General features: G+C 32.4%; 5 protein-coding genes across 7 annotated transcripts; 2 read left to right on the top strand and 3 right to left on the bottom strand.

The window, feature by feature from the left end:
• The first annotated feature begins 18,564 nt into the window (after positions 1-18,564).
• LOC132722751 (pancreatic lipase-related protein 2-like) lies at positions 18,565-30,242 on the top strand. Its single transcript, XM_060707294.1, has 10 exons — positions 18,565-18,784; positions 19,401-19,548; positions 20,446-20,647; positions 25,322-25,565; positions 25,849-25,968; positions 26,334-26,459; positions 26,867-27,106; positions 27,994-28,105; positions 29,201-29,395; positions 29,949-30,242. Exons 1-10 carry the CDS (start codon positions 18,748-18,750, stop codon positions 30,073-30,075), a joined length of 1,551 nt encoding a protein of 516 aa, XP_060563277.1. The 5' UTR covers positions 18,565-18,747; the 3' UTR covers positions 30,076-30,242.
• A 1,051-nt stretch (positions 30,243-31,293) lies between these two features.
• Positions 31,294-37,369, top strand: LOC132722750 (uncharacterized). 3 transcript variants are annotated; one of them, XM_060707293.1, is made up of 4 exons: positions 31,294-31,412; positions 34,059-34,126; positions 34,618-34,684; positions 35,966-37,369. In XM_060707293.1, exons 3-4 carry the CDS (start codon positions 34,658-34,660, stop codon positions 36,902-36,904), a joined length of 966 nt encoding a protein of 321 aa, XP_060563276.1. In that variant the 5' UTR covers positions 31,294-31,412; positions 34,059-34,126; positions 34,618-34,657; the 3' UTR covers positions 36,905-37,369. The 3 variants fall into 3 exon arrangements, with proteins under 3 accessions (XP_060563276.1, XP_060563274.1, XP_060563275.1); XM_060707291.1 differs by having other exon boundaries at positions 31,370-31,523; XM_060707292.1 differs by lacking the exon at positions 31,294-31,412 and adding an exon at positions 32,937-33,434.
• A 6,304-nt stretch (positions 37,370-43,673) lies between these two features.
• LOC132722748 (profilin-1-like) lies at positions 43,674-44,848 on the bottom strand. The gene has a single exon (XM_060707290.1). It carries the CDS (start codon positions 44,504-44,506, stop codon positions 44,072-44,074), a length of 435 nt encoding a protein of 144 aa, XP_060563273.1. The 5' UTR covers positions 44,507-44,848; the 3' UTR covers positions 43,674-44,071.
• Positions 44,849-47,762: 2,914 nt separating this feature from the next.
• On the bottom strand, positions 47,763-75,928 carry LOC132722747 (uncharacterized). The gene is made up of 31 exons (XM_060707289.1): positions 75,681-75,928; positions 74,962-75,046; positions 73,489-73,683; positions 70,704-70,837; positions 70,121-70,229; positions 69,274-69,431; positions 68,297-68,416; positions 67,460-67,571; positions 67,002-67,180; positions 64,780-64,887; positions 63,620-63,700; positions 62,803-62,926; positions 62,065-62,229; positions 61,235-61,471; positions 60,373-60,491; positions 59,088-59,124; positions 58,643-58,740; positions 58,127-58,238; positions 57,245-57,408; positions 56,760-56,870; positions 56,411-56,491; positions 55,495-55,618; positions 54,804-54,980; positions 53,700-53,927; positions 53,154-53,272; positions 52,718-52,784; positions 52,222-52,458; positions 51,453-51,695; positions 50,055-50,297; positions 49,019-49,105; positions 47,763-48,332 (listed from the first exon to the last, which is right to left on the bottom strand). Exons 1-31 carry the CDS (start codon positions 75,684-75,686, stop codon positions 48,115-48,117), a joined length of 4,278 nt encoding a protein of 1,425 aa, XP_060563272.1. The 5' UTR covers positions 75,687-75,928; the 3' UTR covers positions 47,763-48,114.
• A 6,804-nt stretch (positions 75,929-82,732) lies between these two features.
• LOC132722752 (tyrosine-protein kinase HCK-like) lies at positions 82,733-113,276 on the bottom strand. Its single transcript, XM_060707296.1, has 16 exons — positions 112,913-113,276; positions 109,841-109,924; positions 109,521-109,600; positions 109,059-109,197; positions 104,980-105,097; positions 104,311-104,415; positions 104,078-104,166; positions 102,731-102,883; positions 101,844-101,990; positions 101,106-101,362; positions 100,065-100,221; positions 99,566-99,697; positions 98,413-98,613; positions 89,690-89,881; positions 83,213-83,299; positions 82,733-82,881 (listed from the first exon to the last, which is right to left on the bottom strand). The coding sequence occupies exons 1-16, from the start codon at positions 113,259-113,261 to the stop codon at positions 82,733-82,735; spliced, it is 2,439 nt and encodes an 812-aa protein (XP_060563279.1). The 5' UTR covers positions 113,262-113,276.
• Between the last annotated feature and the right edge of the window lie 14,788 nt (positions 113,277-128,064).

Raw genomic sequence — 128,064 nt, 5'->3', positions numbered from 1 at the left:
TTTCAAAACGGTTTTGGGGTTGTGCTTCAATTAGTTGTTCTAGTCGTCTTTTAGTTTTTAAATCTAATAAAAGTTTGTCCATTATCTTATTTTTGAAGAGCCAGTGAATTTTTTCCTTTAGGGGTTGTTGTTTTAAAAAAATGTTTTTTTTAAGTTGACTTATTTCTAATTTCTTTATGGAAACCTATCCTGTATTTTTTCTTTAAAAAACCCTTAAAAGTTTTGATTTTAAAAAAAGGGGAAATTTTTTGTTTTTAAAACCCGAAAATTTTTGTCATTAAATGGTAAAATTTCAATTCTGAAATTTCTGTTAAAAACTTACTTAAGAATTGTTTGTTTGGTTTTTTTAAAGTAGGCAGTCTTCATTGTAAAAAGGAAATGGTATTAGCTTCTTCGTCTGATGAAGTTGTATGCGTTTGATCGGTATTTTTGGTGGTTGACTTTTGCCTACTGCTGGACGTAAAAATCGTGCAAAATTTCCCAATTTTTTAATTTGTTGCATTTTCCCTTTTGCAAAACCTTCTCCTGCCCCTTTTATTATGAAAAGTCCACATTGTCCCACTTTTTTCACTTCTAAAGGTATCCATATTGAACTCTTTGGGTTTTTCTTTTGGGAATTTAAATTTCGTAGCCCCTCGCTTGCAAAATTGAAGGTTGGGAAAACACTGATTCCCCCCCGTGTTATGCGCTGATTTTGGTTTTCTGGAGGGGGTTTTGAATTCAAACTGTTGTTTTATTTTTTTAATGTTCCTTTTAGTGGAATCCCACAGATAAATATATAACATATAAAAGGGTTTCCCGATTTTCAATTGAATTAAAACAGAAGATTATTTTAGGGGGAAACCCAAATAAATTTATATTTGGAAATAAAAAGAAATGACTCAAATTTTTCACATGTTCTTTAAATTTCTAAAAATTGATTTTTTTTAAAACTGCCCAATAAAATTTTAACATTTTTGTGTCTTAAATAAAAATGAAATCAGGTTTAAATAAAAAAAAATGAAAATAGAAAAAATTTTAAAAAATCTCCCCTGGAATTTTTTAGAAAAGGTTTAAAAAATGATTAGAACGCGTTTAATTGTTTATCAATATATTTAAAACTTTTAGCACGTTGTTTGGAAAAAGGGGAAAACCCGCTTTTTAAATTTTCCGTTACAAAATTTTTAAATTTTTGAATTGTTATTAAAACAATAAAATTTTAATTAACATATTTGAAATTTTCAAAAATTTTGTTTAAAAATAGCCCTTTTTAAAAAAGTTTATTTTTAAAAATATTTGTTTTTAAAAAAAATATCATGCTATTTATTTTTTTTTTTTTAAAGAATTTTATTCTTTTTGGCTGCACAAATTATTGGGATGATGTATCATATTGTAAGTGGAAGTGGGGAGGGTTCCCCCCCCCACTTTCCCACATGGGGGGAAAAAAAAGGAACTATTTTGCTAAAATTTAAAAAAAAAAAATGATTAAAGTAGTAGTTTTTTAAATTTAAAAAACGCTCTCATAGTTTTTTTTTTACTGTATTCCCATTTAAAAAAAAGTTCTTTGTTTAATTTTTTTCTTTTATGAACTAAAATGAGGTTTTGAGTGCTAAAAATGTAATTTTGACGCTAGAAAGCGTTTTAAAAAAGAAAAATTGAAATTCAAGTTTCAATAGATAAGTATTTTTCTTTTGTCTTTTTTCATTTAAAACCCTGATTGACAACATCAAAAAGTTTATTATTCTCGCGATGGGAAATTCGGTTTTTTTTCAAATTTTTCATCCCTTTCCCTTTGGGTGGCTCTCTGCAAATACTGATGTAACGTGGTCGTCATTTTTTATTCTAAATTTAAAAGGAAGCATGGGTGCTTAAGGGCGTCACCGCACGTACGGCATCCCCAATAGGTTACCGTGGAAAAAAAGGGATGTCGGGATGGACGGATGAAACCGTGTCTAGTCGGGTTTACCGGAATAAAGCGGGAATACACGATTTAGCATCGGCGCTTATCGTATATATCGGTGCTATTCGGGTTCAAACGGGGAAATAACTGGGTTGTGGGGATGTGGTAAACAAAAATTTGATTTTTCCCAAAAAAAAACCACAAAAACCCCTGGGTTACCGTTAAGACAAGTACGAACCGTGGCCATTAGGGAGTGTTAATTTGGGTTTTTATAAAACGACCTGAAATTTATTTTTTGCTTTTTTGGGACTTTCTTTAGAGGTTTTTTTTTTCTATTTTATTGACTGATTTTCCCCCAACAACTTGAACAACTTAAGTTTTAAAGAAAAAACACCAAACCACTATCCGGGGCCCCAAAGCCCAAAAAATTTTTATACATAAAAATTTTAAGTGATGCTTATAAAGATTTTACTTGAATGTGAATATTTTATTTAATTTGGTTATTGTTTCCCCTAATAGTTTGTTTTACAACCCGCAGAAAAGCATTTAAATCAATAGACTAATGTAAGTTAATTTAAACATGATAAAATTTAAATTTATTTCCTTTTGTAGGTATGTTAGTTGGGGATGTTTTTATTAATGGGTTGCTCTAATATTAATGTAATGGGTTTTTTCTATCCCCCGATAATTCAAACCCTGGGGGGGAGTAAAAAGGTTTTAATTTGGGGTTTTAAATTTTCCCTTTTTTTTGAATGTTAAGGGGGTTTCCAATGCAAACTTATGACTTGCATACTAAGGGAATAAGAGGGGGGAAAACTGATATGTTTTTATGTTTGATAATTGTAATCATACATGTATGCATTATTTCAGTTTTGTTTAACACAATGTTTGATTTAATAAAAGGTATAGGAAATTTTAGGGCCCTTTTAAAATTTGCTTTAGTTCGTATAGTACCCCTTGATCATTTAGTTTTCCCACGGTTTCCCGACCGGGGTCGGATGTTAGATATGAGCGAATTTCACGATTGAGATATTTCATATTAATGGGGCAGTTGAGAAAGCAGAGAAAAATTAGAAACGTACAGAAATTTAGTAATTTTCCATTTGTAAAACCTATTTGCTTGGACATTGTGGAAAGTATATTTTACTCGTAAAGCCCTTTTAAACTTTGATAGATTTCAAAAATTCTTAAATAAATTGGGTTTTTTAAATCATATGTCAATTCTAAAATTTTAAAAAACCTTTTTAAAAAAGTCAAAAAAAAACAATGACTTAAAAAAAAAAAACTTAATATAGCAAAAAAATTCATAGCCCTATTTTAATTTTAAAAACCCATGAATCAAAAAATAAGAATTTTTGCTGAGATTTAAACCCAAAACTTCTATTTGATGTTACAAAAAAAGAGGTTTTTGAAATTTAAAACTACAAGAGTTAAACTTATAACTGGTTTTATTAAAAGTTTAAACATTCTTTATTTTTTTGCTCTATAATAGTTTTAAAAATAGAAATTTTAGGTTTTTAAAAAAAAAAAAAAAAAGGGCCAAAAATATATTTTATCCTGAAAATTTTTTTTAAACTTTTTTAAAGGTTTTTTCGAATCATTTAACTATTTAGAAATAAAAATTTTAAAAAAAAACAAAAACAAAAAAACCCCTTTAAAAATGTTTCTTTTTCATATGATTACACATTTCTAAAAATTTTGTAAATATTGTCTTTTTCTTTTCCTTATGGTTCTTTTTTACCAATTAAGGCATGAGCTGTTCTGATGAAAAAAAAACCCAAAAATTAAATTAAAACAGAAAAAATTCTGAAAATGTAGAAAATTTTGCTTCATAGGAGAAGAAAGTAAATATGATAAAATGTGAAAAAATGTAAAAAATTCGAAAAAATTTAGGGGAAAAAATTTAAACATTGTACTGTGAGTCATAAAATGACCCCTTGAAAAAAAACGCATAGTTTGCGGAAAACAATAAAAATGCTTAAATAAAAAAGCGGTTTGAAAATTTTTTGCTTGAAAAATTATCAAAGAAAAGAATAGTGTAACAAAAAATGTAACGGGAAAAATAAATGTTTGGTCCATGGTGGAGAATATCTGCCCAAAGGGCTCCCCCAAAAAATTTTCCCCTCGCCAGAACAAGGCCTCCTTTAATTTTTTCCTACATCAGAATCAAAAAAATGGTGAAAAATGCAATAAAAAATGTAAAATTTTTAGTGTTTATGAAAAATAAATTGAAATAAAAATACAAGTTTATTTCCCCCCTCTGTTTTTCCCATGTTTGGGGACTGCTAGAAGTTAAACTGACACATCAGAATTTTCTTTTTAAAAAATAATAAAAATTTAGGAAAGAAAAAAAAAAAAAAAAAACATATTGTACTTCTTTGATTTTTTCAAAATAAGCTTAAAAAATTTAAAAATATTTTTATTTTAATTTAAATTTAAAAAAGGAATAATATTGCCCCAATGTTAAAATTTTTAAAAATCCCAAAAAAGGAAAAAAATTTAAAAATTTTATTTTGGGTTAATATTTAAATTTTTGTAGTTTCTGAATTTCAAATCTAAATATTTAACTTGTGAAAAAATATAATTTTTTTTTCTTTTAAAACAATATAAATTTGGAAGGTGCTGTTTTACAATGGGAGCAGGGGGAGAAGTGTGCATTGATTTTTTTGATACATAGTTTTCCGTATTAAGTTTAGCTCTGGGGGATTACCAAAATGAATATATAAACCCTTATAAGTATATAGAGGATATTAAAATTTTTTTAAAAATAAAATTTTTTTCATTGAGTGGTTAAAAAATATTTTGAGTGGTCCCCACGATGAAATATGATAATTTCATCCAAATGAAAAAAAATTGTATTAAAAAAGACTTGAATTTTCTGTTTTTTTATAATTTTTTATATTAATTTGAAAGATTACTTTTTAAAATTTTTTAGGCTGAATTTGAAAAATAACCCGGAAGACAAAAAGTAAAATATGTAAAATTTTTAACTGCAGGAAAAATATATCTTTTACAGTAAAAATCGGAAAATGAAAATAAAATTTTTATTTCATTTTTCATTTATCAGTTTAAAAAACACAATTTTATGTGATATATCTATTTTTTATAATTTTTTTGAGTTTCGGGTGGTTCTATTATCGCATATTTTACACATTTGACCCGGTCTGACAAAAACAACATTGTGGTTTCGCCAGCGGACCCAGCCCAGCCTGCGCACCCGGCAGTCTGAAAGGATCCTATGTTCGTTACAAACCTATAACAAGTAGAAAAAAAACTGAAGCGAACAGAAATGGACCCTGTTGACTGGCGAAGCGCAGGTGGTCGGACCCATGCTGGTCGAAACTCATTTATTTTTTTGTCGTGACGGGGCTCATTTATTTTTGTGTTTAAAAATTGAAAATAAGAACCCAAAAATCGTGATTTTATAGTTTGATAAAATAATTTGGGGTTTGTATTTAGATGTGTCATTAATCCTGGGTATCAATCCAACCCAAACAGTGTTGTTTAGTTAAAATCACCTTTTGAGATATTTATTTCTTTAAGTTAAGCAAAAAATTCATTTTATTTAGGGATTATTTAAATAAAATGAATTCTAATTTTTCTAAAAAATAAAATAATTTTTTTATTTCATTTTAACCCCAAAAGGCCTAAAACTAAGTTTTTATTATTAAAAAATTTGGGGAATTCCGGGGTATGTAAAATGTCCGGGAATGGTGTTTAGCTGTTTTTCAAATTATTAAACCTTGTTGAAGCTCTGAAAAATGGAAATCTGTCATGTCAGTTATAGTTTTTTTAAAGTCGTGCTTTTTGGTTTTGCCACTCCCCCCCATTCCATAATAGAGCTTAATATAATATCCATGTCTGCCCAAAAACCGGGGAATTTTTTGGTAAATGTTTGGGCTTTTAATTTAAACATGCAAGTAGTTAAAGAAGTTGTTTGGTCACTGGGGAAACCCCGGGTTAGGGTCATAAATGAGGGGGTAGGTTGGAAATGAGGGTAGATTTATTGATTAATTTTCAAGTAAAGATAAATATCACCAAAAAGGTGTTAGATATTAATTCAAGAAATTTGACCATTTTTTAAATTTAAAGGTTTGTATGATAGTAGATGTTGGTCAAAAGTGTAGAAATGAAAAAATAAGAAAAAAGATGAGAAAAGATAAAAAAAAGTCAGAACGTTTTTTAAGAATACATTAAAAACCGTAGGGTTGCATTCCCCCTTAAACGGAAATTGGCCAAAAAGTGTAGAAATTTTTTTAAAGAAAAAAACACTATAAAAAAATTGAGCTGAAAAAAAAAAAAAAGTAATAAAGCAGGGTTGCATTTCCCTTCTGAGGGCCTGGAAAAAAAGTGTAGCAGTTTTTAAGAAAAAAACCTATATAAAATTGAGCGAAAAGAAAAAAAAAATTTCAAGCAGTAAACGATGGCGCGTTTCCCCCTCATTAGAAGGGGCCAAAAGTGTAGAAAAGTTGTTAAAGTTATACAATAGAAATTGTGTAAAACAGTCCAGAATAAAAAAAGGGGAAAAGGGCTGATTGCAGGCCTGTCCGGGGATATGATGGTGTTGTTATTAAACGAATATGAGGGGAAAAACACCCCAGAATAAAAAAGTGGAAGTCAAGCTGATTGTCGGGGTGCCCAGGGGATATTTTTGTGTTGTGTTTTGATGAAAATATGAGTGAAAAAAAAACGTCCAGAATAAAAAAATGGAAGTCAAGCAGATATGGGGGTGCCCAGGGGATTGTTTGTGTTGTTAATGAAAATTGAGTAAAAAAACGCCCCGAATGAAAAAGTGGAAAGTCAAGTGATTGTCAGGCTGTCCCAAGGGGATACTTTTGTTTTTTGTTTTAATAAATATGAGAAAAAAAACAGCCCAAAATGAAAAAAGGGAAGTAAAAGCTGATAGTCAGGGCTGTCCGGGGGAATTTTGTGTTGTAAAAAAAATAAATGTGAGAAAAAAAAAGTCCAAATAAAAAGTAAAAGTCCATTGATTGTCAGGGCTGCCCAGGGGATATTTTAAATGGTTTTTATAAATGTGAGTAAAAACAGCCCAGAATAAAAAAGGGAAGTGGGGGCGATTGTAGGGCTGTCCGGGGGAAAATGTTTGTGTTGTTTTTATAATGTAAGTGAACAAACAGCCCAGAATGAAAAAGTGGAAGTCCAGCTGATTGTCGGGTTCCCGGGAATATTTTTTGTGTTGTATATTAATGAATGGGGGGAATAAACAGCCCAGAATAAAAGGGGAATCAGGTGATTTCAGGGTGTCCAGGGGATATGTTTGTTTTGTATATAATGAATGAGAGTGAATAAACAGCCCAAAATAAAAAAGGGGAAATAGGCTGATTGTCAGGGTGCCCGGGGGAATGTTGTGTTGGGGTTTTGATGAATATAGTAAAAAAACAGCAAAATGAAAAAGTGGAAGTAAAAGCTGATTGTAGGGGCTGTCAGGGGATTGTTTGTTTGGGTTAATGATAAATGTAAGTAAAAACAGCCCCAGAAAAAAAAAGTGGAAGTAAGCTGTTGTCAGGGCTGTCCGGGGATATTTTGTTTGTATATTAAGAATAGAGTGAATAAAAAAACCCAAAATGAAAAGTGGAAGTCAGGCTGTTGTAGGGTTCCGGGGGGTAAGTTTGTGTTGTTTTTTTATAATGTAAGTGAATAAAAGTCCAAATAAAAAAATTGAATCAAGTGTTTGTGGGGCTGTCCGGGGGTATGTTTGTGTTGGTAATGAAAAATTGGTGAAAAAAAACAGCCCAGAATAAAAAAGTGGAAGTAAAGTGTTTTGTCGGCCCTCCCAGGGGATATTTTGTGTTTGTAAAATGATAAATTGGAGTGAAAAAAACCCAAAAATAAAAAAAGTGGAAGCCCAGCTGATTGTCAGGGCTGTTTGTGTTGTTTTTTTGATAAATGTAAGTGATAAACAGTCCAGAAAAAAAAGTGGAAGCGGCTGATTGTGGGGATGCCAGAGTTGTTTGTGTTGTTATTAAGAAGTGAGTGAAAAAACAGCCCAGAATGAAAAAGTGGAAAGTCAAGTGATTGTCGGGGCTGTCCAGGGAAAAATTTTGTTGTTTTTTATAAATGTAGTAAAAAAACCAGTCCAAATGAAAAGGGAAGTAAGCTGTTGTCAGGGTGTCCGGGGGATATGTTTGTGATGTATTTATGAATGTGATGAATAAACAGCCCGAATGAAAAATGGAAAGCCCAAGCTTTTGTCGGGGATGTCCGGGGATATGTTTGTGTTGTTTTTTGATGATATGTGAAAAAACAGCCCAAAATAAAAAAAGTGGAAGTGGGCTGATTGTAGGGTTTGTCCGGGGTATTTTTTGTTTTGTGGTTGATAAATTGAGTGAAAAAAAAGTCAGAATGAAAGTGGAAGTCAAGTTGATTTGCGGGGCTACCCGGGGGATATGTTTGTTTGTTTTTTTGATGATATAGTGAAAAAAACGCCCAAATGAAAAAGTGGAGTCGGGGCTGATTGTGGGGGTTTCCCAGGGGGATGTTTGTGCTGTGTTTTGATGAATTTGGGTAAAAAAAACAGTCCAAATAATCTAGCTGTTGGCAGGGATGTCGGGGGATTGTTTGTTTGGGGTTTTGTGAAATGAGTAAAAAACGTCAAGAATAAAAAAATGGAAGTCGAGCTGATTGTAGGGCTGTCGGGGGAATTTTTTGTGTTGTATATATAAATATGTGGGGAAAAAAAAACATCAAATAAAAAAGTAAAAGTCGAAGCCGATTGTCAGAAAGGGCATTTTTTCTGATTTTTAATAAATTATTATATTTATAGAGTTTTCCCTGGGGTTAACAAAAAACTTTAATTATTTCTAAACAAAAATTGTTGAACAAAGTTTTTAAATTAAAAATCACTTTTGGGTTTTTTTTGGTTTTAAGTCATTTGACACTTCCATTTTTATTGGGCAAAAAAATATCCCCCAAAAGGGACGAAAAGGGGAGGTTGAAGGGTAAAACAAAGTATTTAGTCTTTTTATAATAGCTACAAAATAGATTTTCCCTTTTAAAAATTGCATACGGGACTGTGTATTTCTCCATTTTGATGTAAAAAATTCCCAGCAAGAGATGTACAAGTATATTTGTTTTTTTTGGTTTCAAGTATAGGGGATCCCCCCTTTCGGGGCAAAAAATATCCCCCAAAGGGCAGACAAGGCATACTAATTTTGAATTTATCTCTTTTCTTATATTTATAGGATTTCCCAATAAAATAAAAGAGCAAGGTTTCCCGTAAATAACCGGTCATCTCTCTCCACATAAAACAATTTAAATGTAAATCTACCAGAAAAGAGGTGTACCAAGCTTTCCCATAATATTTTTCTTGCGAGTTTAGGACCGGGACTCTCAAAGAATGATCTCATAATTTTCCAATGCATGTCAGTACTAAATTCTGTCATGAGTGGTTTTGCCCACCCACACCCATCCAACACCATGTTTCATGTATTCTGAAATTTTGCCCCCTTTGGGTTTTAAATTAACTGAAATTTTGTTGTTAAAAAAAACAGCCCAATTCTTTTTCTAACATTTCCCATATGTTAAACAAAGTTTTTAGCTAAACAAATAATTTTAAAGTTTTTGAACTCTCCATTTTTTGGTAGAAAAAAATGCATCAAAACGGACAACAAGGGCGGAAAAAAAGGAAAAAGGGTAAAACCAAGATATTCAGTTACTAGTAAAGTAGATATTCCTTAAAAATTGCATATGACTGTGCCATCTCTTCCACATAAAAAATTTTAAAATGTAAAAATCACCAGAAAGAGATGTCCCAAAGTATATTTTTTAAAATTTTTTGATTATATGGGATCTCACCTTTACGGGCAGAGAAAATATCCCCCCAAAAGGGAAACAGAAAAGGGAAAAATTTTTGATTTTACTAAATTATTATTTTATACAGTTTTTCCCAATGAATCAAAGGAAAGGGTTTCGTCAATGCACCGTGCCCATTTTTCCCCACCGAAAATTTCCCAAAGGGGTCAAATCTCCCCGAAAAGAGGTTACCAAGCTATTCCCATCCCATACCCTTTTTTGGAAAGTTATGGGGCACGGGATTTCCGAAGTTGATAGTCTGATCACTTTCAATGCACGTAGTACTTAATACTCGCATGAGGGGTTTTGCCCATCCAACAACCCATATACCATGTTTCTTATTTTTTAACAAATTTCCCTCTTGGTCTTTAGATTAACTGAAATTTCCTGGGTTAAAAAAAAAATTCCAATTCCTTTCTAAATTTAAATATTGTTGAAAAGTCTTTTTAAACTAACAATACAATTTTTTTTTTTTTTCTAAGTAAATTTGGACTTCCCCTTTATTGGAGAAAAAAATTTGCCCCAAGGAAGATAAGGGCAGGTAAAACGGTAAAACGGGTAGAACCACAGTTTTCTAGTGTCTATCTATAGTTACAGGACTAGGGTAAAATAGATCATTCAATCAAATTGCATACTGACCGTGTTCCTCTCTTCCACCACGAAAACAAACTTCAAATGTAAATTAAAACAGACGGAAATGTACTAAAACTTATTCCCATCCAGTATCCTTCTGTGAGTATATAGGATGGGGCTCTCGAAGAATTGATAGTCTGATTAACAAACACTTGTTACAGACCATGTTACACAACAATCCATTTTCTGAAAAATATTTAATTCCATGTGAAAGTTTTTGAGGTCGGGGGGTACTATAAGATTTTTAAAAAAAAATTTTCTGAAATGGAAAAATCCCTTTGCCAATATTTTTGTGTTTACAATAATCTTCTTCCTTGTTCATTTTATGAATAATTAAATGGAAATTTGTGTTTAAATTGACGGGCTAAAAGGGCCATGCAGGAAAAATGAAGCTACCCAACGGGGAGAAAGGGGTTTTTTATTGATCGCGAAAATGTACTGTATGGGGTTAAAAAAAGTTTTTTGGATAAAAAGGAATGGTTAAAGCCCTTTTTGAAGTTTTGTTTTTTAAAAAGTGGAAAAAAAATTAAACCCCAAAAAATCCCGGGAATATATACACTGTGCAATGGAAAATTTTTAATTTTGAGGGGGTTTGATAAGTTGACTTGGTGACATTGTTTATCTGGGATTTTCACAGCTGTCAAAAATGTGATCAGGTTGATGTCAGCATTTTTACAAATGGGTTATGTTTTTTTTATGAGATTATTTTGTTTATATCTTGAAAATAAAGATGCTATATGTAAGGAATCTGTCATGCTGACGTGAGTAATTGACAAGGGAAATTACCTAAGTTAGGTGAATCATTTATAATACAAAAATAAAAAACAAGTAAATGTCTTAAAAATATAACAATTTTTCAAATAATTTCAAGTTCAACAAGAGCTGAGGGACGCATGCTCGGAATTTTCGATAATAAGTTTGTCACAAGGATGTTTCAATGAGTATAAAAAGGGGTAAATATGTAAAATATTAGTATCAATCAAAGTTTTTGGACCTGTTGTCAATTCAGTTAAAAAATCACAGGAAATTTGAAAATGTATGTTAAGTTTCATTCCATTCCATTCATAGTTTAAGGGAGATACCCAGCTAACAAGCAAAAAAAAAAAATAACCTATCGAGTTTATCGAGTAAAAAATATTTTACTGCACCAAAAAACTTTAATCTGAAATCTGGAAGGGGACCCTCCGGGGGAGTTTTGGACAGCTCTCTATATATTTTCCGTATAGTCGAGCTAAAAAAATTAAAATCATTGTGACCAAATATGATTGAATCCAGAATGTTGAGAGATTAGCACAAACTACATGTAGACTTGTAATGATCTTTCTTGTAAAAAGTTTTTAGATAAAATTTCCCTAGTAGTTTTTAAGTAGTCCCGGGGACAACGGAAATTCTTAGTGCTTTCCTTTTTATTTTTTATCCATTTTTAGTCCAAAGGCTTAAAGACGAAACCCCAATAAAAGAAAAAAAAGAACGAAAAAAATGTACAATTTATTTTTTCCCGTCACCCCTTTATTTTTTCACGGATTTATTCATAAATAATTTTAAAATTGTATTTTGTAAGTAAACATAGAAGGGGTGGAACCCCATCTCCAAAATGTCCCAAGGGTACTCAATTATTTATTTGGTAAAATTTCAAGGTTTAACCAAATTGTATTTTTTATTTTTTTATGATTATTATTTTATTATGATTTACTATTAGCAAAAGAAAAGGTTTTTTATGACAGTATCTTTCTTAACTGGGAAAAATTATTGTTGTCAAATTCAGCACATAAATGTAAAGCTTTTTTCCCTAAATCCTTCTTGCGAGTATTAGGCCTGGGGTCTCGAAGAATGATAGTCTTATCCACCGTTTTATCATCCCCCATGGTTAAATATCAAGGTTTTCAAAAAAACTTCTTATTATAATGTTAATATTTATATTTTTACGAAAACTTTTCAAATAAGCAGGTAAATTTTCATGTTTATTGGTTATATTTAATGAATCCCCTTTTTATTATATGGAGTAAAGGCCCTCAAATGAGTTTTTAGGGTAGGACAAGTTATGCCTAGTAGAAAAACCCCTTCCTTCCATCTAGCTAGTTAAAGACTTTCCAATAGACAATTCCTATCAACTGTATTTTTTCATAAAATAAAATAATAAAAATTTTATTTTTGTAATAAAAAATGACGGGAAAAGGACCCCCAGTCTCCAAAAAGTCCGATAGGATACTCACTTATATTATTTGGTCAAATGCAAGGATTTCAACCAAAATTGTATTTTGTTTTTTTTATGATTATTATCTTTATTATGGGATTATTATTAGCAGAAAAGGTTACCTATGAACGCTCTTTCTTAACTGGAACAACTTATTGTTGTAACAATATCTGCCAGCACATAAATGTACTAAGCTATTGACAATCCCAAATAATCCCCTTCTTGCGAGTAATATGGCACTGGGACTCATCGAAGAACTGGTAGTCTTTCACTTCCGCTTCATCACTCCTCCAAAAAGGGTCTGAAATCACCCGGGTTTAAAATAAATCTTAATCATTATAATGTTATATCTATATGTCTTTTATAACAAATTATTTCAAGTAAATCGTAATTATCAATAGTTTCTTTGGTTTTATTTATGAAGTCCATCTTTTAATTATATTGGAGAAAAGGCGTAAATGAGTTTCAGGGTAGGGCAAGTTCATGCCTGTAGAACCATTACCTACCCGTCAGCTAGCTAAAGAAATATTCAAAGAACTGCTATCAATGTTTGTGAAATAGCTAATTATTTTATTTTAAAAACATGATACTTGCTAAAAAAAACCCTTAAGTATAATATTGTAAATACCCAATTCTCCCTCATGCAGTTTTCCAAAATAAAACACATGCAGCTTTTCAACCCTAGTTCCCCCCACAAAGTAGAAATAGAAACCAACATCTTCTTTCCCGGGGGTTTTCCAAAAAACAAAAAAAAAATTTTGAATAGGGGGAAAAAAAAACAGTTAAAAAACCCGGGGAGATTTAAAAAAAAAAAATGGTTTAGGCAAAAAAAAACAGGCATTTCAAAAAATTTTTTATTTTTACTATTAAAGTATATCAAAAAACGCGGGGGCATAGTAGTGGCCAAATCAATTTTATAAAACCATCAACAATAAATTAAATCAAATATCATTACTAAGGGGGGACAAGGATAACTTCTAAAATTTTTTTTTTTAAAAGGAGTATATCAACAAAACCGCGGGCGCATCACGTATAGTCTGGCCAAATCACATTTTATAACAAGCACCATCAACAATAACTTCAACTCATCACATCACTTACTACAGGGGGTACAGGGATAACTTACATAAAGATTTTTTTATATAAATCGCGAGTATATCACAAAAACTGCGGGCGTATCACGTAGTCTGGCCAAATCACATTTTATAACAAACAACCATCAACAATAACTTCAACTCATCACATCACTTACTACAGGGGGTACAGGGATAACTTACATAAATATTTTTTTTTATAAATCGCGAGTATATCTACAAAACCGCGGGCGCATCATGTAGTCTGGCCAAATCACATTTTATAACAACAACCATCAAGAGTAACTTCAACTCAACACATCACTTACTACAGGGGGTACAGGGATAACTTACATAAAGATATTTTTATAAATCGCGAGTATATCAACAAAACCGCGGGCGCATCACGAAGTCTGGCCAAATCACATTTTATAACAACAACCATCAACAATAACTTCAACTCATCACATCACTTACTACAGAGGGTACAGGGATAACTTACATAAAGATATTTTTATAAATCGCGAGTATATCAACAAAACCGCGGGCGCATTACGAAGTCTGGCCAAATCACATTTTATAACAACAACCATCAACAATAACTTCAACTCATCACATCACTTACTACAGGGGGTACAGGGATAACTTACATAAAGATTTTTTTTTATAAATTGCGAGTATATCAACAAAACCGCGAGCGCATCACGTAGTCTGGCCAAATCACATTTTATAACAACCACCATCAACAATAACTTCAACTCAACACATTACCAACTACAGGGGGTACAGAGATAACTTACATAAAGATTGTTTATAAATCGCGAGTATATCAACAAAACCGCGGCGCGCATCACGTAGTCTGGCCAAATCACATTTTATAACAGCAACCATCAACAATAACTTCAACTCAACACATCACTTACTACAGGGGGTACAGGGATAACTTACATAAAGATTTTTTTTATATAAATCGCGAGTAGATCAACAAAACCGCGGGCGCATCACGTAGTCTGGCCAAATCACATTTTATAACAACAACCATCAACAATAACTTCAACTCGTCACATCACTTACTACAGGGGGTACAGGGATAACTTACATAAAGATTTTTTTATATAAATCGCGAGTATATCAACAAAAACCGCGGGCGTATCACGTAGTCTGGCCAAATCACATTTATAACAACAACCATCAACAATAACTTTAACTCAATACACCACTTACTACAGGGGGTACAGGGATAACTTACATAAAGATTTTTTTTATATCAATCGCGAGTAGATCAACAAAACCGCGGGCGCATCACGTAGTCTGGCCAAATCACATTTTATAATAACAACCATCACAGTAACTTTAACTCAATACATCACTTACTACAGGGGGTACAGGGATAACTTACATAAAGATTTTTTTTATAAATCGCGAGTAAATCAACAAAACCGCGGGCGCATCACGTAGTCTGGCCAAATCACATTTTATTACAACAACCATCAACAATAACTTCAACTCGTCACATCACTTACTACAGGGGGTACAGGGATAACTTACATAAAGATTTTTTTTATAAATCGCGAGTATATCTACAAAACCGCGGGCGCATCAGGTAGTCTGGTCAAATCACATTTTATTACAACAACCATCAACAATAACTTCGACTCTACACATCACTTACTACAGGGGGTACAGGGATAACTTACATAAAGATATTTTATAAATCGCGAGTATATCAACAAAACCGCGGGCGCATCGCGTAGTCTGGCCAAATCACATTTTATCAACAATAACTTCAACTCAACTCATAACTAACTACAGGGATAACATACATATTTAAAGATATTTTATAAAGCGCGAGTACATAAAATATAGCATACATCAAGAACAATATAAACGATCAAATACAAAAGTTGTAAAATTACATCACACTTACTCTATTCACAAAGAACGTCTTCTCGGCGCGAGTTTCCCACCAAAAATGACCTGTTAGCTCAAATGATCACGTGGTCTGTAATCTGTGAAGCGGGAAAATTCGGCATATTCCGCCGTGCTTCTCAACTCTGACCTTTTCATTATTGAAATATTGTTGGGCAATATTGGCCCGAATATTCAATGACCTTTTATCGGTAATCATCGGAATCCGGCATAACGGTATCGATTCAAATATGATCGAGAATGGGAAATCTTAATTTATAAGTACACAGGGGTGGCAGGATAAAGCCATATACGAAAACGCACCAACAGGAAAAACATTTGAAAGATAATATATGGCCTGTTAGAGTAGTGGTTAAGGTCCTTGTTTCGCATGCGGAAGGTCGTAAGCTCAAATCCCACAACGGGTGAAACTTTTATTAGGCATTTGAATTAAATTATTCTATTTTTGTTTTACTTTTTAATTTATTTATTTTTTTTTTATATTTTTTTAATTTATTAATCATCATTATTTTATATATTTTTCCATGTATTTCATTTACGAGAATGATATAGCTTATAATGTATGGTGCCTGATTTGAAACACTTTCCGCGTTGCGTTGTCGATAGCGACAACATAACCTATATCGTTATCGTCTTTTCGTCGCACTGACGTCTTGTCGCTTGGCTTATAAGCCAATCCTTTGATTTGAGCGACATCGCGACAACACGCCACACGACAACGCGACGTTTGGGATGCTTCGCTAGCTACAAGACGGCGCACAAAAACGTTCCAAATCAGCCACCATAGAAATCAACTTTATTTCTCAACGGGAATGATTTGGAGTGCGGGTAACTGATACCTGCACTCAAGTAAACTTACTGTGCATGTATATGTATACGATTTAACTGTGACACTTTTTCAAACTGGCAGTTGGCACAAGTCTTTTATAGAACATGGTCAAAGGAAATGCACTTTATGTAATCAAAATGATATTGCCGATGAATTCCACTATATGTTAAAATGCCCTTTCTTCTGTTTTAGTAGGAGAAGCCTTATTCCAAGTAAATATTTCAATCGGCCGAACACACTCAAATTCAAAGAACTGATGCAGTCAATGTGGCGCCGTTAAATGTCGCAACGCCGCTAAATGTCGCACTTGCCGCTAAATGTCGCACCATTGCCGCTAAATGTCGCAACCGCCGCTAAATATCGCAAATCATTTGCCGTTAAATGTCGCAATGTTAACGTTAAATGTCGCACGACATTCCCTTACCGCCACATACATCTTATGTTATAGGACTAGTCTGAACTAAGAGAATCACAGGTTTCTTGTTAGGGCTTATCTGTTTGCAATTTTTGGCACTTTGTTTTCACTTATATAGTTTCCAATTAGATAAAGTATGCTGTTTGTACTAATGAAATAAATTCCATGTGCTAATCAATTTAACATTGACGATTAAAAAAATCTTGGGCGTTGCTTTACTTGGTCAAATTAACCCCTATTTAAAGTAATTGGTTGTTCATGCACTTCTAGTTCAAAAATCTATTTTCTATTGAAATATTATACATCGTACCTTTTAAATATGTAGTATTCAAAGCAAGTAAAGTAATAAACTATTTAAGCTTAATTGAAACAAACATAAAACACTACGTTTTTACATAATTATATTATTTATGTATTGTCCAGGTCAAGCAAATATAACTGGCAAGACGAACTTGTTTGGTATGAGATAAAACACAACACTTAGGTTGAATGAAATAGGGCATTTATTAAATGCCTTAAATGACAAATGTTACATAATAACAAACATGGCATGTACATATTTGTATCGAAATAACCAAACTGGGAGGTAAAAACCGCCAATCTTATTTACGTGTATATATTGCTTCATTAAATGTCTTTCTAGCTAGTTCTCATACATGATTTTCTTTGATTAGTGCCGAAAAGGGTCAAATGTCGTAATATATTTCTATGGCAAAGCAACATAAGAGTGTATCTCTTTCAGGCTACCGGAACTACTTTCGAATGTGAACTTCTTTGAAGACTTGCAGTGAATATCGACAAATTTGATAGTAAGTGAGTAGTTAAAATATGCTTACAACTCCTTTTTCAAAATGACGAAATATTTTTTTTTATCGTTTCGTTATAATTGATTGATTATTGCAATATATGAAGAAGAAAAAAACCCGGGCCAATGAAATAGAGATACTGAACAAACCTTAAAACGATATACACCCTTTATCCGCAGTGAAAAAAATAGATCTTTTTTTAAAATGGGATAATGGGCACAATTTCCATTTTTTTTCAAATATTTATATAAAAACAATAAAAAATGTTTCATTTAGATATTCTTATAAAAATTTGCTTGATAGAAAAAGTTGATAAACATCTTACTGACTTATATGATGTTCTAGAACTTTTTGTTTTCTGCTGAAGGGGTCTATAAATATTTTATATCGGATCATGTATCCCACACCTGCCAACAACTTCCATATATAATTCTTCTGTGGTTTGTTATGTCTGATACTAAATACTTTCAACTTTATTATTTATTTATTACAAACCTTCCATAACAGATCAATTCACTTTAACCCAATGTAAAGGACTGAAATATAATAATAATAATAATAATAATAATAATACAATAATAATAATAATAATAATAATAATAATAATAATAATAATAATAATAATAATAATAATAATAATAATAATAATAATAATAATAATAATAATAATAATAAATAATAATAATAATAATAATAATAATAATAATAATAATAATAATAATAATAATAATAATAATAATAAGACTCAATACTCCGCGTTATATTAAAATGAGTTGTTTTTGTAACATACTGCATGTATATCTAAGACCTTCCTATCGCACTTTGCCAGTACTGAAGCACCGATATCATTGTAGCATTTTCAGACTGACAATATGTAAATAAACTAAAAATATGAAGACATTCCTTCTTTTTTTTCTTCTGCTAAACTTCAATGATGGAAATGTGGCATGCATTTATTGCTGGCCTATTTTCTTTATAAAAACAGAAGAGCAGTGTTTGTTCCAGTTAAGTATGAGGAAATAAGAGTTTATCAAAATATACAACAAACATATTACTGGGAGCATCTGTTTCCATTTAACCACTGCTGTTGAGAATTCTTGGACGTTGCGCGGAAGTTCATTCTTAATTCAATCTTATAAAACATTGTGAAAAGTTCACGTGAAGTTGTGATTTAAACATGGAATCTGCAAAACTTATCTGGATTATAGCTCTCGGTATGCATTTTTGTCTAAATTACATCTTATTAAAATAATCTTGAAAATTCGGATGGACTTGAAATTGCATTTGTAAATGTTTGAGAATATTGTAGCAGAAAGTCTCTATAAATTTGTAGCATTGTTTTTTATGATATTAGAGGACCACGGTTAGTTTTTTAGTAGTATGTGATTAAATTATACATTTTTTTACCAATCAAAGTAAAGAAATATCCACTTCAAGTACGGCATTTCATGAATGATAGATAATAACGCGTATAAACAGGCCTATTTTTCAGACTATTTTATTAGAAGAACAGATGTGCTAGGGGCATTTATTCCTCATATTTCATAATAAAACTCTGACAAAGCGCCCGTTTATATATGCACAAAAAGTGTGAAATACACGTATATTTGTATATCTTTGAGTGTTATACACCACTTTCTAGAATAAATTTTATAAAATGTTATCATTAGTTAGGTATAATAAAATGTGTATCACTAATTATTTTTTGTCATTACGTATTGTTTCTGCTCGGTTTTCTTTCTGTTTTTTTCTCTTTTTTTTCCACTCGCAACATACTGTTTGTCTAAAAACGAAGAGAGAATGTAAATTATTTACCGTCTGCTATTTTAGCGACAGTTTTAGAGTTTGGATCATGCGAGCCCCACTCAAGACAGAAGAGGTCAACGGTGTGCTATGGGCAGCTGGGTTGTTTTACAAATGAGGCACCATTCAGCAACACTGAAAGTTTGCTGCCTGCATTTTTCAACACCACATTCAGGTACAGCAAATGTTCTACCATGAAAATAATGAAACTATTGTATAAAAACAAACTGGTTCTTTGTCACTTGGTCACTGAATAAAGTACATGAGCCGTGTCATGACCCATGCTGTTCGCTTACCAACCCTATTACAAGTAGAGAAACTGATAGCGAACAGCATGGACCCTGATCAGACTGCGCGGATGTTCAGGCTGGTCTGGATCCATGCTGGTCGCAAACCCATTATGTTGGTTTTCTCGTGACGCGGCTCAAATGTATTTATTAGGATATTCTTACAATCTTGAAAGATAAGGCACCACGTTTCCGTTCATTTTGTCGCATGCCATTTGTGGATGATTGATTGTGTATTGCATCTTTTACTGTAAGGATATTATACCGTATTTTAGGAAGTTAGTGACGTCGAAAAAGGAAACTAATGCCATTCAAAATTTTGAGAGAAGTGGAACATCACATAGAAACATAGTATTTTTCAAAGTGACCATGCATTTACTTTAGTTTATACAAATTTATCTTCGTTTGATTCTGTTAGAAGCTATAAGCTTATTGAAAAACTCTCGAATCCGTTCCTGGAACCAACTAGTACAAAGCAATGAGTGTAAACTCTCTCGCTCACGGAAGCAATGGCTTGCCCTGACGGGGTTTGAACCCATGCGGCCAGCAATAATTACATTACTAAGAATTCCTAGCGTTGGGATGTAACGGTATAAAGCTCCGGACCAATCACCTTATTCTCTGTACCAATCAGAGATTCGGGGACGAATTTCAATAAAGCATGGGTGGGAAGATCTGCGAAATGGTAGCCTGAGGGTTCCGAGTCCGAGTTCGAATTACGATCAGGCTGCACATTTTTCTCATCTTGTGACATTTATAAGACACAAGCATTTCTTTATTTTCAGACTGTTCACCGAAACCTGTAAGCGTCCGTATGTTTTACAAGCAGTGGAGAATGGATACGGTGACACTATACTAAGTGACACAGGATTTAAGTCTGCTTGTAACTTCAACCCTTCACTTCCTTTAAAGATTGTCGTTCACGGCTTCATCCAAAATGGCCGAGTGAAATGGGTCAATGACATGGCTGCCGCACTTCTAAATAAGGTTATTACATTCATTACATCAGAGGTTGCTGTTAAAAGATTAATTCAATGGCAAACATAAAGGCTGATTTTGTAATACGATTAAAAATCATGCTCTTGAAAATAATAGAAAAGTTTATGTTTAGCAATGGAAGTAGGAAAAAATACAGTCCGACCCCAATCATTCGACAACCATTTATTCGAAAAAGAGGTAGTCGGTCCCGATTTTATCTCTATATAGAAATGCGTTATATGAATACCTTCTATTTTTCGAAGTAAAATTTCGGTTCTGATTATACAACTGCACTGTATATTATAATAAAAGATTTGTTGTACTTTAAATAACTTTAAATGTTACGAATCGTTCAGACTAAACCAATTATAAGAAATAATTTGATTTATGTTTCCTGATCAGATATAAAAAATGCCATTTCACTTAGTCCCGCCTATTTGATTCTGAAACAAGCATATACTCTCCTTGGGACAGGCATGCCTTTTAATAAAATGACAGGAAACTGTCATATTGAATGTTTTACTATTATCCCTTTATGAACATGAGTGTTCTGTTTTTTAACATTTCATCACGGATTTATATGTAATATAAATCCGTGATTTCATATTCAGTTTAAGCCGTTGCATTGTGTGTTGGTGCACGGTAACTTCCCACTGTCGTCCATGAACCATTTTAATAAAAGCGAACCTTCAGCATTTAATTTTGCTGTGATGGGAAAATAATTAACATCGCTTTACTACAAAAGACCGGTAGGGCCATTTCAACTTCTTGAATTCCCGATTCCATCATCATGAGTTCACAATTTTAATAGATTGTATTGTTTCAGCTGGACATTTGTGGGTTTGTAATAACCTTATTCGTGTTAGCCAGTGTTCGAGCCTATGGTTCGTAAGCAGGAACACTCCTTCCCTATCACATATCTGCAGGAAACTCTCAAGAAACATCGCTTTATTGGTTTCACGACAATATGAGCGTCAGTGCACAAAATGTAAACTTAATACAGAAAATATTATCCTACACCAGATCTGTTTCTGTATCAGAAATACCCGAGAACGTGAGAATTTGTGGAACATGCTTATAGACTGTCTGGGATTTACTTGGTTCCGTGAGTTAATAACAGATTGTCCTCTTGAACAATGTAAAACTATAATGGGGCTCGCCGTGAAAAATGACGAACGCATTTTCATAAATTTCTCATTAACTAAATCACTATTACGTTTATTAGATTAAATGATGTATTGACATGAATTGTGATACATTTTCGAACGTTATATGTTGTGTATATTGTAATTTGTATTTGTACCAATGAGAAATGTTTTCTGATACGTATGTCTTATCTGTAATTATGTAAGAAATAAACCATGATATATTTAATCCTCGAGTGCTAGGAAACTAAAATATAAATACTTCTATGAATAAGTAGAATATCTCATGAATTATTTATTAAAGTTTTACACTATTCAAAACTGTATAAAATCGAGTTTTCCTTTCATAATCTTTCATCATTTTTGTATAAATGAAGAAAATACTAAAATAATTAACTACAGCTTTATATTAACTATATCTTCTGTTAAGAAGAAGATATGACTTTTATTTAGCACTTTTTGCCAATTCCCCTTCATTATTTTTAAGAAATCAATAAAAGGTGTTTCCCACTTTAAAAAGCTTTTGTTTCGATTTCGTTGAAGCTATATTATGGAAGCGTCCTAGTGCCAAACCTGAAATGTTTTTATGTCATAATTAGTAGATAGCAAGTGCTAATTAGTAGAAAGTAAGTGCTAATTAGTAGAAAGTAAGTGCTAATTAGTAGATAGTAAGTGCTAATTAGTAGATGCTAAGTCATAATTAGTAGACAGTAAATACTAATTAGGAGATAGTAAGTGCTAATTAGTATATACTAAGTCATAATTAGTATATAGTAAGTACTAATTAGTAGATACTAAGTCATAATTAGTAGATAGTAAGTGCTAATTAGTAGAAAGTAAGTGCTAATTAGTAGATACTAAGTCATAATTAGTAGATAGTAAGTACTAATTAGTAGATAATAAGTCATAATTAGTAGATAGTAAGTACTAATTAGTAGATAATAAGTCATAATTAGTAGATAGTAAGTACTAATTAGAACATAATAAGTCATAATTAGTAGATAGTAAGTACTAATTAATAGATACTATGTCATAATTAGTATATAGTAAGTACTAATTAGTAGATAATAAGTCATACTTAGTAGATAGTAAGTACTAATTAGAACATAATAAGTCATAATTAGTAGATAGTAAGTACTAATTAGTACATACTAAGTTATAATATTGTAATCGCTGCTTGCATTCTGTGTTAACAATATTATAACTTAGTATGTACTAATTAGTACTTACTATCTACTAATTATGACTTATTATGTTCTAATTAGTACTTACTATCTACTAATTATGACTTATTATCTACTAATTAGTACTTACTATATACTAATTATGACATAGTATCTATTAATTAGTACTTACAATCTACTAATTATGACTTATTATGTTCTAATTAGTCTTACTATCTACTAATTATGACTTATTATCTACTAATTAGCACTTACTATCTAATAATTAGCACTTACTATCTACTAATTATGACATAGTATCTATTAATTAGTACTTACTATCTACTAATTATGACTTAGTATCTACTAATTAGCACTTACTATCTAATAATTAGCACTTACTATCTACTAATTATGACTTAGTATCTACTAATTAGTACTTACTATATACTAATTATGACTTAGTATATACTAATTAGCACTTACTATCTCCTAATTTGTATTTACTGTCTACTAATTATGACTTAGCATCTACTAATTAGCACTTACTATCTACTAATTAGCACTTACTTTCTACTAATTAGCACTTACTTTCTACTAATTAGCACTTACTATCTACTAATTATGACATAAAAACATTTCAGGTTTGGCACTAGGACGCTTCCATACTATATAAAGGAGAAATGCTTACAATCATTTTAAGGATACACTTGTAGTTGCAATGTTTTCTTGTTAGATAATAGATCAATGAATTAAACACAGGTGTGAATTACTTTTGCCATAGAATAAGAGATTTGATATAGATCCCACAATATATATGATTTTTCGTTTTTGTTATGATATATTTTTGTATTGTTATCGCATAATATTTAAATGGTATTATACATGTATTGTTACTGTAAATATTGTATCTGTAAATACTGTTATGCTCTTCATCTTTGGAGGAAATAAAAGTATCTATCTATCTATCTATCCCAATTTCAACTTCACGAATTCACAAATTCAACTTCGTGAATTCACGATTTCAACTTCATGAATTCACGATCATGAAATTGAAATCGTGGATTATTAGAGCAGTTGAAATCGTGAATTCGTAAAGTTGAAAGCGTGAATTCGCAAAACTGAAATCGAGAATTAATGAAGTTGAAATGTCCCCATCGGTCTTTCGTACTTTACGTTTAAAAATCGTAGTAACGTTTTCATCATGTAATATACCAGCAGATATTTAAAGGTTTAACCACGTTGAAGTTGATTCTTCCCTGGTAGACACAAATTTTTTAAAATGAAGATTATATGGTCATACATATATAAGGGTAAGGATTGCATAAGAATATGCAAGTACAAGAAGTCAAAGCTAAGAATATAGTTGTCAACCATTGTGAATTCCAATACTTTAAGAAATAGGGACAGAATTTTGCTTAAGCCTATTCTAGTAATAGATGCTGCATTTCCATTATCACTCATTGATAACATTCAGAAACGATTTTAAGCCTGTTCTCATTGCCGCCGCGGAATCTCCTCATTTGTGTCCGTCACACAAACCGTCATATGGCGACGAAACTGGAAAAATGAACAAATGACTTGAAAGTACAATACGCTAAGGCTACTATATCAGTACACTATTATGTTAAACATCGCCAGGTTTAGTGGTTTATTCACGACATTATGTATGGGTAAGAGTTCGTATTAAGACGACCGTAGGGAGTCTTATCGGACTCTTACCCATATAACTGCAAATCGGCTCTTACAACTCGATATCAGATAAAAATATAGAAAGTGTCACCTCTTTAATTAAGCATAACATTATTTTTCCCCAGCAGTCACGTACAAACAAGGATGGGGTCCAATTACTTAATCTGGCATGTAAAACAATGAGTTTTCAACAATATCTAGTATTTTTGATGCAATTCATTCCTGTCATATGAAACAAAATAATGTTTTGCTTACTTTTTCTAGAAAATATAAAACTGTCAGCAATTAATAATAAACATTTTTCATAGAGTTTAAAGGATATCAAAAAGTTACTGTGTTCACATTTGTCTCTGCGAGCTGAGCTCCACGTGCATTATCTATGTAATAAATTTGAATGTATCCTCACATTGCAACAGTGTTATCAGCCTTTTTAGAAACACCTGACCTGGCTAATTAAAATATGCCAATCACAATTTTCAATATCAGCACTGGTTTCTTCATGAAATAGCGGCTACACTAATTACTGCCGAGTAAGAGCCGATTTGCAGTTATAATCAATTAGTAGAGAAGTTTGTTCAACAGCATGCGCTTCCGTGTGATAAGTCTGCTCTATCAATTCATTTTTACAAATCAATCGTAGCATAATTTAAAACGTTATATTTATGTCTTCTTTTATATAATAGGAGCCAGTGACAGTCGTTACCGTTGACTGGGGAGACGGATCAGGTTTCCCCTACTCACAGGCTTCCGCAAACACGCGTGTTGTTGGAGCGGAAATTGTCCGACTGATCAACTTCCTGGGTGCGCACGCAGGTTTGTCTGTTGACAAAGTTCACATTATAGGACACAGTCTCGGTGCTCATGTAGCTGGATATGCTGGCGCCGCTTTTACCAGTGCAGGACTACATAAGATTGCTAGGATCACAGGTATGTTAATCATTAGTTCATTGGTGCAATCATGGACAAAACATGTGGGCCAAATATTCTTGGCAAAAAGAAATAACCTTACTTAATGCATAGGCGCTTATATATGAATGGCATTAAAATGTATAATGCAATTAAAGGATAGTGCTGGTTTATCTTTGATTCCTTCAGTTTAAACTTCATCGTAAATATAAATATTTGTAACTTCAAATAACATTTTAGAGAACTGAACATTTTAGAATATGACGGCAAAGGTATTATGATAGTTTTGATTTTGTATTTTCAGGTTTGGACCCGGCCGAGCCGGACTTCAAAGACACGGACCCTCTAGTTCATCTTGAGAAGACGGACGCCGAGTTTGTTGACATCATTCATTCAGATGGATCTGAGTTTGACTATGTCTCTGGTATGTAATACAATGTATCTATATAAGCCGCGTCACGACAAAACCAACATAATGCGTTTGCGACCAGCATGGATCCAGACCAGCCTGCGCGTCCGCGCAGTCTGATCAGGATCCATGCTGTTCGCTATCAGTTTCTCTATTTGTAATAGAGTTTGTAAGCGAACAGCATGGATCCTGATCAGACTGCGCGGATGCGCAGGCTGGTCTGGATCCATGCTGGTCGCAAACGCATTATGTTGGTTTTGTCGTGACGCGGCTCATATAAGCATGATACCTGATCCGTAAATGATTTAGCGTGTTTTTGTATATATTATTTTTGGTTCAATAGACACTTCTTTCTCACGAACATTGTCACTCCTTTGTAGGTTTTGGATGGATGAAGGCTGTAGGTCATATTGATTTCTATCCAAACGGAGGAGAAAACCAACCTGGATGTCAAAGGGAAAATGTTCGAAACCTCATGTCTGACGCATACTATAATGGCCTTGTGGGTAAGTCATTCTGACGACTTCGTTTAATTATAAGTGAAAAACTGACAACAAGCGTAGTGCCGTACTTTTAAATTTGATGTACATAATTAGATTTTTTGTGAACATCCATTTGTTTTATATTTCTATTTTGCAAGCACAAGTCATTGAATATTTTTGGTTTATATTATAAATACTGCTGTTTTGTAGAGCTTTTTTATTCCTAAAATCTCCTAGATTTAGCGACCACACACGAATATGAGAAGAACGTATGCACACTATGTATATATGAGTAGTAGTAGAAAAGTTGATAGCAAACAGCATGGATCCTGATCAGACTACGCGGATGCGCAGGCTGGTCTGGATCCATGCTGGTCGCAAACCCAGTATGTTGGTTTTGTCATGACCATAGCTCATATGTTTTCTATCAGACGCCGAGGACACGCTGAGTTGCAGTCATAGCCGGTCCATCTATCTCTTTACTGAGTCCATCAGTTCAAGTTGTTCCTTCTACGGACACCCTTGTGGTAGCATCAGCGACCTTGATTCCAATGTTGCCAACTGTATCACGTGTCCACGTGGAGTGTGCCCGGAAATGGGATACAACGCGGACAGGTCTTCTGCTCGTGGAAAATTCTACCTACGTACCCGAGGAAGCGGACCATACTGTGGTAAGAGTTAAATTCGCTTTTACCTTAGAGTATACGACAAGAACTTAATATACTTGTATTAAGTGTCCTTAATGCTGACGATAATGCACGATTTACACTTAAATAAGTTTTGACCCTATGTTACATTGAAAAACTTCACCTTGTAAATTTTGTTTTTTTTATCTTTTGTATAATGCATGTGTCAATGATTCATTGATATGCAATTGCAGACCACTGAGCATAAGCAAACTTGATTTTTATATTGTTTAAATAATTTTTTTAGAGAATGTTAGATGCTTGTTACCTGAAGAAAGTGGGATAAGAAATGACTTGTCGTAAATATAGCAAAGTGTAAAAATCGTTCATACAAAGTAATTATTTACTATAACTGTTCTAATTGCCAAAAAGCAACAGATGAAAAAAAAATGTTTCTGGTAATTGGCCAATGAGTAACTTTTTTGATACTGTAAAATACTAAAAATTAAACAAACTTTTAAGAAATATACATGAAAGCATTTCTGAGGCATAATGTGCCTTTCTTTTGTTTTATAGACAAAACAGTATTTTAATATGAATAAATGAGCCGCGTCACGACAAAACCAACATAATGGGTTTGCGACCAGCATGGATCCAGACCAGCCTGCGCATCCGCGCAGCCTGATCAGGATCCATGCTGTTCGCTATCAGTTTCTCTACTTGTAATAGGGTTTGTAAGCGAACAGCATGGATCCTGATCAGACTGCGCGGATGCGCAGACTAGTCTGGATTCATGCTGGTCGCAAACCCATTATGTTGGTTTTGTCGTGACACGGCTCAAATGTATTTTGATTATAAAGTTAGCTTTTCAGCTCATTAGAGAGTTGTCTTGAATCAGGTTAAATACTTTATTAAATTTCAATGATGTAAAGGGCACACCCAGCACGTGGAAGTTGAGTTCGGACACATGCAACCAACCATTGGTCAAGTTATTGTTACCGTGATTGGTCATGACAACGCCTCGGACTCTGTTACAATCAGAAGGTATGTGCAAATTATTTTTCTCTTAAGATAATATTTTGATCGAGAATTATTTTGATAAAAAATAAAATTCAACACGAAATTGAAAAAGTCAAATATTGCTTCAATCAAAGTACATAGTTTTAGCATCAAAAGAGGGGAAAAGGATAGACAAGTATGGGGACCATCCCTTATTTTCTGTCAAACAGAAGTAAGAGATGAAGTGGTTCCACGCAATAAATATTTTTAAACATATGAAAATAAATTTAATCGCATTCTACACATATGTAAATTAATTTAATCATATAGCCTAAAAAGAATAAACACAAATTGTGCAATAACTTATATCATAAAATACTATGACTTAAGGTTTTTGCTAAGGTTGGTCCGATTCCAATATATTTCTTTTCGGAACAGATTTGCCGCCATGTTGTTTTTTTTTAAACGGAAGTCGAAGATTTGTACATTATTGTTCACATTCTATATATATTATTGTATATGTGACTGATGCCTCTAAGAGGCATAAAATGTTCAAACATATTACAGTCTGTGTATATTATATCCAGTTTTAGTGGAAATGAAATACTCTGAATCCCAAGAGAACATTTATCTTCTGTGTATTGTATGTATTATAAAATAATGTATGATATAAATGCCCGTAATATGTTTTTGTAACATTATAATAAATTGTAAGGTAAAATAGTGGATAGATCCCCGACCCTATTTTACCTATTACGGGGACAATAAACGGAGTTACCTCTTGGGCTTCAAAAAAAAAAAAAAAAAAAAAAAAAAAAAAAAAAAAATAAAGTGTTTCAAACAGTTCAAACTATTTCAGAATTAATGTTGGCTTCTCGTTTAGTTCTGTATAAAAAAGATTTCGCATGCAAACATAAGACAAACAATTAACGAATAAATTTACTGTATTCACATGATGCTGCAGTTATGTATAAAAGGCAAAATGATCAAACAAGGTTTAACAACATCAGAGAGTTATCATATTATCTGAGTGCTTGTCGCTAAAAATATTTGCAAATTTCTGTTAGAACCGGATCTTAAACATAAATGTCTGAATAAATAAACTTTCAGAATGTCTAAAGTTTATATTTTTGATTACAGTTCTACTCCGTTCCACTCCGGGGAGCAACGTGACATTCTTGTCGTGGACCGTGAAAGAATTGGTGACGTAGCAAAAATGAATGTGACGTTCATGCGACCAGGTTCCTTGTTATCTTGGTTCTGGTCCAGTGACAACCATCTACATTATGTGTCTATCTTCAAGGTCACAGTGACGTCTGCAGAGGATGGTCGAAGGTACTTGCATTTTTATTTGTTTTGGCAGAGAAACGCAAGCCAATGTGACTTTAAGAAGCCCTATGTTACTATTGGGCTCCTATGCGACTTTTGGGTTTGTTATAACAGGGGAATTAGTATTTCCACTAAACTTGAGGTTATATTGTGTATAGCTGTGCAACATTCACAAACAGCTGAACGATAGATGAAACATAATTATTTCTTTACAGAGATATATATGTAGTTAGGTCATATTTTTGTTTCCAGTCTTTACATTTTGCTAGTCATTAATTGTTATTGTATTTATCTCCCCAACCAGGGTTTTTCGAATATTTGAAAGACCCTGAAAAAATGAAACAAACACGTCAAGGATGTTGGGGAAATGGAAAGAAACAATATTTCAATCAAACTTGACATACTCTGTTATGCACTATGTTATCTTACCAGTAATTATGATTATTACAATAAACATCAGAACTATTTTTTGTGTAATTGGGGCGCATACATGTACTATATAAGTGTGAAATCCCGAATGTCATAGATAAAAAATCAACATGTTTGTGTCTTTTTGTAGAATTCATTTCTGCGGAGATCACCGCACAGTTACCGCCGGAAGTACAGTGACATTGACTCGTAGTACAACTGACCCGAACGAGTGTCTTCATGCACCAATGGTTCACTTTCACCAGAACATTCTGTAAAACTTTGGTTTTGATGACGTCGAAAATTAACGTCTGAAGTGTTGGTAGTCAAGACTGAATCCCTCGTTATCGTTAGATATATGCGATATGTATAACAAGAACAGGTATATAAAGAAAATTTGAGGAAAATGATATACCGATATTGTTAAGAGAAAACGATCAAAGAATAATATATTCAATTAGAATGGATCAATGTGAATATACATGTACACATATATGTTGTATTTGCACTGCAAAAAGTGTTTACATTGTTCACAATTTCCCCCATGCCATATAACCAGTAAGTTTCCTTTATATAATAAAAAAACTCCCAAATACTTTGATAGTTGTTTTGTTTAGTTAATACATGTATTATATTGTGATTTTAGAAGATAACCTATATCTGTATAATTTGGAAGCTCGTCATGGAACCTAGTGATGGCAGGATGTGGGAGGAACATCATTTTATTATACCGTCAGAGTGATATTCTAATATAATAATTTTTAAATTCCCGTTTTTATTTGTTTGGGTCGTCAGACCAAACAAATAATGGTAGAGAAATTTCAGACCCTGATGCTGTTAATTGCAAATGCCGAAAGTAGTCCGCTTTTTTGAAGCGGTTACTTCCCTTTATATGTACACTAACGCCGAGAAATTCAGGGGAGATCACTGCGTAAAGATGGTCAAATGAAAGGCGCATTAATTTTCAAGCAAACTAGTTCCCGAATGGTCGAAGATTTCTAATATTGTTTTATTCTTTATAGATAAACATGCTTATAGTAAGCTCCATGATTATTTACATCTGTGTTAAACAACAGTTACCGTCGAAATAATAAGGGTTACAAACCCTAATTTAGTAAAATATGGTTTTCTTCAGGCCGTTAACATATAATTTCACCGCGGCCGAGGGGTTTGCGCGCTCGCTCATTAAGCGAGAGGTCTAGAGTAAGGCAACTCATTTTTTTTCAAATAAACATTGAATTGAATATCAGTGTTGCAATTAGTCTTATAGCCAATTTACTACAATTAAAACGCTGGAAAGCATTGGTGGCACTATACAAAAACAAATTGGTTTATAATCTCACAACCTTCACTTTTCTGACATTCTGAGACCCAAACAAATGCAGCGCCTTCTGTGCTTTGATTAGTCTTGCTACAAGTTGACACTGTATCCCTGATACACTTTTTAAATTAGCAGACGCTAAATCCTAGAACACAGGAAAGTTAATTGTTTTAAAAATCCTATAACATTTAACCGCGTTACAGCATGTACAATCAACCTGTTTCCGACGAGAGGATATTGTTTACCAGCTGTGACATGCGACCAGGAACCAATAATCAATGGAAAACATCGCAGGTATGTAAACACGACTTATTTTTGTCCCAAGAATGTCTCCTGTATATCTGGTGATAACATCTACATCTGAGAATTGTACACAGACAGGATCGTGTAATCTAATGCATTAAGGTAAGTAAATAATATATTTATATTGATCTTTATTACGACTTAATCTGTTACCAAATCTAATCTTGGAAAAAGTGAGTTATCTGTAAAGGTTTTTTTGTTCTTTACAAAAAGGAGAACAGAAGAAACAGCTTCCTTTTATCAACATTCATAGATTATGAATCAATATCATGCATGACAGAATCTTATAGATAACTAAATCAATCGATTTGCACCAGTAAAGTAATATGTATAAAAACCATAACATTTCTTCAAAAATATTGGCGCTTTGCGTTATTTGCCATCATGATGTATAGTTTTGGTTTGTTGGTAAAGATATGGAAGATATTTAGAAACACTCAAGAAAACTTGAACGTAAATTGCACCATTTTAAAGTCCATTTTCTGGAACGTATGTGTTTTGTGTCATATTAAAATAAACAAGCTCGTGAGTGTTCGAACCCAATATCCCCAGTTTAAGTGATAAATAGCTTAAATAAGTTAGATAAGTTATTCCACCCCGCGCATCTCTTTCTGAGACTAAAGTGTCTGTTTGAAACATTCAGTATGTTGAATTTTACCCCGAAAAGACATGGTGTCTGTCTATTTTCAGATAAATCTTGTTTTGATATAGACTTGGTCCGCTTTTTATTACGTCTGCTTTCCTCGTTCCGCACGAGACAAATAATCCGTCTGTTATATTAAGAGAAATACGGGGTTAACTTTTTTTAATTCCCACTTATTTATACTGAGTGCGCCTTTTTTTAGAGATACTGATATGGAAACTTTGGAGTTATGCCAGTACGCCGTGCACTTGCGTTTCTTTACATCCATCATGTTTTTTTTTTTTAATCTAAATATATATCAATGATAAAGTACTGAATAAAGACCTGTCTTTGAAAACGCTAATCTATCTTTTTATAGGGTATTTTGGTTTATATACAATCTGTTTGAGAAGTTAATATTAATTTTAAGGCGATGATCAGGTATTTTATCTCGACAATAATTTTAATGAAAAAAATAATGTTTGTCGGATTTACGCAACAACAACCGGGGCTAGTATCTCCCATTACAGACAATGCATCTAACAAACCGTCTAATTTTAAAGTTTGAAAGTAGAATAGTAAGGTAGAGATGTTGCAAATTTTAGATAACCTAAGATGACAACGTGTCCGTTGGATTAGAATTTTACAATGAGAAAGGGTGGGTCGTCCTATTGCAGTCCTTTAAAGTAGATTCGTTAACAACGTTAAAAAGATAACGTCTATTCAATATAATGAATGCTACACATAAAGTTATATTTCCATTTTTCTTAGGCTTTTCCTTCTACATATACAAGATTTTTTTTCTTTTAATCGTCATATTTTTTAAGACTTTTTCGTGCTCCAGTTAGGAAATCTGATATTTGTAGTGTTTGTGAATAGGTAGATTAAAACCATTAAGGAAAACAATACAGTTTATATTTGTAACATAGATCAATGCTGAATGAACAGATGTTAATATGTGTGTATATATATGGATATATGAATTAAATACAGTATGTGTGTATGAGAAAATATATCGGTTGATATTATACTATGAGACTTTAAAATATGCCACGTCACGAAAATAGCTTACACTGCACTGTAGTGAATTCCTTATTAAAATTATAAAAGGGAGTAACCTAGAAAAGTATTGATAAAAGTTGATAAATAGACTAAAGTGAGACGGAAAATTAAAACTGTTTATATCTTTGGATTTCTAATAAGCCACACATAGGTTTAGATAACGTGATGTTATTGTCCGGAAACAAATTATTTTAAGTGCAGGATAGAAAAAGGGATCTAACGTAACCTATAGAACGTCTAGTATTGGTAGAGGATATATTTGAAGTATAATGTTGGAAATACACTGTTTGGATTTTGGAGTTATCAAAACACATTGATATATATCAAAGGTCGGGTAGATATGTAGTTGTTGTTATTGTGTTCAATTAAAGTAATATTCATGATGTTATAACAAAAAATAAAAATATTACATTTCACAACAACAACAACAACAACAATAATAATAATAATAATAATAATAATAATAATAATAATAATAATAATAATAATAATAATTAAAAACGTGTAAATATAGGTAAGATAAACGTGAACTCAAAATTTTTAGAGTTTCAGCTGTCATTTATTCGTCTTATGAAATTTTAGTATTGTCACTTTAACAATGTTATTAACCCTTAATTAACATACAGGGACCAAACGTGACCTGACCAGCCTTTGCCACCAGTATAGAGTCAGGGCCAGCTTGCACTTACTTGCACTCAGCCGGGCTGTAATATTTTTTTTTTGTATTTTGTATTTTCAAATTGAAATCCAATGAGAGGACTGTTCGAAAATTCAAAACTTAGAAAATCGATTAACAATTATTCAGCAGGTCAAGGATTAAATTATGTCTGATTAAAGTGATGCTACGTTACTGTCAATGATATTCCTATCGATTATAACTTGAATTGCCGACCATTTATGACGCACTATTGATAACCAGAAACCTTGATTGCTAGTTTTATTGCTTTTATTAGATGACCGATATAAAAATAAGCTGTTAAGGATAGAGGAAGGCACTGGCTGAGTTAGGACTTAAACATAGGTATGATTAATTTCGTCTTTAAGTATTGTATTATCTTTTAAAAAAACAAAACAATTCTTTTAAAGTATGTTTCATTTATCGATCTGATCTACTTTATAAAATACATTTTACTCTATTAATTGTTTCAAATTAAGTAATTTTCACAAGATGTACAGGAATATCAAAACTATAGTTAAACTTCGATTGCTCAAACTCGGATCGATCTAATACCAAGTAATAAAAAACTTGTTAAGACCAAACATGAACTTTCATCGGTAAAACATTATACAGTTATATCATAATTATGTGATTTGGGAACAGTCAAACTGTTAGCCCGAGGTGTTCCCAAATCACATATGAAATAACTGTATAATATCACTTCTTTTTTCGTCCTTTTGCAAAACAGCAAATTCACGTGTAAAAAATATTCCTTACTATGAATATTAAGATCAATGTAATCCGGGAATTAGATGCACTGTTTTATTAAATCGAAACCTTACTATTTATTTCAGGCGCCTGCAATGTCCCTTTCATGGAAATGAATAAATAACAATGACCAGCAAACATAAAGACAGGAAGGTATTTCTATTATTTTGCTCCATTACTAATATAGTCTAAAGTGTTTTCATTAGAGGGCTATAGATTATCGTCTTATATCGTTATTTTCTCTTGCACATACCAATACACAAACATTATATTTCGATGCAGTTGAAAGTGAACAAAACTCCAACTACATGTACGAGGGGTGATCCAGAAATAACCGGACTGGGCGCATAACTTAGAAACTGACAAAGAGAAAATCCCGAAAAAAATATCTGACATTAATTTCAATGTTTAATGCATGACTCCTGAAAATTTCAATGCATTATGGCAACAAACAACACTCATATACATAGAAACACACTATATATTCCGCGTGTGCGGGGCTGTCATCCAATAAACGTTGACGACGTTGACGTCACCCTAAGGTTATTCTGTCATTTTTCTAGGTAATCACCGTTTACATCCACACACTTCTGACTTACTCGCCGATACCATTAAGAAACTTGTGTTCTTGATACTATCTTTCCAGGAGATGACTGTGCTTTCATTTCATAAGTTTTTGTAGGTGGATAACCAAGTTTGCAATAAAATTTAATAATTTTGCGCTGTTCTGGATACTGATGTGACGCCACTGTCAAGACACTAGCGGAGATGATGTCCGGTTTGTTGTTTGATAGAGGAAAACGTTATGACATTGAAACTTTGATAAAAAGACGTCAATGACGTCATGTCAAACTGACGTTAATTGACTCCAAAATGCAAAGTCCGAAAGATGTTCAAAATAAGCTATAAAATTGCAATTTGTGAAAGAAAAATGACTTCCCCCGCTCTTGCGCTAGTGTGTTTCCATGACTACGCCTAAAACAACGGAACCCATCTGAAGAATAATATTTTAATTTCCAACAGAATCAGTTTATATTGAATTATGTTTGGTACAGACTTCATGCAAAAATCGCAAAGAATAAATATTTTAGAGAGTAAGTGTGGTTATTTCTGGATCACCCCTCGTATTATAGAGGAATCGATTACGTTGGGCGTTTCATAAAAATACTAATTTATTTTTTTATCTTTTCTTTTTCAACAGCAACCTAACGCGTTATCTTCCCAAAAATTAATAAAAACAATCTGCACCAGTTACTTACCTTTATCATAACAGTGGCATGGCATAGTTTCTGTTGAGAGGGGGGGGGATTGAATGAAATGGTTATTCTAAAGGATAAGAGCTAAAATGACTGAACAAGTATTTATAATATTTCAAAATTTAAAACCTGCCTTAATCAGTCCTTTGATTTTTGTCTGTCGTTGCCTTCTTTGCAGATGAAAAGAATCGAAGAGGAAGGTCAAGAAAATGGAATCCGGCTGCACAGAACAAATTGTGATTCGTTATATAGATGGTCAATGTGGCGGATGTATCTGAACGAGGAATTATCTCGCGTGATCACCGCGAGACAAGACAATCATGACTACTCACATTCTCTAACTAGTATTACTGCGCCCTATATCAGACATCCAGACGGACTGAAACATGGCAATCACATGAAAAGACTGTACAGACGAAATATAAGTCACTCAGGTACCAGTGGAGATATACTGCCGGACAATGTGTATCTTGTGTACGGTTTACCGCGGGTCTCTTTAAGTAAACGTATTCCGGAAGGTGTTCAAAAGTTACACGACTCTATTCATGAACTAGATCTTCTGCAAATGCAACGAGAAAAACGGTCCGAAGACCTTATTGGTACAGACGAACAAATTTCTAAACTATTTGACTTTGTATCGTCTAATGAAATTGACCATAGCAATCAGCAAAGCGATAAACGTCATGACCAAACTGAAGTATACCAACATGACAACAATGCTAATGTTAATGATACTAATCGACTTGTACAAAATCAAAATGTTACCAATACAAATGACGGTGATACAGTTGAGATTGACGTTCTTTCAAATGGCAATACAAAAACTGAAGATGGGCGCAATATCAATTTAACAACAAAAAGTGACAGACATATTCCACCAGTTAGTAAAAGTCGTCTGTTTTGGGAAAGGTTGGCAAATAAAAAAACAGAAATAATCGATATGGAAAATGACAAAGCAGGCGTGAAAGAAAATAATGAATATACCGTTATTTCAGACGAAATTCTCCAAAAACAACAGAAGCTTTTGAAGAAGCCTCTTCCGAAACGAACAAGTAGAGACCTTTGGCGCACATTGAGAGAAAGGAAAGGACAGAGATATTACAACTCCGCGAGATGAGTTCTGGCCAGACCAACGAGCAAAGAAATATCACAAATCCAGTGAGAAGACGTGAGAGTAGGACAAGTCAACTTTGGGGCTTTATTTTTCATAAAAAGAAAGAACTGGTCCATATGAAACGTGGACATAAGGTACCAAGTAGCGATGTTTCAAAAACACAAAATGGACACGTAAAGAAGGAACAAATGGCGGTTTCGAACGAGTCCAAAGTAAATATTTCACCGCGTAACTTTGAAGATTCGTTTCAAAAAGAACTAGCAGAGAAATTGAGAAGACGACGTGACAATATGCTACCTGCATCTGATAATTCATGATATATAAGTAACAATGTTGTCTTTGTAACTAATATATGTAACTATGTGTAAAATAATGTCTTCCTTTAAACCTTCTGAGTGTTATTTATGAATAGTATCATATTTGTTACTGTAATGGAAGGTTGACTTAATTCATTCTCCAACAGTATTCCGTAGGTCTACAGTATTTCTAAAATAATCAATGTGATTAACTTGCTATATCACATTTAATATGTTCATAATTTTCCTATTTTTTTAAAGTTTTATTTCAGTATTTAAGTTTTATAGTTTATTGAAGATAATAGAATTATCGGATGTTCTAATAAAGCATATCCAAATGTTGTTTGGTGAAAAACGTAAAAAGAAACATATAATTTAATATTTGGTAAAAGTTCAAGCAACGTAATTTTAGAAGTATTTCGTACCGAAATTGCATCCAAGAAGATAAAAAAATTATATGTGGCAAAGCACAAGAAAAAAAAGAAAGAAAAAAAATAATTAAACGATTAATTAATGAGAATAGAACAAAGGCTAAATTGTCGCAGTTCGTGCCGAAATCGATGCAAAATGCAGTCCCTTTACTCTGGCAATGGAAAAAGTAACGACTATCAGACAAAGTATTATACTCGCACAACTGTGATTCTAGGACTTTATTATGACCTTCTAAAGAAATCTGTCCAGGAATACAGGCTTTAAACTTAACACACAACATTCGTGCCAAGCATGCTTATGTCAGTACTGAAATTTTGTAGCGGAGTTCAAAGCAAAAGTATAAAATTGCTCGAAACAGTCAATCAAACAGTTATTGAATCATAACTTATCACCGTTTCGCTTTAAAGCACATTGAGTAAGGCTTGAGTTAAATTGCTGTATAAGTAAGTAAATTGTGATGATGAATTTTGATGATGCAGAAAAAAAGAAAAGAAAAGAAAAACAACAACTGGACATGGCTTCCATAGATTTCAACATAATGTTTACTGCAGTTAATTATCTGAATGTATTCCAACAAAAAATATTCCAAACATGATTTCCATATTACAAGAAAATTGATGCACATGTTTCGTAACAATTGTGAAAAAATGCAAAAAAGATCTGGATACACTATTGGCTGAACCTAATAGTTTGTTTCAGTCTCGACAAAGTGAAAATTATGGCTTTCGTACTTACTTTCGTACTTGAACATGGACAATTTACGATTTTTGTACTCGTGGAAACTGTCAAAAGACGCTAAAAAGTTACCCTTGGAATCATCAACATCGATGACTTTGGAGGTGTTCATATAAGAAATTAGAAAATATCATTCAAGACATGATGATAAAGATATAGGATTTCAACCACTTCCGTTTATAATTGTTAAATATCTGACCGTTCGGTTTTATGTTTCATTTTCTACCTCACTATTTCACCGGGCATATTTTGTCAGTAACTGCAAGTCTGTCTTTCCCACTAGCATTTCAGATACATGTTTACAATACTTGTACACCATTATTTTTAACTCTTCTATCTGGCAAAACAAGTTTACAACATTATAAATTTCTAGTAAACTTTAGCTCACATCAACAACATTTATCATCTTGGTTTCGACTTTTTACCATCGTTCTTCGTACTTTTCATCATCCAAACGGTACTCTGTAGTTTTGCTACGCATCCAAATGAATAATTACATGTTTTAGAAAGAGATCGAATGTCGAAAATAGGAAAACACTTCCGTGAGGTAGAATATTTATATACCACATATCTCTAGCACTGCAAGGTTCTATATCGTTCATCCTATTTCTTTATTTCAGTTGACATACATGTAGAATGCATCTCAAATGGACTGAGAAATTTATATCAAGCAAAGAAAAAAACAACAAAAAAATTTTGCTCAAAAGCAATGAAAATACAGAAATAAATTGATAATTTCTACAAAATTCTACCTTTCCAAATAAGTAACACTATATTTTTTATTTTGATCTATGTCTATCATTTATGAAAGCACAACAAAAGCTCTTATCTACGGAAGAGCATTAGTGCCAGGTGTATGTTTTTTATTAACTCGAAATTTCGAGTTACTAACTCGAAATTTCGACTTACTAACTCGAAATTTCGAGTAACTTATCTCGAAATTTCGAGTTACTAACTCGAAATTTCGACTTACTAACTCGAAATTTCGAGTTACTTATCTCGAAATTTCGAGTTACTAACTCGAAATTTCGACTTACTAACTCGAAATTTCGACTTACTAACTCGAAATTTCGACTTATTAACTCGAAATTTCGAGTTACTAACTCGAAATTTCGAGTTACTTATCTCGAAATTTCGAGTTAGTAACTCGAAATTTCGACTTACTAACTCGAAATTTCGACTTACATTGCACGACTTTCATTGGTTGCCGGTGAAAGCAAGGATTGAATTCAAGATACTTTCTTTCTTGTGTAGCTGTTGCACATTGACAGAGCACCTTTAACATTTATTTAACAGAACAATTTTATAGGGTCAAATTGTCCGCATATACTGAACATATCCTTCGCTTTTTTGTGGAGGGGGGGGGTGTAAAATCACACTTTCCACATTTCTGTGTTAACCGGGTGTTTCTTTTTCTTAAGCACACATACAACCATCATGTGGAGAAACAACAAGTCCAAAACCCACCCTATTGTAAACTGTGCAATATCATGTGTTAAATAAGTTTTAATTGGCGTGTATACGCCAGTTAGTCTGTCACGTTTCTTTATACTAATAATGTTTTTGTAACATTATTCATTATTTACTAATACTTTGATATTGTGTTGATAAAAGTTGATAAAAGTGATACTTGTTGTTATATATATGTTGGGAATAATATAAAAGCATCCGATTTTACAAGAAATATAGTCAGTCCAACAATTTTGACAAAAGCCTCAGCACGCCCTATTTTGGCCACGCCGCGATACTTTCCTCAGATGTCACACACGTGAAGTATAGGATCGTTTTTTTACAGTGATGAGAAGAATATGATTAGTGAAAAGATATGTTCGAACAGATGGGATACAATACAACGTCTGAAGAACGCCTGAACGTACAAATTAAAGGAAGCCTTGTTTTTTTTTAGGTCGGGTGTGTACATGCCATTACTAAGTTTAAGTTAAATTTCAATAGTTTTTGTCCAGGCACCCGTTTCTCCATCTCCATCGTTCAAAGGCACTGCCTACTATATCTTATACCATCTAACTAATAACTTTGGCCATTCTTGTAATGTTAATAAGTCGAAATTTCGAGTTACTAAGTCGAAATTTCGAGATAAGTAACTCGAAATTTCGAGTTAGTAAGTCGAAATTTCGAGTTACTAAGTCGAAATTTCGAGATAAGTAACTCGAAATTTCGAGTTAGTAAGTCGAAATTTCGAGTTACTAAGTCGAAATTTCGAGTTAGTAAGTCGAAATTTCGAGTTAGTAACTCGAAATTTCGAGATAAGTAAGTCGAAATTTCGAGTTAGTAAGTCGAAATTTCGAGTTAGTAAGTCGAAATTTCGAGATAAGTAACTCGAAATTTCGAGTTAGTAAGTCGAAATTTCGAGTTAGTAACTCGAAATTTCGAGATAAGTAAGTCGAAATTTCGAGTTAGTAACTCGAAATTTCGAGTTAATAAAAAACATACACCTGGCACTAATGCTCTTCCGTATGTTAGTACTATTTAAACTACAGAATATTTTAAATGTAACATAGGTACAAGACAAGGGGACGTAACAAGTACGATTATGTTTAACCTGTATATAAATGAGTTATCTCCCTTTCTGCGTAATAAGGGACATCGCGGTATATTCATTTTGGATCAAATTCTCGATATTATATGCATTCTTTTCGCTGATGATGTTGCCTATCCGGTATATCATGATTAATCAATGGTTCTTTTCTTTGTTTTCTTTCTAAAGATTGGCAAGTGTCACACTTAGTGATGTAATCTTTTATTTGCGATGTCATATTGAATCTTCAGCAGTTGCTTGTTTAATTCGTGCTTGTTTTTGAGGAGACACCGCTAGATAATCTGACATATCAGTGGATTCGATTTCTTTCTCGTAATCTGAAAGTAATACTTCTTCAAGTGATGTAGCTTTGTCCTTGGTCAGATATGCTCTTGATAGTGTATCCGCAATATACATATGTTTGCCTTTCTTATAACGAATCTCATAGTCATATGTTCCTAATTTTAGAAACATTCTTTGTAATCGTTTTGGTGCCTTGTACAAACTTTTCTTACAAATAATTTCCAATGCTTTATGGTCATTTTCAACAATAACTTTTCTTCCATATGTAAATTGATGAAATTTGGTCATTCCGTACAGGATACTTAATAGTTCCTTTTCAATCATTGCATAATTCCTTTCTGCATTTGTTAAACTACGGCTTGCATATGCTACAGGCTGACCTTTCTGTAGGAGTACACAACCAAGACCGGCTTCTGAGGAATCCGTTTGAAGAGTAACTTCAGACTCTGGGTCAAAATATCGTAGTACAGGAGCATCGCACACTGCCTGTTTTAGCGTGTCAAACGCTTCATCATGGACTTCTGTCCACTGAAATACTGCATCTTTATGCGTCAATTGTCTTAACGGCTCACATAGTTCACTTAGTTTATCTAAGAACTTCGTTAAGTAGTTAACGAGGCCTAAACACGTTGTACAGCTTTCTTGTCTGTGGGTCTTGGGATGATCATAATTGCATCTACTTTAGACGGGTCAGGTTTCACCCCTGTGTCTGTCAGCAAATGTCCTACAAACGACATCTCGGTTTTGTGCAACTGAAATTTTTCTTTATTTAGCTTAATATTTCTCTCTTGGCATCTTTCTAGTAGTTCCACTACGTTGTTGTCATGATCGCACAATGCTTCTTCGTAAGTTTTACCCTTTCCATAAATGATTATGTCGTCTGCGATCGCTTTTATACCCGGTAACCCTTCCAAATTCCTTTCCAGGTATTGTTGAAAGTACTCTGGTGCTGGTGAAATACCAAATGGCATAACAAGCCAACGATATCGTCCAAATGGCGTTTCAAATGTTGTCAAATAGCTTGACTGTTCATCTAGCTCCACATGATGAAAAGCATTTTTAACATCGCATTTTGAAAATACTTTTGCAGAATTCAGTTCAGACAATACATCTTCAACCACTGGTAGCAGAAAATGATTTCTTTTCAAAGCAGTGTTCAAAATTTTTGGATCTATACATATTCTAAGCGCATTTGATCTTTTCTTCACAATTACTAAACTTGATATCCAGTCTGTTGGAGTGTTAACTTTTGCTATTTTGCCCTTGTTCTCAAGTTTTATTAGTTCTTTTTTAAGTTTTTCTTTCATTGCAATCGGAACCCTTCTGAGTGGCATTTTCACAGGTTTCACTGTATCATCAAATTCCAAGTGTAGTTTTCCCCGAAATCGTCCTTCGCCCTCAAATACCGACGAATATCTCGTTTCAATTTCTTCCATAGTTAATTTAGAGTTCTTATCAACACTGACGGGACAAATGTTATGATATTGTATCTTAATTAAATCCATTTTCTGAATTGCCTCAGATCCTAATAACGGAACAGCCGTATCATTTTCAATTACGATAAACCGCACCTCGTATCGTTTTCTTGTCCTGGGATTTTTCAAAACTAATTTGCACGTACCACAAGCTTTCATTTTTGATTTGTCATACATTGATAACGTAATGTTAGTTTTCTCCATTCTCAGTCTGGCACGTACAACCTAGGTAAAATATTTGCCGTAGCTCCGCTGTCTAATTGAAATCTTACAGTTTTGTTTTACAATGGAACTTGAAGTGCTGTCCATCGGCCCCGGCTTTTATAAAGGAAGCAATGCTATGTACCTGTTAATCGGTTTTAATGGTCATGCCAGTGTCAACGGCAACAACTGAACTACTGTCTAGGCCTCATAAATGTTAGTAAATGCTGAGTAGACAAGTTTTTGCAAACCAACGAAATAGACGTCTAGTCTTGCGTTTGTTTGTGTTTTAATTTACTGAATACGGGAGATTTGTTGCTATAAAATCAGTTTGAAGGTCGCAAAATAACAAATTTTTGGTTTATACAGAATTTATTTATTTTAGTTCGATTGTGTAGAAAGCTATAAGCTTATAGAGACACTTTCGAATCCGTTCCTGAAACCAACCAGTACTGAGCAATGAGTGTAAAGTTTCTTGCTCAAGGAAACAACGACTTGACCCTGACGGGGTTTGAACCCATGCGGCTAGCGATCATGAGATTACAAATTTTTGCTAAAAAAAATCGATTATAAAGATAAAAAAGACTTTAGGTATATGTAACGTACTTGTTCATTTTACATAAATTTTATAATATGACAGACTTTAAGTGAGACAAAATTTAAACTTAACACTCATAACCCAAAGTTTGTATAATAAGATTATCAAATTTTGTAATATAAGATAAGCGTAACATGTTACGATACCAAATATACTGGATTGCTTTTGTGAAAGTTTTCATATAAACGAACAATAGTGAATTGAAAACCAATTTAATATTTAACAGTTTTATTTACTTTTTATACTTAAGAATTGTAAGAACACAAATGAAATTTCACAAATGTAAGGCTTAAGAAGAATTGACATACAATAGGTTATGTATATAAAGTAAGAAGCTTACAGAAAACTGTCTACAGTAAAGTAGAAAATATCGATTAAAAGTTTAGATTCTATTATGTGCAATTGTTCGATGAAAATTTGTATATTAGAATACAAATATACAGACAATTATATACGTTTGCTCTACGTTTACGTATAATTATTATGTTCATGGCCACAAAACCGATCCGCCACTGTTGATTTAATCCAACTCTAGTCTAAAAACTTCCTACTGTTTTATTGTGTAGTCAACTTCTATGATATTCGAAGAAAGATTTATAATCCCAATTTTCTAAAATAATCACCAACTTTCATAATTTCCAGATTGCAAACATCACTTTTCACTCGTGCATCATGAACGCCGACTATCAACAACGTTGACGTTTTACACACGGTACAACCGTCATCGCCGTCAGTTGCGTAAATTCCGTTCTTACCGTCTGAGAACCGTACCATGTAATGTCGATTCTGAATAGTTATACCGTCCTTGAAAACAGTGTCGTTATTTTTCAATCCCTCCGCTATGTTATAAACCTCGTTTTCGAAAAGATAGAATTTGTCACTAGCAACAATTGGTCTTCTGGTTCTAAAGTCATAGATTGCAGCTTTGCAAGGTGTCGATTCAATTAAGTTGTCTTGTATATAATTATCCCATATTTTCAGTAAATATTCCTCTCTAAGCGTGACGTCATGTCTCATTGCCACTTCCATGTTGCCAATAGAAATAAAACTCCAACAAACACTTTCTATTACTTTCCACGCAAAAAAAATGTCTTATCACCTGTATTAATTTATATTAAGCATCCACTGTTTTTTTTTAAATTGTTATTTTTTTTAAAACATACTCGCTATATAACACTATTGACTGTCCAAGGTACAGTATGTATTTATGTATTTAGAAAAAAAAAGATTCAATATCAGAGGTATTAAAATATTTACGAAGCCGATTATCGATTTTACAATTCAATTAATTCTGTCCCTGTTATTATTCCGTTAAAGAATAAATATAACTGAACAGCGGTAGATAAAATAGCCGATAATCTTGTGTTAGATAAATTAATATTCTTCCAAACCGGGTACTTAATTTTTGTCCAATCATTTCTTTTATCAGTTGATTTTTTTGTATTTAAGGTTGTTAGGCACCGTCGGTTACAATTTATGCTAGTCTTGCTGGATATTGTTAAAACTCAAGTTAAATTAAATTTAAAGTGAATTGTATAACAATGTCATTTAATTGAATTTATTGTACATAACGTCAATATAGCCTTTATTTGCTATCAAAGTATTGTCTGGTATAGGAAGGCAATTATTGATATAATTTAAAGGATTTTTTTTCTAATATTTTGTAATAAATAGAGAAATTGAATCCATTTAATTAAAAAAAAACAACATAAAAACAATCAATTCAATTTTAACCCAGTTTATAAAAATGCTTGTCAAGAACATAATTATGATCCGTGTCACAATGATTTTGTCTGTCGTACTTATATTATAAAGTAATTCATAATTTAAGCAAATTTTATATTTTACAGTTTTTTTCAGAAATTTATAATAACTAAAACAGTACGTCTTCTTGTTTCAATGTCCGAGTCACTTAAAGACCATGTGACACAAATTTTTTATGGTTTTAAATCATAAATTTAATGCTCAAATGCAAATTTTTCAATATAGTAAGTTCCAAAAAGCATTATTTGTAAAGATATTACCGAATTTACATTTCATGTTAATAAAGGGAGGTAATTAGAAGTTTATATTTCATAAAGTCATAGTCAATTTTTTCAACAAGAAATGAATGCATATATTTTAATAATTACATATAATGTTGACAAATATTTACAGTACATATTTTAAATTTTCTTCGATGTTTGAAAATTGTTTTACAAGCATCATTATATACATAATTATATATATTTCACTTAAGTGTGGTAAAATCCTTAATAAAACATACAGGATCTTTAAAGTGAGATTAAGGAGAATAAAGTAATTCTGACTAAAGCCATCCCACCAAAAACCCACTACTATACCAGTCTAGTTAAAACATATTTATTTTATAACAATTTCAGTGCATTTGTAAACGAGTGCTTGCATCTGATTTTAAACACTTTTAAGTCGGTTTACTTGGTCTAATCCAGTACTGTTGAGACATTGAGAAGCCGACTGGTAGTTAACAAAAAGGATTTTACAACGTAAAATGAATACCAACTTTCCGTCCTGGTGTCCCAAGAACCTTAACAGCTGTCCATGTGGTCTTTTTATAAATTCATTTAACTTGTTTATTTATAGTGTTAAGTGCCGACCATTTACCTAGCTTTTAAAAACTACTTGGTTATTGTACGTTCAACACGATTTTGCTTAAGAACTGCGTTCAAATTAAATGATAATTTATACGGTTCGGTTTTTTCAAGTGAACCTATTTTGGATGAGTTGTATGGTCTTTAAAATTATATCCATTCAAACGCCGAAAACGTATGGGCCAATCTATAAGATAAAGTAATTCATATGCTATCTATTTAATAGCCAAAAATGTATGGATCCTATAATATGGTAGAATAAAGTATGTATATTAATGAAAAAGCACATTTTCTAGATATTATATCTCAACGATTTAACAAGTAAAGGAAAGTAGCTTCTAAATACTTTACTTTTTACGTTGTGGTGCATCAAGCACCTGTTAAAAAAATCAATGTTTTTTTTCTTCCCATTGAATATAACAATTACAAATTAACAAACAAATTCTGCTTAATCTACTTTAAATCACTTGTCACATCTATTGTGTCTTGTAAAAATGTGTCGCATACCGGTATGTAACGCTTCAACAACAATATTTTAAGTAACGAAATTTTTAGATCATATTATCTGAGTTTATGACGGATCTCTATAACAAAGCATATAATATTGGTAACATTATTGTTATTTAATACAAAACATATGGAATACAAAATGTATTTCCCTCGTATATGTCTATGCATGTTATATAATGAGCCGTGTCACGACAAAACCAACATAATGGGTTTTCGACCAGCATGGATCCAGACCAGCCTGCGCATCCGCTCGGTCTGATCAGGATCCATGCTGTTCGCTTACCAACTCTATTACAAGTAGAGAAACTGACAGCGAACAGCATGGATCCTGATCAGACTGCGCGGATGCGCAGGTTGGTCTGGATCCATGCTGGTCGCAAACCCACTATGTTGGTTTTGTCGTGACACGGCTCATATGGTTTATTATGTAAATATATTGTAACTCATATTGTCATGAACTGAGTATTAATGAAACTTGAAAACTTGTTGTAAACTTAATCATTCTGTTCAATATTAGATTAATTATGTAAAGCCAAGAGGCCACCGATTTCCTATCTATGCGATTGTATTACCTTAAATGATAAATATTATTTCCATAACGCTATATAATGCAATCACAACACAATTTGTACGTCATAATATTTTTATTTCATACACAATACTTCTACAGCACTCTTTTTCATATGCAAACACATTTGAGCCGTGTCACGACAAAACCAACATAGTGCGTTTGCGACCAGCATGGATCCAGACCAGCCTGCGCATCCGCGCAGTCTGATCAGGATCCATGCTGTTCGCTATCAGTTTCTTTACTTGTTATAGAGTTGGTAAGCGAACAGCATGGATCCTGATCAGATTTCGCGGATGCGCAGGCTGGTCTGGATCCATGCTGGTCGCAAACGCATTACGTTAGTTTTGTCGTGACGCGGCTCATTTGTACAATATTATTATTGATATAACATATTATCAGATAACAAAGCACACATTATACAACACAAATCATATAAATGACAATTCATTAAATCAAATACCCGCAACAATTTTCCAGACACTGTATATACATTCTTTAAATTCTTTAAATTCTTAAAGTCCCATTGAGACCTACTTCTTTCTAGGGAAAACATAAAAAAGCTTTAATTTCTTATGATAATTATAATCATCTGAAGTTAATTCTGTAATACAAATACATGTCTCGCTGTTTCAACCGATAATGATAACTATAACATCCATTTTCTTTGCATTATCCTTTAAGGATGTTTTACGCCATATAACTAAAATGTAGTGTTATGCATATCACAAGATATCATAAAACTAAATGTATTCTTATATATTATCACAATATTTCATATAACTAAATGTATTGTGTATTCATTAGCACTATTTTCATATAACTAAATGTAGTATCATATATTATCACAATATTTTTCATATAACTAAATGTGGTGTTAGACATTCTCACACTATTTCATATAACTAAATGTATATAGTGTTATATATTATCACAAGATTTCATATAACCTAATGTGGTGAGTCATATTGCACTTGATGAGCAGGCGCGTCATGATCCATCCGAGATCTTATTCCGTCGGGCTCATCGTCATCGTGACTCATGTTTACGAAGCCCATCCTTAACTGCTCCTCCTCGACCAGACGCTTGGTTCGCATGAAATATAACAATGCCGCACCAATCACCATGCCCGGAATTAACATACCCACTGCTAGACCAGCCATTGCACCTTAAATATAAAATAGTCATATGTAATACGTTATAACACAAAGGTTGCTAAACAACAAAACTATGAACTTGTTTCTGTAAAAAAAACTACGTTCATATATATTGCACGGCCAACAAGCATAAATACTGCGAACAGTTTACAGCACAAAAAGCGCGCTACTCAGCGTGATCCAACACCACATAGTCCAAAATTTAAAAAGGTGTTCAAGTTAACCAGTATCTTAATAACACATGGATTGTTTGAGTCAGCTACAATAATAATTATTGATGATTTATCAAAACAGTGGACCTACAACCTTTATATCACAATAAAGATTTATTTACTTTACCTGTACGAAACATCTGAATAATAGTTTTAGCATCCTTCAGGATCATTGATGACAACACCATTAAGTGTTGAGAATTGAGTACCGCACAATCCGGTGCTAGGGGACGTGAATGATGTTGCACTAATTCATTATACCTCTTGTACAGACTCAATCAAACCTAGTCTGCAATTTTCATGTAATTTGTTGCGATCAATGCTTCCGAGGGATCACTTTGTTTCCAGATTTTTAGCGGTATGCGCATTTTGGAAAAATCATTTCCATTAGACTAAAATGTAGATTCTTATAGTTTTATTATAAGTATATTTCACGGTATTTTTGTGAAATAAAAAATTAAAAGATTTAAAAAAAAATTATATACCTCCAGTATAGCCAGAACTAGACGAGGACCCGGCTTGCTGTGACTGGCTGTTGGCACCGTACGGTGATCCATTTGGAAAATATTTTCCTATAAATACATATATATATATACTATTTAAACCATTACAATTTATTGGGTAAAAGAAAAAACAAAGGCATCCAGGTTTACTTTAAAATGCAATTAAAATACATTTATACGTTTTATATTCATTCGATTATTCTTAAATCTAAAATTGTACCAATACAAAACATACTGGAAACTGATAAACCTGAAGACACTTGTTAGAGAGATAACCTCGACGAATTCATGAATAAGTTAACCCAGATACTTGGCTGATTTGTTTTAACCTTTTTACCAACCAAAAGATTTTCCAGCAAAGTCGGACGATCTTTCCGGACTGCGTAAACGTTTTAACGCTTTATTATGTTGATATCAACGAATTGTTTACAAAAACTGCTTCAAAAAGTGCTGACAAGAATTTTTCAGGAAATTTATCCAGGGGTCTCATAGAAGTACCCGTTGTCATTTGAATACATATTTTTTGCAGTGTAGCGAATATTTCAAGCCAAAGATTGTTGTGTGGACCGAAATTGTAAATATACACGTTTATAACTAAGCTATTTAAAAAAACAGATTAAGAGTCAATCTTATCTCTCCTAACAAGTATGTCTTCAAACATTTTGGTGTTTTTTTTTCTTACATACCACTAATGACATGCTATTCTTTTGTTATCATTTTACACAAAAACGAATAGAAACGATAGATAAATCTGCGATTTAACTTGCAAAAATAATCCGGAACAACGAGGTCAACATGCCGGGAACATATATTTTGCACTTGGTAAAATTTATTAAAAAAATCACGGATTAAGTACAGATCATTTTAAGTTCAAATTTTTACTGTCAGCACATTTTATTCAGTACAAGTTTTGAAATTTTCCCTAAATGATGAATGGTTTTGTCCGAAATGAAAGATGTACAATTCCGTTTAAGATAATTATCGCGGAAAGGGTTAAAAACTAAGCATCAATACTTACTGGTATATAAGTCACACTTGGGATCAGATTTTACACTGTTTTTGCTATTTTTAGGACTAGTATTTAGAAAGGTACATGATAACGAGGACTGACAGTACACGAATCCCAGGCAACCATTCCCACTGTTGTCTATACATAGCTTGGCACAAGCATCTTTTGACGTTACGTTGTTCACTTTTAGGAAATTGGCTGTAACTTGTAAATTTTGGGCCTTGGCAACGTTAAAATCATGAATGTAGTTCCCTGTCAAGATGAAACAATGGTAATTTATCAAAACATAACTTTCTGTGGAGAATCAATAACAGTGGTAATTATCTAATTATAATTCCTGTGGGAAAGAAATCATAGTGGTAATTTACTAATATATTATTCTCTGTGAAGAAGAAATCATAGTGGTAATTTACCAAACATTATTATATATGGAAAGAAATCATACTGGTTATTAACTAATGATTGGTAATCATAGTAGTAATTGACTGAACATAATTCCCTATGGAGAAGGAATCATAGTGGTAATGTACTGAATACAGTTCCATGCGGAGAAGAAATCATAGTGGTAATGTACTGAATAAAGTTCCATGCGCAGAAGAAATCATAGTGGTTATGTACTGAGTTAATTCCATGCGGAGAAGAAGTCATATTGGTAATGTACTGAATAAAGTTCCATGCGCAGAAGGAATCATAGTGGTAATGTACTGAATATAGTTCCATGCGGAGGAGAAATCATAGTGGTACTGTACTGAATAAAGTTCCATGCGCAGAAGAAATCATAGTGGTTATGTACTGAGTTAATTCCATGCGGAGAAGAAGTCATATTGGTAATGTACTGAATAAAGTTCCATGCGCAGAAGAAATCATAGTGGTAATGTACTGAATATAGTTCCATGCGGAGAAGAAATCATAGTGGTAATGTACTGAATATAGTTCCATGCGGAGAAGAAATCATAGTGGTAATGTACTGAATATAGTTCCATGCGGAGAAGAAATCATAGTGGTAATGTACTGAATAAAGTTCCATGCGCATAAAATTCATAGACGTTAAAGTAATTATGGCATGAACAACCTAGATCTTGAAGTAGTTGTTTGTTTTCTGATATTAAAATTCTTAACACTCTTAGCATATAAGTACACAAAGTTCATGTAAATAACGAGAAACATAAGGACATTCTTAATCTGTACGGGTTTTTAATATCAAGAATTTTCAGTTTGAAAAAAGAATGAATTACTTTGGAAAGGTTGAATCAAAGATATTTTGTTAAGTTTGTATTATTTTAAAAGTTAAGAGTTACGATTAAATAAAAAGGGAGACTTCACTTTTAAAGGATAATTTATCATAAAACCTAATCATCATACATTATGAATTCATCCGCTATAAGAATTTCTCATTGCATCACTTACTTGAGAAATGTGTACACAGCGTGTTCGTGTTGGGAACCGTCTTTGACATATCCAGTATATGTTGTCTTTTCAGAATACACGTGTGAGATGTAGAGCAATAGTCAAATGATTTGCACGAGAAACTCGTGTACGTAGAACATTTTTGAGCACAGAAGTCAGCGAAGGGAATGTTGCTGATCTTGGCGTCGCCGGAAGTCTGAATGGTCACTCCTGGATATGACGTATAGCTGTCGAGGTATTTTCCTGGTTTGTAAAAAAATCAGAAATAAAATAATCAATAAATAAAATGAAATGTTTCGTTATTTGCTAAATATTTTGTCCTTGTGGCAAACAAAATTCATGTTAAGAAAACTAGAGAAAACGCTTTTTAGATAAAAAAAAATGTATCGTAAAAAATACACAGATAATCAAAATATGGCCTATGATCAGAGGAATTTTAATATAGAACTTGTATATATGCTCATCGGAGTTTTCTAGGTTTGGATCTTTCAAACTGCGAGTATTGTGTGACATAAAATAATTCACTAGAACTTAATTCAAGTTCCAGATTCTCATACCATGGTCTCGTATTGACCATCCTTATTTTAATAAACTGTATATCCAATATATTGAATATGTTAAATATAAACACAGAGTCCCGTTTTGATAGTTTAGACTGTATACTAACGGGTTGGCCTGATTTTGATATGCTCACATATACAGTGAAGAATACGCAAATTATTTTACTTAACATTCGTATTTCGTCCATTCTTTCTTTAAAACAACTTACTAGAATACAGGTCACACATCAGCATAGTTTTCACGAGAGTTATATTTTGGTCAGGGTGCATTTTGCTGAGTAGGCATCTCCCAGTATCAAAACAATAGTCGAATGACTGACAGTCAATTGTCGGCTCGGTCAGACACCTGGACGCACACTGGTCAACAGAAAGACCTTTAAACTGAATGTCTGCATTAGGTATGATCACTTTCCTTCTGGTAGGTCTGAAATGGTCCAGATTTTCGCCTGCAAGAATTCAATAAGACAAAATACATACATGTGTTCTCAAATCAGGGTGTATTTGTAAGGTATTCTTTAGAAAAGCGACGGTTTGGTGCATCTACAAACCCAAAGAAATTTTAAAAAAACACAAACACTCACAACAACCTATGCGCGAAATACGTTTGAAGCTTAACAGCCGGATCTCAAGAAATATTTTTAATCTATACTAAGAAAATAAAGTGGACTTTAAACAACAAAAAGTGTAACAAAAATTGTCAATTACTTGTTGTGGCCTGACTATCGGGTCTTAGAATATCTGCGTCAAACAACACTGCATGATAATGTCCACTCTGAAAGAAAAATAGGGTTTTATAGACATAGATTTAAACTGAAATGGTCAACAAAATGAATATTTTATGAACAGAACTGCCACATCCCAATTAATAACGTGTGTTTGTTGACTTAGTAGTTAAAGCGTCTGCATGTCTGTTAGCTCGTGGGTTCGAGCTCTATTTGTGTCAATGTCCCTTTATATTACGCCAGTATTGTCCAATTAAATAATTACTGACCAAGTACATTATGCTTAAGAAAATAGTGTCAGAATCTTTACAATTATGCTTATTTACACATATATCTTATTATTATGTTCAACATGTCTCCCATCACTAGCTTTACGACTGCTGATATCTATAAAGGTTTTAAAACAATGATTCACTTACTCTCCCATTTTGGCTGTCGTAAACAGAAACATTAAAACCCGTTTCATACACGTTATTCTTTATTACTATAAATGCTGTATTTATTGTAGGCTCAACCGGTGCTACATTGTTCACCGTCTCTGTGGAAAAAGAGATAAGAATGTCATTAAGACATGTTTCTTTATTTTATTATATCATTCTTTTTTATTTGATCATATTAGCGAGTTAATAAAAAAGTGAATAGTTATTAACCCTTTATCTGCTGAAATCGAAAATTAGTAGCTTTTGTCATTAGTTCAGGGCAGTCTGGTTAGGCTCCTTATTGTTTGTAGCTCAATTTTCATATTTGAAATTGAAATCCCTGTAATTTCGAATGGACTGAATGGACTGTTTCAAATATAAAGCAGGGCAAATAAAAACAAATTACCCGGTTAATGGTTGATTTAAATTTGTACTAAGTTGTATACACAGAGTTACAAGATATGTTATAAAGATACAGAAAGACTACCTTTAATGTTATAAACAGCACATTAAGAATTTATGGTGGTTAGGGGTTTAAACACCTACTAGAATAATGGTCACAGATCTGGCTAAGTCTTGTTCCCTGTCCACTCTGAGTACCATGTTTCTTGCTGAGCTGACATTTCTTGGCGGTTGCACAATAATCAAAGCTCTCACAATCAAACGTATCCTCCTTCCTGCAGAGCGCTGCACAGTCAAAGTCACTGCCCACATCATTGACAGTCTTATCCGCAGCGTATATTGCTACATTGTTAGATGTCTTTGTGAAATCAACTGGAAAAAAACCCGATCAAAATCATTTCTATGACTGTGTACACTATTTTTTGTTATGTTTATCATACACATGTATGAACAATTCATAGCCAAGAAAAATCAATTTCTTTTATTTTATTGCCACTATACATATGTTGCCAGTATACATATAAAACCTAATCATTTCAAGCAACTACAAACATGCAAACAATACAACCTTAATGTATTTGTTTTAATAGATTCACTATTGAACCACACAAAACACCATCGTGTCAGTATCAACATTCGATATTATATCACATTTTACACCAGTCACATAACTGCCAACTTTATCTATAACTGTGCAAACCTTTTACGAAAATCAAGATCGTCTTTGATCACAGAGTTGAATAATTTGAAACTGGGTACGTAGCCCTGCTCTTACCTCAACCATTAAACTATGTAATAACAATGTCCCCGGTACAGGGCCAATTGTTTGTTCCTTTTCCCAACAGTAGTTCAGTCATATAGGCGGGTAGTTTCCTAACCAACATTCTTGGAGAGTTACACCAGTACTAGACTACCTTCCTCCGTGCTAAACTACCAAAGCATCTCCCGGGGATCGAACCCACCCCAGAGAGGTAACTGGATTAGAAGTCATCGACTCTAACCCCTCGACCAGGAGCCAAGCTAGCCTATATATTTCACTGTAAATTATTTGATATTGAAATCCTTAAAACTCACATGAAATAGGTTTAAACTGAAAGACATAAACTTTTAGCTGAGTAATGATAAACCGATAATTTTTTTCTGCACGACTTTTCAATGGAATATTTGAACCACTAAACAATTAAATGTGGACATATCTGTAGACACCAGTTTAAAGAAAATATTACAATTTATAAAATTATTTCTCACGAAGATATGGTGCTTGCTCTACCATGGTGGCCAGATAATAAACATAACCGTCATCGGTATATGTGATCTGTGGGTCCTGGAAGCGTAGGAAAGACGCCGTTGTTATAAATGAAAGCTGCTCCTGTACATTCTTTGTGAACTGTTTTAGTTGAGTGTCCAGTATTGGATGGTATTCACCTACAAAGCAAAAAAATTGAGCCGTGTCACGATAAAACAAACATAATGGGTGTGCGACCAGCATGGATCCTGATCAGACTGCGCCGATGCGTAGACTGGTCTGGATCCATGCTGGTCGCAAACGCACTATGTTGGTTTTGTCGTGACGCGGCTCAAATTATTTTCGAAATGTTGAACATGTTTTTTCCAACTTTAAAAGTCGGAAGTAAAACAAGTACATGTAGTACTTTGATATTATCTTTTATATAGTAACTATTAACCCTTTGAATACAAGCAACAATAATAAATGGATATTCCACCTGTCAAAGACCAGGTGAGATCACTCTTTATATTATATCGGTGCACTCTGTAGCAAGTATCTTTTGATACCAACGAGTCATACTCAAAATAAGCTGTTTTAAATTCAAATCAGGACAATGCCATTGTACAAAATTATCTTCCTTTGGTGTTTGATACATTGGTTGGTTGGTTCGTTGGTTAGTTAGTTAATTTATAAAACAGGCAAGACAGATACCTTGAAATTTGATCAGAAAATGCCGAATCTGATTGCCAACATAACATGTTCGGATATCGAAGTTAGAAAGATCAGGATGTTGCTCGCTGAAGTCATAGAAATTATATGTCAGTGTGAACTGTCCCTGAAACATAAAAAGAAAAAAACAATATACATAGTGAACGTAACGTTTACTTTGACTAACTCCTCTAAAACGTCATATTATTATATAAGAAAATTGATGGAATAAAATGCGTATATTCATTTTCCGTATTTTCACCGTGAAAAATTATTTTTCACTGCAGTGACACATATGTTCCGTATTTTCACAGATATCTTGACGGACTGCTGTCTTCTAAATTCAGCTAATATACAAAATTTATGTGAAAATCTTTCAAGTTGTAATGTCAAAAAAGACAAAATTGTATATAATAAACAGAAAATTCAAGTTTTTTCAAGTCTCGTGGCTACCGCCACTCATAAAATATTTATTTTCATACCACTCGATGAAAATAAATCCTGTATTTATAGAAAAACTTAAATATCCTCTATACATATTCTAATTCTCAAGATGAAGAGTCAATGCCACAACAACAAAAATTCGAAACATTAATTAAATAGGTGATTTGTTTGTTTTTCTAGGATACCTTAGTAATTAGGAAGTACCAATTTCACTAAAACTGATTACTAATACCAACTTATTTCTGAATCAAAAGTCAGAAACAATATACGATAAGAATGGCCATGATCAACTGTCAAGAAAAAAATCGCCTCAACCGAGGGTCAAACAAGCTATCCTTTGAAAAATAGAAAAATGAAAAATGAACTAGACTTCCCTAAAGAGATAAAACAACATTTTGTATTATTTCATAATCTGCATACATTATTTCACGTTTATATCACGTTTTATTTGGACAATAAATATTTAACATAGTACCTTGGAGGAGCTGACAATAAGCGCAATCGGCTGGGAGTTGACTGCCGTACCGTCATCTTCCGACATTTCTTGCCAGTCATTCTAAATTTTATAGTGTATACATGTATAACAAACATTCTATGAAAATCTAGTCAGGTGTAACAGTACTATCATCTAAAAAAAGTATCTGTATAAAAAATTAAACATGTGTTGAATTCAAATACATTTGTTATTCTAAAAGATATATCTTAAGAAAATATTGCAATAAAGTAACCAATTTAAAAGAAAAAAACTTATGACCATATAATGCTACATTATTTCTCTGAAGAAAAAAACCCAAACATTTTCATATAGCGTTGTGCTTTCTTACCGACATAAAGTAGAACTGGAAGACAGCTGACTGCGGAAGTGGATTTGCACCAAACCGGAAGTCTGTCCGTTTGTCTTCAAATACGTCACAGAGTATACCACGAATTGTCCGCTAAAATAGCAAAAGCATCTCTGATTCATCATTATGTTTTTATTGTCTTGTGAAAGTTAATTGACTTTGTTTGCATATGACATCTCTTGACTTAATTTCTTTGATATTTATAGCATGAAAGAAAACAATATAGGAATACAAAATTCTAGTATCATATGTAATGAAAGTTCACTTAAAAAATGCACTTTGCAAAAATCATTTAATAGAATATTTCTGAGAAAAACCTTTGTTCAGTGAGTAACAGACGGTGGCCTTTCTCCTTCCATTCTTGTTGATCTTTTAAAAAAGTAGTGTCTTATGATTACTTAATGTATGTTTACACAAATATAGAATCATCAAAAGATAAATAGGTTTTATTTTGTAAGAAATCAAACCTGTCCAGCATATCGATAAGTTCCGTTAAGATAGAATAAATCTATAGGACTCTTCATTTTGACGGAGAATCCCGAACCAGTACTGGTATGAACGTCAAATGAGGCGTTGTTGATCGGTGCTATAGTACAGTTCCCTTCCTTCTTGTCGAGGGTATATGCTAAACCTGTAATTATTATTTATTCTTCATATCTCTAGATACAATATTTCGTGATTCATTTGTCCCATCGGATGAGTTTTAGTCATACTTTTCATTTACACAATAATACGTTTCTGTTCATAAAGTAAATCAGATAGGGAAACGGTGGTCTAGTGGTTAAGGTGTCTCCCTCTCAACCAGGAATCGTGGGTTTGATCCCTAATCGGGTCACGACAATGTTTCTTTATATGACACCAGTACCGGTTGGTTCCAGTAAGAGGACTCGAAAGTGATTAATATAAGTTGCAAGAACTTGTTTCGCTATCGAATTTCAATAAATATGTTCAAACCAGTCGGTCAGGTTGTTGATGGATGCCTTTCATTCCTAGAACAAATTTATGATTTGTTTTTTGAATATAGTGATATTTCATAAACTTGATCGAGACATGATTGTTATGTGACATAGTCTTTGCGTAGGGCCAGGACAGCCATACATTCGTTTTCAAAATGAATTGTTTTAGATTCAAAGAATGGTAAAGAAGCATTTAACAAATTTAGCAGGTAAGGGGTTAAAAATCAAATGTACCCTTAAATCAATTAAAAAAAACACAAACATTCTGCAGGAAATATTGTGCTATACATGTATAACAGCTCTAAATGTTACAAATTCCTTTTGCGAAACAAATAATGATAATTAAGGAAAAACGTGTTAACTTCATCAGCTATTATTAAATAATTGTTTTACCTGATTTGTAATCATGTATGGTAGTTATTGGGTCTGATGTGAATAACGGTGGACTGGGCTGTGTGTTTACTAAATCATACCGCACAAGTTTGAAATCTGAGTCGTAGTAAATCTGCAAATATACCACGTATGGATGGAATCAATTTCTCATTGGGCACCATGCCCGTACCCACGCATGTGAACTGTTACTTGTTATAAACTTATAAACGGTTTTATATGTTTTATTGTCAGTTATACACAGACAGACATTTGTTTTATTTTAATCAAATAAGGCTTATAAGACCATCATGACATAATCACAGCAATACATAAGCATTAAACAAGATAACGAACAGAGCATAATTATATAAAACAGTTTAGCAATTATACAAGTTCTACAACATCATTAAACATTTGTCTACTTTTTTTATTATTTTTCAGTCAGACAGTCTGTAAAACATAATCATCGAATTTTAAAACAAATAACGAGTTTTATTATTGATCATACGATCAAAACGTCATATAAATTTGTCTCACATGTGCGTTGAAAACAGCTTTTTGACTTGGTAAGGTGATTTCCTCATGATACGAAAATTGTCCCGAAAGTTTAGGTAAAGGTTTAGGTGACAGCCAACCTAGAACAAAATGAAATGATTTCAAGAACACATTCAATTCTTCTTCTGTTGACAAGAGTTTCGAATTATTTCAAATTATAATGTATTAGATCTCCCAATATAAGTCTGCTTGTCCAAGAATCCATATTAAATCAACAAAGATGACTGCTACAGATACTTCAACAAAATATCATCCATGTACTCTGTGATGTCTTTTTTTAAACGTTGGCGGAAAATTGAAAATGTTTTACATAAAAAGATTATTTAAAGAAATCGATTTTAATCGTTAAATGTGTTGCATACAGTGCAAGATTTTCACAACAAAATAAAAATAGAAAAAAAGAGAAAAAGTTGACCAAAGAACATACCAAATGTAACAGCAACATCAACGGCCGTGTACGTCAGCTAAAATATACAATGACGTCATAATGTAAACGCGTCATTACACAGACAATCTTTAGCATAATAATATTATAAATATAATGAAATAATGATAAAAAGTAATGTATAATTAACATTATTGAATGCACTTGGCGCTACATGTATTTATTTATTTCATAATCACAATGTCATATTGCCATATAAATCAATATTCACAGCCCTAAATGCAACACACTTGCTATATAAAAACAAATGTATAATTCTGAATAAAACACAATTGCTTAATAAAAATAAATGAATAGTCCTGAAAACAACACAATTACTATATAAATTTATATGAACAGTCCTTATACAACACATTTGTGATATGAATTAACTTTTACAGTCCTAAGTAGATCTACAGCACAATTGCTATATGAATTTATTTGTACAGTCCTAAAAACAACACAATTACTATATGAATTGTTTTTTACAGTCCTAAATACAACACAATTACTATTTATAATTTTCTAAGTTCTAAATACAACACAAATGTTATTTGAATTAATTTTTACAGTCCTAAATACAACACAAATATAGCACCGTATACAGATATACATACTATACTCGGTGCTACAACTACTAAAAGATGAAAGATGTCAAAATGCTGTGCAATCTATTAGTCACATATAGACTTTTAATGGTCTATAGAGAAAATAATTATACATCACAATTGCTATATGAATTAATAAATACAGTCCTAAAAACAACACAAATTCTATACAAATTTATATATTCAATCCTAAATACAACGCAATAGCTATGCGAATTAATATTTATTATTATATAATTAATATTTACAGCCCTAAATACAACACAACTGCCAAAATAAATTAGTATGCACAGTCCTAAATATAACACAGATGCTTTATAAATTAATATCCAGAGCCCCAAAAAGCAACACAGTTGCTATATAAAAACAAAGGTATAGTCCTAAATAAAACACAATTGTTAAATAAAAATAAATGAATAGTCCTGAATACAACACAATTGCTACATAAATTTATATGAACAGCCCTAAATACAACACAATTGCGAGCAAAGTCCTAAATACAACGGAAAATAAACGATAGTCGTAAATTAATAAATTGATATGATAAACGATAGACGTAAATTTATAAATTGATATGTACAGTCCTTAATAGAACGCAATTGTTTTTTTTGAAATAATAAATACAGTTCTACAAGTAAAGTATGAATTAGATAAATAATACATGTAGTACTATTGTGTACCTGGTCAATTCCTGTCATTATAACGGGTATCTGAATCTGGCCGTTATATACAGCTTGTTGAAGTAGATTGTAAGCCGTATTTATAGAGGGCTCCGGTGCTGCCGGCCCATTTACAGTGCCTACAAATATAAAGTTAAACTATATAATCATTTAGTGTAAAATGCAATCAATCAATAAATCAATCAATCAATCAATCAAATAAATCAATTTAATCAAATAGATCAGACCTTTAGATATTAGGTTTGATCTTATAATAATTTTAACTTAAAATATGAAATATGATATCAAACCCTATCAATCAATTGATTGATTGAATCGAGCATGCCATTAATCAATCATCGTTAGATAAAAAGTCGATCGATCGATCGGCCGGTCAATAAATCAATAGCTTAAATGAAGGCATACCGCTACGATTATTCGTTCGACATATGTTTGAAACAAAAAGAGTCGAAATATTCCAAAACCTCACAAGCTATTTACGAATTAATTGATTTATATTTAAAATCTATTCTTGTATTTTATTGATATTAAAATATTTCCACATTGTATTGCCCATTTTTACGCGTGAAATGTTATTAATACGTATTGACCATTATTGCCAATATCAAAATGAAGTTAAAATAATATTAAAATAATGTTTCACTACATTCGAACCTTCTACATGTATACCTTCATATCAAAAATGAAATCTTTACTCCTTGCCACTCAGGATATTTCGGCAAGTGTTCTGTTATCCATTAACCCTGTATACCGTTATACCTTAAGATTTATTGGAATCCGTTAGAAACGAATATTCAATTGTCTCAGGTCAATATTGTCAAACAATACGTTTTGATTACAATTACAAAAACCAAATACTTACGTGAGAAATGATCACATGTACTGTTGATGACAACTGCTGCCCCGTCCCCAATATGTAGTTTGCTGAGTCGGCAGATACCCTGGGGATCAAGGCGACAGAAATCGTAGCTGTTGCACACAAAATCACTGTTAGTCACGCAAAGCCTCGCACATTCCGTGAAGTTAGCGGCATTAGCAATAGGTATTGTTTTGTCGTCGTGTTTCTCTATTTCTTTTCCAGCCAAATAAGTAAATTGTGCTGTTGATACAGAAAATAAAATCTTTTGAAATTGACTGTTTAAGTTACGTATACATTTACATTACATTCACATCTCCTACAAAACATATCAATTCAAAAAAGCGGGGACAAACAAAGCAACCATGATGAAAGTCCACCTGCGTCATCCGTTACAAACCAGTAAATTTTAAATTTACAGTAAAGCAGAAATTGTTGCAGTTACTTATTTTCATGTCTCGAATTCAAAACAACGATCATGGTAATCTTGTTTATAAGTTTGTATGTTGTCAATTATTTTTTCTTGCGAGTAAAGTACCATATTTCATGGGTAAAATTAAAAAAAAATGGCATTTTTTGAAAAAAAAAATAAAAATAAACCTAATCAATTATTTACGGTTGTTTTTAACTCATTTAAACCGAGCAGCCATATTTTTTGTCAGACTCCATGTTTGTAACTGCGATTTTGATTGGATAAACGTTACGTTTTTATTATCAATAAACATGACTGCTGTAATTTTTCTTTAAATAATTATTTTAAAAATATTTTTACAGCGGTAATATTTGGCCATATAACCTGACAAAGACTTAGAGAGCTATATAACTGATTTTATAACCTTCAAAAGGGGATCGGTCGATGAGTGTAGCGGAGATGTAGATCTGAGAATTGTCATAGTCTAGGCGAACGTCTTGGACACGTATGGGGTTCACATTCATGTTTTCATAGAAATAACGCTGAGCATCCAGAATAATCTGACCAGCTGTACCAGACTTGTATGAACCTATGACGGCAGAAACAAAATTATTATCAAAGATACATCAATTCATTATCTAATGTAATTAGAATGTCATATACGTTCAAAATATCTATCAATAATCATTACATTATTATCATTACACATTGATATACATTTGAGCCGTGTCATGACAAAACCAACATAATGGGTTTGCGACCAGCATGGATCCAGACCAGCCTGCGCATCCGCGCAGTCTGATCAGGATCCATGCTGTTCGCTTACAAACCCTATAGCAAGTAGAGAAACTGATAGCGAACAGCATGGATCCTGATCAGACTGCGCGGATGCGCAGGCTGGTCTGGATCCATGCTGGTCGCAAAACCACTATGTTGGTTTTGTCATGACACGGCTCATTTATATTACAGATACATGAAGACCAGTCTGTAATAACAAACGACATTTGTGTGAGCAGCATTTCAGAAGCAAACACCTATATGTTTAAAAGGGAATGAGAGTGATAAAAATTGATTGGTAACGTTTTGCAAGCATTAACTTTAAAGCGTCAGAAATGTTTGAAGAAAATAGAAAAACATAGACCATAATAGGTCGTCTACTTGCCAGGGAATCGAACTTGGAACTGTAGCTTTGAAGACTCGGAGTAGCAAGTAGACACGTCAAAGATCGATATGTCTGGATGTTCTTCATCAAAGTCCACGAAGTTATAAATCACGTGATAGTTTATCTGATGAAGAGAACGTTTGTAACATTAGTCTGTTTAATGGAAACTAGTAAAATCATACGTTTGAAAGTTGAAGTATAAATTGTATAAAGATAGACAATGTTGGTGGATTTAATCACGTTTAAATCACAATATATATCTCACTACTTTACAAAAGCCGTCAGGCTAGTTTAAAAGGTATTGCACTGTGAATCAGGTAAACCGGGTTCGAACCGGAAGGCGCAGGTCACTTTCGTTGTGATTGATCATGAAATCCTTTCTACGGTCATTCGCACTGTACCTCTGTTCTGGTATGTACAGAAGTTTCTGTTCCTTGCGAAAGTGAAGGCAACTAGTACTGGTAAACTGCTTGACAGCTTGCCCAAGAACGATGCGGTAGTTGAATTGTGCTCTGGTTAATGCAATGTGGCTTACTGCCGTGATTCGGAGTGAAAACTACTACCACCACCACAACCACCACCACCATCACCACCACCACATTACAATAAGGCTTTCTGTCGTAATATGGAAACAAATAGGCAGTTGATTCAGGAATACTTTTATTTTCCTTTGTTATAAAACCTTTGGTCACCCATATCACTTCATACTCGGTAATAATTACTTTGCGAAGGGTTCCTAAGGTTGGTCAAGAAAAATCCAGGGAGTTAATTAAGTATAGCAATCTGTTAAGATTGATTAATAGGATGAAAGTCTTACATTAGGAACAGTGACTTCAAGGTAAACAGGGACATCACCTGGGGTCGAACTTCCGTCATCTGGTTCTTCTTGAAAACCTTTCTGTAATGGAAAAGCAATACATTTGTATTTGGATGGTGAGTGACATCAGATAAACGACCGCACTTTGGGGTCATAAAAATCAATCAGTAAGAATGAATTTTACTTATATCTAAAAATATTATCATGTAGTTGTTGTTATAGAATGTATACAGAAGTAAGCGAAATGTATTAAGTTGGCTGATTTGTGTCATTCGTGTTTTCGCCTTGCGACTCCACCAAGCGAAAAGTCGAACATTTGAGCATTTTGTGAATAATGGCTGTTTTCATTGAAAAGTCTCCCGTTACAAGTTCAAATTGCTATAATACTATAAAAAAAAACTGCTTCAATACTAACAAAACTTGGAACAAATGTTGACTGGACCATTACCTTTGTAATGTGCTCAGTCTTAAATTTCCTTTTACCATGACAACGAGGGGACATCTCTAAATTGCCAAAAATCACTATATTGCGTTGTTTTTTCCCCCATCAAAATTGATTTCAAAGTACTGCAACTTCTCAATGGATTGAGATAGAGTCAAATGCTTTTCAGCGTTGGTTACACGTTACCTTATGATCAACCTGGGGTCATTTTTAGCCTCTCACAAGTCAAAAATTTTCTTGGCTATGAGGGGGGCTGCCGCCCCCCTTAACACCCCCAAACCGAAGGGGGCAAATCCCCCTTCTAGCAACCTCCTGATGTATCTTTTGGATAAGGGACGCCGCCGAAAAGGTGGTCACTATTTTAAGCAACATTTCTCAAACAAAAATAAGTATTTGGCGCCTAGGCATTATTTCACCATTTGAGACAACAGAAGGGGGGGGGGGGGTGAAAAAGGCATTAAAAGGCGTGTATATCTGGTAATTGGTTAAGTCAACCCGATGTTAGATCTATTTGTCATATGAAGCTTCAGTATAGAACTGTATTTAAACTTGTTTTAATACCATCGATATTAAACCTTATTTAACGTTTTTGTTTTTCTTGTTGTCTGCTAAACAGTTAGCAAACAAAGTATTGTAATTACATAAAAAATTAACTTCTGTTCCCGTCATTCGGTATTTCATGTTATTTTTATAGAAGCGCAATAAAAAAAATACTTACAGACAGGAAATAGTACTCAAAGACGGCACCAACTTTGCCAACACCCGGAACTGGATAATCAGTCCGGTATGACGTAAATACATCGCACTGAAGACCACGTGCCATTCTCTGAAAATATTAAAATGTTTATTTTTTTCTTCAAAATTTTATAAATGCAATGACAAATCTTGAAGACCGCTTGGTGAAAATCAAAAGCTTTTGTTCAACCCTTCTTTTAATCTTCCATTTGCTTTTTAAAAGAATATAAGATATGGGATAAAAGTAAAATAGTGATAACTAACATTAAGCATTAGAAAAGAAAACGAAAGAAAGGGAAAAAATGCAATTTCAAACGGAGAAAAGTAGCCATGAAATATTGTGAAAAAAGAACAATTCGAAAGAATGAAGAAGTGAAAGCACAAAAACATATTTCAAACAATTCAACATGCACGGATTTGTAATGAAAGATTAATATTGAATATGCGTGTTTTCTTTAAAAAATATTTAAGTAAACAAAAAAGGCAAAAGAAAACAACAAAAAATGCTAAGAAAAAAATTCCACATGCATCATAGCCTTTTACAATTAAAAACCTCTTTGACATAAAGAGGTGCAAAAAATTTTGTTTGCACGGAAGTGCAGATCGTTGTCAAGTGAAAGAAGTGACTGAATTTTGTGTGACGAAATTTAATTGCATATAGACTAGATTAATGGCCAAACACCAAAGCGATACTATTTTTGATATCTCTGAAATATTTTGATTGATCTGAACATTTAAGCCGTGTCATGACAAAAGCAACGTAATGCGTTTGCGACAAGCATGGATCCAGACCAGCCTGCGCATCCGCGCAGTCTGTTCAGGATACATGCTGTTCGCTTACAAACCCCATTACAAGTAGAGAAGCTGATAGCGAACAGCATGGATCCTGATCAGACTGCGCGGATGCGCAGGCTGGTCTGGATCCATGCTGGTCGCAAACCCATTATGTTGGTTATGTCGTGACGCGGCTCATTTTATGTATAGACGACACAGTCGGACACGCAGTATTTGAAATACAACAAGACATGTTTGTAAAACATTATGCCCCCTATCGGCAGCCAATTAGTCATGTGATCAGGTTATTATGACTTTTGACCGAGTGACCAAATTACTGGTCATGACTAGTCACTAGGAAATTGTGAAAGCAAAGATTGTGTGCAGCAACTTTATGACAAAGTTATTACAAATCTTACCAAATAATAATTATATGCATAAATTTTTTGAATCATGTAGGCCTCATTAATGACAGCCAAGTTGTTATATTGCATAAGACCTAGAAATGTGTATACCAAAAGAATTTTAAGTTTAATAAAAAATATCAACCAAGGCAACTTGAGTTGTTGAGTTATTGGTTAGAAACATACAAGGTCAATATGGCATTGACCTTTGACCATTAAATCAATAGGGGTTATCTACTGGCCAAGACTAATGCACCTGTGAAGTTTGAAGGTAAAGGGCCCATGAGTTGGGATATTAATCAGAAAGCGTTGATACCTATAAGGTCAATGTGATCTTGACCTCTGACCCATTAACGCTAAAATTCCATCATTTTCTGACTAAAAGCAATGCATCTGTAAAGCTTGAAGGTAAAGCGTCTATAGGTTGTCCAGTTATTGATAGAAAACTATTTTGAAATACAAGGTCAATGCAACCTTGACCTTTGATCCCCTGATCCCAAAATCAATAGGGGTCATCTACTGACCAAGGCCAATGTACCTATAAAATTTGAGGGCCACAGCCCATAGCTTGTCAAGTTATTGATCGGAAATCGTTTTCACCTACAAGGTCAATCTGACCTTTGGCCCCTTGACCACAAAATCAATAGGGGGTCATCTGCTGGTCATGAACAATCACCATTTAAAGTTTGAAGTTCCTAGACCTAAACATTCTTAAGTTATCACTCGGAAATCGTTTTTACATACAAGGTCAACGTGACCTTGACCTTTGACCCCTTGACCCCAAAATCAATAGGGGTCATCTACCGGTCAAGAACAATCAACATACTAAGTTTGAAGTTACTAGGCCTAAGTGTTCTTTAGTTATCACGCGGAAACCATTTGGTCAATGGACCGAAGGACCGACCGACCGACAGACAAATGCAAAGTAATATACGCCCACTTGTTTGAAGGGGGGCATAATAAAGTTTGAGTTATATTTTATGGAAGGTAACATCAGCCATGTTTACAGACAATTACGTAATATTACCTGTCCGGTGTACTCGTAACTGTCATCCAGGTAAAAAAGTTGCATAGGATCTTTCATGTGTATAACGTAAGAGCCATTCTGGTTATATATAGTTGTATTTTGTGCCACATCAAAAGAAGTTTTATCTATTGAAGACGACACGCACCGCCCCGATACCTGATCCTTCGTGTAACGAATACCTGTGGAGAGAATATTCTGAATATATACAAACCAACCTGCACTAACGAACGCCTTTGCATAGAGACCATAATTTGTAACAATTGTTTATATTACTTCATACTATATGAACGTGTCCTTTTGTTTTTCTCACTTTATATAAAAAATATTTGCTTTTATCTGATATTCAGATACTATATTTATAAATAAGTTTCTCATGTATTGAAATCCTGTTTAAAAGAAGAAAAAAAACAAGAAAAATGGGAAAACACTTAAATATAGCAGTACAAGATAAACATTACCATAACGATAATCGTGTATTTCTGTGATAGGACTGGCTGTAAACAGTGGCGCCACCTCAGTTGCCGTTCGATAATCGTAGCGAATGTATCGATATTCCTTGTCATACCAAACCTATATAGAGATCTTAAATGCTTTAACAATTTTTATACAAATCATCTCTCAAAATTAATCATAATGTTTATCAATGTTTGAAATATTATCACCTGGCTGAAGACTGACTCGATGCATATTTATTATGTAAAGCCTGAATTAGTCCATATAACTAGGGTCTGCGTTCAAATAAAGTTAGTCGTGAGTCTATTAAATTTAAATTGTGTTCAAAAAATAGTCTGACAAGTTCATTAAATCAAGAAAAATGCGATCTAAAATATATTGTCGTATGTCCAGTCCAAATAATTTCGTGATTACATTAAATAAAGCGCCATGAGTCTATTGAATTTAGTTTGCGTTCCAATATCCTAAGTACAGTATCGTGAGTGCATTCTTCTTTATTTCCGTTAACATCGTGAGTTTATGTCTTATTCTAATGTGAAAAGCTCTTATTACTAGTTTTAAGGTTTGGTACAAACTTGGATATCATGAGATATGGTTACTTAATTTCCGGTCTAAAATACAGTACCTGGAGTTTTTATTGCAAAATTGTTATCGCGTTTTCTTACATTTTCTTATTTGCGATCTATTGTTATTCATCAGTCCAAATTACTTATTTGCAGTATAAATTAGGAGTACATTAACTATCGTAGTTCAGTATGACTCAAATCATTAACAAGTCTGATAAAATAGCAAAATGTATTTAATAGATGTCAAGGTAGAACAATTAATACTATAGTACTTACATCTGCCAAGAATATTTTATTATTTCCCCCTTGGATGATTTCTTGTCGGTAATGGTAATAGTTCATAAGCTGTGGGACAGGTCTTGTCTTTTTCCGCTTACAAATAATCCCTTTAGGTGTCTATAAAATTATATAAATCTAAATACAGTTATATCATAAAAAGGTAGGTTATAAGGTCCAGAACGGTTGTAGATTGGTTTGTATAACCTGAATTTATATGGGTGAACTATTTTGCAAAAAACCGTTCACATACGGTCATATAGCTAGGGAAAAAGTAAACTTATCTTTCTTCCTGAACAGACGGCTCTTTCTTCCTGAACAGACGGCAGCCGTGTACATGTATATATGAATTATATAACCAATAAAAATCGACGTTATAATACTACGCGTTTGTGACATCGCTTTTCATTTGGATATCTGTGACGTTTACAATATTAGTTATAAAGATTGTTTACAGGTTATATGGCCCTATATAAACGGCTGTTTAAAAAATATAATCCAAACAACCGTTTATATACGGTCATATAATCTGTCAGGAATATTTATAACGAATTTTAAATACAGCAAACTTCCTTTTTGAGGAAAAAGTGAGATTTCTAAGAAAATTGCGAGCAGCCGTGTATATTATATGTTATTTTGGTTTTGGAGTGATATATGTGGATATATTACCTGTTAAGATTTTATATCACCCGAGCTCGGGTGATATAAAATCTTAACAGGTAATATATCACTCCAAAACCAAAATAACATATAATATAATGTAAACGCCACTATTATCCAATGAAAATTGACTTTACAAACGTGCAGTATTATAAAAAAAAACTTTATAAAAGTGTAGCATTGTCAAAATGTGTATAATAGCAAAATAGATCGCTTGAAAAAGAGTTCTTTAAGGTTACGAGGGGCTTCTTGACGGAGTATCTATATCATCGTACTTGAAACAAAAGTTGCTGGAGTACAAAGAAAGAAGGTCCTACCTCAAACACGGTTGGGTCTGATATTGATGTTCTAAAGTCGATATAATCATAATAGTGTGTGAAGTTTTTCAATAATCCTAATTTGTTCACAAAAACACCAGTAGCCAGTGCCCGAACAGGTATCTGCGGATAGCCCACAGGATCACTCCAGTTCTTTGCTATAAAACGCGAGAGTAATACAAACATAAAATTCTACAAGAATATTGAGAAAATGTGTGTTTAGTTTAGTCTTTACTGATTTTACCAAGAAACGCGTGTGCATTTTAAATCCTCAATTCGCGTATCTATCTTGTAAACAGAGCTTTAATCATACATCAGGCGTTTGCAAAAATATGAACAATTTCTAGTAATCATTATATTGTGTACAAATATGAACTGGTTTATAAATATGTTGTTCACAAATATGAACAGTATTTAATCAATTAATAAGTTATGCACAAATAAGAACAGATTTTAATAAATGATTAAGTTATGCACAAATATGAACATATTTTTAATAAATTATTAAGTTATGCACAAATATGAACAGATTTTAATAAATGATTAAGTTATGCACAAATATGAACAGATTTTTAATAAATTATTAAGTTATGCACAATTATAAACTGATTTTAATAAATTATTAAGTTATGCCCCAAAATGAACAGATTTTTAAAAAAATTATTCAGTTATGCACAAATATGAACAGATTTGTAATAAGTTATTAAGTTATGCACAAATACGACACAGATTATTTTTCAGTCATTAAGTTGTTCAAAGCTGAGATCAGTAAATTTTTTAAACGCACAAAAACTGCTGACATACACATTGCACATCGACAAGTTAAGCATTAAACTATAAAACATACCGGTGAAATAGTAGTCTAGAGTAAAGTTGGCTTTCAGGTCCGGCCAATACAAACAACTTCGCCAGGCGTCACATTGTATACCCCGAACAACATGGCGGCCAATATATTTCTGTTAATATAAGTAACTACTTGCAATACCTACATGAATTATAAATGACATTTGCTTTCCACGAATGGTGCGTTTGCAACATCTTGACTTCATCAAAGGAACCATATGCACCACAAAAATGACTTATACCTTAATTATTACATTTCATTATTCTTCTCAATCCAAAAAGAGTAAAAGAGGTTAGAAAGATCACAGGCACAAGAGTTTATAATGTAAGAGGCGCTACCCGATGCCCTTAGATTTTACTTTCTCATACAATATAGTTTTGCCAATAAAATAATAATTGTATAACCGCAAAAATCTTCTTATTTAATGCCTTTATTTCATTATTGACAATATTGACAGAACATCATATTTTCCTAAAACATTTGTCAATGCATACTAGCATGTCTGCCATTTACATGGCCCGAAATTTTATTTTAGACACGGTCGACTGCTTTAACTTTTAAAGGTGAATTTCAAACTTTAACCAACCTCTCCTGCTGCTTTGGAAAAATGAAGAGCACCGTTCACAGTGAATGTATGAAAACCACCTTTCGGTCCTGTCACATTTCCAAACAGTATGTTGTTGTCGTCCTGACTAAGATTGTGTGTTGTACATATTCCACCTGTAACATTAGTACATGTATTTTGTTTTAGTTTCATCTAAAGATTTTTAATATCTTTCTTTGACCAAGATTTTTTTATATATACGGCAAATTTGCGCAAGTCAATGGCTGACGGAAAAGTTCTTCACTCATAGACTTAAAAGATACTTACACGGAGATTGAAAAACTCGAGGATATATAGAGACTGATAAACAATATGACTAGTAGAGTCTTTAATTGATTTCCTTAATTCTGGACATTTTCTGTCTAAAAACACTTGCAGTATCAAAGTTAAAATAGAAGTAAAGACTTACCATTATTTAAGACAAAAAGAAAGAATTTAACTTATTGTTTCTAGTGAAAAATTTGAATCTATATTCAGCCATTGATAAGCTCTGTCTTATACAACCAGCCAAATTTTATGCCGTATTGTATGTCTTCCATTAGGAGTTTATGTCGAATATGTTATTATGACAGAAAAAAAATGCAAAAAAAGTAAAAGTGAAACCAATCACATTGCTCTGCATAAAACACATCATTTCTTAAAAAAAACCGGAATACCAGAGAGTCACTGTTCCCAAGTATCATACATTATGTTGGAAGTATCATACATGATGTTGCATTGGATGTATCAAACATTATGTTGGAAGAATCATACATTATGTGTCATTGGAAGTATCATACATTATGTTGGAAACACCATACATTATTATGGAAGTATCATACATTATGTTGAAGTATCATACATTATGTTGCATTGGAAGTATCATACATTATGTTGCATTGGAAGTATCATACATTAAGTTGGAAGTATCATACATTATGTTGCATTGGAAGTATCAAACATTATGTTGAAAGTATCATGCATTATGTTGGAAGTATCATACTTTATGTTGGAAGTATCATACATTATGTTGCATTGGAAGTATCATACATTATGTTGGAAGTATCATACATTATGTTGGAAGTATCATACATTATGTTGGAAGTATCATACATTATGTTGGAAGTATCATACATTATGTTGGAAGTATCATACATTATGTTGCATTGGAAGTATCATACATTATGTTGGAAGTATTATACATTATGTTGGAAGTCTCATACATTATGTTGGAAGTTTCATACAATATGTTGCATTGGAAGTATCATAAATTATGTTGCAAGTATCATACATTATGTTGCATTGGAAGTATCATACATTATGTTGGAAGTATCATGCATTTTGTTGGATTTCAAATATTAACTTATTTTGAAGTCTTAACTTAATCTTAGATATTGTTTTGCTAAGGTAATGGTATTTATTTAACATACACTTGACAATTGAGAATACAATTTTTGTTTCGCTAAGATAAAATTATTTATATCAATGTCACGTGTCATCTACATTCTATCTCTTATATCAAATGAATGCCTAAATATAAGTTTATGGTGTAATTACTGATTATATACTGATCTTGGTTTTTCGAGCATGTTAAATATTCTATGGCTTATGTAATCATGCATTTTGTAATCATGCTATTTGTAAATTTTTCACATTATAAAATGAGTCTGATAGTTTGGCACCGATAGTTTTACATCACAATCATTATTTCAAAAGAAATATTTTATTATTTTATATCAAAATCAAAGTAATATTTGTGTCCATGTGTATATCTATTAATTCATGATGTATAAAATATTGTCCTATTTTGTACCTTATGTAAATATTTTATGTATCTATCTATATACCTCACAAATATTTTTCCTATATTTTCGTTATCAAAACAAGGGGAGCGTTTTACTAACGCTTCGTATGTATACGTTTTTTATTTAGAACTACCATAGCTTTACCCTTTACGTTTAAAGCAACGTAATTATAAATACGTACTTCAGTGGTAGTTTAATAAATAACATCACAATTGTAACTAATTTAGTTTTACTGTGTATAACAATACGTGACCTTATGTTACAGTTGTAAAAATGTTCTTACTTTATTTGTTTTCTCTGACATTAATAAAATCAGACTGACAGGTAAATATTTGTCATTTTTTGATTAAACACATAATCTTAAAGGCCAATTTAGCCTAAAATGAAAATGTTTTCATTTTTTCAAAAGCTTTCTATCAGAGATTTCAAACTGTTTCTCATTGGCCATTAGCTTAACCTTATTTTGCTTTCTTTGCGTTTTGGCAATTAGTAGTTTGGAAATTTAGAATTTTGTTCTGAAGTAAAAATACTTTTTTGTTTACTATCAGAATTCACATTGAACGTTATTTACTTTAGTTGATAAGCATCTAAAATCTTCTAAATCCACCATAAAAATATAATTGAGCCGCGTCACGACAAAACCAACATAATGGGTTTGCGACCAGCATGGATCCAGACTAGCCTGCGCATCCGCGCAGTCTGATCAGGATCCATGCTGTTCGCTTACAAACCCTATTACAAGTAGAGAAACTGATAGCGAACAGCATGGATCCTGATCAGACTAAGCGGATGCGCAGGCTGGTCTGGATCCATGTTGGTCGCAAATGCACTATGTCGTGACGCGGGTCAATTATTTGCCTTTTCTTCAATAAGAAAAAATATTCATTTCTGAGGCTTAATGTGCCTTTAACAAGTCACACAATCAATTTTGAGATAGAAAAGGAGTTTATATAATTTAGATGTTTCATAAACAATATACTTACTGACGATATTAAACAACTCATCACTTGCGTAGTTAAATACTATAGTATGAAGTGAACCCGCGGTTTCTATTTTTAGTGAAGCTCGGTTTCCAGGGTTGTCGAAATATTCATACCCCGTTAATGTCTTGTTGGCTTCCAGCAATGTTGCCTCGATCGTCGTGGAATATTGGTCGGGAAGGTCGGGTAATGAAGGACCTTAACAAGTTTTAATGACAATTTGTTATAATGAAATTTATTTACAAAAACAATTTAATGAGATGTTAAAAGAGATAACTTTATGATAAAAATATATCACGATATAAAATCATATTTCCTTCAATTAACACCAAAATAGACTTCAAATCAGAACACAGACAACCTTAGATGTGAATATCAATATGAGCCGCGTCACGACAAAACCAACATAATGGGTTTGCTACCAGCATGGATCCAGACCAGCCTGCGCATCCGCGCAGTCTGATCAGGATCCATGCTGTTCGCTATCAGTTTCTCTACATGTTATAGGGTTTGTAAGCGAACAGCATGGATCCGCAGGCTGGTCTGGATGCATGCTGGTCGCAAACGCATTATGTTGGTTTTGTCATGACGCGGCTCATATGATGTGAATTTAGAACAAAATTCCTGTTATTATCACCAATGTATGTGAAAGTAGAACAATTAAAGTACCTATAAAAGGTTGCCAAATTTGATACGATATTAGACAAAGTCTTTGATTTAATGGCGCGAAATACTAGTATTACATGATTTAGAACCGAATTTTCGTTTCTTTACGTCAAATACATGTGCTTTTTTCTTAAAACAAATTACGTATTAAATGACACGATATTATGTTAAAGGTGGCAAAAAATAATGTGAAATAGAACAAAGTTCCTATTAAATGTCGCATAAAACATATGAAGTAAGAAAAACCTAGTTCAATGACATTAATTAATGCCAAATATGACGTGAAATTAAAACAAAGTTGAATACAAAGTATGCCAAATGTAAAGCGAAATTAGACATATGATGCCAAATATGATGTAATTTAGAAAAGGGTTCATGTTTAATTACGCCAAATATATTTGACATTAGAACAAAATACTTATTAACGAACGCCAAATATGAAATGATGTTTTGTTAAATAAATGACGTATGTTATGTTAAATGACGTCAAATACAATGTGAAATAGCAAAAACATCCAGTATAAGTATCGCCAAATATGACAAAGTTTCATTAAAAAAAACACGGCAAAATTAGAAAAAAATATCATTGTTGAAAGTGAAATTAAAGCAAACTTTAATCCTTTAGATGTTGTCAAAATAAAACACGAAAGTACAAAAAAAGCTTTATTAAGATGGCAGAAAACATGACATGAAAGTAAGTAAGAAATTCGCGATTTGAATTAGAAAAGGTAATTTGCTTGCGAGAATGTTTAATTGGTCTTCCGAGCTTATTTTTATTTCCTTCATGTGGTTTTATAAAAACGGAATTACCTGTATTAGTCCCGTTGTAAGAGGTACAGTACATTTGTTCGGAAACATCGGGTAGGCAAAATAATACCAAAATACTGGTTAAAATCTAAAAAGAAAGATGCTTGTTTTATATAAAATCATCATAATTAATAAGCTTTAACTTATCTGAAGCCGTAAAATGAACGCCACCAATTATTATTATGAGATATCTTTCCTACTCAATACGGAGGGATTTAAAACAGACTAAAAGACAAAACTTCCATTATTCTAAACAGCTTAAAAGAAACAATGGCTGTTTTAATGCATGTACAATGTATGTATTCAACTGTGTAAACATATACCGCTAAACCTTAAAATAGACCACCTCCAAATAGAGATCAACCTGTGAATTAGTACCTTTGGCGACAACCCTACATTGATAAAATCGAACAGAGTAACCTCCAAATAAAGACCACTTGTAATAAATAAATATATTGTTCGATCTCTCCGTTTGGTTGGCCTTTATCCACAGGTTTGGTTGTAAACTGACTAAATCTAGATACATATTTATAAACTGACGAAAATGTTGTCTTTTGGTTTATGAATACATTGGTAAAAAAATGGATCATAAACAAATAATTGAAGATAATATTCACTTCTTCCTAGAATATTCATATACAAAACAAACGATCGTTGGAACTGTTTTTTTAATTATTGAAAAGTTTAATAATTTCAGATAAAAAGTAATTAAACTAAGTTACCTTCATAGTTATCTAATATACAAGTTCAGATCTATTGCAGAATGTCGCTAAATATTGTAATTAAAAAAATCCAACAATGAAATAAAAAGCTCTTAAAAAGTATCCATTACATTTGTAAACGTCACTATTAATTAGAATAAACGAACGTTTTAACTGATTATTATGTTTTACATTGGATACATGAAATAATGATCAATATTTTGGACTTTTATCCCCATGAACAATATGTAGCAATCCCTCGTGTCGTGTTATCGTAATATTATCAGCTGAATATTATCATTATTTGATATCATTTTAGTCTCTAATCACAGGTCACATATATACACCCCGAGTTACTTTATCTAAGGCCATTACAAATATGAAAATGATTATAAATCAGCCCCTGTGTTATTGAAACAAACAAATATTTATAAATAGCAATATTCGTTTTCATCGGAAAGATGAAGATGAATTAACTTTCACGAACGATGTAAACGTGATGTGGCTGATTTGCGACAAATCATGTTGGAAGAACAGCAGCTTCAGAAATGTTCTTATCCCAAAGCCGTTTTCCTGTGTATGACTCAAACTGAAACAGCTCATAAATAACATAAATTAAAGGGAAATAATGTACACGTAAATACGACGTAAGGTTATAACTCCCTCCAAGTGCAACTACTTCAGAATAATGACAGTAGAAGTAGACTATTAAATATTATCATCATTTTTTATAACACCATTTTAACTAAACCTATTTCTTAAACAATCATTTTGCATCATTATCATCATAACTGTTCCCATTTCTATAACAATAATTCTGCATCATCATCATTATAATTTTCATCATCATCATCATCGTCGTCGTCGTCGTCATCATCATCATCATCATCATCATCATTTAAGTCATGATAACATTACCATGTTTTTATATTAATTTTTGTATGACAGTCATTGTTATTAAAATACACATAAATTTACATAAAATAAATGATAGATTAAACTGAAGCTTATATTAAGTCAGTTCCATCCAGTATCCAATATTATCATCACCTTGACCTTTGACCTGGTGACCTCAAAATCAATATGGGTCATCTACTAATTATGGCATATCTCAATACCAAATATGAAGACTTTGCGTCAAGAAATCTTAAGTTATCGGGCAGAAATAGAAAAACCGATGGACGGCCGACGGACAAGCTATTTCCAGTATACCCCCTTACAACTTTGTTGTAAGGGGGTATAATAAGTAAAAGCCAAATGTACTACGTACATAATCATCAAGATTCCATAAAAGTAAATGATAAAATAAGGAATGTGTATTCAACAGGACTTCAAAATATCAGTCACCATAATTATGTGCAAGTTGAAATGGATGGAATAAAATGTAAATTACTCATAGATTATGAAGCTAGTGTTAACTGACTAGACCGTGCAACCTACAAAATCTACATCACTCAACTACGAAAAACCGGTGGTGACTTCCCACTTCAGTTTCCAAATTATTCTCTGAATTGTCACTAAAAACGAACAGATGACGTATTGATGAGGAGTATACCACGTGATCAATTATCAAGAAATATGAAGTTTGAACTTGTGAATTTCATACTTCAAACTTCACACTTCAGACTTCACGCTTCAAACTTAACGCTTCAAACTTCAGATTTCATGATTTCTGATATACTATATATTGGGTATAAAATGTGAAGTCTGAAGTGAGAAGTCACCACCGGTCTTTCGTACTCCACAAATGTCATTCAAAGATCTACCCATGCTGCCTTGTATCTCTAATATATCAGACTGTGAGGACGTGATCGTGAGTAAAACTAGGGGTTGTGTACGGTTCGTTTCCTTTATTCAAACTGGATGTTAACATTCATAGGAAGTGACGTTACGTTAATACAATAAACAAAGATTTACAACATTCTCCGGGCCTCAGAAATGCTAAATGTAATCAGTGTCAAAAAGAAAAAGTAATGAATATACTTATTTTAAATCATTTTGAAATTAAGAACTCTAATTAAATTAAACAGCTATATTTAGATATATCAACACACAGACTAGCACTATGTAAAGTCTCTGTTTTGTATTATTTTCGCTCTTTTAAACAAATTGAATTGTCTTTTCACGAAAAAATAGCGCAATGGTATAAGTGTTTCAATTCGCATTGTAATGTCTTTTCATCTGGTTTCTGGATAATTTCCAACGGGTACAATTGGACAATCGGTCGAGTAGTCAGCTCTATGGATGTACGTATCCTCGCGACCCTCGAAAATCCGTCATTTCCTGTTAAAAGTTCATCAACGACCGCAAGGTGTCAATGTAGCCTTGGTGTAAAGTCGTCTTGGACAATAACAACGTCACCAACTTGAATAACCTGGTATGTGGTACCACTCAACCGTTGGTATTCTCTGAATGATACTCGTGTTTCCAGCGGTTCCAGTGGTGATTAATTAACTCCTCACTTCGTCTAGCACGTTGCCGAATATCGTCACCTTTGCTATCGTTACAGGGAGTATCGTTGGTTACCACAGTATCGTAGAATGGTAGAGTTGTCAGTCGGCGTCCATGTAGTAAGTGTGAAGGGATGCAAGGCTCTGGATCATCTCTAATATATGAAACGTAGGTAATTGGCCGATCGTTCATCATTGCCTCTACTTCTGTAACTATCGTCTGCAGCGTTTGTAAATTAATGGAGGCTTTGCCAAGAAATTTCTTAATCGCTGTTTTCATTACACCAATTAGTCGCCCCCACATTCCACCATACCAAGGTGCTCTTTTTGCAGATTTGTTAATGATCGTCTGAAGGCTAACGTAAAAGATTCTGTATTGTCTAGAACTATTTCAATAATAGATCACTCCCCTGTCTCTTTCATAAGAACAGTTAAGTCACGAGTTAAACGTGGTTTTCATAAGACAATGAAGTATATATCATTCAAAACATTAAATGAACAATCTTTTCAGAATAATTTAGCTCGATGTGCTCTAGAATCTGTGGAGTATATTGTTGATCCAAATTTAGCTTTACAAACCTGTTGTTCAAAAATAAAAGATATTATTCCCAAACATGCTCCAATAAAAGAAAAGAGGATAAAATTTGATACACGGCCTAAATGGTTCACTGATTAAATAAAAACAATGATTTAAGAAATAAATATCACAAAAATGGAAATTTCGATGTATATAAATAATTACAAAAAACATGTACAGTTAACTCAGAGATTAAGAAAAGCAAAAAGAATGTCTTCAATAATGCAATAAATGAAAGAAAAAAATCCAAAATATATTTGGCAAAATATTAATGATTTAAATATTCCTGAACTGCTCACTTTTGGCGACACTACATTTACTGATCATGTTAATAATATTATTATAAATGAATTTATCACATACCCGTGCCGATTTTACGACTTTGTGAAAATGGTATCGCACGGCCGTGCATATCCTCATTTGCGATATATAAACATGGCGTTAAGACCCGCTAAATGTTAGCGTTATACTATTGGCGCGTCTACGCACCTGCAATTGTACAGCGCGCAGTAATACATTTATTATTTATAGATGCGTCTTGTTTTGCACGCTATAATTATACATTGCGATGTCACGTAAACAACTCTTTAACGTCTGTACAGTATTAATGACTGAATTAAAGATATTGGTGTTCGAATTTATTTTCATAGTTAGACCATTTTCTGTCATTCTAGACAGTTTTCAAAACAAAATTCACGCCCGTTTAACTCACAACGAGTGTAAAATGTCCATCGGTAAAAATGTTGTGAGCAACTTCCGTTCCTCGTTGTGAGCACCCATCTAGGACGTGTGACACGATAAACAAGGTGAGTTTTTCATAATTTTTGAAGATTACAGACATTTATGTAAAAATATCGGAATGCAGTTACATTGTAGCTAGCGATGTTTTCCGAGTATGCACATGGAAAGATATTGCCTGTTGGTGGACAATTTGATGGAAATACCGTGCGACGCAGTCACTCGGGGTAGCTGGAAAACTGGAGACAACTTCTCTCCGGACCAAATTTAACATTGAAAACGTCGATTCTGATGACGTTTTGTGCATTCTAATCTAAAACAGATGCCCACAAGTCTTCAGCGTAAATTATTATCTGAAAGTCTTCATAGAAACGAAGATATACCCTTTTTTGCTTTAATCCTCGTTGTGAGCACCATAACCTTGATTGTTTCTTGACATGTTTTACAGGTACCTTACGTGGCTAACAATAATCTTTGTAAAATAAGTCTTTAAATAATTTAAATTTAATGTTTTTCACATCTTCAATATGCAGCGGCTTAAACAACATGAACAGATTCGCACACAGCGGTGTTGGAACGGGATCAACGCTTTAGACATATAAACAAATAACATTTCTATACGTTAGCTGCTTGCCACAAATAATAAAAAAAACACAAAATGGATTACAACATCTGTTGCCGACAAAATTGTTTTCATAGTTTGATTTGTGTAAAATTCTACTACATCAAAAATTCAAGATTAATAATATCTGTCATATTTTGCGGTTCGGATGGAATATCCGTCCCGAGGTGACCCGCCCATTGGGCGGTAACGAGGCTTGCCGAGTTACCGCCCATGGGCGGGTGACCGAGGGACGGATATTCCGATCCGAACCGCAAACATATGTCAGATATTTTTTCTTGCATATTCTACCATATTCCATTATATTTTAAATTCTTTATCTTTATTTTCAATGAAAATTTATATCATTACAACTGTAACTACTTTCATTCAACAGCGTATGAATTACAAAATCATTCATAACGGTAAAATGACGTCATCTTTATCGTGCCATTGTACAGCACGCGACTCATCTGGAACCCCCCATGCCAGATGAAATTTCCGGCATGGGTAAAACTAACGGAAACGCCAGTCTGATATGCAAGAAATATTTTTTCATTTGATATGCTAAAGATATTGACACTTAGTGCAAAATGTGAAATCTCAAGTGAACCATGATGACATTGACTTTAAGGTCAAATAATTTGGAAAATGTGATCCCTCGGAAGCATTAATCACAACAAAATTACATGAAAATTGCAGATTCGGTCACAGGCTTGAGTATCGGACCTGGGAAGTAAAAATATGACCAGATTGATAAAAAACCTGTGATCATCTTAAAAAAGTCAAAAACCAAAAAATAAAATTGTAAATTATGATCTCCTTTAAAAATATTCTATAAGTTAAGAGAAGGCCGGAAACTCCAGATTCGAGCCTACGAGCAAGGGATTCATTTCCCGGGCCGTTGTGTAAGTGTAAAACACTAGTAAAGGCAAAAACGTAGACAAAGGGGGTGTAACTTCGTTTCAATTATTTTTACGGTTTTTTTTATAATATTTTCTTTTTTCATACGCTCCTTTTCATAGTTTCAATGTATTTTTAAGGCTTCGATGCACGTAATCTTTTCATTGTGTATGTATTAGTATGAACATGCACATGGTCTATGATATATAATTTAAATATAATGTTTCTTTTTCAATAAATCTTTTTGATTTTTTGTTATATTTTAAATTTCTGCAGGGCGAAAAGACACAATCAATAATCAATTTTCCTTGGCTCATTTCTGTGGGGTTTTTTTGGGTATATTCTTAAAATGTAGATTTTGGACCAGTAGAAATTGACATTGAAAGACTGTACTGAGATGTCGTTTATCTACTGTTAATTCTGTCTAGAACTGTTTCTGAGAAAAGAAAACACATTTTATTATTCCTATATATTTTGTCAAAGATATTAAACAATATATACAACAAGTCCATCATAATTGTATGACTCATATGAAACAACTTGGATTAACTAAATCACATTATAAATGAATTCAAAACTTAAAATGAATATATAAAAGATAGCAATTGTCTTCTTTCCTCACATTTTCAAAGTTGTAGCTCTATAATGGTATGGTATCTATAGCTCATTGCGGTTGCCTTAGTCTTCACTGATTGGACGATTACCTATAATAATTCGTGTAACGTAATTCACTTGTATCATAATTATATGATATTTCGTGCTTTTTCTTTTTAAATGCCTGAAGAAGAATTTTACTTTCTCAAATATGGCGTCTGTGGGCGAAGCATTGCTGTTTTATTGAAAGTTTTATTTCAGTTGCATGCGTTCAATTATCTTTTGTACATTATTTTGATTTTTCACTTCAGCATAAGCGACTTCACGAACTTCAACATAAGTAGATGGAAAACGCCCGCGTGTTCCATTTGCCGTTGTCCCTATCCACCAATCATCATTTCTCGGTTCTATGTTTGTTATTATGTCGCCAGAATCAAAAGATATCTGGTCATCATTCTCTGTGTAGAATTAAACATTTATTATTAATTACATATGTATTTTTTGCAAATATAAAAACAATTAAATACAACGAAATATTAATACACTTTTACAAACAGCAAATATAGGGTGGGTTTATTTGCCAACTGCATCCCGTAGTACTTTATCCTATTTCAACTTTTTTTAACAGTATTCATATCATAAAATATTTTCCTATTCAGTTTTATATTAACATCCTGATATGTATATGTCTTCTGCTTATTATAAATGCTAAAATTATATATTGTAGGTTTAATGCAATAAAATTATTTAAGATGAGTTCAATAAACATAATAATGATCAAAATCTAACTGATAAGTTAACAGTTTTTCAAACATAGTGTAAGAGTTGATATAGAATGTATATAAAATGTTTGAAAGACCACATTAATTGCTTATATCCGGTCGGTTTTAGTGTCAAACTATCTCATTCGAGTTCAAGAAATGTGTTCCTTATAGTTTATGTTATCTTAATATACAGTTACAGAGTTCGATTTTAAATACTTGTACATTAACATAGCATTCATAACAAATACCTGCAGTGAAACCAGACAAGGCAGTTACATCAAATCCTGGAGCAATATCAACACTTCTGTTGCTTGTACTTTGATCATCAAGTACTTCTGAAGTATTACATGACGAACATTAAGATAGAAATAAGATTAATTATAGTTTTGCATTGTTTGTAGCATTGATTTCATTTCAATAAAATAAAACAACAATATAATTGGCTTTCACGTACGTTTTATACAAACTCTCACATAATTTGCTGGAAACACCCCACGTTGTTCACTTGCTGATGTTCCTACCCACCAACCAGCATCAATTGGATCTATGTTTGTTATGATGTCGCCTTGGTCAAAAGAAATCTCGTCATCGTCCTCTGTACAAATTGTAACATTTAAGATTTAATAAAATAAGTTAATAAGATAATGAATTATTAACGAAAGAAAGAACATCTTAAAAAAATAAAGAACAAAATTAGATCAGTTTATCTAATGAAACTAGTTATTTAAAACATATAACAAGGGTCTTGCAGTGCGATTTTTTCAGTTGAGCAACATTGGATATGAAGAGTACTTATATATCATTTTAAAACAATCCGTTGTGATCATGCCAAATTTTTCATTCAAATTCTAGTTCTAAGCAATATTTTTATAACCAGTATTTAATTTTCAACAATACATAAAAAACATAAACTTTGTAACAAATACCTGCTGTGTAATCGTACAAGGCTATCGCGTCAAATCCTGGTGTAATGTCAACATTTTTATTGCTTGCAGTTTGATCAATATGTGTATCTGGAGAAATAAATAAGCGATAAGAGAGATGTACGTATGATAGAACATTGATTTTATTTTTTTTAAAGAAATAAACAAAACCGATAGTTCAAATTTCAATGTATATATACGATTAAATCATTTTTTGATATTTCAGTGGTGCTTTAGATTGTTCACCCTTTTGATCACTGCAGTAAGCCACTTAGAGTGAAAAACACAGTTCAGCCACCAGATCGTTCCTTGGCACTGATAACCTCTGTACATGACAGAGCAGATGTAATGTGCGGATGACAGTAGGAGGACTTCATGACGATCAATCACATCAAGTAACCTTTATCGTCCGGTAATCGAACACAAGTCGCCCGATTCACAGTCCAAGGCTTTACCTGTTTTAGCTATCCGGACTGGTATTTAATATTTCATAAAAATCATACAAAGCCTTAATGTATCATGTGTTCCGAATATTAAGGCAATTTAGGAAATAAAGTCTATGAACTTTCCCTTTCTTGTTAGTACAATTATTTTGACAGTATAACTAAATACAAATATACAGCAATTTCAACCCTTGTCTTTATATTGTGTATTTTAACAGGCGTGTGTAATGGCATTTCTATACAACAAATTTGTATACACTTTTGCAAAGAGCAAATGAATGGTCGGTGAAATTTGCTAACTGCATTCCGTAGTACTTTTTAACAGTATTTTATAATTATCTAGTACACAAACTTCTTTGGAGATATAAAGTTTGTGTAGTAGATAATTATTAATTAACTGTTTCCAGATTGAAAATAACAGTAATTTAACATTAAATAATCTTGATATTTATATGTCTTCTGCCTTTATTAAAATATATATTGTATGTTTGATGAAATAAATTTTTTTGAGTTGAGTTGGATAAACATAACAATGATTTAAAACTAACTGATTAGATACAAATTTTTCCAAACATGATGTAAGAGTTGATATACATGTAGAATGTATAAAAAATGTTTGATGGACACATGATCACATTAATTGTTTATACCCGGTGGGTTTTAATGTTAAACTATCTTATTCTTGTTCTACAAAATGTCTGTTATTTTAATGTTATCTAAATATCAATTTCTATAGTTCGATTTTGAATACACAAAAATAGCATTCATAACAAATACCTGCAGTTAAACCACACAAGGCAGTTACTTCAGATCCTGGAGTAATATCAACACTTCTGTTGCTTGTACTTTGATCACCATGTAGGTCTGGAGTATTAAATGACCGACATAAAGATAGAATCAAGATTACGAGTAATTATAGTATTGCATTGTTTGCAGCATTGTTTTCATTGCAATAAAGGAAAGAACAATATAATTGGCTTTCACGTACGTTTTATACAAACTCTCACATAATTTGCTGGAAACACCCCACGTTGTTCACTTGCTGATGTTCCTACCCACCAACCAGCATCAATTGGATCTATGTTTGTTATGATGTCGCCTTGGTCAAAAGAAATCTCGTCATCGTCCTCTGTACAAATTGTAACATTTAAGATTTAATAAAATAAGTTAATAAGATAATGAATTATTAACGAAAGAAAGAACATCTTAAAAAAATAAAGAACAAAATTAGATCAGTTTATCTAATGAAACTAGTTATTTAAAACATATAACAAGGGTCTTGCAGTGCGAACTTTTTCAGTTGAGCAACATTGGATATGAAGAGTACTTATATATCATTTTAAAACAATCCGTTGTGATCATACCGATTATTTCATTCTAATTCTAGTTCTAAGTAATATTTTTTATAACCAGTATTTAATTTTTAACGATACATAAAAACATAAACTTCGTAACAAATACCTGCTCTGTAATCGTAAAAGGCTGTCGCGTCAAATCCTGGTATAATGTCAACATTTCTATTGCTTGTAGTTTGATCAATATGTGTATCTGGAGAAATAAATAAGCGATAAGAGAGATGTACTTATCACGGAACGTTGATTTTATTTAAAGAAAATAAAAAAGAAAAAAGGAAATAAACAATACCGATATTACAAACTTCGTCACAATTTGATCGAAGTATCGTGTTTTTTAGTATTTCATCACGGCTTTCTTCATATGACAGATGTATATACAAGTAAATTAATATAATCATCGTCCTCTTCATAATTTTAATATTCAGTGGTGGATTAGATAGTTCACCCTCTTGATCACAACAGTAAGCCAGTAAGATTTAAAAAAGCACTGTTCAGCCACCATATCGTTCCTGAGCACTGATAACCTCTGTACATGACAGAGCAGAGGTACAGTGCGGATGACAGTAGGAGGAATTCATGACGATCAATCACATCAAGTAACCTTTATCGTCCGGGAATCGAACACGAGTCGCCCGATTCACAGTTTTGAGCAATCCGGACGGGTATTTAATATTTCATAAAATATCATATAAAGCTTTAATGTATAAAGTGTTCTGAATTGAGGCAATCTAAGAAATAATGTCTATGAACTTTCCCTTTCCTGTTGACAGTTTAACTATGACAGTATCCGCTAATACGAGTATTTAACAAATACAATCTTGTCATTATAGTGTGTATATAGACAGGCAAATAACATTTCTATGAAAACTCTGAATATAAATTGTGTAAATGAATTCCAAGAATTTTTTAATTCATCGATGACCAAAAAATAACAGGACAATTACTACACGGTAAAAAGATGATGATTAAGATATTAATAATAGTATATCGTTCTTTTTGAATGATTCGATATAATAAGTTATAGACCCTGTATATGCCGGGAAATAAGGTCGAAATTAAGTTCATGATAAATGTTTGCATACTTTGTGTATCTAATTTAATAAGTTTCAAGATCTTATAACAAAACAGACTGAAGCAAATTTTCAAAACTTTCGTTTATAAAATTGAAAAAAGTGTTTGTTCGCATTGAAACTCATTTGGTTTAAGTATTTGGGCATAGAATTCAAGCTAAACTATGAATACAGAAATCAACTATGGAGGGTGATTTATGCCAAAATTACATCTTGCTTTCTTACGTTACATCGTGCTTTCTAACTTGTACATCGTGCTTTCTTACTTGTACATTATGCATTCTGACATATACATCTTGCATTCTGACTTTTACATGTTGCTTTCTTACATGCACATTATGCTTTCTGCTGTGTGCGACTTGCTTAATTTTATGTTGATGTCGTTTTTTAACGATCAATTATTATTCTTTTGTTGATCTGGTATATTAATTCAATAAATTAACCTGCAACTGTTTGTATTTGGGTCTATTTACACAGCTTGAATGACGAATGTCATAAGGTAGAATGCGCATAGCCGAAAGCCGAATGCAGCAAGCATAATACAACGCGACATCTGGTGTAATAATATGTGACACCCAAATTATGCTAACAGGTGGCGCTACAGTTATATTCTCGGTAAAGTCCGTATTGCGGTTCGGATTCAGTTTACCAAGTTACGTCCCTTTGTTTTAAAATTTCCATTTGCACTCATGGAGAAAATATACAAAACGATTTATTCAACATTGTTCAAAGTGCTTGGGCCATAAAAAACTTCATATTAAAATATTTCATCCTCTTGAAAAGTTCTTAAATTTTGACATAGCTTATTTCCAATACCTGTGACCATCCACAACATTTTTAATGTGTTTTTATTAATTAGGACATTTTCTTGCCTATTTTCAAACTAATTTTGTACACACGTTAGATTTTTTAAATTCAACTTGTCAAAAAATGTCTTTTTTTTCACTAAGTTGCTTTATGAATACGGCCCAGGTTCTTGTTCACAGTGTCAGCTTAAAACTGAAGGAACTGCTGCCAAAATCAGCTGATTCTGAGAAAAAAAAATGTCAAAACTGTCGAGTCTGTCAGACTTAAGACAGTTTTGCTTTTTTTTCTTTTGCAGCGGCACGGGCTACCTCTCTTCATTTGAATTTTTATATCACAGGTACCCTCTCATTTTTTAACACATACGTACCCACGAGGCACGACATATGCTTTTATTTGCGTTAATCGTTAAGTATGTAATATTTACATAAAAGTAAGAAATATTACATACATATTTAACGATTAACGCAAATATAAGCATATGTTGTGCCATGAGGGTACGCTGCAAAACCGAAAGTAGGGTGTTTTTATGAATTTTACATTTATTTTTTGACAATATACTGCCATTTGTCCGAAGATGATATATAAATGAACATATTAAATATGTATGATGCAAATATAATCAAGCCCACGGTTCATTGCAGCCCGAAAAGTATGTCGAGGTGTTGGGCGAGGCAAGACATGTCGATTTTTTGTAGCTTATTGTGAAGTTGCAGTACATGAAAAACGGGCACATGACAAATCAGCACATAAATAAAACATTCTAGTGTTCCGTGGTTTATATCTTTTGTACGTGTCAAAACCCCCTTTCCTTATTACATTGAAATTTTACTGGATTGTTATCCATCGCTGGTTTGTTTTTAGCAAAGAATGACCTGTGCATGTGCAAAGAGGGTACTGTTTGAGCAGATTTCACACAGAGGGTACCGATATAGATATGCACCATGGTGAAGCTTTAGTACGAATGATTTCATCATATTAATTGATGAGTACATAAAAACAAAATGTACAAAAATGGTCCCAAGAAATGGTTATAAAATGAATATTGCATGTTTGGCTGAAGATGCCTTATTAGTAGTTTTCTTTAATTAAAGCGTTCATGATATTGGAAATGTATAGCAGATCTTACTCATTTAAAACAAAAAAGTTTTATATACCTTAAGGCAATAGTATTTGCAATACAAACACCACTGAGAATGTAGAAAAAAATGTTTATTAATATCTTCTATGACAAACAATTCATTTGATTTTATAACCATTTCTTGGGACATTTTTGTACGTTTTGTTTTTAAGTACTCATCAATTAATATTATGAAATCATTCGTCCTAAAGCTAAACTCTCACAGTTTGACAGACTAGACAGTTTTGCATTTTTTTTCCTTTTTTTTCTCAGAATCAGCTGATTTTGGCAGCAGTTCCTTCTGTTTTAAGCTGACACTGTGAACAAGAACCTGGGCCGTATTCATAAAGCAACTTAGTGAAAAAAAAGACATTTTTTTTGACAAGTTGAATTAAAAAAATCTAACGTGTGTACAAAATTAGTTTGAAAATAGGCAAGAAAATGTCCTTATTAATAAAAACACATTAAAAATGTTGTGGATGGTCACAGGTATTGGAAATAAGCCATGTCAAAATTTAAGAACTTTTCAAGAGGATGAAATATTTTAATAAGAAGTTTTTTATGGCCCAAGTACTTTGAACAATGTTGAACAACAGTTTTACTGTTCTATTTTATAATTATTTTGTTGATGAAAACAAAAATTCTAAAACCATTGATTTGTAAATGTGCAACTTGTCATTGTCAGCTGGAAATATAATTTGACCTACAAAGTTTCATTAATAAATATAAATATTGGTTAAATCGTTTTGTATATTTTCTCCATGAGTGCAAATGGAAATTTTAAAACAAAGGGACGTAACTTGGTAAACTGAATCCGAACAATACGGACTTTACCGAGAATATAACTGTAGCGCCACCTGTTAGCATAATTTGGGTGTCACATATTATTACACCAGATGTCGCGTTGTATTATGCTTGCTGCATTCGGCTTTCGGCTATGCGCATTCTACCTTATGACATTCGTCATTCAAGCTGAGTAAATAGACCCAAATACAAACAGTTGCAGGTTAATTTATTGAATTAATATACCAGATCAACAAATGAATAATAATTGATCGTTAAATAACGACATCAACATAAAATTAAGCAAGTGGCATACAGCAGAAAGCATAATGTGCATGTAAGAAAGCAACATGTAAAAGTCAGAATGCAAGATGTATATGTCAGAATGCATAATGTACAAGTTAGAAAGCACAATGTACAAGTTAGAAAGCACGATGTAACGTAAGAAAGCAAGATGTAATTTTGGCATAAATCACCCTCCATAATCAACAAAGGAAAGCGGACAAGGCAGGGAAAACCCGATCTTTGCGTAGGCAAACATGACAGATAATTTTAAATAAAATATGTTTAAACTACTTAAATTAAAATTTAATCTAAAATAATAATAATAACAACAATAATAATAATAATAATAATTATATAAATAATAATAATAACAACAATAATGAAGTTGAGGATGTTGAAAAAGTTGCATAATTCATTTATTTAATATAATGTTGAATGCAAACTTTTACCTATTCATTCATTATTAATTCTTAAAAAGCATAGTTTGTAAAGTTGGGCTCGATGTTTTAATTATTTCATCAGAAACGGTGTACGAAACAATGTAACATTTAAAAGATATAGTTATATTTCATATATATTTCCAGTCTTCACGTTAACAATGGCGTATTCAATTGGAATACCTAATTCTTTTGTCATCTCTTCATTTTCAGTCTTTAATTTCCCTCTAGTCTGCTCTTCATTTTCAATCTCTAATTTTTCTCTAGTCTGCTCTTCATTTTCAATCTCTAATTTTCCTCTCGTCTGCTCTTCTTTTTCAATCTTTAATGTGCATTTTTTGTAAATGTATGGGCTTATCAACTTTGACTTGTAATCTGATAAAATAGAATGTGGCCTTGTGAGTTAATTCAAGTTTGCATTTGAAAAAAAAAGCTCATAAAAAGTCAAGTCGTAACATATGTGCTTATCCGAATGAATGTACTAAGACTTAAAAATTAATTTATTTACTTGTTTAATGTATTTGAAAACATCATCAGAAATTCTTGTTCCCTACTTCAGAAAAAGCAAACATTCGAATTATAACGTTTAAATAATGGTTTTCAAATTATGTCAAATGCGTATAACCAAAAGAATAAAAAGCTGTATGTGAAATAACTTGTCATAAAAGTAGCAGAATGTAAACAAAGTAGTATTTTGACTTCCATACAAATACTATTTCATTATAACTGTATTAATTTCATAAGCAACAGAAGCAAAAGACTGTTCATGAAAATGGCTAATGAGTTTCTTTTTGAAAATTAAAAAAAAATACAACAAAAAAACAAAAAACACAAAAATAAAAAAAATTTTAGAACTAAAAATAAAAACATTTCTTGACATAATTGATGAGTAAGTCAATTCCAATTTTCTCGCATTATTACCAACAGTCATATAGGCGGTCGAAGCTTTGAAAGTGCATCACTATTTCCTTTTAATGAATTAGGCCATTAGCTCATTCCTTTGAAAAGGGGATTTTTTTTAAATACTGAACGCAAATTATGAAAATCTATTACTGGTACTGGTAATGGTACTGCATAATTTTGCAAGTACTGGAACTGGTACTTAAGTACAACACCCTTAGTACTGATGCAGCTTTGCTTGTAATATCACTGTTTACCATATCTTTAAACATGACCTAACATTTCTTTGTATGAGTCATGCCAAAGAAATTCAAAAGTATTTCAATGTTTTCAATATGCATCGATTTCCCAAATTCAACACAATTAACATAACATAGTCATCATGCCCCTGACGAAGAGGTTTATGAACATCTGCCATAGAAATGTTTTTCTGAGTAAAATCTTGGGTTTAGCTTGTGTCGTGTGGCGGCTATTAAAAGTATCCTCGTACATTTCAGCCAAGAAATTCTTTCCAATTTCGTGGGTTTTTTTTGGGTGGTTGGTTCCATTATTCCTCACTTGAATAGCTTTGGTTTAGTTTAAACATATTTTATTCCTTTCAATTTTTACAAGATGTACTATGTAAATATATAGAATAAGTATAACTATACATTTTGAAAAAATATCTAAAAGTATTAATGAATTGTCTTCTTCGGAATAGGTTATTTATTATTTTTAGATTACACGTATTTAATGGATGAAAAATGCGAGTGGCATTAAAAAGCTTAATTCGTTGTGGTGTATACCGTCTGCAATTGAAGAAGAAATATTCAGCATCTTCGATATTACAACCGCATTCGCAAGGTGCATTTTCTCTTAAATGATTTATAAATAAATCATCATTTAAATTGCTACATTTGTTACGAATTTGAGCGTGTAAAACCGAGTGTAGAGATCCCCAATATAGAAAAACTAGAAACTATCGGAGGTTTGTATTTCTGTTTAAGCTTGGATTTAAGAATATTAAGCGAGGATGAATTTCTTATGTCGGTATCCAAAGTTATTCCAAAATGAAGTTGGTAATGGAATAAATGAGGTTGCAAAATTTTGAATACGACGTGCTACAGTTGTATATGTATAGTTGCCCTTGTTTCTTAAAACATATATAAGGCACATTGTTAGAAACGATATCAAACAATTAGCTTTTTCAGTATCGCAAGAATAGATAACATCATTTCCATTCATTTCAACATTTAAGGGAGGTATAATTTCACAAATTTTATTTTCTTTCACAAGCTGTTTGACTGTTTTCCAATATGATTCGGGGTTGTTTTCACTATTGTAGCTAAATGAGTATTCTAAATCATTATAGTATTTTTGTTTTGCGTGTGTATTAAGATTATTTACTTTATTTCAAAGTTGCTTATATTTAATCCTATCGTTAATACAGCTTTTGCATTTTGACAATCTCTTTTACGGGAAGTAAGACGTATAATATAGTCGTGACAGGGTTTGTCATTTGCCCTGATAGTTACGTAATTAGAAGGGATACACTATTTTGCAAGGTCAATGAATTAAGGTTGCTTCATCAAGTGTATTAGAGTAAAGAAATGACAAGTCTGTTGTCGTTAATAAATCGTTAAGTTTCTCAACATCAGGGCGGTTATTATACCATACAAGTCTTTTGTAAGGTACTGAATGGGATAATTTAAAATAAATATAAATACAAGAAGCGCGGCGAAAACCAGGTTTTCAACGACCAAGTTTTTATGTGACAGCAATTAATAGGTCAAAGTTCACTGACGTTATTGAGTAGAAGCTGAAAATGCTATTGTTAGCAAATGATCTTAACCTTGCTCCCATATCTAAGTGGCAATCAAAAACTGCCTCACAGCAAGTTTGGTGCCAAAGGGTCAAAGCAAACTCTAGTTATTAGTGAAAACTGAATACATCAACCTTGATCACAGACACCTGGGTAGCAATCAAAAAATGCCTCTTGATATAAGCTACCCATACATCAAGTTTGGTGTCAATAAGCCAAAGAAAACTCAAGTTATTGAGCGGAAACTGAATTATTATTTTTAGTAACATGCAGTGACCTTGAACTTGACCACTGACACTTGGGTAGCAATCCCAAGCTGCCTCTAATATAAGTTATCTATACACCAAGTTTGGTTTCTGTAGGCCAAAACAAACCCAAGTTTTTGAGCGGAAACTGAATTTCTATTTTTAGTAACGGTGACCTTGATCATAAACACCTGGGTAGCTATTCCACACAGCCTCTTGATATAAGCTATCCATACACCAAGTTTGGTGTCAATAGGCCAAAGCAACTTCAGTTATTTATCGCCTGCTAGCCGACTTCAGCATTACAATAACCCGGTTTTCGTTGAAAACCTGGTTAAAAGGTGAAAAAAAGATCAATGATATTCCTCGGTGTCTTAAATTTACCCGAATGAAGAATTAAATTCTGGTCAGAGATATCAATTGGATCAATAAGAGTCGACGAGTTGTCTGCGACTCGTGTCGGTTCCGTAATAACATTTAACATATTATTCAAAATTAATATATCGCGAAGTTTATGGTTTCTTACGTTCAACTGGTCTTCATTTATGTCACCTAAAAAGAACTTACATGATTTATTAAAAGCATTTTATAAACAAATATTCAACCCAAAAGTCTACATTTGTTTAAGGTGGACGATAAATATTAGGTATCAATTTTTTTTTCATAACGGTCTTTTATTTCAATCCAAAAAGATACGGGTGAAGTATTTTCCAAGTCAATTAGCCTTTTTAGATACGAACTTCTATTTGACATTTACCAAAAGTCCACCAGAGTGACACGTATATTTACGGTATATTCCGCTGAAGTTAGTTAGTTTCAAGCTGTCAATATTAATTGAATTGTCAAAATGTGTTTCTGTAATATCAAAGTCTAACCAGTTATCTGTAATATATTCAATTTTATTCCGAATACTTCTTATATTCTGATGAAAAACTGATAAAAACCAATCAATAAAATCATTAGGCCCCGGATGTTATAATGATAAAAGAAAAGAAAAATGTACGTTCAACGACTGAGATAAACTGCTTCGAACAAGTTAACAAGTTCATTTGTCAACTGAATACCGACATATAAAGTAACAAATACCACAAAATGAAGATTAACAAAATTCAAATAGATAAACCAGATTGCAGGTCGTATTATTAACTCATACTGCAATAAAAAGATAAAAACTTTCATTAATACTTTATACGGATGGCTACAATACCGAGTTTTCTTAAGTAACTCTGAGTGCTGTTATAACAGAGTTACCAATGCCCCCTGCCTAAGGGAAGTTTTACATGAATCACAAAATTGTGATATTTACAATAATTGAGGTATGGATCTGGACTTTCAGTGCAAAATTTTGAACAATGCTTGGCTTACAACAATTTCATTTAAGAAATAAAATGAAATAAATCCTGTATATGTGTCAACAGACATACATGTGTATACTTGTTATCACTATCTCAAAGCCACACAATGTGACAAATACAAAATAAATACAGGTTATGGTATGTCACATGGTATATTTCGTGTCCAATTATCAATTAAGGTATGTGGGCAATTCACCAATGACATTTTATTTGTATGTGCGTGACTTAGCATATACCCTGTTGCAGACTATTTGAGGCTTTGACCTCTAAGTGTGACTTTGACCTTTGAGGTAGGGGTCTAGAGGTGTTGCGCATGACATGTGTCTTATTATTATTGCCAAGTTATTTTAAAATCCCTTGATTGATGAAAATGTTATATACCGCACACAAAACATATCCTCGAACTGACAATGTTAAGCTTAGGCACTCATGTGTGATCTTGACATTAAAGGTAGGAGTCTCGCTGTTTCATATGACACATGGTCCTGTTATTGAGAACATTTGTGTCACATGATTTCAAAATCTCTTGAACAATAAAAATATCATGGGCTGCACACAAATATACCCTGTAAAAGACCATGTTAACAATTGATCTCTAAGTGTGGTCTTAACCTTGGCGATAAGGGTCCGGGTGTTGTGCATGACACAGCGTCCTATTATTGTACACATTTATGTCAAGTATTTTCAAAATCCCTTGATGTATGAGAAAGCTATGCACTGGAAACAAAATATACAAGTATAAAATGTCGCTTTTTGTTGCATTATCAAACAATTTGTGAATGTGCGAAGAAATAAAAACACAGACACAACAATAAAATTTCTTGTGGCAATGTTAAGAAAATCAAATTGCTCGTGCTCGATCACGCTACTTTTAGCTAAGGTTAAGTGATTTACAAGTTTTCATTTGTTGTCTGTAAATTACTTCTCCTCAAGGAGATGTTATACTTTACTATTATAACTTAATAAAAATATGACACATAATTACTGTAACATAAATGATTGTTACACTCGAGGAAATAACAAACACACATGATGACCGCCGTTCAGGAACATCATACAACACACATCTATACATAAAGCGCTATAACCAGGTGCATCAGCCCCGGAATTTTAGTCAAATAGTAAAGCATCTCATAACTTAAACTTAAAGGCAAGATATAATGCGTAGTAATTAATAGCGCTAGGCCACGTTACAAGAATAACGCATTACAAATGGTTACTTGTAACTTATTTCCTACGAATAAAAGCACATATTTAATAAAACATTAAGTACTATAAGATACAAGGTATAAAATATTTACTTATACACTGCAAACACCGTGCACAAATGTTGCACACAGAATAAGCAATATTAATAATGAGTGTCTGCACTTTAACATAACGATACATGTTCAATACTGCTATATTTAACACGTTATCACATAAAGTATTATTTGACACACCAATGCTTTACAAAAGTCCTAATTCCGAAGAAGAAACAGTTGCATGTGTTTTGTCATAATTGTCTTTGACAAGCATCTTACCGTCAATACTCCATGCTGATTTAAGATGTCGAGCCTTCACCATCTGTCTGGGCTCCTTCATAATCCTTAAATATTAATTATGGTTCATAATCTGTGCTCGTCTCTTGATTAAATCCTCATTAAGGTTCATAATCTGTGTTCGTCTCTTGGTTTAATTCTCATTAAGGTTCATAATCTGTGCTCATCTCTTGGTTAAATCCTTATTAAGGTTCATAATCTGTGCTCGTCTCTTGGTTAAATCCCCATTAAGGTTCATAATATGTGCTCGCCTCTTGGTTAAATCCTCATTAAGGTTAATAATCTGCGCTCGTCTCTTGGTTAAATCCTTATTAAGGTTCATAATCTGTGCTCGTCTCTTGGTTAAATCCTCATTAATGTAAACATTTCTAAAAGAACGACTATCCTGAGGGGTTTTTTTTAAGAAATTGTCTGTGAAAACGGAAGCTAGTAAATGTCACTAAAATGTCACGCTTTGCATTTGATTTACTGCCTGTGCGATGAGAACGGCCGATGTCCTCGATATCTATTTATGTGCACATGTCCTTCCCCACCTGGATAACAATGTCATCGGTGCTTTCGCCTGGAACAATGAGGAATCCGGAAATCCGAACCTTGTTTCGCCTACTATTCTGCTCGGCCTCATCCCTATGTAGCTCTAGCTTTTCAACCCGTCCGGTGACTTCCTGTAGATCAAGTCTCAGAGCTGTGTTTTCATCTTCTAGCTTGCGAATCCTATCTTCATATGCTTGGGATACAGAGGAGATTTTAGCCTTGGTAGCTTTTGTAATGGATTCCTGAATAAAGGACTTGAGCTCACCTTTGAGAGCATCTTTTGACAATATTTGATATAGATGGCATATCACTAGTATTAAGTTTCAATTCCAGTTTGCTGTATTTACAAGGGTCTACATTAACAGACGACCCTGTGCCTTCTGTTTCACCAGACGTACTAATATTCAAGTTTATTTTCTTTTCGGGATTACGGGAATCCTCCGGGGTTGTTGGTGAGTAAGGGGAAGACCTTTTTCTATCTTCTACTGAAGGATTATTCATTTTCATAATAGCCACTATATGCCTTTGGTAATTATAGACTTTAAAAAGCGTATGACATGTATAACATATATAACTGACCTGTGTATTGTCCAGTTTATTGACAAAGTAATTCCATTTATATCCACCGAGGCACAAAGACGTTTACGCGTGTCATAACACGTACACAAACTACAAACATTTTGATACAATCAGCAACACCAGTAATAAATCAACAATATCATTATTTCCGTGTTGTTATTTTTTAATTAATCAATAACACAAGAATTTACATTAATTCAAGTTCTAATTCTAATTCTAATGCTAGTTCCGAACATTTAAACACATAAAATCATCAAAATATCTCAGAGCCGCTATTAAGCGGCAACCATTATGCTCGAGTGTGATAATTATGCAGGCTTCAGTGTTGTTATATTTGTCTGGTCTTTCGGGATCATTGAGTCCAGCACTTTTATGTGTTGAGAATTGAGTACCACTAAAGCCGGTGCTAGCAGGCGTGAGGAATGTTGCCTTTTTACATTATCCCTCATGTACAGACTCAATCAAACCGAGTCTGCAATTTTCATGTAACTTTGCTGTTTTTAATGCTTCCGAGGGATCAGTTTCTTCCAGATGTTTATAACTCTGATCCCCTTTCAAAATAACGTTTTATTTAGTTTTTCCCAATGTTTTGTCGTTTAGACAAAATCGTTTAGACAAAAGCGGTTTGTATCAGAGATGTTAAATTTCTGATCCTTAAAGATCGTTCAGCACGACATTTTTATTGTGCTTGTAATTAAGTTATTTCTATTCGGCTTATTTCTTGTTGTGTGGTTCCAGTATCCCTCACTTGAATATTGTTGAATCACCCATAGGATATGTGGCCTGCTGTTTAAATTTGTCTTTTGACGTATTATCTGTGATATGCAGGCTTCATAACTTCTGACCCCCTTTCAAAATTCCATTTTATTTAGTTCCGCCCATTGTTTTCTCGTTAAGGGCACACGCATCTTCTTACTTGGGACCATATGCCGCTTTTCATGGAATGGCACTTACGTGTCACATTAAAGGTTCCATGATAACCGCAATATGAACACATATGCGGATGTTTCAAAATTCCAAATTGTACCAGTTCCTGTTAAATGTTTAATTCTGTTTAAGCCGGTGCTAGAGGGGCGTGGACGGTAGTTTGCACTTGACAGTACCGTCAATGAACAGGCTCAATCAAACCGAGCCTGCAACATTTTCAATTTTGCCTTGTTGGGTTTTCTTTGGGGAATCTTATTTTCACTATTGTATTATCCTTTTTCATTTTAACGTAATATATGTTATCGTATACTGTCTAAATCGAATTTGCGTTTTTACAGTCAACTAAATCTTGTCAAATTCAACGTTTTTCGTAACATGTTAGTAAAAGTATCCTTTTATAAACAAGATCAACAAGGAAAGGAAGCGTTCAATGAAGGTTCCATTATAATCGACGTATGAACATATCTGCGGATGTTTCTAAATTCCAAATTTCACAATTACCATTATTTAATGTTGAATTCTGCTTAAACCGGTGCTAGGGGGCGTGGACGGTTATATGTACTTTCCAATACCGTCAATGAACAGGCTCAATCAAACCGAGCCTGCAACATTTTCAATTTTGTCGTTTTGTGCGTTCTCTAGGGAGCATTATTTCTCTGCTCCTATTAAGTATTGGATTCAACTTTCTATTTTATTGACGTCTTATTTGACTGCCATTTAAACGCATTTAATTAAATATTGTGGTAAAGTCTACGAAAACAAGACGATCATCTCTTTTGGTCTATAAAAAATCTGGTTAAATGTTGGATACTTTTACAAGCTTCAACTGTCAGTACATAGGAATTTAAATGAGCAATTTATACTACATCGCTAACAATGTGTCGCTGTAGGAAAGATATATATATTTTTTTAAAATCAACCGATCAAATCTGACACTTATAAAGTCTGATTATTAGGTATTTGCTATTTGCAATGATTAATTACTAAACACCAAGTTTATTTAAATTAAATTCAAATGCTTTACCTTTTAGAAACTTTTCAGACTCCGAAGTATTTTCAAAATCATCAAGATAGTTGTACAGGAATTCAAATGTTAGTCTACAATCCGGACTTTGATGCCAACATTGAAGTATCGTGTTGTAAAACTCGTCAGGACATTGTACAGGTCTTGGCTGCCGGAAATAACCTCTCATTAACTTTTGTAAAGTCTCTTCCTTTTCTAAACCTGTAAGAGGTTCGATGTCTTTTCTTTGATATATTTTGAGTGCAATTAACAAAGGAATATTATAATGTTATAATGTGCTTTTAAGGAAAGACTGCATGGATGTTTGGGGCGTCGTGGATGAGAGGTTAAGGTTGTTTACTTCGAACCACTGGCCCCTCACCGCTGTGGGTTCGAATCCCGACAGTGACTTTGGATTCTCTCATGTACGGAATCTATTCAGCTAGCCTACGGAAAGTCGGCGGTTCTAATCAAGTACCCGTTCGTGCCTGAAATATACACGGAAGGGCACCTTAGGTCTTCCTCCACCAGTAAATATGGATTGTTTGCATATTACCTATGATGTGTTGGTGTGACGTAAAACCCAATCAAACAGATCCATATACCTTGGTTCTAACATAAGCTTTGAATCAACGTGCAATAACATTTGTATGTTATTAAGATTTTAACAGTTTTATCTCGTTTAAAGATAAATACATTTATAGTTATGCAGGCCCGGCTCGGTACTACATTAGAACTTTGCAGGAAATAACCTTAAATATGATAAACAAGATCAACAAGGAAAGGCGGCCTTCAATGAACTCCTTGACCACCCAAATATTTGCCCTGGCTTGCCCTTAAGCTTTATACCTCAACAACTTCACTAAAATATTTAGTTGCTGAGTTTTTCCCTTATGAGCGCCTAACTACTTCTTAGATCTTAACCTTGAAATGATACAAACATTATTTTGATGCTTCGAAATTAACAAATTAAACACATCTGCCAATAAAAAGAACAAAGCGAGCCGTTGCTTGCTATTTAAAAGCTGAACCTGTACATTTATAACTAATTAATAAATAACGTCATCGATTGTAGTTAGTATTTCAAGGAAATGTCCTCTACAAACAGGTATTAATTAATTAAATTCTCTTTGAAAGTTTAACCATTTGTTGCTATAGCTATATATAAAGTAACCTGCATACGGCACTCCACCAAATGTGATAATTTCGTACATCACAACTCCAAATGACCATACGTCAGACTTTGTACACAACACACTTTCGTCTGCAACTACTTCCGGTGCTGTCCATTTCCATTCCGTGTCCCCTAAATGATATTCGACCATTAACACATAAAATCAAATAAGGCCTAACAATTTACACTGTTCAGTCCTGTAAATAAATGTGAAACGACTCGTTGCTTTTTATTATTAAAAATGAATTATAAGGTTTTTTTTACTTCTGGAAAGAGTAAAGAGTAGCTATTTTCGTTTAAATTCATTTGTCCTGTAATGGTACTCATGTTCAAATAAAGTACTTATATGTGTCATAATAAAATGTAGCATATCAACTGATAAACTGTTTGCCATTTATGTCTTGTAATATCTACCTTAATGATGTATGAATTGAACAATCATCACGTATGAAATTTGTGAATCAATGTATATCAAATGAATTAAAAAAGAAGTCTGTACCTTCTGCGTGTTCATTACTGGCACTCGTTTTCATCAGATTAATGAGTTTTGGATGCAATAACTTAAGTTCATTATGTTCACAAATTAATACGTTTTCAGTTTTCAAATATCCATGGACAATGCTATTTTCTTCAAGAAACGCCATACCTTCAGCAATCTAAAATTGAATTTGAATTTAAATCGAACCATTTGGCAGTGTTACAAAATGTTAGTCTATACTATGACAAATATATTTCTGATGATTTTCAAGTTACATGTGTGTATTTTGAAAATTAGCTAATATCGATGAGTACTTATTCTTATAATAATGCATTTTGCAATTCTTTGTAACGAGATTTTATCAATGCATGTGTGTCAATGTTTTACTGGTTTGTTGCAAATATAGAACACATAACATAGATAATAAAGCTCACGTGTTTAACAACGTGTATATTTAAAGCTTGAAATTTGAGGCATTCTTTTCAAAAGACTCTTAAACTAGATAGCTGTCAGAGAGATGACAAATACCACCACCAACTCTATGTAAGGTAAAAAACTTCAAAACATATAGGATTCATGGAGTTGATACAAACGTACATGTCACATTTGACCTTCAAGTGTAGTATTGACCTTTAACAACAACACAGCAACGACATAGTTTCAGCATACACCATGTTGGTGTAAATATTTTAGCCCAGATTGAACACAGGTAGCACGGGCTTTGCACCTCACCTTGTTCAGGTGGAGACTTAAGCCAAGTTTAAAGGCAATCCTTCACGAGTTGGGAATTGACATTGCGGAAACGGGTGGCCGGTCGATGCAACGAAGTGAATCCAGTATGAAAAACAGAATATTAATAAAGACGGAATCTATAAAGAACGAACATAACTGCAAAGTTGTAAACAATGCATAATCGGTTTTTTCTAGTCTGTTTATGGACGGTAGTGGTACCGTCCATGCCACCTATAAGTCATTTATTATGCAAATACTTTTTGGATTTCTTTATACAGAGTCTGAAATTAACACGTAATCAAAACAATATGTATGAACATTTCGATATACCTCTGCAGCAATATTGGTCAACCTTTTGAACGATATTGTTTTTTGATCACATTTTTCCAAGTAGTTTTGTAGTGTATCTTGAACAGTCTCCAAGAGCACAATCATAAATGGTTTGGGTTCAAGAACAACAGCTATTACTCTGACTAAGTGTTTGCTGTGAAGGAACTCGTATAGATGATTTGCCTCGGCCAAAAAATGTTCTACTTCACTTTTGCATTTAGTCACGATAGTAACGTCAAACATGTTGCACAATTTTCCTGATGAATTTTCAACATATATATTTATCTTCTAAGCAAACTAAATATTTTTACCCTCTAAGATCACATATCTATATAATTTTGTTAAAACTGAGACCAACTTTAGAAGAAGTTTTTTCAGTTAAAAAGTTCATCTCAATGCTCAATCTTTCAAAACAATTAAATGAAAAATGCAGTCGCAATTTACATCAGGCTATATGTACACAGCAGCAAAACGATATGTAAATTATTTCAAACCTACCATAATAGTCAATCTGGCATAGGACATGCTCGATAAAGAATATTTGACAGTTTTTGTTCAGACACATCATTTAAATTAGTCAAAAGTGCAATTTTCCGAAATAAATAGGCTTGAGACAAAAGAATGTTTCTTGGGTTAAAAAGGTCAAATGTGCTGATACATCATATACTATGTATTAGTCATTAAAAGGGAGGAAATCTTGTAAGTTTTAACATTGACCTTTGGGTAATAAATACAAACCTTCAAAAAGCACTCCAAATTTACCAATTTTTATAGACTTGATAATTTCAATATATTTCTCTTGTACTTCGATGCTCATTGGGTAAACAACGGGTTTTTGTCTTGGAGCAGGAATCTCCAGTTTACATAGAAGCCCTTCTTCGTCCCCTTGGCAAAAGAACAAAATATTCAATATAAAATGGAAAACTTGTTAATCAATGTGTCTGTCTAAAGTTTTAACCATTTGCTTTTTAAAACATACAGATCCATACAAATGTAATTCAACAGTTCCAGCTAAGAAAATATCATAAATATCATATCACATAATATAACGGGATAAGCCAAGTACGTGTACTAACCTATAGATTCGCAGTCTAATGTTGGCGTCAAATTGACACCTATCAATCGATAAACGTGGTGTATATATCATAATTTTGGCATTATTATGAAACATTATACCCATGAATTTTCATTAAATCAGATAGAGAACATTTTAATATTAAAGGATTGTTAAAACCTTTAGCCAGTTGACTTACATTTTTTCTTATTTACACTGTTTATTATGAGAAAATATACTGTCCCATTTAATATTATGTCCCAGTCAAAAGAAAATAAGCAGAACAAAACTTAATTTGTATTTCTCAATAAAATATAGGCTGATTAATATAAATTACATAAACTTAAAAGCTTCAAAGCTTCAAAGCTCTACAAGGAGAGAGTTCCTAAAAAAGCTTGTAGCTTTCTACTCAATCCTTTTTACATTTGATTGTAATTATATTGCGTATATATGTTTGATTGAAATAAAATATTGTTTAAACTTAACTTTAAAGCTTAACATTAACTGCGTTTATATATTTTAAATTACTTTACTTTACTAGAATAAATAAAAACACTTAGCTGTAACATACGTTTGTAATGATCAACAAGAGCACATATGTCCCTAAATTGTTTGCCTTTGGATATATATAAGTGACCACGTCGTGATTTGATGGCATAGTGAACAATATGTGATGTGCTATACGTAGATGGAACAATCATCGATAATGCATAAATGATTCCACCTTAAATAAGCAAAAGACCACAATGAATTGTTTGTATTGTTCGCAACAATTAAATAATGTCAATCAAGTGATTTTTCATATCATTTGTTTTAAAAGCAGTGAAATATTCTTGAACTACTATATTTGAATATAATTAATAACCCAATACATTCTATTCTGATCAAAATGTACAATATATCCGATAGATCAAAACTAATTTATTAATTTTATTGACAACAGCCATATGTTTAATCAGCTCGCTATTGATTTTTTTTCCAGAAATAAATGGACTAGTATCATGTGAGGCAACCTGGCTGTAACCTTCGTACATACTGTCCTTCTCCTTTGCACTTCACACTACAAAAAATTGAGCTGAGCAATCAGAATAGATTCAGAAGAGACATTATGAATATATTTTGGCTGTCGAATTAAGTTGAATCAGCAATATATTTCAAACGATAGCCCAATAATTGATAATGATAAATGTTTATGATGCAATTAAAATGCAACTTATTAAAAGACTTCCACACTCTTTCAGAACTAAATTATACCAATATTTTCTAAAACAAATATTGATAGACATTTCCGTTGGCCACCTTGATATTGATTATTTTTCAATAATAAAATTTGAAATTTAACACAATTATGACAAGATGTCGTGTTATTTTGATTTTTACCTGTTCACTGACCATTTACACATGTATTGGCATAATGTCACTGTAAGGCATACTGTGCACTGTTTTTTTTCCAATAAAATACAGGAAATAACCAAACAAACATGAATGCTTATTATGATGAAATGTAATGCTCTTTGTTCTTCCTTCTTTATTGAAACTATTAAAATTAATTGAAACTATTAAAACAATAATAAGTGTTCGCACAGTTTTTCGAGATGCTGTAGAGCTAAAAAATTTTACTTGAAAAATCTACATAAATTGATATTGCCACTAACTTAGTAAAAAAAGGATCCCTTGTCTCTGTATAGCTGATTATCATTGACATTTTCTTTCGCAAATGTTTTATTTAAGGAAGGCGAAACATTACATACTTGTCCTGTGACACATCTGCTCTTCGAAAAACTGTGCGAACACGTATACTTTGAAACGTTAATTAAAGTGTTCACTTGATAGTTATATATCTTCACACTTTATTTTTGCTGACTGATTTTAAGAAAATTATAGTATTAAATATAAAAGCTATTTTGATATAACTTACTGCTAGAAGGTCTTATAAGGTATGTTCCTGGTCTGTGAAGGTTTGTCAACAGCTCTATTGCTCCATCTCTGTCTATGTTATGCCACCAACTAAAAATATCATCTGTCATCACTGTTTTGAACTATTATCATCGAATAAAGAAACACATTTTGTAAATCATTTTAACAAAATGAATTAACGAATATAAAGCAGTGGGTTATTATTTCAATATGAAAGTAAAAGGTTTTTCATACTCTTGCGCAATCAGTGCGTGATCCGCCTGTGTGATGTACGCAACTGGAACGAATCCCTTTTCTCCCGTCACCAAATGTTCTGCATAACACCATTCAGAGTTTTCACTGAAAGGAATACATTCTATAGGACCTTTTGTAGAAACATCTGAAATCTAAACTTCACATTTCTTAAAAAAAAATATTCAAGACTACTGTTGAAAGTCATTTAAAAATGTCATTCGATGGGATCTATTAGCAAACGAGTACAATAGAATGATTAATGTGATTGTGTCCATTTAATGAAATGAAGTGTATGCTTTAATCTATATTAGTTAAATCATTAAGACTTGGAACCAAAGCGCGTCGGTGCTCGAGCTGTTACTGACGTTGACTGTAAAACATTTGTCTTTCAACGCTGTGGGTTCGAGTCTCGTCTGGGACCTCGTAAGCTATGCCAGGTCACACTCTTGCCTGATATAATGCACCAGTATATAGAAAAGTTACCTTATTAACTTTACAATGTTATTGTGACTTTAAACCCAACACAATTTATGAATTAATTAGCCAATTATAAATAGAATATATAATATTTGATTTCTCTTTACCATTTTTACAAAATATTTATTCATAAATGTATTTAAAGTTATTGATTTAAAGGTAGTGAGAGCATGACATGTTTCAGTGAATTACCTTACGATATCTTTGAGGACAGTAAGTTCATCCATCTGTTTGAAGCTTATCTCTTCGTCAGTTAGTTTATCAAAATCAAAAATTGCTGTCACTTTTTTCATCAAAGAGACAGATGGCTCTATGTTGTAGGAGAATTAATGGATAAAACATCGGGTAAATACTTAAGCTACTGAGAAATATCAAACATAACAAACACTGCAAAAATTCAAAAGGAGCATTGGTTATTGTTACATTCTTATAAGGCCTCAGTGATGACATGTGTCGCAATTGATAGAAAATCGCATGTTGCAGCTACTTTGTAGCAGGAAACCCAAAAATCATTAACAGGGAAAAACACATTTTTATTCAAGGCCCATAACTCGGCTGAAAAATCTTCAACCTGAGAGCCCTGTGTAATATATGCAAGTAATTGAGCTACCGATCAATCCTGTAATGTTTCATTAAAATTGCTAAGTGGTATATGAGGAGTAGTCCAGGCAAATTTTAAAAATGAAAATCATTAAAGGGACAATACTCTGACAATAATCATTAAATCGAAATGTTGATGCGATGCACAACCAGTGTAATATGCGCAAGTACTTGAGCTGCAAATTAATCCAGTAAAGTTTCAATGAAATTGCATAAGTAGTATACAAACATTGAGAATAAAAATAAACGGTCATAACTCTAACAAAAATCATTGAACCAAAAAAGCCGATGATATGCATAACTAGACTTGGTACTGATAATTTCTGTAACGCTTGGAAGAAATTGCTCCAGTATTTTTGAGAAGTAGTCCGGACAATAGTTCGTGCAGCTGACAACACACAAAAAGCACCTTTTTATTTAAGGGCAATAACTCCGCCAAAAATCATTTAACCGAAAAAACCTGTGTAATATGCGCAAGTACTTGAGCTGTAAAGTTTCATTGAAATTGCTTCAGTGGTATAAAAGTAGTAAGGTTTTATTTTCAACTAGGCCCATATGGGCATCAGTTTTAAAAACAGCAAAATTTCACAAGCAAATGAGCATTAACAAAAAATAATACAAATGTGTAAATAAAGCTTGAGACAAAATAATTTGCATGGTTGATATTAAAATAAGACTAGAGATACTTATGAATGACTTACAGAGATGAGAGACTTGAATGAGACTTAATGCAACCGCATAATGAAAATTCCTGACCAAAAACGCAAATAAAGTGATGCAGCGTCATGGTGTAACCACAACATGGGGCCCGTGAAGCCTCACATTGTAACCACACCATGCCCGTACAATTAGTTCAACTAAATTTAATAGGAAGTGTCACAATGCGATTACAAATGTAAGAGACCTTAAAGTTAAAAAAAATAATAAAAAAATTAATAAAATACATAAAAATAGCTAAACTAAATAATGAAATCAAGACAATACTTGGCAATAGATACTCACTAGAAGGTGGTAAACATTATTTCACAATAGACATTATTCTTTGTGTTAAAACAGACAGTTTGATTAATACAGTTCTATCAGTATTTTGAAATAATTGCTGTAAATTAAACATGTTACCTCTTCGTAAATTATTGGGCAAAATTTTCTACGATAAATGTTAAAATAATGAAAAATATTAAAAAACTCATCACCTAATAAAGAATTATTTGGACAGAAATGGCAATATCTTAAATTATGATCCAAATTTATGTAACGACCATTTTCAATAGGAAGTTTATGGCAAATCTACATCTAAACCTACGCAGCGATAAGGCACGAGTTTAAAATAGGGTTCTAACTCAAATGAGGATTTAAAAATTCTGTAATTGATACATTTGCTAGAGTTAAACACCTGTTCATGCCACATTTGAACATATTGGTCTTTGATTCTAGATTTGACAACATTTTTAAAATAAGAAGGTGATAACGCAGATTGGTTTATCCAGTATTCAGCAAAACCAAGCTCTTGCAATGATTATTTAACATAAGCTATCCATGGGGAGTGATATATATTTTGACGGTCCAATTCAAACATTAGTTTGTACATACTATTACATACTTTATCAGGTTTTGAATTAATGATTTGGCACCAAAAATAAGGTACTCTACATTTCATGACACAATCAATTGGAAGAGTACCAAGCTCCCCAAATACCATAACACTAGGAGTAGACTTTTTGACATTCATTATGAGTTTAAGATATTTCAACTGAAACTGCTTTACAATATCATTGTTACCTTCACCCCACACTTCTACACCATATAACAAAATAGAAGTGACCATAGAGTTAAAAAGTTGTAATTGTAAATCTATATCAAGGCAAAGAGTTCTGGATTTTAAGTTCAGCAAACATAGCTTTTCTAGCTTGGTCACAAATATATTTAGAAGTTTTATTGAACTTACCATTAAAATTAAACTTAACACCTAAGTAGCGAAAATCCTCAACAATATCAAGTATGGCATTGTTAAAGTAAAGAAGGTGTATTTCTACATTTCCCTTTTCACAAAATCACCACTTAAGTTTTGGCTGTTAATTTTCTAAAAAAGTATTAAGTCTGTTATTAAAATACTCGTGAATAATTTTCCTAAACAACTTAGAATAGTTATTCCTTTGTAGTTGTCTGGGTTGTTTACATTACCCTTTTTTATAAATAGGAAAAATAACTCCTTTGCACAAGACTTTTAGGACACATGCTGAAAAAATGATATTAAACAATTCATTTAAAACAGGCAGCATAATATCTTTAGAGTACTTGATATACTCATTCAATATATTGTTATGTAAAAAAACAAGTTTTATTATTACTAAAGCCATTAATAGCGATCAATATTTCACTGTAAGTTATAGTGGAGTTCAATTTAAAATTATAATCTGAAGTATTGGTTATGTCAAAATCAACATTCTCTTCCTCATTATTTTCATTCAATTTACTGAAATGTTCATGAAAAATTTCTGCAATAATATTAGACATAATTGTATTTCTTTCTCCCGAGTCCCATACAGGCTTTTCAACACTAGATGCAGAGTTCTTGTTAACATTGTTCTCAGAAATATCAACTAATGAGAATTAGTCCAGACAAACATTGAAAATAAAAAATAAAGGGCAATAACTCTGACAAAACAACATGGAACCTACGATATGCCCAACTAGACTTGGTACTGATCATACCTGTAAAGTTTGGAGAAAAAAATGCACCAGTACTTAGAGGAATAGTCCGGACAAGTTTTGTGACGGACAGACGGACAGATAGACGACGGAGAAGAAATCCCTATAACTCGAAATAACAAGCAAGGGATAGCAAAGCCTTTAAAACGACTTGAGGCTGTAATTTCGAGCTGAAACATTGTTTATCGTAATATTCCCTATTGTCTCAAAAATATTGAAGTTTTATTTAATCTATTATAAATTGTCATTTCAAGAACAAGGTTTTACTAGATTCACTGTCTTTGTTCAGCTCTGATTTTAATGTGATAGTAACTATCAACAAATGAGAGCAACAACAGTCATTGAATGCGGTCGACAATATTGATCTGAAACCAATGGATATGAAATATAAAACATAATATAAGGGAGTCGCATTTGAGCTCGACAGCGAGGTGAGTCTTTGCTTAGATGTTGGTATTCAATGTTGGCTGAATAAGATGCTACTTTCTGCAACGAGGGTATCCAAACGTGTGTTACTTGGCATTTTAACAGAGCAGATTGACCGAAATATTGTCTTTGAGCACTGATATAAACTTAACCATTATGTGCTTCAAATTGAAAATGTAATTTGTCATATTACTTAAGTGAAAAAATAAGTGTTAGAATCGTCAAGGCAAGTCGACGCTCACATAACCCAGCCACCGTCTACCAAGTTATAATGACAGAACATACACACAGAAGCACTGGACAAAATAATTGGAAACAGCACATGGGCGAGAAAGGAGGGACATGCCAATACATGTTACAATTATCAATTTGATATGAAAAAATACTACAAAGTACGAATTCCGAAGAGGTTGAAACGGGAATTAAGTTTTTTTTTTAATTATAATTTGCATTGAAGTACCCAATGGCATCACTTAATACATGTTTAATAAGTGACCATGTCGTTTAATAAACATAGCCTTTTATAAATAACAAACCATCGGCGTGGTCTGCTTGTTCTTCGAATGAAGTGTAACAGGCATAATCTCCATCATCATCATAATTTTTGTCTGTTAATGCACCAGACAGGTTTTCTTTAAATATGATTGGTGCATCTTCGTATATAGGCTCCTCTGCCTAAATAAACTCAAAAAATACATATCGTAAGTTAAAGTATTGGTACCAATTTTGTTACGATTAAATTTTCTGTCAACAAAATATTTCTTTCCTACGGCTATATATCTGGGTAAAAGTTAAGATAAATAAAATATACTAGGAAGTAAAATTGCCTGTTTTTATCAGTAAAATATTGTGTTTCATATATAAAATTTAAAAAAAAAAAAACAAATGACTGAAAAACGAAAGACTTTTAAATAATTTTTCGAAGGTTAAAAAAGTCTTCGAGACATAATTAAATATTCTTATTTGAGATGTTATTGACTAAGAAAAACATTTCATACCTTTTTAAAATTGTAGTTTTTCTGTTCTTTGTTCTTTTTCTTAAATTGTTTGATGCGATCAATAAAGCGCCAGAATTTTCCTTATCAAAGAGGAAAGTAATCATACCAAATTTTGCATCCACAAGACATTCCGTTTATCTTTGATAATGCCAAGTTTATATATATCAAGAAGGTAAGATCAAGAAAATGCAAATGTAAGATTATTGCATCACGTAAAAGAAGACGAGTTATTTGAGTTATTTAAATGATAACTTAAGATTTCAGTCTCTCTTTAAAATGGTTTACTTCATCGATATCTTTGTATTTTAAAATAAACGAACCCTTCTGTTTTCTGTATTCTTCACTCCCAATGTCGTGGTTTACCTCTTGTTGATCATCTGAACTATCGTCTTCTCTTTCATTCTCTAAACATCATAATACAAAGTCATTTATTCCATGAGCAAAGCATAATAGTACACAATACTTAGTGTATTTTAACGTCCTTTTAAATTTCACCTGGAAACAATGCACAAATTGGTAGCTTAAATTTCAATTCAATACAACACAATGATATTAAATAGATACAATGATTATTGTAAACATTTAAAATTGTGTTCACAGTAGGCAACCACTTGCCCCTAACGGGGTTTGAATCCCTGCGACTAGCACTTCTTAGATAACTAGTCCGACACGTTTAGGTAGCTCGCAACTTTCCGACCGGACTTTGATAATTTTTGGTATGCCAACATATAGATATGTAAGCTTTACTTCAGCAGTACTATTTTGTAAAGAAAAAGCGTTACTTTGACGTCAAAGCGCCCTCTATCGGCGGCTTAGGAATTGCGACTTTTATATCGAAAAACGGCCTGTTTTTATCAATTCTCTTCCGATTTTCTCCGTTTGAATTTTATAATGTTCAGTAGATGTATGCCTTAACATTAATCTCATTCTTTTAACTGTGCTAAATATACTGCTATTTTACGATTTTAGGGCTAATTTCCCTCTGTTTTGACGAACAAATCTGTTGAAAGTATCGCACGTCATCGCAATAACAATTGTGACATAAAAAAGACCAGCACGGTGAATTTTGCTATAATTTTTTAAGCATGCAGGGAAATCGCGAAGGACAATATTTATTCAATAAAAGTATAGGGTCAATGCGTAAGATATTTTGCTATTACTGTTTGAAAATAAAATAAAGGGTGAGCAAAATGTTATGATTTTGGTGATGTCAATAGACGTTGGAGCTCAAATAATATACCAGATAACAGTTTTATTACGTCGAACATTTATTATAGAATAAAATCGGCTATTTTTACCTCTTTTGCCCATGTTATAACAGGACCAAACCATGTGTTAACATAGTCACGCGCTCTTGTTATAGCCCGGTTTTAACTATGCGTAATACATACTGGGCCCAGTAAACAAACAAAAAAATGACGATTTGGCCTGTTTGCCAAAGAGTCATGCGCTCTTGTTATATTGACGTTAAATATTGATTCGGAGGTCTCAATCGCATAACGATGAGCAGCATTCAAGTAACTATGCCGAAATACGGCGTATAGACATCGCTGCTAATCTTGGTTATCGCCCTTACTAAGAAACGGACAGTTGTCAATGTAAACAAATATCTGTCATTCAGTTTAACCATCCGATTAACTTACAAAACAAGATAACACAAAATGAACATGAGAAAATGTTGTTTTATTGATGTTTATATTGATAATGCTCTTTATATTTCTTTGTGAGAATAATGTTTAGTGCCGGAATTTCTTTTATAAACTTGTGTGCTTGAAAAAACAAACGATTTTGATGTCTCTGATTATCTGCCGTCAATCTGAAATCATTCTAGGAATTTCTGAGGCTCATGTTTTGTCTTGGATAGAGTAATTAAATGTTTTTTCTTGAGTTCATAAATCTCCAATGTTAAGCTTTGTTAAATCAATTTAAATTCGAAATTTCGTTTGGTTCTGAGCATTTGTATTTCCCAAGTTGTTGGCCCCGGAAAAATGAAATGCATTCGTAAATCATGTAGAATTGGATAAATACCGTCAAAGCACAAGGATTTAATGCATGTGTTTTTTATGAAATATAAATCATGAATCTGTTTTAAAATGTTATGCTATAATAGCGTCAACGCACGTTTATTTCGTGTTATAACGTCTGCAGAGTCCCTCGGAGCTGTTGGAGCCCTCGCCCGGTACCAACCGTTCCTCGGTACTCTGCAGACGTTATAATACGGAAAAACGTGCGTTAACCCTATAAAATCACACAGGGACATGATGAAATATATTTTTTGAATTGTTGATTATTTTCTTATTGAAATGCATGTGTTAGATGAGCAAATTTACAATGTGTAATCCGACAAGGTTTTTTATTAATATGTTTCCAATTTGCTGGAAGCAGCCTTATACATATTTCAGTTTTATTTATTACAATTTGGTGATTGTAATAAAAGAGTAATACACTATAATACACAAAAACATTTCTTTAATACGGGTATTTTGGAAGTTATCTTATTTTTTAAAATTGAAATTATTATGTTGTATACTATACTGGTGCCTCATATTTCCATGTTACTTAACTGTTTAACACAAACAACAAAAGTTAAGAGGATAAAATTCTGGAAAACACAGTGAATACTGTAGGATAGACATGTTTATTGCATCATAGTTTATTCCATTTAATGTTTGCATGTAAGCAATTATGTATACAACATTGTAATAAACACCCATCTGCTGCCTTGTGAGTAAATTTGTGTTCTCATATTTCCAAGGCAATTACATTTTAACAGTTTCAAAAGCAAAACCAATAGTAAACTTTATTTATTAGTACACCTATACCTAGGCTCATCTGAAAGGTGCCATTTTCTCTTTGGCATTTATCAAATACCTCTATGGTTGTTTAACAAAAAAGATTTTTTTAAAGGTATGAAATCTAAAAGAAAAATGTTGAAATATTAAATAACTTTGCTCTTAATCTGAATAAAATAAAAAAATTTAGTTCTATATGTTACATTTTGATAAAAATACAATAAAATGATAAAAAGGTTCATTAAGTCTAGGAGGCACTTAAGACTGTTTAAGCCTGATACCTTGGAAATATGGGTACCACGGAAATATGAGGCACCAGTATACATACAGTTGAGAAATATCCTTAAATCCAATAAATACATACGAATTTTCCTCAAAACTCGATATGTTTAATAATACCTGGTATATATCTACCATTTGTATTTCTGGATAAACGATATATTTGATTTATAAAAATATCACACTTCTTTGAGGTATTTTTATATGTTGTCTAAACATCTGTTTTCAGTCCAAGGACAGTGTGGTAACAACTGATTTTGTCTTGTATTTGCAGATAATGCAAACTTTGAATACTTGCAAAACATTTTAGCTAAGAAATACCTGCAAAAAGTCTCATTTCCTCATTTTGTTCACTGTTTTCTCTAATCAAAGGAATATTCTGAACTGAATCTCCATCCAAAGGCAAGTGAAGAATTATATCATCTTGTTGGCATCCTGATGTTATATTTTTCTTATCGATATTCTCTATTTCTGTAATCACCACTTCACCATTTTCTTCAATAATATGATACATGGCTTCATCTGCAAAAATTATGTCTTCCACCAGAAAAACTTCAGTTGCATCATCCAACACTTTAAGCCTTTTCAGTTTGCCACCGGTATCTAAAAACCAAAGATTTTTTACTTTCCTCAGCCTCCAGTTTGCACTTCTGCTAATATCTGTCTCCATTTGTTCAGCAATGACTTCTGAAAATATTATATGCGGGATATTTAAATTAGTTTGAAAAAATAATTAATGATCCGCGAATAAAAAATGAAGCACTAAATATCTATTTCATACTTTACAAAATAAACTTTATTCCAAAATAAAATGTACAGGATAGCTCTGTAACTTACTAGTTCAATTACTAAAATATTCAAGTTCTTTTTGACCATACTTCCTTCCATAAAGCAATTCACTTTGCAGTTAGATTTCATAACATTTTCTAGTGAACATTTTATTGCTCCGTAAAGTCATATTTTGGTCTCACAGCATGTCATATTAATTAATGAGAACGGGACCAAAGCTATACTTAACATTGTGATAGTCCGAAAAACTATTTGTATAAGTAGTTTAATTAACCACTATGGTTATAAAAAGCGAACTGAAGAATTTTGCAGGAAATGAAATGCAAACATATTCAACAATAAATTGCACACTTTATAAATTTATCGAAAATTTTTAAAAAGGCTTTTTTTTACGATTTGTTATATTATAGTTCTATCATTTTGAAATTGTCTTTTCCGTAGGTTCTTTCCGGTAAATAAATAGCTCCTTTCTTTTTTACGGCCCTGATTGCACTTCTGACTTTTTTGCCGTGAATATTTAAATCGACCCTGATTTCCCGAAGTTTTACTTCTATTTTGTTTTAAGGCAATTAGCTTTATTGTGGATTGAGTGGAATGTTGATTTGCCGAATACTGTGACATTTTAATAACAGAAACTTTCGTCTGCAGTTTTAACATGAGGTGATATGGGTTTATTGATAGAGATGTAAACACACTGGTGGGTCAGAGAAATTCAGCAAAATAGTAGATTGATTTCCCAAGTAATAAATCAATTAACAATAGCTCTTTATTCGAAACCAATGTTAAGTAGCTTTGACTCGCATGAACATGATGTTAGTGAATTTCCTCATACCCTATGATACCTGTCTAAAATTCAAGTAACAGACTTCCATTGATAAATTATGTTTCAATATATCAACATACCATGCAAATTTATTCATGATTTTAAATGTACTATTATTTTTGTTAACGCGCAAAACAAAAAATCCTGAATTTTATCTTTTTGAAATTTATCCCAAATTTTTCATCCCAGTGTGTGTTCTACTTTCAGTATTTATCTGAGACTTAAAATATAGCCACTGTATCTTGAGTCCAAGGTATCAAAAGAAACCATTTTTCTTGATTTGAAAATGCATGTTATATCCCAAAATTAGTCTCTTGTTACTATTTTTTTTAAATACTGTTTGTATATTTGTTAGAATTTTAATAATAAACAGAATTTATTCATTTTGACTGTGTTTCGTAATACATTTCTAGTAAGCCTTCCAAAGTTCATGATAAACAGTGCCTTTCGTCCGACCATTCATCTATGATATACATCTGCAATTCTGGTAAAATCCAATTAACGATTGAACAGTTTAAAAAAATATTTGGTCATCAGATGTCTACTAGTTCATCGTCACTTTGGACGCCATTTGATGCTTTACATAAATGCCATTCTTGTTATATGTATAACATTGTATACCATTTGCCGCACATTTTGAAAAATAAAGTCGATTTGGCTTATTTACATGTGGATTTTCATATTTCTTATAATGATAAGTTGTTAATATTTGTAGAAAATGAGTAGTATTATGGGTGAAAAAGAAAATGTACATGCTTTGATTTTTTTTATCTCATCTAATATTTTTTATTGTAGTGACACAAACAGATGGCATGTCACATTACATTTAGTCTTGTTTGTATTGGAATTACTTTCCTTACCACGTAGGCATCAGTGACAGCATTTTTTAGATTTGATATCTGGTCCCTCTCTCATGGACAGTACATACGCTAAGTATAATTATGGAAATCTAAATGATTTACAAAACATCCGGAATAATGTACCTAAAAAGTAAAGGAATGTTTTGGTAAGTTATCTGTAATGAGCGCACTTTTTTGCGCGGAGCTTTTCAATTGTTGCATTGCAGCAACATTTGTACTTGTTTTACATAAGAACTTACTGAGATAATTTTACACAAGAACATACTGAGTTATTTTTTGTCGAAAATACCGAGAACACCAATAACGTTCACGATTCTATAAGTCTAATGCACTTGGTAATTTATGGAGTTATTATACCAACAAAACGTTCTTGTTTGTATACTTCTTTTTCAGATTTTGTTTTGATGAAACTTTAATTGTTTAAGTAATTCTTTTTTAAATCTAAAATGGCATTCAGTGTTTAAAAAATAAACAATTTAGATTGAGAGTTAAAATTAACTTTAACTAAATCATTGAGTGCAATATAAATTGTTCTATTAGTATGTTGAGTTTAAATTTGGCTCCAAACTGTCACATAATTTATGTGGTGGGTCGGGTTATACACGTTAAGGCTCATCTATAATTTTCACAGTAGTTTTAGAGTTAGATTTAACACTGTTTTATATTTTGCATTTTGTGCACCATTTCCGTTTACTTTAAAGAAAAGATTTTATACCATCCATTATCTTTTTTTCTATTTGCATTATTTCATAATTATTTGATTCTTCCAATAATACTACCAATATTGCATATGATTACAACACCTTAGTAAAAACAAGTAATAGGGACACTTAAATAAATACTGTAAAATAGAAATTGTCAATATTATGTGCTTAAAATTCAGTGTCTATGTTCACAGAAAATGTTGTATTTTTTTCATTTACTGCAAGAAATTATTATGGCATTGATATGCAAGTATTGCTAACATTTCTATATGTATCGAAAACTTAGAAATAACATATGCAAGTTAACCAGATTTACTTCGGCCGAGTATCTTTTTTCTTGTTAGTACTGTTCTATGTGTAGAAAAGAAGGAAATGCCACTGACATAATTCAGAGGATGCAAAGGTATTCTTTTCTAAATAAAAACAACATAATTATACATGTATTCAATAAATATGTATCAGATGTTGTTTTGAACAGTAGTGTCCTGGTATGGCATAAATGGCTCAATATTTATACCCTTTGTGGTTCCATATTCGGAAAGGATAAGAAAATAATAGAAAAAAGGAGATTATGAGCATTTCTATATTTCATTTTTGCTTTGTTGAAATGTTCGGATTTTATTTGGTAGACGCTCTGAATCCAGTAGACATACTTCAGTTGCTGTCACTACTGTACTTAAGCTAAATCCACATTTATCTGGTTGAAGCAGTTAATATCTCAAAAGTTTAAATTAAGATTCTATCATTATATTATAGATATTTAATTTTCATTCAAATTTAAAATATCCGAATTAATACTCACTTATGACAAAAATTTGCATTGTACAAACAATACTTTTTTTTACCAGTAATGACATACAGAGCATTCGGGTGTTGTTCTCAAAGAATTGCTTATTATGAATATTGACTTTTAAAAATCAAGTAATCACTATTTTTTGTCATTTCCTCGAAATCTTTTACTAAAGAAGCATAATTTAAGTCGATGGATTTATTTCCAGAATGCGTCACGTTACTCTTAGTTATACTGGTAAGGTATTGAAAAATGGTGTCTACTTTTTCAATTTTTTGGGTCTTGTAAATACGGAGGAGTTTTAATTTCTTTTGTAACAATGCTGGAGAATTATCGTGTAGAAGCCGCATATGCTTGAAACTGGTTGATGGGTGTCCGTTTTTTGTTTTAATCAATACTACATCTTTATAGTGCTATCGGGTGGCAACTTGCCTTTTTTCACTGGCACCTTATGTGCAACACCTGCACTAGAGAACAAAATTACAAAATCTTTCTGCGCTCCACGAACGTTTAACAATTACAGGTCTTTTGCTGCCTGGTTGCCCATATTTTATTGTCAATATTTTAATCGGTTCAAAATAATGCACCCAAGTTTCATCAGTAGTTAGTGCATTTGTAAATTTCTTTTTATTATAATTATATATAATATGTATTGTCATAATAATTATATATATCAAATATGTCATTATATATCTTATCATTTATAGTCATAGAAATACTTTTTAGCAACTGTTGGGCCGTTTGTTTGTCATTCAACCAGGGAAGGGCGCACGAAAATGTTCTTAGAACTTTTGGCCCAACCCTTTTGTACGTACACTTCATTATGTTTGTAAAATTGTGAAATTGTATATTATGTGTATATTTATGCAAAAATATTAATAAACTAAAAATATAATTCAACAAATAACAAATGAGGCATCCATATTCTTTAGAATATATTGAACACACTGAAATACCAACAATTACATACCTTTTTCAGCTATTTCTCTAACTCTTAATGTATTAGAAAAAGAGACAGCGCTCCTATATTTTACGGAATTCCATAAACGACAGCCTGCTACTGAGTAATTCCTTGACCAATACTGTTTCAAACGGCCTCATTGTAACATATAAACACATTGGAAGAAGGACATAAAAAGTCAACATTTACTTTCAGGCAATTAATCGGGTATTAGACAGGTGTAGCAGTAGGCATTTATCAATTAACAGTAAGCATTAAACAGTCGCTGTAAGCATTAAGCAGTTTAAAGTGAGCAGTTGACAGTAGGCAGTTGACAGTAAGCAGTTGACAGTAGGCAGTTGACAGTAAACAGTAGGCTGTCGTTTATGGAATTCCGTAATATTTCTCCAATGTAAGATAATTTTTGCATCGTTCATCCTTTGTCTGTACTAAGATTCAATTGTAGTAAAGACAATAATCATTTATGACGGAAACGTCTATCAATACATTTCAACATTGTGAAATGAAATCTGACGTTTGATATAATAATTTGATAGAATACATTACACAATTTCGACAATGCTTCTCAGACAATTTATGTTGTTATGTCAAAATTAAGTCAACGTTTTAACTCATCTGCAATTAAAGACATAATTTTGATTTCTGGGCCGTATTGTTTGTTGTTATTAGTTCATGAGATAGAAACAAACCTTGTTCATTGCTGTATAATTTCGTTTACTAGCTTAAAGTTTATACTAAATGAAATAGTGTGATATTCGGTTTAACTTTTGATATATCACCAGTGTTTAGTTTATATACTAGTAGATCAACCTTCTAACCGTTAAAATGTGACCAGACTCTAAATTGTTGGCTACTGTAGGTGTATATTTGTGACTGAAACATTTTCATTTCAAAAGACAAATCAGATATCCAAATAGGTTTACTAAACAAATTTAACAGTGAAGAGGAATATTAAATTGGAATAAGAGAATAAGGAATAAGAATCTGTATTAATGAGCCGCGTCACGACAAAACCAACATAATGGGTTTGCGACCAGCATGGATCCAGACCAGCCTGCGCATCCGCGTAGTCTGATCAGGATCCATGCTGTTCGCTATCAGTTTCTTTTCTAGTTATAGGGTCTGTAAGCGAACAGCATGGATCCTGATCATACTGCGCAGATGCGGAGGCTGGTCTGGATCCATGCTGGTCGCAAACATATTATGTTGGTTTTGTCGTGTCGCGGGTTTTGTTTTGCAAGTTTGGTTAACCTCGTTAAAAGGAAGACATGAATGTAGATTCTTTGCAGTACATTGACCAAATTTACGTTACATAGAAATGAAATGTCTTTTGCTAAAAGACTGATGATAGTCACAATACCAGAACTGATAAAATGCTTAAATTAATGCAGGTAATTCAAGCAACAAAAGAATTATTTAAATTTGCTTTATCAGTCACAGTTGTAAAATATAAAGGTAATTTGATTATTTTAGCTCTGTATGTATATTGATCAGAAACAATTGTATATTTTGTCATTTTTTATTTTTCGTCAAAAACACAATACAAAACACATTAGTTATCTCAAGGAAATTTTATCATTACATTATAATATTCAAAATCCTGTCAATTCTTTACTTATGAAACGAATTACATTAAATGAAGTACAATGTATAATGAATTGAAGGATAAATGTGTTCAACTAAAATAAAATATCCCATATCTCAACTTTACAACACAAATGTATTTTCCATTAATGGTTTATATTTTACCCTATACAGTTAGTTTAAACATATTCATTTCCCGATTAAGTAATAGATACAGTACAAGATTTTCTTCAGAAGTGTCTTCTTACAGACGAAAGAAGACAGTTTGCTAGGATAAACAACAAATTGTCCGAGGCGAAGCCAGGGATAAATTGTTGTTTGTCCTAGCGAACTGCGTTCTTCCCGTCTGTAAGAATACACTTTTGAAGAAAATACGAGTGCCTGTATCTGACTTATACGACGTTTAAGTGTAAAGAACAGATAAATTAATAAACTCATTTATTTATAAATTGATCTAATTGAAATTATATGTATGTTCACGTTGAAAATATAAAACTATAAAAAAATATGTGCATGACCTTAAAGCTGTAGTGTATTCGCACGAAATTTTGTGCACTTATTTTAATCGGACAGAATTAACTTTCATTCATAATAAACAATGTTAAAATATGCCAAACACTTCGTGTAAAAGTAATGAAAAATAACTTTGCAATTAAACTGTATAAAAGAGTTTTGCAAACAAGGTCGTTTTTGAAAGAGTTCGGAAGTCAGGTTGCTTATTGCTGGTGTTGAATATATTTTATCAATAATTAATATCATTCGATGATTATATTAAATGAAAGAATAATGATGATGGTATACAAAATGACTGTAATAGATAATGACTTTGAAGATTAATTATTTTGATGAGGAGGAAATGATCGTTATAGAAATAGAGATAGTTTAAATGATATTATTACTTGTGATAATAATATTGTATCAGTAACAAATAATCAATTATCAGTTATAAATATCATTCAATGATATTTTTGTTATATAAAATGAAAGAATAATGATGTTTATTGCGAAATGACTGTAATAGATCGTGATGATGAGGGTCATTTTGATGAGGAGGAAATGATAATTATAGACATAAGAATAGTTTAAATGATATTTTTGCTTGTGATGATAATACTTTATCAATAATAAAGATCATTTAATGATATAAGTGTTATATGAAATGAAAAAATAATGATGATGCTATGCAAAATGACTGTAAAAGCAAAAGTAAAAGTTGATGATGATAATGATGATGATTATGATGATGATTAAGTGACTGTAAAAGCAAAAGTAAAAGTTGATGATGATGATGATTATGATGATGATTAAGATTATGATGATGATGATAATGATGATGATAATGATGATGATGATGATTATGATGATGATAATAATGTTAATGAACAATGATTGATATTGAATTTGGTAATATTGATATGATGTTATTAGAATAGATTAATTTAATATCATTTAATGATGTAAATGTTATATCAAATAATATTATAATCATAATGAAGATGATAATGTAAGTGAGGAAATTATTGTGATAGAAATAGAGATAGTTTATGGAAAGCCTTGACTGTCTTATGATTATAAACCTGAACATTGTTATGTCCAAATAGCAATATATTGAGTCAACCTTTCCTTATACAATTTCAATATACACTGAGTCTGTGCATATTTTCAGCATATTATGTAGAATCTCCTTTATATAGAGTCAACTTAACAATATATGATGTAAATCTTTCATTATACGATGTACAGTAAAGAATATATCATGTGGAAACCATCTTTGTATAGAGACATAATTCCATTATATTATGTCAATGTGTCCTTATATGATGCCAGTCTTTCATTATATGATGTGCAATTACAAATATATATTGTTGAACCATTCTTATATAGAGTCAAAACAACATTATATTATGTAGAATCGTCTTTATATAGAGTCAACTTAACAATATATAATGTAAATGCATCCTTATATGATGTCAGTCTTTCATCATACGATGTGCATTAATGAATACATTATGTAGAACCACTTTTATATAGAGTCAAAACAACACTATATTATGTGGAATCATCTTTATATAGAGTCAACTTAACAATTCGTCAGCAGTTTAGAACCGCCCGGGATTCCCTCAAGTCATATACACCTGGTCCCATACTTTGGTTCCATATAGTGAAAAATATCTATCATATAATGTGATAATCAACTGATATATTGCTACTCTGGTTCCATACATTGATTAAATGGTTTCATATATTTTAAAAATGAATTAATATATTGATAATTCGGTTTCATATAAGGGCATATGGTCTCATATATTGCTACTTTGGTAATATATATTGAAGAATTGGTATCGTATAAAGTGATAACCAACTTATATATTCATAAGTTGATAAATTGGTTTCATATATTGTAAAATGAATTAATATATTGATAATTCGGTTTCATATAAGGGCATCTGGTTCCATATATTGCTACTTCGGTACCATTTATTGAAGAATTGGTATCATATAATGTGATAACCAACTTATATATTTCTACTTTGGTTTCATAAATTGATAAATTGGTTTCATATATTGAAAAATAAATAAATATATTGATAATTCGGTTTCATATAAGGATATCTGATTCCATACATGGCTACTTTGGTACCATATATTGAAGAACTGGAATCATATATTGACAAAATCAACATATGTATCGCTACCTCGGTTTCATACACTGACGGTATGGTTTCATATATTGTAACTGTGGATTAATATAATAGATTCCGGTTAAATAAGGTGTTTTCAATCCATATATAGTCAAAGTGAACTTATATATTATCCAAATGGTTACATAAATTGAAAAAGAACAATGTCAGACAGCCATGGCTTTCCATAAATTGAAAGTATAATGATGATGGTATTTAAAAGGATGGTAATGGAAAAAGTTCTAGTTGATGTTGTTGATGATGGTGATAATAATGATGTTTATGCAAAATGATTGATATTGAAATTGGTATTATTGATATGGTATTATAAGAATTGAATAAATTAATCACATATGTAAATGTTATATCAAGTAAAATGAATTTGCTTATTTCAGACATTTTTTCAAAGTTTAAATTCTTATCTTTTATTTAATTATATAAAATGCTGCGTTGATTAGTAAAAGCATTGCAAGCAGTAACAAAATGTAGCTCGTCTTCAACTTCATTTGTGTTGCATACCTCGCAAAATGTTCTTTTTATAACTTATCCTTATCTTTGTTAAACAAGTTGTAAAATGTTTCATTATATTATAGTGAGTTCAAAACACCAAATAAAATCTGTTTTTACTTTTGACATTAGCAGTTTTCACGAGCTAACTGTGACCTAACGGTTGTTATGTTTCACTTGACACAGATAGAAACAACCCTTTTATCCCACCTGTGAATATGTTGCAAGTAGGACAGTTTGATGCAGTGTGTCGGGGGGCTGCGTCTTGTGAACGTTTTGTTGATCTTTATTCTTGTTCTTTTACTACATTGTATATAAATATCAGTTTTAAACCGGATTACCAATATATCGTCTTTTTGTCTCTTTTTATAAACATAATTTTCTATGATATATTGTACAGCAATCGATTGTAGAAGAGCACAACTGTTCTACCCGCAACCAACGGATCTACTTGCAACCAGTTAATGGGTGTGTGTATAATTTAAGCCAATATTTACAAAATAAAACGTTGCAACTGTTTAAAATTACAACATCATAAACAAAGCAAAAATTTTACCTTCGGACAAGACATGTATTAATCATATAGTTCCGTATAAATGTACGAATATGTGGTGATTTTTTATCTTTTGATGACATACTATTTCATAAACCGCTCAAACTACAATATTAGGGATAGAAGCATTATCATTAAACAGAACAGAACAGAACAGAGTATACTCTATTTGGAATACACAGATTGTACATTGTTACATTCTGCAATAATATGTGTGCAAAGTTACAAACAAGAGTATAAGCAGTGAAGACCCTACACAATACAAAGTAATTATACAAAATATTGCTTATGGGTACTGACTAGTTCTAGGTTGATCTTACATTCAAAAATAGTGTTTCAATTTCTATTCTTTGTAGGAATGGTGCTTCTTTTGTTGTTTTTTTATTTATTTATTTATTTTATCAATGCGATTCGATTGAAATAAAAGTTGTCACTGGATGGACACAGAAAATTTAGAATGAAAATGTTATTAAGATGGGTAGGTTTAGTGTTAAAGAAAAACGAAAACTAAAAATGAAGAAAAAAGGAAAATAATAATAATAATAATAATAATATTAATAAAATACATACAACAAAAAGATAGGGAATTAAAAAAAGAAATAAAGTGCACTGACAATTGAGGGGAGATAACAAAAATAGCTAAACTTGACATGTCTTTAATTTAAAAATATAAAAACTATTTCTGGCGTTTTATCATGTAAGTCAATTGAGTGTATTTAGTCACCTACCGGTTTATCCCCCCGTCCGTCCGTCTGTCTGTCTGTATGTCTGTCTGTCTGTCTGTCCGTCCATCCGTCAGTCAGTCCACAAAACCGGATCCCGTGATAACGCAAAAAGTACTGAAAATATTTGTATAAAACTTGATTTCTTTTCTTCCTATGTTTAAACTTTGGTTGCTATGGCAACAAATAGACCGAAAATATGGCTTATTCAACACATAAACTTGATCCAGTGATAACGCAAAAAATAATGAAAATATTTTTATGAAACTTGAAATATAGGAAGATGGCGGTCTCGACATTATGCCCGTCTTTTTGCACAAATTTTGGTTGCTATGGCAACAAATAGGCTTAAAATATGGCAAATATAACAATATTTGTGATTACTCAAAAAGTACTGTAATCATTTTTATGAAACTTAAATTATGGAAAGATGTCAGTATGAAGATTATGCACATCATTTTAATCTTGACTATATTGAGTATATTGTGAGATGTCCTATACTTTCCAAGCGTCGGCGACGTCGTCAATATTTCTGATTCAAGATTTTACGATTTTTAACTATAAGTTCTTTATTTTTCAAGGTATTTACTTCAACTTCAAATGCATGTTTCTGATCATCAACCACATCATATGTGATAAGGTTTACAACTCTAGCACAAAAATTATTAGACTTACCCTGTTTTTGAACACATGATGTCTGTAAAAATTTAATGGTGTCAAGATTTTGATCAAGAGCCTTGACTGATATATCATACATTGATACTTCAAAATAATGATCGCTGAGTATATTTGCAGATGCAATATTCTTGATCATGAGTTCAAAGGGTCAAGGTCACAGGGGTCATATATAGCTAATTAAAAATTCTGCCTATATAAAAATTTAGTATTTTCTTATCTTTTTTATTTTTACTTTTCCTCACCTTTGACCAAGTTTACTTTCAGCAATATGTGTAGTTTTTATATGAAATAAATATATAAGAAAGTGTTTTGTGTGTTTGTGATTGAATGCTATAAGAAACTTAAATTGCTCCATATAGAACACTATAGAGTAAACAGATGCGAGGGTTCTGATTTACCCTTACTAATATAACGAAATGTCTCGGGTTTACTCCTTAAAATTATATTATCAACCTTAAAGTGCTTAATATTTTGGGTACACTTGGTCAATGCAGATCAAGGTAAGCCTACATATCCATTTATTCTTATCTCAGTCTGCACTTTTCTTTAGTCAGTAATACTATTTTTCTATCCATTGATTGATGACCAATTGAATATGGTACTATTCAAAATCGACGTGCAAAGCTCAGGTTAGTTACAGCCAACAGTTTAAGGTTAAATTTGATTTTGTTGTTTATTCAGTTCAACGTGAAGTAAACACGGATACTAATTAGTGCACAATAGTCAATACTTTTCATCTAGAAATATATTTTGGCATCAATGCTTTTCTTGTATCAATGCTCAATTAATTTTGCTTAAAAGCAGATGAAATAATAAAGCAAAACCTATATTTAGTGTACAGCAAACAAATATATATCAAAATTCCGTTTCATAAAAAAATCTTTACGTATATCATGTTTTTTACAAAGAATGATCTCGTAAAACTGTAACCGGATATGATAGGACACCTGTTTGCTAAAATATGAATTACAAAATAAGAAATAAAATTAAGATAAAATTTAGACAGTATGTTACAATGTACATACTTGCATACCAATGACAGTTTATCAGTCGTTTAATCAAGAAATACTGTATGAAGAGAGAGACAGAGACAGTGTTTCATGAAATACCAAGAATATTACATGTAGCATCTATAAAACCAGCATGAACTTGATTTACCTCTTTTATTTGAAGAAAGTACACAAAGAAGATTTGAAAATCATAATTTGTTAACTAATTCCGATTTGATTTCTATTTAAATTTAAAAGATGGTGCATACCTTCTGTATGAGCAATTTCTTGATGTACGTTCATCTCAACCTGATGACGTATTGTTTCCAGACCATTATCAGTGTCAGTAAAATCTCTAGTCTGATTATCCACATTTCTTAATTGAATCTGTTCAAAACTTTGAAAAAATTCATTGAGTATATGGCTATCGTGTTTAAGTTCCTTTTTGACTTCTTTCTCAATCCGTCTATAATGTTTTCTCTGTTTCCTTTCCACAGAATATTCTAATCGAGAAAAATCTCTTTTCAATGATTCCTCTGTATCTTGCACTTTATCTCAAGCTTTGTTTACTTTGACATCTGTTTCTCGAACTTTGCTTTCCATCTCAGTTAACATGTCCTCAAGAACTGACAGTCTTTATGATATGTCAATATTTTCCTTTAAAGACTAATCATAAGAACTATTTAAGACAATAAAGATTAAAGGAAAGTTAAATCTAAATTTGTAGTTTTTGAAAATTTAAGATATGTAATTTCTTTACTTCTCTAGTGACATTTACTTCGAAACTAGATACATCTCTTTTGTAATTTAAGGATTTAATTTCAGTTAATCTTAATATCAAAGTTAAAGCTACACGCACAAACTTGTGTATTTATTCTAACCTAGTAAACGTGAATATGTAATAAACATGTATATGTCATAAATTCATAATATCAAAAAATTGTATTTAATTCATATGCGGGTTTTTCAGTTTTTACAACATTTACAACATTTTTTATTATTAGGTTCTATATTGGCCTGGAAATAGCGTAACGCATAAACAGTCTTTGAAGGTTAATAGAGACATCATGACGTCATCAATTATCAACGAACAGCATGATATAAAGAAATATTAACTACAACGCATTCGCACAAATAAATCACTATAACTAGTATAATCAAGATTCATCTATAATGTGTGTACAAGTGCTGAAACTGTTGTTTAGTAGACCCTTTAAATGCATAAACCTTCCTCCCCACCCCAACCCCTAGCCCCCCCCCCAAAAAAAAAGGACACACACACAATATATAAATTTGCAACATGTTTATTGTAAGCTACCAATCAACTTCTATATTATTATAATATAGTAAAAATCTTATGTTTAACTGGCTATTTTGTGTCCTATTACTGTTTCCAAGAAGAGTCCTCATTGACCATATATCTCAACCATCTCATGTTTCTGTTACATTTTGAAATAAAGAATAGTTAAAGTGATTTTGTGCAATTTGTTCAAGTCATAATACCACATTGTTTCATTTGGCAAGATTTCTGACAAATTATTTCACATTCAACGCTACTTTCTCCAAATATTATTATTAATAAAATTATGGTGCCTGGTTTGTGCAATGTCGTATTTCTGGTCCGCGGGTCGCCACGCGAAAACACGAAAATACGACAAATTTCTCACTCTGTCGTTTGTTTGTGTTTTTGTTGTTGTTGTTGTTTTGTTGTTTATTCTGAGAGCTTTCGCCTTACGCTTCGCGGCGCGACAAACGAAAACAAGAACATACTACAAATGATTACTATGTCGTACTTGCGCTAGGTCCGAGGGGTGCGAGATTACTTTGTCTTATATTCGTTCTGCGGGACGCCAGATGAAAACACAAAAATACGAAAAACTAGTATAAAACACATGTGTGCCCTTTCCTCATTTCCGAGTAGTAATGTAACTTAAAATTACAATGTACATGTGTACAAGACCCTCCCAATATACATGTACATGCATAAGATGTTTTAATTAATTCATAATGATACAACATGAGGTTGAATTTTGGTTACTTAACAAACATAGTTGTGAGTGACTGTAAAGCTTTTAGAGTAACAAGAGTCCTAGTTTATGTATAAAACAATATGAAATAATGAAAAATTATCTTCAAACTTGAACAGGAAAATAGAAATTTATTGTCGACATTTTTACAATGAACAATATACGTATAAATTTTCAAAGCAGATATTATGTTCACTTGTACTATAAATTATTTTACAAAATAACGTATACTTGAAACTTGCTGTGTAATAGATACGTAAAATATGTTTTAATATTCACGGACGACCATAATACAAGGTCAGGCAAATTTCCGGAGCAATAAAATTTAGACTCTTTGTAAACTGTCTCAGAAATAATGTTACACTGATTTATCTTAATGTTTTCTCTAGAAGTTTGAATGATAACATTTATTGCAATTTAATCGAAAGTCATCATTTCCTGAAACATGTCATTAATTTTCTTACATTGGTTAGTTTGGATGATCAGTTTTCTATGGAAGCTTGAATTGACCCCCCGAGATGCCGTGTTCGAGATAATACGCATGTGTGCATGTCGACTTATTTTAACGCGATACGATGTGTTGTGTCGTCGCTTAACGTAATAAATAAGGCGTCTTGCCATTGAAACTTTCTACGTCTTGCTGACATCAGTTCAGACATCATCACATTTTTTTTTGTCTACATTTTCCATAAGACGATCTAATTTATATATCGATATATTTTTTTTTTGTCGATAAAATCTTAATATTTTCTCAACATCAATCCATGCAACTTGACATACCTTATGTTGATATAACTGCAAAGGT

Source organism: Ruditapes philippinarum, unplaced genomic scaffold (genome assembly GCF_026571515.1).
Source record: "Ruditapes philippinarum isolate M1 unplaced genomic scaffold, ASM2657151v2 ctg2952_1_1_1_1, whole genome shotgun sequence".
Classification (NCBI taxonomy): Eukaryota; Metazoa; Mollusca; class Bivalvia; order Venerida; family Veneridae; genus Ruditapes; species Ruditapes philippinarum.
The sequence above is the reverse complement of the archived record's forward strand: the minus strand, read 5'-3'. Positions and strand labels throughout refer to the sequence as shown.

Coding starts and splice junctions, on each gene's coding strand:
- LOC132722751 (XM_060707294.1), top strand. CDS start 18,748: ATGGAATCTGCAAAACTTATCTGGATTATAGCTCTCG. Junction 20,648..25,321: donor CTGCCGCACTTCTAAATAAG/GTTATTACATTC, acceptor TTTATATAATAG/GAGCCAGTGACAGTCGTTAC. Junction 25,566..25,848: donor TAAGATTGCTAGGATCACAG/GTATGTTAATCA, acceptor TTGTATTTTCAG/GTTTGGACCCGGCCGAGCCG.
- LOC132722750 (XM_060707293.1), top strand. CDS start 34,658: ATGACCAGCAAACATAAAGACAGGAAG. Junction 34,685..35,965: donor GCAAACATAAAGACAGGAAG/GTATTTCTATTA, acceptor CCTTCTTTGCAG/ATGAAAAGAATCGAAGAGGA.
- LOC132722748 (XM_060707290.1), bottom strand. CDS start 44,506: ATGGAAGTGGCAATGAGACATGACGTCACGCTTAGAGAGGAATATTTA.
- LOC132722747 (XM_060707289.1), bottom strand. Junction 60,492..61,234: donor TACATGTGATCATTTCTCAC/GTAAGTATTTGG, acceptor TTATATTTGTAG/GCACTGTAAATGGGCCGGCA. Junction 58,741..59,087: donor TGATGTTGCTGTTACATTTG/GTATGTTCTTTG, acceptor ATTTTGTTCTAG/GTTGGCTGTCACCTAAACCT.
- LOC132722752 (XM_060707296.1), bottom strand. CDS start 113,261: ATGGAGACAGATATTAGCAGAAGTGCAAACTGGAGGCTGAGGAAAGTA. Junction 109,198..109,520: donor AAAACTACAATTTTAAAAAG/GTATGAAATGTT, acceptor GAGTTTATTTAG/GCAGAGGAGCCTATATACGA. Junction 98,614..99,565: donor TGGTGGAGTGCCGTATGCAG/GTTACTTTATAT, acceptor AACCTCTTACAG/GTTTAGAAAAGGAAGAGACT.